Source organism: Kryptolebias marmoratus, linkage group LG19 (assembly GCF_001649575.2).
Source record: "Kryptolebias marmoratus isolate JLee-2015 linkage group LG19, ASM164957v2, whole genome shotgun sequence".
Taxonomy (NCBI): Eukaryota; Metazoa; Chordata; class Actinopteri; order Cyprinodontiformes; family Rivulidae; genus Kryptolebias; species Kryptolebias marmoratus.
This window is the reverse complement of record NC_051448.1, coordinates 11,316,986-11,443,987: the sequence shown is the minus strand read 5'-3', so window position 1 is coordinate 11,443,987 and position 127,002 is coordinate 11,316,986. Positions and strand designations below refer to the sequence as shown.

Sequence of the window (127,002 nt, the reverse complement as noted above, 5' to 3'; positions counted from 1 at the left end):
AAGAAAAATCAACGTTCTGATTGTTATGTCAACCTTATGGTTTATTCCTAAATAAGTGGCTGAATAATTTTATTAAGACATATATTCAGTAGGCGGGTTCTCAGCTAAAGCTACATATTTTTTATTTTTATTAAACCATTTCTCAGTTGCTGGAATTTTTTATTTCATGTTTGTGTGTAAAAACATTGTTGAATCTGTTAAAAAAAGGTTGAAATTACTGAAGTTTTGGGTTTAATTAAAGTGAAGCTATTTGAGCGTAAAAGCATCGCTACTTGCTGGTTGTTCTGGCTTATCATTAAACTCATTTTGTGTGTGTGCTGGCATACTGTGAGGTTGAAACTGCAACATCTTTTCATTGTTGTTAAGGGGCGATGGTGGGTCGTTGAAGCCAGACCAGCTGTTGGTCCACAGCATTTATTGTGAAACAAAACACCAAAGGGGACAACTTAAAAAAACTCATTACTTTTTAAAAAAAATATTACCAATGACACATTAGCTTTACATGTTCAGAAGAGGTAAAAAATGGTTGACAGGGTTCTTTGTAAAATGGCTTATTCATTATAGACGTGGTAAGAAAATCTGAGAAGTTTGGGAACCACTTATTTACATGACAATTCTGAAAGTCACGCCACTAAATCTTATTTACTCTCCTTTTAAAATTCTTATATAAAAGATTCATGTTTTTTTTTTTTTAACAGGATGCTTTGTGAGCTTTTGACCACATGGGGGGAGTGTTGTTGCGTACAACAAGAAGCCTTTTTTCTCCTCACTAACATCTTCACCAGTAAGTCAACTCTGAATGATTCAAAACAGGAGCTTAAAGTAAGAAAAACAAGCTGTTGATCTGATTGATTGTAATGTCATGTCAGTTATTCGTCATGCTGGAAGCAACTTTGAACATTTCAGGGCACAAATCGGATTGAAGGAGCCAGCGGGAGTTTCAAAGTTGACGCCACAGAAGCTGGTTTTAAAAGATAAAATTGCCTCTGAGCAGTTGAGTTATGAGCTCATCCTGACTTAAAGCCAGAGAGAAAAGAGCAGCTCCCATCTGACGGACTCTCTGATGATCTCATTGTTTTGTAGTTAGGCTTTGACTGATCCTTGGCATATGCTGGTTCCTAAATTTTCTGTCATGCCCCCCCCCCGTTTTAACTGGTACTTGAAGATTATCGGTAAAATTCGCTGTACACCACAGCAAAGTTCCATTTCTCTGCATCCTTGCGGTATATGTGAACTGTAAACAGAAAGGTCTACAGAGGACGAGGAGCAGGGTGTGTGATCTCAGGCTCGTTGGGAAAGCTGAATGTCTGCCCAACCACATGTAGAAACGACTGTCTGAATAAGGCCCCATGTATATGTTTGACATTTCAGACCTGCTTGGAAGAATTTACTGTATGGGCAAAGCTGAAGTCATTTGGGTTTTACTCTTTTGTTTTTTTCTTGAATTATTTTGAAAAATTTGAAACACAAGATAGCTAAAGTTTGACTTTTATGAAAGGTTTGGTCATGAACCGTAGTCCAATCGTGGTCTGCCTGGTCTGATAATATGTCACTGCAGGAAAACTTGATCCAAGTTTCACCAAAATGAGGAAAAATGAGAGCTTTGTTGCTGTAGGGATTTGCCAGAATATCTCTTCATCTGATGTGGATAATCCTGATGAAAATGAGTGTAAAAACTCTATTTTTACATAAAAGATTGAATTACACCAGCACGCAGACACCGGGATTGATTTTCAATGTGCCGCAAAACATTTAATTGCCCAAGTCAAGCACTAAAAGTTAGTTGACTGAAGATACTGCAGAACTGAGGCTAGATTACATTTTAACTGGAGGCTAAGCTGTAACAGTGGGTCTGCACCATTAACCATGCAAACACCATTCGTGCCAAGAGCGACTGAGCCACCTGAGCATAAAGTAAACAAGAGTCCAAATACCATGTGTTGGCCCAACCACCAACACACTGGATGTGATGCTCAGATCTACTGTTGAAAGCAGCTTATACACCCACCAAGGCCCCGTCCACATTACTCTGGATGTTTTTTAAAACAGATACTTTTTCTCCAATTTTATTTTTTCCCACCAAATAATAATAAGGCTGCTATACGTCATTGTTTCTGCAACGCCTTGTTTCTCTTGCTCTTGTGAATTTTAAGAGTGCTACAGCTGTGTTTTGACACCTGCCCAGGTGCTGCTCTGGACATTCCTGGAACGTCCAGGTCTAAAACCCATACAGATGGTAAACAATAATTATTAAAAACCTGGTCCAAATCTTCCTCTCAAAAGTGTACTCCAGTAGATTAAATCATAAACATGGGGGCGGCTGCCGAGGTGTGTACGATGCGGGAGGAGGTATAAACAAAATAAGGTGCATGATCTAAAACACAGCTTTGCAAGTCATGCACACAAAAATAGGCCATAATTTTAAAAAAAAAACAACAAACAGTTGCACAAACCGCGGCCGCATGGCTCGCCGGGCACTCAGCGGCAAACTTGGCAGTAGGTAGAATTTTGTGCAAATCTTTTTTCCAGCTCAACCTCTATATTTAACAAAAAAAAATGCTTGCAAGTCTCATCTAAATACCAACAAGGATCCAAAGTGTCCTTTCTAAAGAAGAAAAACCTTTAAAGAATAGCTAAGTCAACATAATTTGCACTTCATGGCATATACAATCATTTGGCCTGTTCCTAGATATTTAAATTTATGGCCTTGTGGAAGTTGTAATGCCACAAATTAACCAGCATGACCTCCACTACTTTGCAGCACGTGATGACAATGTGCATCGTTTCCCAAAGTGTGGCTGATCCCATCTTCTTCTTGGCGCTTCTCAGGTATTATCAGCTGTCCGCATCGTTATCCATCCTGCGCCCACAAACCAAAAATACACAGCTAAAATCATAGACTATATTTAGCATTTCCTGCATTCTGTAATTCACTTGTGTGCTGTTTGTTTCAAACGAGGTTGAAAGGAACCAGACTGGAAGCCTTCTCACAAGCTGAGGCGCTTACAGTAAACCATAAAATTGGCAAATATCGCTGCCACATGACAGAGGAGGATTTTGCCATCAGGAGAAGGAGAAATGTATGTGTGTGTGTGTGTGAGGGGGGGGGGGGGGCAAGGTGAACTCAGCAGGAGACAGCACCTCCTGTTTGTGTTGCCTCTTCAAACAGCCACAAAGATGGACTGAACCGGCCCATGCATGAAGCACAGGGACCTGCGTGCGCCCATATGGGGTAAAAACGACACAAAGACACCCCAAAAAAAAAAGAAAATATTTTTACAGCGATAACAAAACCAGTAAGAAGTATTAAACTGTGAGAGGTTCTTGATGATAATTACGACACGTAGGGCTGAAAGTGACAGACATGTAAGTGTGTTGAAGCGTCACAGATGGTAACTCGGTGTACTGTGCAGAGGCTGCTGATCGAGCACTTCATCCATGCACATTCTGGACAAATCCAACTGGCAGATGGACGGCAGAGAAGGGAGGTGCTGCTGCATAGTTAAACTGAATTCTTGATATTTAACACAGGCGCAGAGCCAGCCGAGCGGTGCTTTGCGCTGGCATTTTCTTCTTACTCTAGCAGAAAGACAAAGTTTAGAAAGAATCTGTCACTCTGGCACTTAGAGTATTTATTATTCTGATCCTTTAAGGCAATATTTCGCAGTTGATTTCTTCGCCTATTTTCTTTGGTCCGGTTGTGCGGGGTAGAGAAACCCAGACATCCCTCTCAGCAGTGACACTCTCCAGCTCCTCCTGGATCCCAAGGTGTTCCCAGGCCAGAGGAGACTGGTACACTCACCAACCACTTTATTAGATACACCTGCTCAGCTGCATGTTAAGTAGCCAATCAGCCAATCACATGGCAGCAACTACATTTATTTAGGCATCTAGACATGCTGAAGCCGACTTGATAAAGTTCATACTGAGCTTCAGAAAGGAGAGTGACTTTGAATGTGGCAAGGTTGTTGGTGGCAGAAGCGCTGGTCTGAGTACTTCAGAATCTGCGGATGTACTGGGATTTCCACACAGAATCATGTCTAGGATTTAATAAATGGTCCAAAACAGGGACAATATCCAGGTGAACGGCAGTGTGCACAAAAATGCCTTGTTGTTATCAGAGATCAGAAAAGTAAAGTACGGGCACGCTGGTTTGAGATGATTGAAAGGCAACAGTAGCTCATATAACCACTTGTTCCAACCAAGGTCTGCATAATACCATCTCTGAACACACAACAAGTCCAACCTTGAAGCAGATGGGCTACAGCAGCAGAAGACCACACCAGCTAAAAACAGGAACTGAGGCCAGTCACACAGACTCACCAACTTTGGACAATAAGAGACTGAAAAACATTGCCTGGTCTGATGAGTCTTGAGTCACTGGACTCCGATGGCCTCCATCGTCTGCAGATCTCAATCCAGTTGAGGACCTTTGGGATGCAGTGGAACAGGAGATTTGCATCATGGATGCTTGGCTGACAAATCTGCAGCAACTGTGTGATGCTATCAAGTCAATATGGATCAAAATCTCTGACTAATGCTTTCAACCCCTTGTTGAAGCTATGTCATGTAGAATTAAGGCAGTTCTAAAGGCAAAAGAGAGCCCGAGGCATTACTAATAAGGTGTACTTAATAAAGTTGCTTGGTAGTGTGTATATACTTGAAACCTCTCCTGAATGATCGAGTGCCTCATACACGCGTCCAAGACAAAGCCTGACCAACCAGTGAAGAAAAACTCATTTCATCTGATCTTATGTCATCGGTCCGTATGTCATAACCATACGTTAGGGTTGGCCCGTCTGTGAATCAGTAAAGAGCTTCACATTTCAGCTCAGCTCCTTCTTTACCACAACAAACCGGAGCTACGTCTTCATTGCTGCGAATGGAGCCCCAATCTATTGGTCCATCTTTAGTCCAGACATCATTTATGTTTCATTAAAGCAACTGTGTATAAAATAACTTCGTTATTTTTGTTTTCCCTTCGTACTTTTCTGTGAGATTTAATTTGACTTACTAAGGATCAAAACTTAATCACAAAAGCAGGGGATCACAGCGAGCGTTGATTCTCCACTGCAGCTAATTTCTTCCAGCGGTACTCGAGGCCTATGTGTTGTTTTTATTTTATTGTTCGTGAGAAAATGTGTTCAATGAGCAAAACGGAAAACAGTGACTTCATTCATTCCTACGCCAACCTGAGCTACTGTTCTGGCTTTTACAACTCACTCCTCCACCTGCACAGTCATTCAGAGTCTGGAATGCCTCACGTTTGCAAACATTTGGAGGTAAAGGTGCTACCAAATCCTGTTAGAGTCTTTAATGACCAAGAGGGGAGCGTTTTCATTTTTTTTTTTTTACTGCACACTTTTATGACAAGGGAGGTATTCATGGAACAGTCTGCAAGGGGGGGAAAAAAGTCTTTGATTTACCTGATTTAAAAAAAAAATTACATCTGGAGGTATGAGAATTCTGGACTGTAGGTTTCAAAAGAGGTATCCCGCGGCCACCTCAGGTTTCAAAGCTGGCAGGCTGATGAGAGTGCACAAGGTTTGTGAGCCTTGGCACTTACACACAGCACCAGGCATTGAGGACCCAGATTAACCTACACAGAAGTTAAATAAACACACATCCACACTTGGCCGCATGAATGGACGTTTCATCACAGCCTGCTACGTTTCCGTGATTGTGCTTGAGTAACACACTGCCGCTCTCCGTGATGCAATTAAAAATAACAGCTGAAACACAAAAACCATATGTGAAACACTAGCAAAGGAGGTTATAGGTAGTGATGCACTAAAAGTGGGCGGAGCTGCTTCTATAACCTTCCACCCTCTAAAAAGTAGATTAGTTTTAAATGGTTATCAGTTGGTAGCCACTTCATTGACTCGCGTATCAATCCCAGCATTGTGTGCTTAAGTCCAAATAAAATTGCTTCAAGGTCAAATTAGCTTGACCCCACAGTCTACATGAGCCTTGGTGGGGGGTGACTTTCAGACAGCTGCAGGACAGGAGCTTAGAGGAGTGTGAGGTAATCCCCCAAGGCAGTCGGTCATGTTAAAACAGCAGACACAAAAGTGTAGGGGGGGGCACGGCTTGTGTTTGTACACAGGGAACCCCAGGCAGCTCAGTAATAAGAGCTTTATTATTTAGACCACTGCCAAGCAGAGATCAGGGTGGAAAATACTCAGGATCCCTGGCGCCAACTCCCTCTCGCTCTCGGAAAATCCGCCCCACAAGCATCCAAGCATATGGCCTGGATTTAATCACCTTCTGTGGCGTTCATCCTCAGCCTGAAGTTTAAAACGCTACAATCAATACGCAACGCTGTGACCCTTGATCCTTCCGTGGGCACTTGTATTTACACAATTGTGTCTTTTAAAAACCTCATTTCGAATCGCGGGTGTAAAGTCTGCGGCTGATAGATTCCTTTTTGGTGACATTATGCACATGTATGAACACTTTAATGAGAAAAACAATATACTTACATGAACAAAAGTACATCAAGTACTACAATGATGTGGCGATGAAAAAGTACATTTCTCTTACGGAGCAGTGGCTTTAAATTCTAAACATGGAAAAAGGTAAGAAATATGTACTATATATGGGTTTTTTTGTTTGTTTTTACATAACCATTTGCAAAATGTCTCTTTAATTTTATTTCTACTTCTATGTTATGTTTATGCAAAATGTGTTTATGTTATTATGTTTAGATTCTCCCAAACCCACCGTGTATCAAACAATGGTGAATTTAAAGAAAAGTTTCAAGTAACTTTTGCAACAAGAGAAAGATGTGAAATGAAATGATGTGTGTGATTGTTACAAAATGACTACTTAGCTTATAAAAAAATAAAATCTGTTCACTGGTTCATGCTAGCAGTACAGACAAACACATGTAAAAGCACAAAATGACACTCGCTCCACCTTCGCATTTGGGGCAAAAAAGCCTATATGTAAACACAGAGACTTACATTTATTATTGTTGTTTCACAGAAGCATTATATTTGAGCAAAGTTGTATGCTTTGTGAATTTAGATTAAATGCAGTGAACTAGTACAGTGCTGCAGTGATGCACCTGAATCCCTGCCGCGCTGTATTTTTATTTCTGCGGATTCATTCATCAGATTGTTGGGAAGCTACGTCGTTATGTCCTGCGATACCAAAAGTGACAGCACAATTCTAGTGTTTGCACAGATATGCTACACAGTTAGCTTATTATAAAATACTGTGTTGTTTAAGCAAACCTTCTCCAAAGTAAGTTGGATGTACATGCATGTTTCTTAGCCACACAGTTCATAAACAGGCATCTTTCAGATTATCTAGATAGTTAAACCGGAATTATATTCTATCTTCAGAAAAAGGCAGCATCTTGGCAACTTTCAGCCTTTTTCATTCATTCATTCATTCAACAGCACCACAACGATTTTATTTCTGTCCACACACAAAAAATAAATAAGGCATTAATACAGTTAAACAGTCAAAATCAACTTTAAATTTATTTTCTGTTTGGAGAAGTCTGTAACTCAAGAAGAACAACAAAAAATATTTATTACAATAAACTTTTTTAGGACACCTGCTCTTCATGTTCCTCCATCATCTGAGACCTTCTCCGGCCCCACTCCGGCTTGGTCCGATCCAGGATCCTCTCTGCTGAATGAAACAAGTGTGTGTATCGCAGCGCAGTTTGCTGCTTCAGCTGCCTGTCTCTTTGCTGGCCCCTCTGGCTGCATATTCCGTGAGCTCGTAATGTTTGGATTCTACTGAAGCAAAAACACACTCGTCATTCCTCTGAAAAAGGCTCCTTGGCAATAAAGGGTCAACTGTAAAACCTGATCACTTAGAGCTGAAAAGGGGAGGTTACATCAGCGCTGCAAAATGGCTGCTTTGTGTATCCTGATCAGCTGTGGTCCAAGACTTCCACAAAGCTCAACAGGAGCTTCCTTCAGCTCGCTTATATCAACTACTGCTGCAGCTGTGGTCTCTAAAACCTCAGATTCATTGTTACAAAAATCGATGCTACTTTGAAATATTGCTTCAAAGTCGCATTCCAGCATGAAATATGTTGATGCTTTTTAATCCCACACAGCTATCAGCCTCCTCTAATCTTCTCAAAACATTGGTCATTACACAAAAATGTGAGGTGATGCAACAAACTTCCTTTTTCGAGAAATCCAGGCTTGTGATGTAGGAAATAATTCCCTCTGTTGGGGGGTTTCCCCCCCTGTTTCACAGAACTAAACAAAAGCCAGACATGAATGAATAAAAAGTTAATAAAAATTTGTCTCCACTTGTGCGGTGGATTTCTCACATGTTGAAGCCTTTAACGGTGGATCTTATTTACCTGCTCAATAATTGCAATGGAGCTGCAATTCTTCTTCTTTATTTTATCTTACCCTTTCCTGTATTGAGCTGCAGTAATGTGCAAATTTCCTCATTGTGAGATCAATAAACTTTACAAGATGCAGTTCTTGTTTAAGAAGACTAATATGGGACCAAGAATGACTGTTTCCTTTTTTTAATTCTTTTTGTGATGGACCCACATGTCGAACACAGAAATTTTGATCACCAGCCAGCTGATATGATGAACAAAATTCAACTGTTTATATTGAAAAAGTACTTTTTTGGGGGACGTTTAGACATTAAAAACGCTTGGAAATTTATCAGCTCAATATTTGTAAAACTGACTCAGTTTTAGCATTTTTTTTGTTTGTTTTCACTCAAGTCACTCAGCTGTGGCAGCCATCTTGAATCACGTTGACTCCAAAAAATGTGCATCCAGTGATTACTTTCTGAGAGTTTCATTACTTTGCCAAACGAAGACACACACAGGCAATTACACGTTCGCCCGCCTTTGAAATGAAGCCTTACCTCTGTACCTGCCCCAGCTTTAGCAGCCTGTCAGTACAAATTTCAGAACAGGTTTTATAGTGCCTAAAACATCTGAGCCGGTTTGAGTTCAGGTCCCAAATCTGAAATCCTTCTGTGACTCTATTTTCTGGACTTCTGGCATACCAAGAGTCTCCTGAGATGACGTAAAATGCTTTGCTAGTCTAAAACCAATATTGGTGTAATGGATTTGCAAGGAAATTAGGGTTTTGCTCGAAGCCTTCAGGCCACTTCGGCAAACTGTTCCCAGTGAAAGGTAATCTGATGGTGACCTTTTTTTTTTTTTTTTGGCCCGCCATAATGAACCGTTTGCTTTAATGAAAGAAATTTCTTGCCTACAGCAGACCCCGTCCTCCAACAGTAAAAGTATTAGAGACTGATTTAGGCTCACACTTCGTATCCAAATATAACAATAACTTAGATCTGCGTAACACTGTGCAGATTGTTGCTGCTTTACATTATTACACTGTGGCTGCATTTAAAGTCACGGGCGGTTATATTTCCCATTTGCTTCCAAAACCGCTCTCTAAAGAGCGGCTGCTGCTTGTCCACAAGTTACGGTGTCTGTTTTCACCGTGGAGAAAAACACATCTCTCACTCTGCTCTCCACATCAATCCCTGGTGTGGACTGCTGGTGTCTTTTTCCTCACCATATGACTCCTATTAGCTCGATATGAAAACCCCAGATTGGTTTTTAATGTCACAGCTGAGAGCTTTTCTCTCTCTTTCTTCGACCAGCACACTACAAAAGACGCTCATTTGCTTTGGGTTTACCGTGCGTAAACTGTGGGGGCAACGTGGTTTGTTTGAACTCTTGATAAAATAGGGGGAGGGGGGGGAGACACCTGGGTTTCATTTTGTCTAATTGCAACTGTGAATGGAGATTTTGGCCCTCATTTAGGCCCTCCACCTCCAGGTCAGAATTACAATCCCATTAGAGAGCACGCTCGGTGATGGAATTACATCATGTGCTTTCAGTGAAACCAGTGGCCTGCAGCTCAACTCCAGTTTTGTTGCACCCGGTGCTGCCCGAGGCGCCGTTGGGAGGGAGGATTCTGGATAAGGTGTCCTTGCTCTGTCAACACTTTGGAGAAATCAAAGCGTCCTCTTCCCTTCCTGTGTGAAAATGCCCTCATGTTTTCAATTTCCTGGTGAGTGGTGGACTTTTGACTCTTTTTCACAATAGTTTTTACACTTTAAGAAAAAAAAAAAATCCCTCTCATGTAGGAGGTCTCAGGCAGTGTGTTGAAACATGTGGGGCTGTTGACATAAATCAACTTTAACTCCCTCAATCGACATCATATTGCCTTAAACTGATGTTTTGTCATTCAGAATAAAACGAAGTGGGGGGCACAAACACTTTTATTCTCACAGATGTTTTGCAGATATTCAGTTTGCGTGAGTGAGCGCTCAGCTGACTGGTGGCCCATTTTCTTTTTTTGGTTTAAATTTAGCATTTATTGCAGTTTCGGTGGGGGGTTTGAAACATTTAGAGTCCAACTTTTTCAAGCAAAGAAGTAGCGGACTAAACCCACACAATAATCTGGCAGTGATGTGGAAAAACAAAGGGAAGGGTGCGAACTGGGAGAGATGATGAGCAGAATGAAACTCAGGTGTGGACAATCAGTCAACTGAGACACAACTAAAACACAACTAATTGAAACATAAATAGGAAAAAAACTTTCCAAAACAATGAAGCAAAGTGACTAAGAATCCAAACAGTGACATGGCAAAATCTAACTGAACACAGAGAAGAGCTTCAAAATAAAATGTAACAATAATAAAACAAAGATTAACCAAACTTAAACATTACAAATTAACAAACCAGAGCTCAAAACCACAACTGATTACTGTCATGGTCACATGTTTTACTAATAAAATGATCTCAGACTGCAAGTTTTCTTTGGGACTTTTAGACTTTTCAGAAGAAGAATAGGAGCCTGATAGACTGGAATGGCTACTGGGGGCGTGAGGCGAGATCTGTGGCCACCATGATGCTAGGTGCTCTGTGTATCGGGCTGTACTGTCTACATGTCCAGACCACGCCAGCAAGCAGGTTCACCTCAGTCTGTTAGTATGCTGATAGATAGGAAAAAAACTGGAGCAGTTCATGCAAACTCTATTATTAAACTCTGTCAGCCTTGGTGGTTCTATGTGGGCATGTTTGTTCAGGGGAATAAATGTGAATATATTTCCTTTACAGTTCTCGTGTTCTATACGTTGTCAATTTTTGATTTAAAAAGGCCATGTGAAAAGTAATCATATTCATGTAGGGCAGGGGTGTCCAACCCTGGTCCTGGAGGGCCACCATTCTGCATGTTTTCCTTGTTTCTCTGCTCCAACACATCTGATTTGAATCAATGGGTGATTAACAGGCTTCTGCAGAACATGAAGAGGTAATTTAACCACTGAATCAGGTGTGTTGGAGCAGGAAAACAAGGAAAACATGCAGAATAGTGACCCTCCAGGACCAGGATTGGACAACCTTATTGTAGGGTGTGCCTCCGGCTGCACTAGAAGTGCTACAGCTAGCCGCCGCTGCTGCTGTTTGCAAATAATCAGAAACTGTCAATCATCCCATAAAGCAGAACTGATGAAGGTGTCCTCAAACAGCATTAATATGAACCTCTATAAAAACCATATTTTAAAACTGAAGTGGCTGCAGTTCACTTTGGTCTTTGGCCTGCTTGGACTTGCCATTATTTTGTCAATCAGGTCAAAATGAAAATAACTAACTACAACACAAAAGATATTTGTTGTTTATACCGTTTCCACGGAGCCCCACTTCATCAGATCAGACCTAATATATTTTTGCATTTGGAGCTCTAAACTGGTCCTCCCCTCCTTGTTTGCAGGTATTGCTCACTTAGTGGTTCTGTGCTTATTTGTAAATGAAAAAATACAAAAATCTGATGACTTGCAAAATAAAAAATGTAACTCTGACTTTAGTAATTTGGAATAAATATGCATTTAACCCCACTGACATTTTTTGAAGTGACGAAGTAAGCTGAATAGTTTTGATGCTGTGTGTCTCTCTGTGACGTTCTGGAACGCTAAAAAAAGCTCACAAGACCTCATCTTCTTGTGGTTTTGCCTCAGTCTGATACTTCAAATTATTAGCAGCAGTTTCTGCCTCCTTTGCAGATTTTATGTGTGTGTGTGTGTGGAACGTTTCTGCTCAAGCTGTGCAGCACATCTGCGGCACACTTTGAGCTTCGCGTCATGTGGCTCCACGGACGAAGCTGACCATTTGAAGTTGCCCTGAACAAGCCGAACCAGATGGAGCGGAGCCAGGCACGGCTGTCGACTTAACTGGCGTACAATTTGCGAGGAAGCCATTTCAGGGTGAAAGTGATGGATGAGTTTTTCCAGCTGATGCTTTGTGTGAGACAGCTCTTCAAAGCCAAAGTGTGTGACAGAATCATAACATTTCTCTAGTGGTTAATTTGGCGTTCAAGAGAACACAGCCCTTCATTTTGTTTGTAGGTGTTTCTTGACTAATGCCAGAGGAAAATGGGCTCTGTTTATGTCAGACAGAGCAGAAAAAGATGTATACAGCATGAATGGGGGGGGGGGAAGTCAGCAGGAGCAGCTCGACGATGCTGAAAGGTGACCCCATGTGTGTGGTCCTCCTGTATCAGATGCCCTAAACAGAGACGTGTAGGCCATGTTGATATTCAGAAGCCTTGAATATTTGTTTAAAGAGAGTAATTGACACCCGCCACCAGAAATATTTCCCCGCAGTTTGGTGCAGAGTGTGAGAACAAGGAGAGTCCAGTTTGCCATGGCTGCTTGCTGCTGGAAACCTGCTGGCCCTGCAACGGCGGCACCGGACCACACATATCTGTCGCTTTTATGACTTTCTGCTGCTGCTAATTATTGACATTTTCAACAAACAAACCCAGAAATGTGATGCCGTTGTTTTGGTTTGAGATGACAGCACACTGGGATCAGGTTTCTGTAAGGTCAAAGGCTGTAGAGGATGAAACGTGACCTGACTGGGCTGCACTGAATTAGAATTTTTTGTTTTGTTTTTTTTCCCTGTCTGTTAGCAAAACATCTCAAAACATGACCACAAGAATAACTAGTCACTTGGTCGCAAAAATTTTGGGTTCAGTGAGACAACAAGGGAAAATTCAGTCCTATTTATTTGTTTATTTTTTCAATTTTCCCACTTTTTTGTGTCAATGAATCTCCCAACAGTGGCAGCCCGGTGAGATGCCACCTTTAGCCAGGGCAGGATTCTTCCACAGATGTTATCTTCGCCAGCCCCTGAAACGGGGAGGATCTCCTCAACTTTGTTTTGATTGCCGGCATTTACACCGCCTGCATCTTCGCTCATGTGAAAAATGGCGCTTGAATATCATTTCATTCTTCATCTTTCATCTGCCCACATTCATGCGTCAGTACAAAGTGTGCGCCGTAATCCTTAAATGAACGTCTTCTTTTTGAGCTTCATGCGGCGTCACATTCCAGCCACGGGACAGAGGATGACATCTGGTTGACTGCAACGCACGTTGTTTTATCTAATCCTGCATTGTTGGATGCTCGTGTTTTGAAAAGCCCAATTTTTTTTTTTCTTCGCAACTATCAGGAAAGAGGTGCTTGAAGTGAACTGAGTGGAAACGCAAACAGAAGCCTCGTCAGGCACAGATGTCAGTCGACTGCTCATCTGTAACAATGAAAACTTCCCCTGTAACGTATTTAAATGCTCCTTTTTTAGTGGTTTTAAACTTACAAGAACAGTTGCAGTTTAATTTTTTCTTCATTGAATTTCTTATTAGAAACAAAAATGGAGAAAAAAGGAACCTAGTTTTCGGTTTATTAACAGCATGTTGTGGTTTTGTCTGTTTTGTTTTCCCGCTCTCGTGTCCCACCTGATCCATGTTTGCAATCAGCACACCTTTTCCTCATCTTTGCTCATTGTAGTCCCAGTTTTCCTCTGTGTGTTTTGTCGGTTCCCCACGCTGTCGTGGTTCCTTCAGTGCTGCGTTCATGTGGGTTTTCCGAGAGCTGTTCGGTCAGTAAAGAGAAGTGAGTCGGATTCCTTGTTTGCATTTAGACCCTCAGGCCTCTGCACGCCTCGTTTCGTGACTCAGTAAGACTAAACATGGGTACCTCCAGCTGAACTAAGTAATTATCCACACTTGTGCTGTGCTTTTAAACCTGTCTTAGGTTCTAGAAACATTTGTATGTTGAGGGCTAACATGATGAATTACGTCACTGGGAAGTCAGGAGTCCATTATTTTGTCTTATTTTATTGTTTCACAGAAACAAGTGTGACAGATTTAATGCCATAACTAAGGAACACAGACAATGTATAGAAGATGACTGCAGTAAACGTGACATTTAGTGGTGTGTGAAATGATCATTTTTGAATCTCTGTCAGTTGTCATTTTGGGTATCTGAACTCAGCACTGACAGCTGGATCTGGCTAAGAACCCATCTTGGCTATAATTAGTCAGTTACACGAGTGGCTCGCCCTTAATTCTGGGTCCTAAGCGGTCTACACTTTGTTATGCCTTTTTAACCTCTCCAGGTTCTGCAAAGCGTTTCACAATGTTTCTCACTCAATTATATTTTACTCTATATGCAGCACTTTTTCACTTTCTTATTCATTCATACACCAAGGAGCATATAGGGTTCAGAGTCTTGCCCAAGTACACTTTGGCACACGGCGGAAACTGGGGATCAAACCCTCAACCCTCCACTTGGAGGGCTTCTTCCCTTCCCACTGAGCCAAGCTTCCCAAAGTATGAAACTGTGCGTGATTTGCTTTTCCAGGTCAGGCAAACTATGGAATAAACATTAGCGTTCGGAAAAAATTGTCTCCAGGCTTTTCTTCTTTTCAGTCTAAAAGATAAAATGAATTTCTAAAACAAGCAAAGTCGCACTGTAGTCACCATGGTGTCGGCCTTTGGCAAATCTTCCACATCAAACTATCAGTTTAACATTTCAGCTGTCAGAATTATGGCTTTTCACTGAAAATCCACAATTGCATGGTTGTCTATTTTCTTTCCCCAAAATTTTTTTCCTGAATTAGTAATTATTTGAAAGAAGTGTTGGTCTGTTTGCCATTTGCTGTGTATTGAGGTTGTGTGTGTGTGTGTGTGTGTGTAGGGGGATGCACTGGACTGAAGATGGAAAAAATTTAAATAATATGTATATTACAAGTAAAGACACAGCATAATGGTTCAGAATTTAGCCACAGAATCTTAATGATAACCAGATAAATAAAGCATTTATTTTACTGTAAAAAGTCAGTTTAAAGCTAAATTGAAAAGGTGAGTTTACTATTGCTGTAATCATTTGCACACTCCCAGCTGTCTTTTAGGTTTTCACGTCCACAGTAAATGTTTCAGTTCACACTTTGAGAATAATTTAAGAACTTTGTTGGTCCCGAGAGTCCCAGTAGAGATTATGTTCTTGGTCATATTTACACAGACACATTGACATTTCATTTGTCTTTCTACAATACTCTCTACAAAAGTGAAATCTTTTTACAGCAAGTTCCACCTGAACGATCAGCGGCACATAAAATTGTAAATACTGGCCATCAGGGTGGTGACTATTCCTTTTATTTTAACCGTTGAGTCTCTGGTGCACAGTGAGTCCTAAGCGAATGGACCTCCAGCTTCTGTAAAAGGCAGGAGTTTGGATGTGTGGCTTCAGACAAACTTACCAGTAAAAATGATAATGGAGAGAACAGAAGCACACGATCCGTCTCACCCATTATCAATCTGTCATCCACCTCTCATTGTCCTCCAGTCTAACCAGTTAGCCATGCAGTCATTTTTTCCCCCCGTGTGAATTATCACTTTTACATTCACTGTGTGGTATCTCGTAGGCTTTAGACGGAGCAAAGCGCTGCGACTTCATGGAAAATGTCTACAGAGGCCAGCTGAGAAAAGAGAGTTAGTGAGAGCAGAAGACGAGCGACAGTTTTATCGCTGATCAGGGAAGGCTGCCTGTTTTGAGACATTTTAAGAACCATGTTTCCTAATCTTATAACCCCACTTTACAATGGTAAGCCATTTCCCAGAGTATAGCATATAAGCTATAAAGTTATAAAGCTTGTGTGTGAAATACAGCAGGATCTGTGAGGCCAAAGGATTACAAATTATCTCTTTGTCTGTTGCTAATCATGCAGCATCAGCAGCGGTGATGCAATGCTCTGAAATCAGAGTTCTTGGAGTTGATATTTACTTAAAAACAGGCGCACGCTGCGCTCACTGATGTAATGTTACTGAAAATATATTTTGCCTGCTCCTTCAGCCAAATCTGAGTCTTCGCCCGGGCCAGTGTTTTCGTTGCTTCTCGGGCTTGCAGCCAATGTAATGCAGTCTGATGCCAGTAGGTTGCTAAGCAGGCTTCTTAATTCCTTCTATAATGGTATTTATATTTGAGAGAAGACGGAGTATCAAAGTCAAAGAAAAAGGTCTTTTTTTTTTTTTTTTTTTTTTTTTTTTTTTTATGTTGATTGATCCTTCTTTCTGTTGCGTTTGTGTTTTTAGCCATAACCCCTCACCTCCTGGAGTAAAAGCCTTTTTCTTTAAGAAATCAAGCCTTAATCCTGGCCTTTCCTGATTAATTTTTTTTTTTTTTTTTTCTGATCTCATTACTCCCAAAGTGATGCCAAAACTTCACAGGAAGCATAACAATAACTAGATCAGATTTCCTTCTAATTCATTTCTGTGGCGTTTTTATGCGACTTTATTTTGGCCCGCTGAGTCACAGTCAGCTAAACTTTAAGGAAAGTGTGAGCGTCTCAGAGGGGTCTTTACTGCAGGGGTAAAAAGTTCAGTATTATCTTTAGACATGAAAACGTATTAGTGTAACAAAAAAAACTGAAGGAATAAAATCAAGACGGCGAAATAAAACGTCAAACCTGCTTTTTACGACAGCTTTTTAGCATTTTAAATTAAATTCTTCATACCAAAGTTAGCTTTGGTATTGTGTTAAAACAATTTAAGGGCCAGGTTTAATACCACAGACTCTAATATGGTTATTTTTTCTCTTGCTAGTGGAAAAGAGGGATAAACGTTTGACTCTTATTTGAGATCTCATGGATGTATGAAGCAAAAGGAGCCTGATGTCTCACTCGTACAGTGAGGGAAGGCTTTGACTTCTGAAAAACGTGGAATATTTTGATGTCATGAGTTTAAAGCGGCTTTTGTTTGCCTTTTTAATATTAAAATTAAACTTTTCTTGTTGACGGATGCTTCAGCATTTGTTATTGTCATCTGATTACAGCAGTTAAACCACTTCTTTATAGAAATAGTGTGCTAGGACTCTTAGTATTTGTAACTTTTAAATTTATTGAGTTATTTAACTTTATTCACAAAATCTTTCCCTGCAGTACTATACTGAGATCTCTTCATTTCCCTCAAAAATGCTGTTCTCAGAAATGCACTTCAGCATTGCTCTATTTTTGTCTTCTCATGCTCCTTTTTAGCTACCAACTTTATCTTTATCTTTTAAAATTTGTTTTTCTAATTTAGCATTTAGCTATGGCTTTTATCCGCCTGCTGTCAACATATCTCATGACCCTCTGGACGAATGAAACTCGGGAAGTAAATATTCTACAACGAAAGGTTTTTCCTCCCAGAACTAATCTGTCTCAAATTTGGCTTGAAGGCAAACTAGAAAGCTGGCTGTCACCATTAGTTGGGAGATTTATTAGAGATCCTGGTTACTTTTTGACTCATTCTTTACAAACACATGGTGGTTTGTAGTAAAATAGTCTGCATTATAAATAAATCATTGCCACTTTTGTTCAGATAGTTTATCATTCATAAAATAACAGAGTTAAGACCACTAATAAGCTCGATTCTAAAATGAGTGTCTTTCACTCCAGAGTAAGCTTGTAATTTTCTTGGCGTTTGATGGTTGACCTGCTGGCTAAATTGTTCATTAAAAAACACTGAGGCATCAGCTCCAAGTCCTCCCGAGCAGGCAAAGTCAGAACCCCACATTACAACATTATGTCATTAAGCGTGAAAAAATGATAACAGATGTTGTTGCAGTGCCCCCACCCTCCTCCACCAACAACCCCAGAAAAAGAAGCACAAATCTTAAATTAATCCAGGCTTGTTAAAGGGTTCGAATACTTAACTTGACCTGCATGTCCTCCTGTGACAAGCTACAGTGGCAAAGCCTTTACACGTTTTATTAAACTTAGTGTAATAAAAACAAAATAAACATCTAATCTTGTACTTTTTTTTTTTTGCCCTCACCTAATGATTCTTCACTGGAAATTCCCTCATACACATTCATATTTTAGTGTCTCTGGACTTTTTATATTCCCTAAAAAGAGAGAACAATTCCTCTCTGGTTCCAACTTTCTTTTTGTTCAGTGGCCCTGAATTCTTATCAGATCGAAATGAATGAAGTGAAATCTTAGCCAGAAGTAGAGATCATGGCTGTCGGGGGACCTAAACCCACCCCGACCCGGAAGTTTCTGTCTCCGTTCACCACAGTGACGAATGAACGGAGCTCCTCCGGCCAGCCTGACGTAACGAGGAGAGACGTGGTGAAATTGCCAAGGCGGAAGAGAGTATCGAATGCTGCTCGAGCAAAAAGCAACAACAAGAAATCTTGTTTGGGAATGATAAAGAGGCGTCTTTAAAAAGAAAAACGTCTCTGTGTGGCGGCCGTGAGAGTTCAAACTGTCTGAAAAACACAAAAAGAGGGAAATTTTTTGGTGAAGTTAATTGCAAGTGTGCGCTGCTGCAAAGTAAATCTACAGGAGAAAAAAAGCCATAGGAAGCGGTGATTGGTAATGGTAGGTTCTATTCTGTGATGGAAATTACAGAGACTAAAGTCCAAAGTATGACAACCTTCTGTCACAGTTCACTAAGTGCACAGTTAGTTGCAGATCTGAAAACACAGACAGATAATAATGTTTGAATTTATGCCATCTCTATTCAAACTGTTTCAGCACATTGTAAAACCAACATGGAAAAAAAGATCTAAAAAGTATAACAAGAATCGTTTTTTTGTTTGTTTTTTATATGTGGCAGACTTGCAACCATTTTGGTCAAACCTTCTAAATTATGTTTTCTAAGACATGTTAGTGCTCAAAGTATGAGTTGAGGTTGACTCTCCGCTACTACCACACAAACATTTAGCTCCGTATCTGTAAAAATCCCTGAACTATACCCGGTTTTGAGTTGGCTAATGTTGATTAGCTGGGGCAACCATGTAAACATTAGACAAACACCAAAGACGCCATTTATTTTAGTGCGTTCTGTGGCGTGGTCCTACAGCAGGTAGGTTTTATACCGCCCTAATGCAGGTGTTTAAAAATTACCGTACAATGATTTAAAAAAAAAAAAAAAAAAAGTAAAAGAAGCCGTTTAGTCATCAAGAGGAGAACCACGGGTCGGACCACAACTCGACTACAAGTTTGTTATTTTTGTCGTGTCAACCAAACAAAACCCAGCTTTGTTTGCTGCTTTGTTTACAGCCATGGTTAAACCGCTACTTCATTTGGAAAGGAAAAGAAATTTAGATTGGGGGTAGACATCGTATTTATGTGTTTGTAGATCATGTTTCGGCCACATACAAATTAAATTGTCCAAGTATAACAAAAAAAAAGGGAAATGTGACCAAAAACTATTCAGAAACATTTAATTTCCAAGCACTGTCACACAACATTCTGTTTAACGTTTTGTGAAGCTAATTTTTTTTATTATTTTTTTCCAATCACTGATATTTTCAAAGAATATTGAGGCTCAAACTTCTGTGTTGGAACTAATTATAATCTGAGAAGGGACTTATTTACAGTGATGGCAGGATGTGGCTCGTAAAAACCATATAGTGTTTGTTTAATGGCTGTCTGACCAATCACAAGCTCTGTGATAAAATAGCATAAATATAGAATTATCTATTTTGACATCTGGAAGCTGCCATGTTCTCCTTTACTTTGACACTTTGCATGTGTCCTACAAGTGAGACAAAATATTGTCCTTTTCACTGTAAAAATATTGCCTCCCATTTTTAACCAATTAGCAATATGCACAAAAAGCTTGAGATTGATGTGACACTTGTGGTCAATTCAGATCATAGAGCAGAAATAAAGAAATACAGCTCTGTAAACCAACTTCTTATCAATTCTTCCCAGGGGTTGAAAGTGCAGTCATGATGTCCCTCTAATTCAGAAGTGCCCAATCCTGGTCCTTTAGGGCCTCTATCCTGCATGTTTTAGTTGTTCCCCTGCTTTACAGCAGGTCTTAAAGTTCTGCAGAAGCTTGTTATTCAATCATTCAGTCAAATCAGGTGTGTCACAGCAGGGAAACAACTAAGACATGCAGGATAGTGGTCCTCCGAGACCAGGGCTGGGTCTTATTAAAGGTGAGAATTTTGATTTTTTCAGTCAAGCACAAATATATCCTCTGTTCAGTAACTACAAATAAGATGAGAAAGTCTGCAAAGAGCACAAAGGGCCCAAAAATCAACATTTTGCTCACATGGGGCCATTGTGTCACCGCTGCACAGTAATGTCAGCTCATCTTTATATATCGGAGTTAAACTTTGTTTACAGGAACATACCAGCCGAGACTCCCAAAACACAGATAGCAGCACAGAAACTGAAATGTATTTTTCTTTGTTACAATACGCTGGTGTAGATTCTCAATCATCCAGGACATGATAAATAAATTTAAAAAAAGGTGTAAAAACAAACAACTGGACTTCTAATTTAGAGCTGAAGATGTTTCGAGGAGCTGCATCAAATGAAGCGAGAAGTCTTCAGCTACAGAACAGAAGTCCAGCTGTTTTTGTTTTTTAACCCATTTTGGATTTGTGACAATAGTCCTATACTTTGTTTCTTCATATATTGCTTTTATGGAGCCAGACTTTCTTGCGGTCTTTGAAAGTATAGTCTTGATTTCTAAACCTATAAACTCAAAGGATGAGTCAGTGTTGTGTGCAAACAAACACACAATTTTTAGTTGAATCTATGAGATGTGCCAAAAATAATGCAGTTTGACAGTTTTAGTATTTTAGCACCAACAAGGACAATCCCAAAGAGCTCTTAGCTGTAAACTTATAAAGCAGCTCTCAGGTCCAGGATCAGGTCTTTGTTGCATTTTTCCCAACATAGCTTTCAGATTCTGTTCATCTGCTGTAGATAGTTGTTGTTTATTTGTTTGAATATTATTTTAGTCCTGAAACTACTTTTGTTTTTCACCTGTCAACTTTCCTTATGTGTTTAAAGCGCACACTACGCAATATTCTGTCCTGGTGAAATCCTAAGAGTGGACAGAGAGTGTAAAAAAGAAAACGGCCAAAGTCCAAAGGAAAACTTTGAAAAAAGCCTTTTGAAAGCCTGGGAAATATTGATCGATACCACTTTAAAAGATTACAAGAAAAGGTGGCTCCTTGGAGCAAAATATAAAGAAACCAGAGAAATTTTGTTGTTGTTTTCTGGTTGTTCGGTTTGTTTGAATGCAGATAGATTTTGCTGAAGAAGCTGAAACTGAGTTGGTGAAATAAATAAAAATAAATAAAAATTGCTAAAACCTGCAAAAGACTAGCTTATAACTAAAAGTAGCAAAAACCTAGCTAGAGGCAGCAAAATGTTAGCAAAAAGTAGCAAAAGCATAGCTAAAACAAAAGACTAACTACAAGCTAAGAGGTAAACAGCTATAAGGTAAACATATCAAAAGTCTAGTTAAAACTAGCAGAACACTAAAAGTAACAAACGCCTGGCTAAAAGCTAAAAGTAACATAAGAAGAAAGAATACAGCCAGTATGCTGAAACAGATTTGTAAAATAAATTTTTTTGAAGGATTTAAAGATATCTCAATATGTTTCTATGGGGAAAATAAAGTTTAAAATTATAGAAAGTCTAAAAGTGATAGCTCCCATCTCATGATTAAGCTGAATGTTTTGATGTATGAATGGCTAAAATAGCACAAAGTTAGATGGCACAGAAATGACAGGAAAAAAGGAAAACAATAGTGTGAATGAAAGAGTGGTTTAATACTTTTATACTATGGCTTATAAACATACATTTATAAATTCACTGTATATATAATGTACTCAGAAGTTCAAATGATGTTGCTGAAATGGTATAAACTCTTTAAATGAAACCAAACCAATATTTCCCATACATGTGAATGCTCTCATGTAAGTGCAACCTCCTGGAGGGATTTGAGGCCTTCTTTACAGTACCTTTACAACACACACTCTCACACACACACTGTGTGAGGCGTACAGCAGCCAGCCACCTTTGGAGACCTGCCAGTTCAAAGAGTCATGAGGTCCCATGCAGATTAATGAGGAGGCACAAACCAAACACGTTTCTCACTGATTTTTGTGAACGAGCAGCAGGGGTTTGCTTCTGCAAGTCACTTGGCAACGCGGGCCGAAAATATCCTGTTACTAATAGAAGAGTAATTACAGCGCTATTAGAGATGTACGATTTCTACTTTCCATCTTTGTTGGATATTTTTGCCATTACGTTGCGTAACCTAACGGCTAAAAGTCTAACTGTGCAGTTTCCTGTGTCCATGAATAATTGATGATACTGTCATATTTTCAACAGCTGAACAGTCAAGTTATCGTTCTGGTAGACTCCTTCTTTTCACTCAGACAACTTCAGTCAGTGTTGTTTAAGCTACTCTCAAAAACATTTCAGTGGAACCTGCAGGTATGCACATTGGGGGGGGGGTGGAAACATGCTTCTTTTTTGTTTTGCATGGTTTCTTTTTTCAGGATAACAAATTATGCTCAAACAATTGTTTGCCTGGAAAGTAAAAATGCTGAAAACAGCAGTCGTTTTTGTTTAAAACATTTGGTGATTATCAGTGGGAATTACTCAGAGCATGAGTACAGCACTTCCCTACTGGGAAACCTCAAAACAGAAGCTGCCACTCTGCATGTATGTGTGGACACAAGATTCTTTTTGTCTCTTATTTCCAGATAAACGATTCCCTCTTGAGCCTGAATGCAAACTGTGTGAGACGATGAAATATGATCCAGGAAGTAGAAACGGAGCAACAAATTAAAGCTTGTCAGGCTCAGAAAGGCTCCCTCCAGGATGCTTTTACCAACAGGGTGTTTTCTTTTTTTATCTCTGTAACGTTATCTCACTGACTTTATCTCCAATCATGATGATCTTGAAGCGTGCCACTGCATGTGGAAAACATTACTGTCATTTTGATTGCAACATCTTTTGAATTTTTGTGTGTTTTACCTCTTTAACATGTGTTTTTATGTTGTCTAAACTAGAAGTAATTCCCTCTTTTGTCATGCAGTAATAAACTTCGCCTATTGTTGTGCTCTGACTTTAGAGGGTGTGCAAAATCTAATCTTACAGCGCCTGCCTCTTTCTCACATAAGCCACTTTTTTCCCTCCTTCCTCTCACACACACACACCATATCTCCATTATAGGGTGACCGTGACAGAAACACACACTCGGCTGTAATATAAGGCTGTAGTTTGATCCAGACCTCCCATTCATTTGTTTAGCTGTGAAGGTCTATGAAGTCGATATGTGTTTACATATTTGTTCACCCTTTCACTCTTTTCCAGTAACTTCGGCTGCTGGTTTAACTTATGTGTGTGTCTGTGTGTGTGTGTGTGTGTGTGTGTTCTCCTCATTGCCGAATTACACAACTCTTTCCACCCTGGGGCCTGAGAACTGGTCTGATGTGACCTGATGATTTTATTGCAGCAACAGTACTTTTGAGAACTTTCTCTCTCTCTCTCTCTCTCTCGTACACACACACACACACACACACACACACACACACACACACACACACACACTCTGACTTCCACCTTTCTTTTTTTTCCCCCCCTCCACATCTGTTAATCTGCTCAGGGAATAGCAGAAGACAGAGTTTTCCAAACCTCTGCGCATTTACGTGTCATGCAATTCATCACCGCCGAGTCTCGGACGAGCAGAAGTTCTGAGGAAGTCAGACTTCGACCCAGAAATGGACCCTGGACCTAAATCAGCTTTGGAGCTGCTCACAGTAGCCCAGAGCCGGAGGTGGCTTTAACTGAAGGCTTAGGGTTAAGATGCAAATAAATATGAGCAGATATTTTGTCTGCTTCCTAAACAGCAACGGTTGTAGAATGTACTTCATTTTACCCCTTGTTTTGTTGTTTTTCGTATATACAATATATCAGGATCAGTTTGGCTCTATTTGTAGGTAAAAGTGTTTAGATTAAAGAAATAGTTTGGATTTTTTGAAGAGGGTTTTTGTGATGAAGTTCTCAGTAGAAAGTATCTTACCTGTAGCAGTCTGCTCTGTTTCAGTTTGAAGAATCAGGCTCAGAGTACATTTCTCCAGATATAAAGTTGATCTCACCTACAGTTGCGCCAATATAGGTGGCAATGGCATCAATATTAACGACACAACAAAATGAAAACATTTTGAGGATTAGGTTTTTTTTTATTTGGCACTGTTTACTACTTCAGTAATTACCCTTTGCAACACACAAACAATGTAAAATAACGACCGAGTTGGGGAAAAAGCAAGTTGGACGTATAAAAACAACCCCGTTGTTTCAATATGTATGTGTATGTGCACAAAATAATGTGCTGACATTTTTTTTTTTTAAAGTCTTTTTATGGTAGCTAAACTGATACATTAAAATTGAGGGTTTTTGAAATCTCCACATTGTAGGGAATTAGTAAAAAAAAATTTCTCACTAAAAATGTTGTCTGTGAGTGAAGAAGGGGCGCAAACATGACAGAAAATGTTTGTTCTGCAAAAATATCCGTCTCAGTGTGTACAGTGCCTTACAGCTTGTCGGACTGGGACCAATTCTGAAGCGGATTTTATTAACCTAAAACAACTTAAACCTCAAAAATGACATGTTGACGTGGACTCTGTCCGCCTAACTGTCTGATGCAAAAAGTAATGTGGAGTAAAAAAAGAAAACAAAATCTCCTAACCTAACGTTTGCTTGAACCATTATAAAGTTTAGAGTTTTGAGTTGTTTTTGATGGTGGAAACCCATCTGTAACTGACTCCATTCTGTCTTGGCCTTTAGCTCGACTCCACTGTGAAAATTTCTTCCTGATTCTCCAAACTGGGATTGTCCCGACTGCTGTCAACTGCAGGTAAGACACTGACTACTGATAATTACTCTGCAGAGATTCACTTAAAAAAAAAACCAAATATATAAAAATACCTTAACACAAAGCATGTCAAATGAGTTAATCGCTTCAGAATAGGTTTCTGTCTTTGTCTCGCTGTGAGCTTTCCTTCACGACTTGGTTAAACAATGTAGCTCACCACTGTGACCCAAAATTACTCCTTGTATGAGCAGAAAGATACAAGCCAAGATGGTTGGAGGAGGCCTCAAAATCACTAACTCCTCAGCTTATTACAACACATAGACATGGCTGAAAAGACTCAGGAGAATTTAATATACTGTTACTTGGAGTGTCCAGGTGGCAACTTCTCTGTTTTGGTAACAGTTTTTCTTCTTCTTCTTCGTTTGGAAGTAAAATGGAAATGACGCTTCAAAGCAATTACTGTATGTGACACCAAACTTCTGAGAGCTCTGATTTTTGTTTTGCACCACTTTGAAATTTCCAAGCAAGAGCAAATGGCAAACTTGACTGAGGGCTTAAAAGTCAATCATGCATGGGGCACAACTCTGTACCAGTAATGTGTGTGTGTGTGTGTGTGTTTGTGAGTGCAGGGCTGTCTGCAAAGCCATTAAAGCCCCGACCCTGTTCCGACCTGATCGTGCCCTCTGGTCTTTGTATTTCCATCATGGTTCATCTCTGATTGATCCTGACAGGAAACCATAATGGGCCCACAGTGAAAGGGAATTCTCTCTGACTACTTGTCAGTCCAGATTAGCTCAACTCACCATTCCTCCAAACCTGTGTGACTGACTGCAATCCATTAGTGAGGACAACAACAAAAAAAAAAGCACAGCGTCTCTGTTGCATTGTTCAAATCGAGGCATTTTAAAGCACAAATGAGGCTGCAGTCCTGCAGTAAGGCGGACGATTTGAAGCCCTGCAAGAGAACGCGATGCTAAAGGAGCATAAATACCTAGGTGGTAACAAATGTGAAGTACAGGTTCCTGTATGATTTATACTCACCATTATGTGAAATACAAGAAAATAATGAAAGGTCTGCGTGTTAATATGCCCTGAAAATAAGAGTAATAACTTTTTTGCCTGGGAAAGTTGTTAAGCATCAATCTCTAAGAAGGAGCACTTGAATTTATTACTCCGGCAAAAGAAAAAAAAAAAAAAAGAAGCAGTCTATGCATGTGCTTGCAGGAAGCAGGTGTGGCTGGTAAGATTCAAGCAAGAAAAAAAAAATCATGTTTTCCTTACTTATGAGAAAATGGCATTTTAAACGGCATTTCAATATGGCAGACAGAGCTGGTGAATAAATTCATCTTTTCCTCATCTGGAATTGAATGTTTTCACAGATCTGTTAGGTTTATTTCATACAGGCCTTACTGAGGGGATTCTTCCAGCTTATAAAAAGGCTCGTACAGGTTTGCGTGTTGTCTTATTTTCTTTTTTATTATTATTATTATTATTATTATTATTATTAACAATCATGATCAAAAAGTCATGTCAAACAACATTACTGCCAAAAACATCATCTAAAGGCTAGATGACTCTGACTGGGCAAACAGTACCGGGATTCAGAGACGTTCGCCTGACTCTGAGAAAATGAGATCTAACTGTGCATCTATAGCAACTGTCATGTTATGACTCCGCCCCCCCCCCTCCCTTTGCCGTTTTTGTTCCATTAGGGCTTCACACTGTAAAAAGAGCACCAAAACAAATAGAGACAGAGCAGAAGGAATGAAAGACTGCAGTGTTTTGGGATCACCAGACCTCACTTGAGTCTCACTTTAAAAGTCAATGGATAGTTCAGATCTCTTCAAATGGAGTTCTGTGTAAAATAAAAATAAAAAATACAAGCAATCAGTACTTTAACTGCGGTAGACAGCTCTTTGAACAACCTCAATTTGGAGAAGTGAAGTTCAATTCTGACTGGATTGACAAGCTAACAGCTAGTTGGAGCCGGACCAAGGCCAAAGTGCGTTACCACCATCTTAAAACAACTCCAACCTCGAAAATGTCATAGAGGTTCTTAAATTTACATTTTAAGGGTCTGGGCAAATTTCGTCCTGTTCATAGCTGTTAAATGAAACGGGTAGACTTTAATCCACAATTCCAGGATGTCTGACCAATAAGAGGTGATAACCATTGAGTTACCAACATAGTTTTAATGACTGCAGGAGATTTAAAAATAAAAAGCATCTCAGTTCACTAGTGAAAACTAATATGCTCTAGTTGTCTCTATTTACAGAAATCAAACAATAACAATAATAAAAAACTAAAAAAAACAACACGAGGGAATAATATAAGGGTTAGACTGTCTACAAGATGCTCTGCATGGACGAACACTGAGATTTTAGATTTGCTCCTGATGGAAAATGCATCAAGGACAGCGAGCATTCTGTCTCTCAGTTTTAGTGTCAGAAAAAGTTGTTTTTGTTTGGTTAATGTCCGAGCCACTCGCAGGGATGCTAGCACAAACTTTGTGAAAAGCTATGAGCAGCTCTGTACTGTATCTCCCTTTTTGTTTTGTTTTTAAAAACCGCACAAAAAGAGGCATCATTTGACATGCGTTGTCTTTTCACGCTGTGTTCTTCAGTCAGAAATGCTTTCATTAAACAATCAATTTGCAATTGACAATTTTCGAAGAATGCTTTCGATTTGGCTTTGAAAAAGACATCTTGACGCTCGTATCGAGCTTAGCTAGAACGGGTTTTGCTGTCGTTTTCTGTCTGCACTGCAGCCTTACTGCCTTTAACACAGGTCAGATGGATTAGGCAGCTGTTTACATGTTTACCCACCGTGCTCCTCTCCATTGTCATGGTTCACTAAAGATTGTCTGTTTGACAGATGCAGACTTCTAGCTTAACGTGATGCTCCAGGTATGGAAGAAGCTCTGATTTGTACTGTGTACTTTTGGTTTTATAGTCAAACAAACAAAGTTTGGGATTCTAACAGCTTTGTGGAGCCAAATAAATTTTACAAAGGGTCATTTCCAGCCTAGAAGCTGGTTCATGATCAGACCTGTTCTAGACATAAAAAATACTACTTTGCATCACTGCACTGCTAGGATTCTAGCTACAACTGCTAGCTGCTGCTGCTATAACCATAAATTCTGTGTAAAGCTGTCGTTCTATGTGTATAACTGTGTAATGTAAAACTGTTTAAATGTTTATAAAATAGTGATTGGAGTTGTTTTTAAGCTGGCAGCAATCCACTTTAGTCTTGGCTCTGCTCGAACTAGCCGTTAGCTCTGTTTCTGCAAACTGAGGTCGTTCAAGGAGCTATCTGAAACAGGTAAGATATTAATTCTTCATAAACCTTCCACAAACCCGCACTTCAAATGATCTGATTGACAGGTAACAGAACAAAACAAAAAGCAAAAATGTCACAATTTTAAATTATTTTACACTGCTTGTTACGTCTAGCAAAGAAGAAGTTGGGATTTTACCTTCTATGGACTGTCACTTTGAAGTCAAACACATCACATACAACATGTTGCAGTTAATTTAAAAATTGCAAGGAAATGTAACAGTACCCATCCATTTAAATCCAAGAGTTCTTTCCATCGAAATAATGGCGATACGCGTCAGTTCTCTTCCCAGTTAGTGAAACAATCACTATATGACAAGTTACATAACAGACAAAATCTGCTATTAGTGTCAAAGAAATCTCATAAAGATTGTTGCATAACACTTGCACTTTTCCAGTAAATTATTTAATGTCCAAAAAGAAAAAAAAAGGTTTGAACCTATTTGGAATAAAAACATCCAGTGAATGGCAGTCCGCTCATGGCTTCAATCCTTCCCTATAATACAGGTCCCCCTCTTCTTCTTCTTCTTCTTCTTCTTCTTCTTCTTCCCATCCATCCATCCATACTAATAGATGCAAAGAAAAAAAAGGCCATTGCTGCTGGCTGGCCAGAAAAAGAAAAGCTTGGCTCAATTTCTTTGTTCATTGGCTTTCCATTGCAAATCCAGCAGGCATTCTGTCTCAGTTCTCCTTTGCCTGACCACAGCTATGGCTTTGGATAGAGCAGCAAGTCTGTCCTTTCTCCTTTTGTGTTTGAAGATAATGCCCACTGTTTGACGAGAAGGGAACTTTGAGCGAGTTTAAAGAAAAAAATCCAGCCCGAAGGAACGCTGACCATTCGTTCAATTACTGTCTGAGATTAAAACGTTAATAAACCCACGGCAGTGTGGCGTCACAGAGCGGCGTGTCGTCTCAGTTTTCCACTGGTTGGCAAACGAACCCAAATGTTGTATTGAGGGTATTGCTTGAAATGTAAGGGGGGAAATCTGACAATTGAGATATTTACAAGCTGTTGGTCAAAAAGGTTAAAGGTTTGTTACAAACTCAGGCCCTGATTTGTGTAGATTTCTAAAAGAAAAAAACAAAACTAAGCTGTTAGAGAGCTGTTTGGCACAGACACATCAGTTATTCACAAAAACTGTGGCAGCCTTCAGATCACTATCTGAAGGCTGCGTGCTACTACAGGAATATTTTCATTTGTTTATTTTCATGATTTCGCTGCCTCTTAGTGTTAACCTGACGAGTAAGCCAGAAACGATACAACCACCCGTGAGTCATTTGACCTCTAAAATAGAACATGACCCGAGAAAAAGTAATTATAACTGTCCAACAACTTGTGTTTTTCAGAGTGTGTATAAAATGATCACGTGATTGTAACTGAGCGAACCCTCCAAGCACTTATTTTGGATTGAGTATGGGCGTATAGTTAATTTATCATTACATCTTTGCAAAAATGATGCTATCTTTATGTGATATAGCTTTTACTTCTGCTCAGAAATTTGTCCGGCTCCAGGTTAAGACTTTCTCTGTTGTCCTGTTTGTTTTTTGCCAACCAGTGTACTGCTCATGCTCGAAACAAAAACATGCAGTTGTGTGTGTATTGGGCTGAAGCAGGAAAGCAGAACTACAATGTAGGGACTGTTTGAAACAGTTCAAATGTGGTTTTGATTTTGTTTTGTCACAGACTGCTGTTCTTTGGGGGCAGGCGTAAATAAAAGTATTTAGACACTTCATCATTTTTGCATTTTATAGCTGGTTTAAGTAAAAAAACAAACAAAAAAAATCAACTACTTTCCATTCAGGCCCGACTTAGGTGGGGGGGGATAAAAAATATGCCCGATTAAAAAGAAGATGATCTAAATTAAGTCTTCACTCTTTAAGATGGTGTTCCTCTCCAGAGTGTGTCGCTCAAAACGAAGCACAGCCCTGAAGCCACAGGGTCGGTTTAAGTCACAGCTCAGAGTCTTAAAAAAAAAAAAAAAAAACAAACAAAAAAAAAAAACTTTACACGTGGGTTGGGTCTGCGAAATCCTGCCATACAACCTGTCCTCCGTGTGTCCTTTCAGCTGCATTTGCAGGACTTGACGATCATGTTGGAGAGCTGCTCCACCTTCGGGGTCCGTCCAGAGTAGTAGAGTATCGTGAGGGGCTCCAGGTCCTCGGGGACGCAGCAGGGGGAGGCCGAGGCGGATGGATTCAGAGTGTTGTACAGGCTCAGCAGCTGCCGAGAAATCAAAGCAGAGACTGTTTTAATCATCGGACGCAAATTTACAAGCGCTGCTACAGCTATATACAGTTAGCAAACAGAAAAATGGCTACAACTTAGTGAAATGTACAAATATTTAGCTAAAATATGGTGTCCTAGTAGTTTAAACACATAATCTGAGCACTAATAGATCACATGAGATCTTTGTTTAAAACTTTGGCATTAGTCAGTGTTTGATTCAACCTTGTTTGTCTGTTAGCAAAATACCTTATAAACCACAGGACGGATTTTAATTAAACGCTCAGAAAGTAATTATTGGATGAACATCTACAACTGGTTGACTTTTGGTGTCAACCTGCTTCAAGATAGCAACCACAGCTAATCAACCTGAGCAAACACAAAAACCGAAAGAAATGTCTGGTTTTTACAGATATTGAGCTAAAATTAGGTGTGGTAGTAGCTGGGGTTGATCCCCATCAGTGACACTGAGGACTAACAGATTGCATGAGATCTTTGCATTGCAGCTATTTTGATCCGTGTTGTCTTTCAAGAAATCTCAAGTCAGAGTATTTCGCTAGCAGATTTCCATAAAAAAATACCCAGTTTCAGAATTTGACATTTGCCAGGGCAATTTATTAATTTTACAGTTCTATGAATATTTTTCCAACTTTTGTTTTCTGGACATGGCTGCTCATGATATTTTACATCTCAGTGAGCATTTCCAGTTGAAAACATGTTTCAATTGCTTATAAATATCTAGGCATCAAATAATTTATACTTTTTATGTGTGGGGTCAAATTAATGCCAACGCTGTAACCTAATCAATCACACTGACACTACTTCAGTATAAAACTATGAACAATGTGTGTGCAGCGGACATGTTGATATTAACCACAACATGAACAATTAAAAAGTGGATACTTTTTGGATGCTCCCTGGCATGATTTACACACCTGGTGTGTGTTTTATAGCTGTTTGTGTGTTTATAAAAGCTAAGTTTTAAAGACTAAAGTGGCTGGACTAAATGCAGGTCTGAATGAGTTTCTGTGACTGGACTTGATGCTGAAACTGCATCTGCAGCTAGTTTACCCGTGCATTTATGTGCCAAGAGAAGCTGAGAGTTAACCTCATCACTGTACAAAGTTTAAGACTGATGTTAACAAGCAGTAATATTTGCATTTTGTCCAGTAGAACTGATTCCAAATCAAACTTTTTAGCATGAATACTGTAGTCTATGCATCTCAAGATGGGAAATGCAGGATCCAGTATAAAGCCTTTCTAAACACAGTAATTACCTTTATTAAATAAAATGGCAACGTTAACTTGGGGAGGACACTGCTTATAAACCTTTCTAGATGTGTTTGGGTCTAGTTTAAGGCCTATTTTCATATTTGCATGGGTCCCTGAGGTGGAAATCTTAAAATCTGGACAAAAAAGCCTTCACCACTGTGTGTAAACCATAAGATATAGTTTTGCCGTCTCAGTTTGTCGCGCTTCTTACCGAGCTGTGTGTTGTATCCGAGCTCCTCAGGTAAGGGCAGGGCCCCGAGCAGTAGTTGGCATCATACCCGCTTGGCTCATGGATCCACTTCCAGTCCAGGTCGCGCCGGAAATCTATGTGGAGCCGGCGAACGCAGCAGCTCTCCTCCGTGTTTCTGTGACGAGGACACGGTGATGTCGTATAAAAGGCATCCAAAAACGTCACTAATAGAAATGAGTGCATCCCTTACGAGAAACAGTAGTTTGTGTCCAGCGCTCTTTTGCGTCGGTGTGTGGACTGAGTTTCCAGGCGATGGGGTGGGATCATCATGATGATGAGGTGAGGAAGATGCTGTTCCTTATTCTTCTTCAGGTTATCCAGATCCAAGCGACTGTACTCCTCCTCTCCATCAACACCTTACCAACATAATGGTGGATAACAGCTCTTTATTTTATAGTGAGAAATAAAGCTGAATAAACATCTTACAGTCTGCACACTGTAATATAGACAACAATTCAATGCAAGACAAGCAAGAATCACAGTGACTCTAAGACTGCGAATCGTTTGCTTTCATTTGCAACAATTATGTCACTTTTTTAATAGTCAATTTGAAGAATAACAACTGAAGAACATCTAGCCAGCTTTAGAAATATAGTAAAATTATAATAAATATTGCAAGAAGGTATTACATATCCAAACTGATCCAAACGGTGCCTGATTTCTGGAATAAATAACTAAAACATTAATAAAACCCACCTTTAAACTTCACCTCGAGCACTTCGTTTTCATTGTCAATGATTTCACCATTTGAGCCGAAGGTGTTGCAGGGACAGTGGACGCTGATTTCCAACCCCAGATTGGATCCTGATGACAACAAATCACAGAAAAGCTGATCATTTCTGTTCAGAGCGATTTGAGTTAAAACACCTATTTATCATTGGGATGAATAATAGCCTAAGGAGGAAAAAATAAAACAAACAACTCCTGATTGTGGTGAAATGAGTTCTCCTCACCTCTGTTTATCAGCCACTCCCGCACCGTTTCCGTCACATCGAAAGAGAGCCACTCTGGAGAACCTCTGGTCAAAACATTTTTAGCTCCGATGTAGCGTTGCTTCCTGATGTGTTCATTTGGCCTCATAATCTGCAAAACAACCACTCACACTCACCATCTAAGGTTTTATCGTGACATAAGTAGAACAGCACCTTTCTAATTTGTTATAAATGTGCATCTTTATTTATTACTGTTTAGAAGAACAACTGTTGAGACTAAGATAACGACTTTATGTTGCATATTTACAACCCAAACAATCTTCTAAAGGTCTCTGTGGCTCAACACTGCTTAGAAAGGTTTATTAATGTCCACGTTATAATGACAACAGAAAAATCGAATTTCTCAGACATGCAATCGCAATTTTATTGTTGAATAGTGCAATGAAGATATGAGTTGTAATAAATCCACATGTTTTATCATCACAATGCTCACATTGTTCTCCATGTGCCGCCTGTGGGCATTCAGGGAAATGAGGCCCAACGGATTGCCACAAATATATTTTTTGCACATTTTGCAACCTGTTTCTGTGGTTTTATCGGACTCCTTGGCGATTTTTTGCATGTTTAAATGTTAAAAGATTAAAAATACTTTTTGATATATTAATCAGCCCTTATATAGAATTACACCAAACAAGCTCTGTTTTTATCGTGGACCGAGGCATTGTTTTACTAACATGACTGAAACAGACGCAGAATTGTTGTGCCTCATTGCTGCTGCGGCATCTTTTGGTCGAGGTGTAGAGTGTTTTCAGAAGAAAATTAATAACGTCAGTATTTACTGAGCCAGTATTCGAAAGATGTTTACAAATTCAATTTAGGTTGGTCAGAAACCTGTTTAATACGGGCCAAAAGCAGTTTAATCTGGACTCAAACTGGACTAATTAGCTGTTCAAAAGTTTTGACCAAACTCCTGTATGACACAAAATAAATTCAGTCTAACGCAGGCCAGCGTGTCCCAAATCTAATTAACCCAACCTTGGCTTCAGTTTTACTTAAAGAACAAAGTAAAACCTAGATTTTCTTTTGTTTGACTCTTTCCCAGTATAGCTACATGCAGTCAATATATCCTAAACTCAACCTGCTGTTGTAGTTAAACGTACCAAAACCAAGACTTAATCAGGAGACTTAATCTGAGACTGAATGTGTTTAAAAAATTTAAAAAAGAATTAACCCAGGCCTGGTTAGAGAAGAAATAGATTTATTGTGTTTCAAATTCACTTTGTGCAGCTCATTATGCCCAAATTGGCTCCTTTAGTAGAGCTGAATCAGAAAGTGTTATTTAAAAGAAGGACTTCAATGATTAACCAGTAGCTTAAGGAGTTTAGAAATCTTCAGACAGACCTAAATTTGTAACATTTAAAAAAAAAAAAAAAGATAAAATGAATTAATAACTAAAATGATTCAGCTTCTTGTTGCTTTAATTAACTGCTCTGTGTTCGATATGGGTAGAAGGACAAGGAAACGGTACCTTTACGCACCTGGTAGAGCTCAATCCGCTGCTCGCTCCTCTTGGCACCCGGGTTTGGGACCCTCAGGGTCCGAAACTCCGCTCTGAAGAGGTTGGTCGAGTTTCTCTCCATGGCAGAGACGTTAAAGCGGAAAATCTTCGAACTGCCTTTGGAGCAGTGGAACAGATCGTCTGCAAAAGACAGAATAAGTTAAAATAAATAATAATAATAAAAACCTACCTTTTAGGCAAACTAAGATCATCTTATGTTGAGAGAAGACAAAGTTCCAGCTGGTTTGATCTCACATAATACTGGGTTAAAGCAATTTTTGTGTTGTGCTGTGGTGGCCATCTTGAATCGGGTAGACTGCAAAGGTTAATGAGCTGTAGATGTTCATCCGTAACAACAAAAGTTATCAATAACAGCTGACAAAAACTCTGCATGGGTCTAGGTTGAAGCGACATTAACGTTCTTGGCAAAGTTAATTTACACTTTTTGGAATGAGGAGGTTAATACAGAAACACACTTTTAGATTTCGGATCAAATGCTGCCTTTTGGATGGGATCTTTTCAACAGGCATGCAGGCGTTTTGAACAAGACAATGCAAAACCACATGGTGCACTCAGCCCAAAAGATGCAGAAGGAAAAGATACAGATATTGGACTGGACCACCTGATGTCCTGAACTGACCTCAATGAAGAATGTTTCAAGAACTTTAAACAAACAAAAAAAAGAAGCAACAATGGCCCTATTATGTTGCACATCTGTATTTGCCAGAGGAACGAGACAAAACAACACCTTAAACCTGTTATTGTTCACTCAATGTCAGGACATCTTTAAGTGTTTTTGACTCGAACTTTCCTTCATATTTGCATGGCAGATCTGAATTGCAAAACTTCTGCTGTACCCGTCACCTTTGTTACCACCTGAAGGCGACGGGCGATCATGTAATTGCTCGTGTCTGTGTTTTTTTTTTTTGTCCATCTCTTAGCAAAATATCTCATCAACCAGTGGATTGATTTTAATGTAACTTACAGAAAGTAATCACTGGACGTGCACCTACAAGCCGTGAACTTTTGGAGTCAACCTGACTCAAGATGGACACCACAGCTAATCAACTTTAGCAAACATAAAACAGACGGTTTTGGAGATATGGAGCTCAAATCTGTTGTGGTAGCAGCTGAGAGTCATCTTCAACACATACTCTGAGCCCCCCTCCCACATCCTGTGATACCTCTGTTTAATACTTTGGCCTCCAAGGTTGCGGGTGATGAGCATTCCTTCAAGGAAATGTTAGTTTTTATTAAACAAAAACAAAAATTTAAGCTAATCGTCAAATGTCCTAGCTTCTTACTGCCTGCAATGAAACAAAAAAGCAATCAAAGTCCGCTTAACAATCATTGTTTTTTTCCACTTTTTACAATTTTGTAGTTGTAAGCACAAGTTCCAATACTGCACTGTAAAAAAAAAAAAGTTTTACATTTAAAATATCACTTTAGTTCAGCTGTATACATGCATGTACAGTACATGAAGTATTAGGTGTAATAAAATATCTCCCTTGCTACATTTCTGTGGATTACTTTTGCTTGATGGCAAATGAAGTGCTTTAGTGCTGAGTTAACTGTTTGCACTTGTACAGCTGGTAAATACATCAAAATATCTAATGATTATACGTTTTATTCAAACTCTATCAAAGCTTGAAATCTTAATTTGTAAAACTGTCAGTCAGTTCTGCTCCTTAAAGCTACACAGATTAGTTCTTGCTGTTCTCTTGCTTTTTTATCGCCTCTTTGCAAACAATAACCATAAAATAAATCATAATCTAAATGTTAAACAAAGAACGTACATATATTTATGTTACAGGCACATCTATAGATCTAAAAGCGGCACCAGCTCAATGATGGTTTGTTTTTTTTTGTTAGAATCATAGTGTGAGATTCAAAGCAGAACATTTCTGAGGGAAAATTCAACTTTTGGGGAACACCTGTTGATTTCAAAGGAACTGCGATGCCTCGGACTTGGCTTGGCTCCGGACACACGCACTGCTTTTATCCCCCTTCTGTGTTCTCAATAAAACCACATGCTGATTAAATCTCTTTTCAAGTAATGACACATGTCCCTCTCAGCACAAGTTTTCCACTTCCAGCTTATGATTTTTAACAAAGGCAAAAAAAAAAAAAAAAAAAAAAGAACAAAACACATATTTGACCCATCTACAAAGAAGTTACTTCTAAACAAAGCAGAGCAATTTAATTTGGAGCTATAAAGTGAGGAAGAAAGCATTCATCCAAGCTTCACTCTGGTTGGTGAAGTTAAACTTTACCAGCACTCATTTTACTGTGTAAATATCAGGCCAAAACACACAGAGTGCATTAAAAGCAATGTGTGTGTTTGTGTGTGTGTGTGTGTGATTGTGGGGGCTTTGCTCCTCCGGTACGGTCTTCAATAGGGGGTAGATCCATCTCTCAAGGTTAATGTGGAGGTCCCTCTATCATCCAACCCTTCCTGTTCAGCTCTGTTAACTTTTCCTACTGCTTTCCCCGAAAGGCATCCCCATCCGCCTGGGCAGATGTCCCTCTCATTTGGGCCTGACTGGAAAGGAAATGGGAACATCTGGGAAGGGGAACATGATCCATAAAGAGGGGGAGAAAAAAAAAAAGAAGAACAGAGTGGAGTTGGGAGTAGAAGGAGGGGACTGACCTTCCTGGAACACAGGTTCAGACTTTAAAACAGGTTGGCACAGCTCACTGCAAAATCACCTGTCAGGGTTTTTTTTTTTTTTTAATACTTCAAATCAGACACAGAAGGTTTTCATCATTTAGAAATGTGTTTTTTCTTAGTTTATTCGTTTTACACATTGAAAGTGGAGAGGAAAACTCAGAACTTGCCAGTGAGGTTTCTCTGTGCTCACCTTAAAGTTTAGTTTGGAGAAACTGACCTCAAGAGCAAACAGTGGAAATGAATCCTGACTGAAGTTGAGGCCAATCTAAGAGCAAATAAAGAGGGTTTCGACTCTAATCTGTCATATTTATGAGCAGAACCAGTGATAGAAGCCAGAAACATCATTTTTTTAGTGACACAAGTTCGTGTTTTTTGAGCCCAATCCATCCGGTTGGCACAAGTTTAGAGGGGTTCGTGCGTAATTACGCACTTTGGAGACGCTAAAATCCACAAAAAAAAAGGTGCTTTAAAAGAGCTTTTCACTTACTGCTTTCAGGCGGTCCGTACAGCATGTTGAATTTGTATATCTCTTTGGCATAGTACTCTGTCTCTGTGTTGTCCTGACCGCAGCTCTGCTTCCGATCCCTCCCCAGCTGCTCCAGTAGCTCCTTCGTGCTGTTGTACAGCGCTTGGATCTGGTACGGGACTTTGCTCGGTCCCAGGGAGTGCGGGGGACTCGTCAGCCGGAGCTTGCTCAGGATCTGACCTCGGATCGCCTCGACCCTCTTCCTCTTCACGTGCTCCAGGTCCACGGTGGCACATGTGGACAGAGGGGAGCTCAGGGTCGCGCAGTTGAGGAGGAGGACGAACAGCAAGGCTTTGCCCAGATGCATCTCTCTGCGCGCATTTGCTTCGCTCTGGAGAGGAAATGTGAAGGTCCGTCTCAAAATTATGTTTTTTTTTCTCCCCCTTGACAATTAAAACAACTCCTGGATTATTTCTTCCTCCTTGTTTTTAATAGAAATCCTTCACTTTCAAATATCCCTCAATTTAAAGTCTCAAACAGGCTTCATCCGATACAAATATCTCTTGCAGGGGGGGGGGGGGAAGGTGACTTTTTTATTGCATTCCTGCGCTCAGTCCAGCAGGTTTAGTCGCCCCACAGCTTGGCATAGTCCCCCTCTTCTCTGTGTTGTTAATGTTCAGAGCCTCTCCGGTGCCTCCGTCGCGCCAACGAGGTAAAAGCGTCTCTGACCCGCCGATATGGCCTCAGATGAGCTTTATAGGTTTGCACTGACGTTTGATGGAGGAGGGACCGCGGCCCCCCCGAAGCGCCCAAATCATTCAGGGGCCCCTCTGAGACGCTAAAGACATCCAGCTGGAAATAATTAACAGCCTACAGACAAATAAAGCAATAAGATTAGATAAATAAGACAACTCATGATGCAAAATATGACGGTTTTTTTCTGGTTTTCCCATAGTTTTTAACTTTATATTTTAGTTTCTTAACAGGGCTTTAGTTTTCCGGGTTGGGCGCCCTCTAGTGATAAAAAGCAGAACTTACAGTTTCTGTAAAAAATATGTGATTCTTTATTAAATTGTTACACAGCCTTTGGAAGTTTTTTATATATATATATATATATATATATATATATATATATATATATATATATATATATATATATATATATATATTTCTGCCTGATATTAAAAAAGGTTTTAGTTTGTGTCTGAGTCCTGTGGTACAAACTAGAAGAAAATCAATAAAAGGGTCAGCAAGTTCATAAGGTCTGAAGTTAAAGAGATTACTTCAAACTTCAAATTCTGACTAAATGGTTTAAAAGAACCAGCTCATCCTCGCTCCCATCACATCCAGCACAGTCTTTTTTTCTGTACTTACAGCTGAATATTTTTATTTTATTTAGTTTTTTTTTTTTTTCTCCAAAAGCCATCATTTCTGTCTTTATTCAAACCGGGTTTTAGTTGGAGTCACTCAGCCTCTGCGGGTCTTGCACCCAAACGTGGGCTCTGACGTGCTGCTGTTTCTTTTGCAAAGCAGGAATTAATGTTATTTCCAAGCTTTAAACAATACATATCTGGCTTTCTTTCATAAATCCTGGTGCACAAACACACAAACCTCGATGTGTTTGTTGCAGTTGGAGACGTGTATTTACCTAATTTGAAAAAGCAAATCCATCTCATCTCACACTTCTGTGTAAAATATTCACGAGTCAGTCTAATGTCCACTTTCGTTTTCTGCAGACTCCTTTGACTCTGTGTGACATTGTTCTTTTAACAGGGACGTGCAGCTTTTCTCCTTCACCACCAGCAGACCGTTCAGCTGCTGTAAATACTGCGGTGCGTAAGCAGGTAAAGGTGGTGGTTTTTCTGTCGGCGTCTGGTTGGAATTTGGTTTCCGTCCCTCTGGCTGAGATGTCTTCATTCAAAACTGAAATTGTTGAGCTGCGAGCGGGCGATCCAAACCCAAAATGGACTCAAATGAGAGTCTGTTTGGTCCAAGAAAGAGCGGGAAATGAGATATCTTCATGGCCATTGTGAGGCTATTTTAAGACCAAGGTTTCTGGTTTTCCTCAGCTCCCTTCCCACAGTTCCTCCTGCAAACGTTGTAGCTCTGGATTATCAGATAATGTCTGAACATTGTTTTAGTGGAGAGTTTAAGATAGTTGTGACACAACATAAAGTCATTTATGGCAGTTTTGTTTCATTACCTTTTATAATGTATTACAATACGTGTCATTTTTCATGTTGTTTTAAATGTTTACTTATTTAAATAGAATCTGTAGCACTATGTTTTAAATTAAACTTTTAGATTTTGTAAATTAAGCCTTTTTTAAAGTGGTTCCTGAATATTCTTTCTGATCTTAATAACTTATTTTTTTGGCAGTTCTCCATTTAGCCAGCAGGTGATGCTACATAACAGATCATTTCTGCTTTCACGCTGTAACAAGGTGAACATCATCAGGAGCACATTTTAATTTAAAATCCACTTCAGTCAATCACAGCTCGCTTTCAGAGCCTTTTTCGTTCAGCTGACAGTACGAAGAACCGAGGGAGGAACAAACAAATCCACAAATACGAAACAAAATTAACCGAAACAAGTACTCAGTAGTGCTTGTAGCTTAAGGGGACTGAGGAACAGAAGAAAAGTAAGCATTCAAATAAGAAATCTCGAAAGATTTAAAACTAAAAACAACAAATTATAAAATCATAAGGGTACAAAAACCAACAGACAAATTAAATAGAAATAAAACAATACAAGATAGATACATTTTACTTGAAATATCAGTAAAATTAAAATCTAGTGTTCCTTAAAGGAATGCATGAGTTGGGGATGATTCTCAGCTACTACCACAGTAGAGTTTTGCTCAATATCTGCATAAATGACAGAGTTAAAGGCATTCTTGTGTTTTGTTAAGGTTGATTAGCTGCAGCGGGAATCTTGAATGGGGTTGACTCCAAAAGCTCATCAGCTGTAGGCGCCCATCCAGCGATTACTTTCTGAGAGTTTTTGATTCAAATCTGTCCAGCCGTTCATGAGAGATTTTGTTTACAGACAGACAAATGCACACACAGGCAGCTACATTTGACAGCAGCGGGGAATCAAATGTAATGGACTCTGAAACAAAATAAATAAATAATTGTAGTAAATGAAGTTCAAACTAGAAGAGCATTAAAGCTAAACAGCAACAACAAACATAAAAATGGCTAAAATCTGTGGTTGAATAGTCATAATAATTGCAATTCATATAAAAACAGACTGAAAATATCAGGTTACTAACTGCTAACTAAAAAATATGAACCTTTTTACAGATAATTATGTACTTTTAGTTGGAATATTTCACCAGCAAAGTTCACTTAATAAGAAAACCTTGAAAAAAAACATACCGTATTCCTCTATGTTTAACACACACACACACGTGGACATTCTAGTATTTGAACCCATTTGGGGATTCCTAGACACGAGGCCTGACATCACCGTCGAAGTTCACGTTTTACTCCAAGCGTCCACCGGCGATGACCTCACCGCTGCTGGGTCAGGTTTTAGTGAGTCACTCTCCGGCAATTTCTCCGTCTGCCACAGCGCACGCCGAAGGAATGCAGCGGCAGCGGAGCAGGCAGGGGATGAAAACAAAAACACATGCTGGTAGAGCGAGAAATGCCAACTTTTCTAGGTGAGTTTCCTGCTGATTGTGTTTGCCAGCGGAGGGACTGCAGCTGCAGAGGGGGAGCCCTGACACGGGAGCTTTCCTGGCCCTTTACGGTAACTCTATCCATCCCAACCCAAACCCCAGCTCTTCCTCCAAATCTAATCAACTAATATTACCTGTAAAACCACGCTTTGACTCCCAAAACTGCAAGACTACCATTTGCGACATACATACGCACACTCAGACGGCTAAATTGTGAACAGACAGTCAGGCGAACCCCAAATGCTAAGCAGCTTCCTGTCAGATTTCCTGACTACAGCACGCTGACAGGAAGTCAGATCTGCCTCATCTGAGGGCTCCAAGTCTGCCCAAGTCACACGGGGCGATGCAGCTGAGTAAGAATGCTAACAGGAGACCCCTAAAAGCCGCGCCAGAGGAGGCAATGATGTGTGTTTTGTCATCGCTGTGAAACGCCAGCGTTCGATCGGTCCACCATCTGTGTTAGTCATCAGTCGTCTCAGCGCGCGAACGCTTGGAAAAGAAAATACCACACCGGCTAGACAATGACTTCAAGTGAGATCATGTGGAGTCGGTGAGCGTTTGTCACTCTGCGTCTTGTTGTGACCGAGCTTTCATTTCTCCGTCCTTATTAAAGGGAACGTATGACAGATATCTGCGGAGCTAAAGGCTCCTTCCTCACTAACCACTTCCAGACTGTAAAGATCCTTATTGTTCATGTAAAGTGAAGCAAATCAGTGGTTGTTTGTTGTTTTGTTTTGTTTTTATTTTGTCTTTCTTGATTTCCGAAGATACAAACTTTCTTGTTTGGTATCTAAGCATTGAATACCAAACATGAATCCTGTTCGACTCAAGTTGAAGTCCATGTTCATAAATTTTACTTGTCTGCAGTTTTTGCGTCGAACATGTTCAGAAATGTTGTTTTTGCTGAAATCAGCTGACAGCTGCTTAGAAAAGAGTGTTTTGTTGACATAAAAAATTAATCAGCGCTGAAAGAAATGAAACTGTGAAATATTGAGGAACAATTAAAAACCTTTACGTTCCTTTCACGCCAGAGTTTTAAACTAAGCTCATCTTCTGATGAGAAATGATGACGTGGTGGCCATTTTGATCAAGAATTAAAAATAACTTTAGGCCCGATCTCATGTGATGCTGCGAGATCAATGATCACTTTTCCCAGCAGTTGAAAGGCAAATGATAAAGTTTTGGCTGTGTCTGTTAGCAAAATATCTCATAGACCACTGGGCCAATTTTAATGAAACTTTCAGGATATAATCATTGGATGTACGTCTACAACTGACTGACTTTTGGAGCCAACCTAATTCAAGATGGCCACTGAAGCCAACTGACCTTAAAAAACACAGAAATCACTATAGTTCAGTCAGTTTTACAGATAATTTGTCACGTTTTGTTGTGGTAGTAGCTGAGAGTCATTCACAACACATACTCAAAGTGCTACTCATTGCATGAGATCTTCATTTAAAACTTCAGCATTACTTGTTGGAGTCCCTGTTTGTCTGTTAGCAAAATATCTCATGGACCACTGAATTAATTTTTATGATCCTTTCAGAAAGTAATAATTGGATGTATTTCTATAACTGATTAACGTTTGGAGTCACCGCACTTAGAATGGCTGCCACAGCGAACCAACATTTACCAACACAGCAATGTCCACAGCTCAGTCAGTTTTACAGATACTGAGCTGAAATTTGGTGTGGTAGTAGCTGAGAGTCGTCCCCAAAGCATGCTCTGAGCGTGGCATCTTGTGATATTGCGCATAAAGTTATTTTCAAGGTTTGATCAAAGCAAAAACTCAATTTCTCAACATAAAACAGTCTTACTTTAAAAGATATCCTTCAATTAATGCTAGGCTTTTAATTTAATAAAATATTTGATAAAAACCCCTTATTAGATCTTTATCAGTGACTTATTACATGAACACAATATTTGCAGTTGTTGTAAACAGTTGTGCAAAAGTTGGAGTTATTAATCAGCATATAAAATCCTGAAAGTTGTTGCTATTTGTTTAAAATCTAACAATAAATGTGGTTAATAACACAAATTTTGTTCAAACATTGAGCATAAATATAGAACTTACTGTTACTCTATTTTCATGTATATTTGAATTTAAATGATTTTCATTGAAATTTGAATCTTTGTACATTTTGTACAGTGTTAAACTTGTTTTTTTTTTTTAAATTTTTTATAGAGTTGCACCATCACTAAGAAAGCCCCCAGCTGTCGGTTGTTACTCCGGTTGTTAATTTGCCGTATTCCAGGGTGGCTTGCTTCCATAAGACGGCATATTGTTTCAGTCTGATGTCACCGAGGTGAAGACTGTTTACTTTACATCCAAGTTTAAAGGGGCTGGCATTGTGCTGACTCAAGGCCTTTTGGAAAACAAAGGACAAGGTGTCATTGGGCCTCGGCATGAATATGAAACAGATTCACGCTCCAGATAAATAAGGCTAAAAACACCTCGCATTTGCAGATGAGCGCTCTGTGTGAGTCAGATCTGCTGCGCTCAGTGGTGTTTGTTGGGGAAACGAACGACAGGCCCCGTGTGGATGATTGATGGCGCGGGCCGTCAGCACTTCCAGGTATGATTCAGCTCAGTTTAATCCTGTTACCGAACCATGTGGGGATTCTTCCTCACTGACTTCACTTTCTTCGGGTTCAGCATTGTTTTATGCTGCTTTGGGCTGAGGTTTACAGCGTTCACGAGCAGAAATGCCTTCAAGCCGATCAGATCGTAGAGTCTGTTTCAGGTGGAAGATGTCCTTTTGGAAATAAACAAATAGTAAAAGCATCAGCCAGGTTTTTCTTCACTTTTTTTTCCAATTTTAAAGCTTTCACATCTAAACTCGAATATTGGGCAAAAAAGCTTTTGGAATCACAGGAAATGTCACAATACACACAGATTAGGAGTCAAATTAACCACAAAAGAAAACAAAAAGACCTTTTCAATAGAAGGTTCAAAAATTAGTTGATTATACTTGAAGTGGGGTTCTGTGGAATGGCTATGAACAATTAATATCTTACCTGTTGTAGATAACTCTTAGAAAACAACCTCCGTTGGAGAAAAGGACAACTCTAGTCTCAAAAATGTCATAATGGTTTAAAAACTATGTTCCAAATAATTTTACATGGAATCATATGTTGTTTTTTGTTTGTTTTTGTTTTGTTTTTAAGCAGCAGCAGCAAGCTGTAGCACTTCTGGTGCAGCTTGGTGCACTTCTCTTTCAAATGGCAGCAATCCTCTTTGACTAGCCATTAGCTCGTCAGCTCAGTCAGTTTTTAGGTTTATTTCTTCAAACTGAGGTAGTTCAAAGAACTATCTACAACAGGTAAGATATTACTTGTTCACATATCTGTTCTATTCAACCCCTCTTCAAACAATCTGAACTTTTGCTTTAATGTTTGTTTTCTTGTTTGGACAGTGACGGCGTGCCAAATCGCTACAGGACACCATATATTTATATTGGCCTTCTGAATGTGTATTTGTTTGTTTCAGCATTGCTCACACACACTCGCAGTATCAACAGGAGTATGGCGGTGTGGCGTTTGTCTGCATTCACAGACACACACACAGTCTCACAGCGCTGGCCTCCTCATGCAGAGTCTAGACAGGAAACTAATCCGTGCCAGATTAGGGATTTTCTCCCGTCCACCATTACACACACACAGATCCACGCACGGTTACAGTCAGCCCCTCTCAGTATGTGTGTGTGTGTGTGGTTTTTTTTTTTTTGTGTGTGTTTCTGAAAGTGTCAGATGGCTTTAAAGACAGAAAAGTAAAGGAAAATAATTTGCAATATGTCCAAGGAGCTTTCTGTTAACAGTTTGGTTTGTTTTTGTTTGAACAGAACATAATTTATCCACCAAGATTTGCAGATTCCATGTAAAAAGCTTCCTTTTGGGTTTATTACTCATATTTTCTTTCCACCGACTGCAATGTTGAGTCTGAGGCGCAGTGTGAAAAGTTCAACTCGTCCTTCCCAGGTACGGGGGGTAGGGGGGGGCTCTGCGTCCTGTAGCGCTTAGCTAAATTAAACCGAGCCCCTACTGTTCTCATCTGCTCACCTGTAGCTCCTGCCAGGCCCGGTCGTGACCTTTGAACCCACACAGATGGGGCTGCATAATAAGACATGGGCACACGCGGCTAAGTGCCATCTAACGGGAATCTATAGTGGACTTTAAAAGTTTAAATGCTGGGTGTTGGAATGCTAATTTTCTGACCTTTGTGAGCAGGTGAAGGCTTGTGCGAATGTGTTTGTTTTCCTGAATCGCAGTGTGAGTTTGACTGAGCTTTTAAGGATAAATACAGATACTAATAGAAGTGTGCTTACTATACATAATCTCTGTCTCTTTGTTCAGAGTTGGCCTGAGTCCAGCCACACTGACCTCTCAGTGTATGGCAGGATGGGCTGAGCTTTTCACTCCAGCTGGATGAATATGCATGACCTCCTGGCTTATTGGACATGACAGCTTAGACGTTATTTACTAAGAGCTTTTATAAAAACTGTTACATACACTATTAATGGAACATTAGTGTGTAAGTACAGAAAATTTAGCTAACCTTCAAATATCACATTGTTTATTACTATATAGTTTGTTTCTTAATAGAATAATTCTATTTAGGTGGAGTTTGGTGTGGTTTCTTCCACGTACTTTGACAGTATGATAAAGACTAATTTAATGGGTTTTTTTAGTTATTTCTAAAACCTGCATCTGAAAACAACAAGGCTTCTTACCCCATAAAATCAGTTTTATTTTTTTCCTTTTTCTCAACAACTATCTACTCTTTTTGAGGAAAAACAACCCAGTTTTGTGATCGTAAAACTATTATTTAAGTTATGATTCGGATCTTTAGAAATAAACGGATAAAGAAGCTGACAGATTCGTTCGTCTTTAAATTTTCTTCTCTATTGAATTTTCTCCCTGGGATAAATAAAGTTCCTATCTGTCTGGTTACCAAACAAATATCCATTTAAAAATAAATTAAAAGCAGACGTTTAAATCAAATACAACAAAGTATTTTTGCTTTTCTTACTTTAAACTTCTTCGAAATATACAAAGAAACAAAATCATTTGTGGTACTCAAACAAAACAGATTTCAGAGACTTTTCTGAAGTGAAATCAACCAAATCGCTGACATGAAAATGGTTACAGTTAAACAATAATCTGGACTCACTCTGTACTTCTGGGTTTGTACGAAATGTTTATCTGATTAAATGCCATCTTGAAGTTTGAATTTCCTTGATGCTTGTTTGGAGGTGGGGATGCTGACCGAGTCTCTGAAGATGACTAATAAAGAGTAATAGTAATAAATAAAATAAAGATGAAAACTTTAAAGAACAAGGCCAAAAAACACAACAGCAGAACAGCAAAAATATCCAACATATATGTTTTTAAAAATAATTTCTCAGTTTCTAAATTTGGCATAATGTCTTTAAACTGACTGTATCATGTCCAGGGTTTAAATGATTAAATTATACATTTTTATTTTTATTTTAGACCAAATGGACTTTTACTCAATTTCAATGTTGAGTCAAACTTTCTAAATACTTGGTTGAATATTTATAGTTTGAGTCTCAGACAGGATTCCTCTCCACCCAGGTTCATCTGATCTCCACTGAATATATGAGCATATTTACACCTTGTCGTGGAGGACATATGACGTATGTGCACTGGCCACTGCATTAACAATATATTTCATCCTGATCCTGGGTCCGTCTGTAAAACGCTGCTCTTCATTTCCCACATGAGTGGTTTTCTTATCATCCAGGTCCCCTCTCACCTGCCCCGGGGGCTGAGTTAAAGCCGATAAAACACCCAAATATTCTGTTAAACAAGGGCGGCCTCTGCCATGTGGCCGCTCCCTGCAATGCCTCCTGGGTAATTATGGTAATAACTCAGCCGTCAGAGGTGAGGCCAGAGGCCCAGGGATGACGAGGTCAGATCAGAGAGCTTGAGGCGAGAAGAGGAGGCATGTTGGCAGGGGGGTCAAGGTGAAGCAGGCACAGCTCGCTGTCACATAAACACTCGCTGTCACGTCAGAGACCGCCGGATGTATGTCGCCACTCCCTCCGATCTGTCCGCCTCGACTACCAAGATGCTGATGAGGGATGATGACAAGCGCGTGAGCAGTTTGGGGATTTGCGCGGCCTTGGCTGGAAGAGTTGGACGGTGGGCGGAAAGGTCAAAAAGCGCCAGAGTTTGTGCAGCTGAAACTAACTGTTGTAAGCCAGCTGATAGAAACTGCACATGCAGGATCTGAAGAACTCACTGGGCCATCCACCATAGGGGTGGGAATCTTTAGGCACCTCACAAGTTGATTCAATTACAGTTCAGAAGGGTGTGATCCAATTAGGAAACAATAATGGATGCATCTCAATGCATTCATAATCACACTTTAAACAAAACCCTGAGAATAGCATCTCTCAGACCTAAAAGAAATATTTTCCTCTGTGCTGCAGGACGAAACAGTTTACATTCCAACAAGATTATTGGAACTAAATGAACAAAAAGAGTCAAAAAGGCTGAGTACAGGGACATACCAGTTTGTTCTTGGTCTCGTTGTAGAGTGTGGGAATGCATGTTTGTATTTTCACCCTAGGATCATGTTCTATTGTGGCTCCAAATGGTGCAACATAAGGTAGAAACTCACCGGAGACAAGTTGGTGGCTCAAAATTGTGAGAAAATAAGCACAATTTCCATTTGACTAAATTCTGAGCGTTTGCAACCGAGTGACCAGTGAGGCATGCTGCACAGCCAGTTTTTTTTTTCTTATTTCAGGCCTTGGAAAAATTTTATTCTGAGCCATACACATTATTTTGTTGCTCCAGTCATGCCATGCTGAAAACGTTTTGATACATTCTGGAGACTCCCTTGTTAATGCAGTTCACCAACAAGTCGCCAACAGGCGCAGCTTAGATGCTGCCTTTAGCAGTGGCAGCATCAAACAGTAGTTTTTCTCCTTCTCAAGGCGGAAACATGCACACAACTTGCATATACTGGGACTCTTGCAAACTTCCGTTTCCACCTTAGCTTCACAGAAGTCTCAGTACTTCCAGACACTGACTTTTGTCTCGTCTGCGTTGTGTGCAGGACCTAAACGATCCGGGCCGCTGCACTTAAGAGGGGGAAAAGGATAAAATGTTCAGGCAAACTTAGACGCAGTCCTGTGCAAGTATGTATACACATTTACTTTCCGAAAGTCTGACCGTGTGCAGCCTCTGACGACAGCACCCTCTATCATGTGACAGGCAGAGCAGCTGCAGGTTTTACACAGGAGGTCCATCTGTAGGTTGGATTTTTACTATATTAAATCTGACTTTCAGAGTCACTTCATTTAGAAAAAAGGGGTTTGTTTTTTAATATAAAACAGTGCATGCTAATCAATAGTGCCGTAAATGATGTTAGTTTCCATTTTTCCTCTCAGTGGAGCAACAGTAGCCGATAATTATTTCATCTTCAAGAAAACAGAATGATGAATCACAGAGGAAAAACATTACCTATGACATTTTGCACAATGTAGAGTACAAATCTGATTAGAAGCAAGTTGAGTTTTGAGTCTTTCTTTATGTCATTTAAGGCGACGTCCTGTCAAAATAAAAGCTCACAATGATCTGCTTGTTTTATTTTGTGAGGCGCCTCAGTGCATGTGATCTGCTCGAACGCTTCTTTCAAACCCTATGTTTTAGACTTTAGGTCGAGTGAAACAAACAATAAAACTTTCCTTATTTTTCTGTCCAAATTCCTGTCAGCAGGAAAGCACCAAAAAAATGAAACCCTTCCACCACCTTTGTTGTCTTCTTAAGTTGTTTTGTTTTGTTTTTTTTAATTTTCCTTCTCCTTTTTTTCTCTTTTATCACCCAAACCAAGCTCATGCAACACTCCATGCTCTGCACTGAAATATAACGACTTCTACTGTTACATTTTCATTCAGACGAGTGTGTTAGCAATCAGACTTTTATTTGGCAACCAGGTATCACAGTAAAGAAGAGAGAAGAGGAAAAGTGTGTGCAAAAATCTAACATTGCAATTTAATAAATGCCATCATAAGGAACCAAGACAGCTTGTAACTTCATTATTTTGAGCAAACCAGTGTTAGTATGGCTACATGTGTCTTCATGTGTTGAATTTAGTCCAAAAAAAAGTTTATTTCTTCTGCTTTCACCCTCAGAAAGGGACTAAGCCTGAAATATCTCAGGTCAGAACCTGATCTGCTTTATCGAACCCATATTCATGCTTACATAGTTGCATACTGTAGTTTATTCACTGCTGTCCACGATGCAGTTCACCGAGACCCCCTGACCTGCAAACAACTATAAATATTTATTTGCGTCAACTTGTCTAAAAATAACCGCGTTACAATGGAGAGTCCTGGAGGAGGTCCAGGAAAGATGTGCAGCCAGCAGCAGTCAGCATTCAGCCAGAGAGGGAGCGAGGTGGTGGGCGAGGAGGGGGGCAGTGTCAGGAGGCAGACATATCGATGGCTTCATGCTCAGCTGGGAGAAAATAAAAGTCAGTTTTGCGAGAGATCCTGTGGGTCTGAGGGTGTATTTATGGAACGTGCAGACTGAGACTTGGAGCAGTTCGGAGTGATGCGAGCAGCTTTCTGCTGATTTTTAGAAACGCTATTTCTGTCTTTTGCAGCATCACGGCACCAGATTTATCACAAAGCAGGAATTCTGGCATAAATAAACCTTTTTTTTTTATTTTAGCAGTTGCTAAAAGAAAAATAAAAGTGTCAGTCTGTGGAGATCTCGTTAGTTTATTTGTAAATGCCAGTAAATTTAAGAGAAATGGAAGCAAAATAATTGGATGCATTGATATGACATTTGTCAGCTTACAGAGCTACTTTCCACACTATTGTTGCTTTATTTAGCAAAAAAAAAGAAAAACATGGGAACAAAATGTACAGAAAAGAAACACTCATTTAGAATTGACTGATCAGATTGGAAACTGAACAGATTTTGAAAACCAAAGATTTAGCACAAAGTACAGATTTATTATTGTGAATTTGCAACAAAATATTAGTTTATTAGAAAAGGAAACAAACTGTAAACCTCTCCATCTGTCCAGTTTCAGCTGATTATTTGAGGTTGTGTCGCCAAAGCAGCAGGTTGGAGAGAGAAACCCAGCTCTTCCTGGATGATTCTGGAGCATTCTCGGGTCAAAGGGAGGAGATCAGGAGCCATCCTCATCAGATGCACAAACCACCTCAGCTGACGTCTTTGATGAGGAGGCTCAGCGGCGGTTCTCTGACGGAGCTCCTCACCTTATATCTGAGGCTGAACTTGTTTTCATGGTTTGTATCCGGAATATCTGTCCAACATGTGAAGACTTTCTCTCCTTTCTATCTATCTATCTATCTATCTATCTATCTATCTATCTATCTATCGGCCTCCACAGCTCTCCTTGTCAGACAGTCTTAAAGGAGCATGCATAATCTGTCTGTTAGCAAAATATCTCAAGAAACATTGAACAAATTTTCATGAATTTTCATAAATTAATTACTGGATGTACCTCTACAGCTGATTAATTTTCGAAGTCAACCCAATTCAAGATGGCTGTCACAGCTAATTGATGTTAGCGATCACAAAAATGAATATAACTCAATCAATTTTACAGATACTGAATGAAAATTTGATGTTCTGGTAGCCAAGAGTCACCGCCGACAGACACTGCCAGTAGGTACCAGAACTCGGGAGATCTTTGTTTGGCATGGAATGCAGCGGGCGATATGCATTCAAAATGCTAGTTTTATTAAAGAATATGAATTTAAGAAAGGTCAGTGGTGATAGTGCTGTTCTCAGGTACTAATATTCACTGTGAAGTGTAAAGAAATAACTAGGTGTGAGAAGGTGATTCCCTAACTCCTACGTTGCAATAATTTCCAAACAGTCCATGTATGACAACAGCATGAAAAAAGCTCCTGAAATTCTTTTGGTTTTTGGTTTCGGTGTGCCACCCCAAGATTATCACTGACCCCCATCTGGTCACCTCACTGAAACCTTTCCGGAGGTGTCCCTTCCCAGGATCTGATCTGAGCAGAAACACGTTCGAACTCAGCTCAGTGGCGAATAATTCCACTTTACTCGTGTCGTCTTTATTCTTTCTGCCATCTAGGCGTGCCACTCGGTATCAAACTTTCTGCCAGTCCGCCTCAGTACGACACACAAGTCTCACTCCCCAACTTGCGCCTCTCCTCCCCAATCCCTCCTTCACCCCTAGAACGCAATAAATGTCCGGCCATCATTTATTTTAATTCACTCCCCTCTTGCACAGATGAAATGGATTCGTAACCTTGTAGGACAAGGACGTGCATGCTGTCTGCCGTCAGTTGCTGAGTTATTCTCCATTCTTGCAGCATAGGGACGGAGCGAGCGGGGGAGACTGAGGGAGCGCGCGAGAAAGAGGCCCAATGATGAAGAGAAATAGTCTGGCATGCAAATTGCCGCCTGCCACGTCCAATGAGGAGGCCTGGCAGAGACTGTCACCGTAGAAACTCTGGACAGGGTTAACGAGGCTGAGGGAGAGACGGACAGAAAGAGTGTGGAAAAAAAATACTGCGAGTGTGATTTATTTGCCGAATCAAGAGACAATGGGTAGATTATGGGTAGTGTGATGAGAAAGAGTGTTTAGGGGGAGCTAATTGAATGTGACGAAGGAGGAGAATGCTGAGAGGAGGCAGAGATGGGGACTGGGTGGTGTAATTCATTCGATTGATGGGAGCAAAGCTGGCAAAGAAGTAACGGTGAACAATGGAGAAAAAGGAAAGTGCAAACTTGGTGTCAGTTGGCGTGATTTAAGCCTAAAGTGATACTTGAGGTGTTTTAAAATGGGGCTCAGTGAAAAGGTTACGAACAGTTAATATCTTACCTGTTGAGGACAGTTATTTGAACTCTGTTTTACTCTATGTTAGCCGTCCATTTAACAAAACGTTCAGCTCACGGGGGCTGTGACTTTTGTTTTTTTGTCACTTTTACGCTTTTCAAAATATTTAACTTTATTGACAAATATTTTCCCCATAAAATACATGGATATCTCTTTAGTAACTTCAAAATCATTGTTTTCTTTAAAACCTGCTTCAGCATTCTTGCACTTTTTTGCCTTCCTATGCTAGTTTTAGCATTTAGCTACCATTTTACTACTTTTAGCATTTAGCCAGGTTTTGATACTTTTGGCTTTTAGTTAAGATTTGCCACTTTTAGCTAACCTTTTGTTAATTTTAGCTTTTAGGCAGCCTTTTGATACCTTCAGCCAGTTTTTAATACTTTTGCTATACTTTTGAATCTTTAGCATTTAGCTAGCCTTTTGCTGCTGTTAGCTAGCATATTGCTATTTGTAGCTTTTAGCTTAAGTTTTCTTATATTTAGCGTTAAGCTAGTGTTCTGCTTCTTTTGGGTTTTAGCTTTTGTTCTGCTTCTTTTTGTTTGAACAGCTCAGTTTCAGCTTCTCCAGCAAATTTCAACCAAGTTGTTTAGTTCTTAACATTCAAACTGCTTTTTTCCCACAAAAAGCAGTTTCTCTAGTTGTTCATAACCTTTTTCCACATAACCACTCGTTAAACTATGAGAATGATGGGCTTTTAGAAATAGCTTTTAAATTGAACTCACGTTAAGTCCACTTTTTTTTTTAGCTTTGTGTAAACAAGTAAAATGTCATGTGGTATCTTTCTAATCAGGACAGAAATGTCAGTGAGGCATCAGCTGCAGGCTTTGTTGTGGAGGATTTGTTGTGGATTTTAAATAAGCTTTATTTTAAACCAGACAAAAGGCAAAACTTAACATGAAATGAATGCTAAACGTTAGAATGACAAGGGGCTCGAAAACAGAAAACCTGAGACTAGACACTCAGAAGGAAGTAAATGAATAAACTCTGGAAGCAAAAACCAGGACAAAACTAAAACTGAAGCAACAAAAACCAAAGGACTTTGACACAGACATCACATACAAAAAAAGGAACTGACAGTTTTCATAAAACATATTGGTACAAGCACCTTTTAGTTTTAAATCTCATTTGATATTAGAATTAAATGCCTGGTGGTCAGACATCAGTATTGTGAAGCCCACTAGAGGGTAGTATTTAACTACACGCATTAATAAATAATAAATCAATGCTTTCTGCAACGCTTGTAGCCTCTATTGCCTAAATGTCTTGACATATTTTTTATTTCTGTCCCCTAGAGTCATTCTAATAATTTTTGCTTTGAATTAAAGGATTGTTTTAGTCTTTATTGTAAATCATTTTAAAGTATTATTTTAATGTTTTCATCAAATCATAATGAGTACTGAATGGACCTGGGCATTTAGAAATGTTGGTGCAAGTTTGGCCTTCCTCGAAGCGAACAGAGAGTCACTAAAGTGATGACATATTCCTCATGCGTCCACCAAAGTCCCTGCAAATGTTTGCGTTGCATCCGTCTGATTGCATGAGCGTCCCTCTCATTTCATGAGTGCAGCGGGACACACGTTTAAAACGGGCCCGGACGCAAATTGGATTAATGTTTGCGAGACATCTCCTGCAGCGTTTCCACCTGTAATGTTGTTTGCAGATGCACTAAATGAGATGTATCGGCGAGAGCAAACGTCTCTGTATGCAAAGGGGACGGAGGGAGGCCCGCAGCCGGCTGCACTGTGACCCCTATCCGTGCAGCGCTTCCTCTTTGAATCCAGTTTCTGCAGAACGTGGCACATAGGGAAAGCAACATGGGAAATGTGATTACATGTTTTCCTAATGTATGTAAATCTCATTTGTTTTGTGGGCCGTTTGATTGGGCCTTTCTGCGCTGGAGTTTTCTTTTTTATTATCAGAAAGCTGATGTGGATCAGAGCGAGCAGTCACTGTTATACCTCCCAAAAGATATGGAGAGGAAAGATTATTTTAGATAAAACTCCAATCATTTATTAATGTAGCAGACAGTCATACGCCCATCTTATTCCAAACAAGTAAGCAACTAGTCTCAGAAATGATTAGTCCGTGGCCACAATTAAAGATTATGTTGTAAGATGTCTGGTAAAGAAAAAGGATTCTGCTAACCAAGATAAATGAGTGGTGTCGAACCGTAGCATGACAAACGAGGGCTGAAGTGTGGCAAGTGCTTTATGACAGCCCCTTAACGTCCTTATCTCCCATAACCCTTGACCCCTGAACCCTTTAAACCACGAGGGTGATTACATGTGGTCGGCCGGTGGACTACTCATCGCTGTTAGACAGCTTCACACAACCTCTCTTAGTGCTACACTCACTTAACTCAAAATGAAAAGAATATTATTGATAAACATGTGCATCATTTTCAACTTCTCACGTTCAACCGCCTCAACATCTTCGACAGAACAATATGTAGTTTATGGATTTAATGGGACCTGAGAACACCAAGAAGAGGAATCATTGCAGACTTTATTGTCTTTTGCCATATTCACTGGTCAGCAGGTATCTCATTGCTGCTCATCTGCCACAAATGTCATCTAACAGACAATATCTGTTCTCCGTCAGAGGCCTAACTGTGACACACAGTTGGGTAGTATTCACTTTTTAATACAGCTAACCCCTCCTGAAATTATACTGTGGTATACAGTATAGATTTGTGACACCATCTCATTTCTGAAACTAATTTTAAAACATTTTAAGGGTGTCTTATAACAGACAAGTATTATTTTGTCCTCGTGATCACAAAACAAAGTTTAAACAACAACAACAAACGGATATTCGCTCTCACAACAGGTTCATAACTTTAGAGATACCTTGCAGAGTCAGTGCAGAGCACACAGATGGAGACAGGTGTTGTTGTACTTCTGCTGTCTTTGTAAATTTCAGGTTCTCTCCAGTCAGCTCTGGTTCTTTTTCCATTGTGTGTCCTCGTCTGCCTCCACTACAACGGTATCAAACTGCTCAAAGTGAACCTTTTTCAGTTCCAGCCTGCACTTTTTTTCAGGCTCTGACGGCTATTATTGGTTGGTTGTGAGAGTAAAACTACCAGTGACGTGTTTTAATTTGGATACTACACTGTATGTAGATAAATGATAGAACCAGCTTGTATTATATGTAATTATACATGGTATTTGCTTTTATTTTTATTCTGCATTCTATGTCAAATATCTCTGCTGTTGTAACACAAGTCCCTGCAAGGGATTAATAAGTATCTACTCTTCTTCTTTTTATAAATCTGACTGATATAATTTTTCCTGGTCCTGGAGGGCCTCTGTCCAGCATGTTTTCATTGTTCCCCTGCTCTTCAGCAGGTTTTCAGGTTCTGGAAAAGCCTGTTAATCACTCAGTCATTCAAATCAGTTGTGTCAAAGCAGAGAAACAACTAAAACATGCAGGATGGTGGCCCTCCAGGACCAGGACTGGACACCCCTGTTATAGGATCTGTGTTGTTAAAGACACTTTTAAGCCATTTTATTAGCCTATAAAATCAATGAGTCGTGCATGCAGGGAGCGAGATGCGAGGTCAACAAAAGTTTGTTGTTGTTACTTTCACTAAAATGCACTATTCTTCCTGCAAAGCCCCTCTGAAACACTGGGCATCACTGCTGAGGTGCTGCAGGAATAGCTACAGAAAAGAAGATAAGATGTGAAGTATTCTCTCCACAGACAAACGTACTAAAGCTTAAACTTATTTGTGCACAGCTGATTTTTTTTTTTTTTTAAGTTTTTAACAACTTTAAACTATATTACCATCCAACCCTTCTGTGATTCTGGTATTAATTCACGGTTTTTGAGGCGTTTTGAATTCAGTAAAGGTAAAGAAGGACTCAAGTAAAGCCGAGTTGAGCCGTATTTGAAGTATTTTAGTTTTATTTTGAAGTAAATGTGTCATTTGTACAGAAGTTGTAGGAGTTGCAACATTCTGTCTGTGGCACAGCAGTACTATGTTTAGCTTGGTGTTTTACTGACAGAACAAATTTCGAGGGAAGCACAGGTAAGTGATGTCTCTTTAGGCCAACATGGATGTGATTGTTACTGGCTGCTGCAGATGTACATCTTTTTTTTTTTTTTTTGTAACACATCAGTTTGAGATTAGTGAGGGGTCCCCGGGGTCTCACTCGTCACTCCATTTTCTAAATTGACAGCTGGAGAAACTCTATTCCACCTGATGTGATAAACGACAAGGGGCGTTGGAGGAGTGCGTTGCAGAAGAGAGAAAGGAGAAGTGATAAATGGGAAAGGTTGGGAGGAATCAGGGCAGATGAAAGTTGTTGGGCAGTGAGAGATGACTGGCAGCTCATTAGGAAAATCCAAGAACTTGGATGTCTCCGTACAACTTGTTCAGGCGTGCCCTTTTCTCTGTGTTTTGTATTGTCTCTTTTTTTCCAGCCTGTTGATTGTACTTGTACATGCAGTTCAATGGCCAACCCAGACTCGATGGTTCCACTTGTTCATGCTTTTTTCAATGTGGGTCTCTGCTGAGACATTTACTTAGCAGTTCATCACTGGGAGGCATTTTCTTGATGTAGTCATTAATCTTCAGGCTCTCTCCTTCTGCTTAGAAAACAAACTCAGGGCACTCTGACGAGCTTTCTTATCCTGATTTTAGTGGCAACAGTATTCAGAAAGCAGGGAATGCATGTTGATGAATTTAACCATTAAGCTGATTCCTTAGGACTTGCCTTATTCCTTGTAGCTACTTGCTTGTGGCTGGCTTTCTTGCGGCCTTTTGCCTGTGGTATTCCAAGTAGCTGTCCTGAATGTCTGCAATGTTGTCTTCTGGTTGTTCAACTCCTCCAGTTGTGATAACCTTCCCTCTCTCGGATGCCATTCAGCCACATTTATCCAGTCTGAATGGCATTCCAGTGTTGTTGCTGGATATCCTGGCGAGGCGGATCAGTGGCTCAGTGCTTCTCTCATTTTAGCTTGACGTTATCGATGCAGGCGAAGTGGCTGATGATTGCTCCACCAGTGACACTGGCCACTGCTCAGAGTTGAGGTCAGTTTCAGGCTTAAGCAGAACATCAGTGGAGACATTTGGCTTTGAAATAAACTAAAGAGTTGCCTCCCACATCTCCATTGGGTTTTTGCAGGCATCTCAGGCAGTGCACAGGTTTGTACGTCTGATCTTACTGTCTAGAGCACTGATTCTCAAAGTTTGTGTCGGGACCCAAATGTGGGTCACCAAACACCAACTAAGGGTCCTTCAATAATCTCCAGATATCAACTTACAATTAAAAACTTAGTTTTTATGATATATTTTTACCATAATTGTTACAAAGAGTTGAAATACGAGTCATAAACTGATTTAAAAAATAGGATAATGAATGTTAAGGCTCTGTGTTGTCAATGTGCCCTTATTTAATTGGTTTATTAGCATTTTAGGATATTTAAACAGTCAACAGATGGGGTCACACACCCTTGTCACTATTCTTTTATGGGTCAGAAGCTGAAATGATTGGAAAGCTGTGGTCTAGAGTAAGCAACTGGTGCTTGGTTGGCTCCATTCTTGAACCTTGACTGTTCTGATGTTTTTATCTAATGTAGAGGCTGGTAGCTAGTTGGAAGTCCCCCTTTCTGAACCACTCTGAGTTAGTACTGTGCTTTATTTGTGCTCATGAAGAGCATTTAGTTTCTTAAGCCAGTGGATCTTGTCAGAGTTGGACAGCCCTGGATGATCACTGGTTATTGTTCTAGGGACTGATTTTGTCAGCTTTCAGTATTCAAGGGGCATCGGTGTGATGCCTTCTCTCCTACTGTGTGGTATTATTTGATCTAACCTACCTACCTTGATGGTTGCTGGAGCTGGAATTCAAATCACTAATATGTTGTAAATCCAGCATTACTGTGCCAAAGTGATATACCAGTTTAGAGCAGCACTTGTTCCTTAAATGAAAGCTATCAAACACATTGGATTGCACTTGTATGCTTCATCAATCACTTTGCATCTAATCATCTGGAACAGTTCTGCTGTATGAATGCTGTCAGTTTCACTCAGAAAACCATTTTACCTGAATAAAATATAAGGTTTTTGTATATATATATATATATATATATATGAACGTTTGGGGTGCCTTTGACCTTATTTCTTTGGATAACTGTAACTGTCTTAATCTTAATTCAAAACTGAAGATTTTGTTATTTCACTTTTAATAGTTTGATACATTTCGGTTAGTTTTTTTCCAGTCCTAGAAACTGCTTCACCTTGTGTCAAGCTTTTTTTGTAGCAGCTTGTTGTACAAAGGTTACCGTGTTGGCATGAACACGACCACTTTTGTTAAAATTTTTCTCTTTATTATTAGCAATGTTACCCCTTTGTCATTTACATTTATAGTACATACAAAGCTATAGGTCACCCATCAGGACATTAGCGAGCTCAAAAAAAACCGCTTGAGATTTCCAGTTGGCAGTGCTTTATTGGGTATGTTCCCTTAGTAGTCTTACTAGCTTCTTGCAACCTCACTCAATTTAGTTGTTTTAGCCCCCTATGGCCATGTTGCTGATTTTGAATAAGTGCTCAGGGCTAGAGGGTCAGCTGCAATTTCAGCCGAAGCTAAACTGGTCTTTTCTAATGTGAGATCTGAGGTGACTTTGACTTTTGATTAATGACAGTTCTCCAAAGGACACATCGCCAGGAAAACTTTTCACAGCATGGAATTCACTTCGAGTAAAAGAAGAAAACATCTATGTCTTTATGCATACGAAATCCGGCACTGACTGACTGCATTCAGGAGGAAATAATACCCTGGTGCTGTCACAGGAGGCAAACACAGAACGTGTTTGTTATTAAAATATTTGTACTTTTTAGGCCCCAAAGGCCCACTATGCCTTTTCTCACTTATGCATATTTCCATTATAGTCACATCAAGCAAACAGAGAAACGCTGCTGCTGCCTTTCTCCTGTTCTCTCTTGAGTGCTCCTCTCACAGGCTGTGAAAACACCAGCCCCAGGGAGTATTCACATCCCAAGAGCCCTGGGGCAGAAGGCCCGAGGACACGCTAGGGGGATGTACTGAGGGATGTATCGAGTGGAAAAGGGAGAGCCACACATCTCAAAATAAATACCATAGATAAATGTAAAGCAGATCATGGTTGAATAGATTGGCCCATTTGGGATTTTAGCAAAAAGATTGTAGAAAGGTGTAGTGCTATGACAAAACAATGAATAAGAGTTAGTGGATTTGAGTTTCTTAATTGGAAATTATTGTTTTCATATCCATGTAACCACTTTAACATATGCCGCATAGACTAAATTTGGTGAATCTTAAAATATTACAAATGGCCGTGTAAAATTATAAAATAGTTGAATAATTATGCTGTAATCAATGCTGTTCAGTTGTACTTTATTGCAGACAGACAAAGGCATGTCTGTTCCATACAGTCTAAAACTTTCATACTGAGGTCATTTTTTCACCTGTGCTAATCAAACAACTGCTTCGAATAAAAGACTTCTGCAATTACAAAAAATAGCATGTTGAATTTTTTAAAGTGGTGTTCTGTGGAAATCGCTCAGAACGTCATCACATTGGAATATCAGGCAGAATTTTTCACAGGAGAGATGAGACCAGATCCCAAATAGAGTTTTTACCATCTGAAGACAAATCCAATCTCCAAAATGTCATAGTGGTTCATGCAATCACTACTGTATAAACCTGTACACTATCATCACTTTTGCAATTAGACAATTATTTACATAGACTTCTTTGAATAATGGCACAGAAGACCAAGTCAGATGTGGAAAAAATGTGTTGCAAAAGCAAGCGTAACCAGGCAAAGTAATTACCTAATGGAAAAGTAATGCTGTGTATTAAAAAAATGGTAGAAATTCTATCAAAATTTGAGGATACAAAATTGTGGAAAGAAAGATTGATCTAATAACTTTTTATTTTAAATTAAACTTTTTGGATGGAAATTTGTTGGAACTAAAGACTTTTAAGAGCCAGTGGCCACATCTAATTTTTTTAACACAGCCAATGGCTCACAAAGGGTAGCTTTGGGGCTTTGTTGTGAGTTTGTGTGAGTATGTGTACAACTCTTGTATTGTGCAGAATTATAGAAATTCATCCAAAGCAGAAGCTGCAGAGACGAGTTTCAAATATAGTCTTTCAAACAGTGTGCCTCTGAAGTTCTGATCCCTTAAGTATGCACAAAGTAAGCTTGTTTACCAGAACAGTGGGGGAAAATATTTGTGACGGCACCATGAGCTATGACTAAACTTCACTGCCGTTACGATGAAGTGAAAGGAAATATAATGTAACTGTTTCAACAAAAAGGTTTTAGCAGAGTGAAATGCCAGGTTGTCATAAAAGCTGCTGTGCAGTGATTTACAATATTTGTTGTGTTTGTGATATGGATCAGGAGCGCTACCAGAAGCAGGTTTTTTTGGACTGCTGGACAAAGGTCTCTGTGTCTGTACTCTCCTGTATGATCTTATTATCTGTCAGCCAATTTAACAGAGAGGCTCCAGGAGTGACAATAAGGATGTTGGGAAGAAGGAGGGGATGCCCTCCGACACACACACACACACACACACACCTCTGCTCTGATTCACGCGGACCTCGATGGCCTCAGCACAAAGCCTCCTTTTGTATTTGATAGAAAAATCGATAGGCTTACAGGAGAGAACAGCCTCCATGAAGAATTAAAACAAGAAGAGTGTTAGACATGGTCAGTCATTTTTCTGTTCATTACACCTAATGATGTAGCATGAAAAAACAGGCGATTCAACGATTCAATCACTATCGAAATTGTGATGTATCGGCAATATTTGGTTATATGTGGTATTTTTTTTAATATTCTAGCTGAAAAATCTAAACATCTTTCCTAATTATTATGTATTTTCTGCATTAGAAAATATCTCACAGTAAAAATGATAAAGTCTGCATAGGATGTGTTGGGGATGGCCCTCAGCTTCTACCACGCCAAATTTTAGCTCACTTCCTCAGCTGTAGATGTTCATCCGGTGTATACTTTCTGAAAGGTTGATTAAAATCCGTCCACCAGTTCATGAAACATTTTGCTAACAGACAAACACAAACAAACAGAAACACAGAAGCATGAAACTATACATGATTGGCGGCAAGCGTTAATTAGGCCAATGTAAGTCGGCATAGCCAATTAAGCCAATTAAACAAATAAATTGGCCTGGCGAAATAGTTGGCCGTGTAGTGGTACTAAAGTCATCAGGTTTTCTCTTTTTGGTTACGAATGCTAAATCTAATAATGATAATAAAACATTTTAAGTTATAGGCATAGTAATAAATTTAAAATAAAAAAGACTTGTAAATTATATAAACTGGCAAAAATAAGAGCCGTACAGACTGCTGACGGTTATATAAATACAGCCGTGATTTTCCCAAATATGGTTGTCAATCCAAGGTCAAGCCACATGGACAGGCCTCTCTCATGCCAGTCTTGAGGCAATTCCGAACAGATGTTGGCACAGCCAGCTGGACACGGCGACCTTGAGTAAATCTCAGAGGGGTCCTCTTTGGCAGCGTGGCACCAACTCCCCCCTCACCCACCCACCCCCTGGCCAAGGTGGCCCAGCGCAGCATCGTATAAGCAAGTGATCTGTGTGTATATGTGTCTACAGAGCCGCATTGTGTGTCATTCAAGCTTCAGTGAAAAGCTACCAGTGAATCAATCACATGCCCTGTGTAACACAGCACTAAATGAAATTCAATGGACTGATTGAGTGAGTGATGGATGATTCACATACATCGAGCCAGAATTAAGTGATGGAGAAACACTCAGAAGGAAAGTGGAGGAGGTGAGGGTTTTTGGACCTCTTGAGGACTACATGATATGTGTGTTTTATAGACTCTAAAGCCTGAGAGCCCGGAGGAGCGGCCGTGTTCGCTACCCCACATCTGCCCTCCCAGGTTGCAGGAGAACATGTGTGTGCGTTCATGAGTGTGTGCGGTTACCATCTGGGCAGGACATCAGGGGTACGCCTGGACTGCACGGTGAGCCGGCCCACTTTTAATCTGCCCAGCGCCCTCTCCCCGCCAAGGAAGGTCACTGCCTCGGCAAGGACAGCACTGTCACCCTGTAACACTAACAGCGGGGGTCGGCGCTGGCTATCCATAATAGATGGCAGCTGGCTTTAGTGTAAGTCTTCACTTTGCCTGGGGCAGCGGTCTAAGCCCATCTTTCATTCCCACAACTCCGCTAAGCTAATGTGCTGTGTTAATGCTTGTGTGAATCAGGAGGAGCGCTCACTCGTGTGTCTCCCCTGTAGCTACCGAGCGCTCGTGTCTTTGCCAAAATAGGGCAGACGGTGCTTCAACAAAGGAAACATTTATCTGAAGGTATCACAGCATGGCAACAACATCGACCTTAAGAGTTCCCAACGACAGCTAGCAGGAGAATAGAGATCTGAGGAGCATTTAGGAGAATGGAAACAGAAGTACATTTAATATCTGGTTAAAAGGGTTTAAATAAGTTTGAGTTATTTTAGTGCACTTGTGCAGTTTTGTTCCTTTATTTTCTTCATGTAGAAAGTTGTTCAAAAAGAATTGTTCTGGATTGAGACATTTCATTTCCCAGCCCTTGATGTAATGTGTCTGCACAGTCAACTTCCTCTATCATTTTTTTTTTCAACTTGCCAGCGAGTCCGAAACCATTTAAAATGCAAATGACCTAAATAAGATTAGCAAGGTAGGCAGGCCGCTCCCTGTTAATTATCCCACGCAGTAGTCAATTAACAGTGCTAACGATGGGACACTTAGTGTGTGTTAACCCAATTTACCATGGCTGAGAGACAGGCGGAAACAGTTGCAATGGGTGCAACATAAGGTGGGGTATGGAAGAAAAGGACGGGGTCACACTGTTAACAAACCTCTGGCGTTAGTGACTTTGACCAGAGCTGAAGAGAAGACTTTGTCTCAAGAAACAGAAATGTTTTTGTGACGATGCGCGGTCTCTTCATTCCAACATGACTGCTTGCTGGACGCCATGTGGGTGAAGGGAGGAGCAGGGGGCTCATCTGGGGGGTAATTAGAGCTGTCCATGATGTGTTAGCCAAGATGCTGCTCTACAGTTAACAGCATTAGTCACGGCAGGGATTAAAGCATGCTCCGATTTAACAGTTGTCACTGTGAGTGGCATGGGTGACTGACAGGTCGAAACAGGGTTCTCATTTCCATTTCTGAGTGTATGGACATGTGCTCACCTGACCATTTGGGTAGTAAAACTGTAAAAAATATTGTAAATTTTGCCCCTTTTTTACACTCCTGCTGGTAACAGACAGTTTGGACTACTAGGAAGAACAGCAATGTAGGAGGCTTATTCTTTGTTAGGTGAAATGTTGTGTCGAGCAAAATAAATCTGGACTTATTTCTTACAGTTGTTACAACACCTTTATCACCCACTGCCAACGGTGATATTGTTTTTGCTCTTGTCTGTCTGTGTGGGTGCTTGTTTGCAGCATTATGTAGCAAAATATCTCATGAACTAGTGTCTACTAGTGTTAAAAGCTGAGAATCATCCCCAACTTTGAGCACTAAATGATTGAACAGGACCTGTTTTTAATCCATTAGGTATTACAGCCAACTCTGCCTGTGTGTTAGCAAAATATTTCACAGACCAAAGGATATATTTTAATACGACTTTCACAAAGAACTCTATGGATATACGTGCTCTCTCAGGTCCACGTAGTGACATTTAGGCAACTTTATTTGCCAGTCATTATTCAAAATCTGCCCTGCTAACATAAATCATCATGAGTCCAGCCCACCCCATTTTCATCTGTGTAACCAGAGCTCTGGGCCTCAGCAGGAAGTGTATTGGTGTGAGTGGTCTCTATTGATCATTGATCCGCCACCATTGATCCAAATGTCTTTCCCTCCCACCCAGGTGCTTTCTCCCACTGGAAACTGTCCAGATTTCTGTGGGCATCTGTTGATTCAAGTATTGTGAAATGTACTCATAAGACTATAATAATAAATAAAATTTACTTTACAGAAATTATGCTACAGTGCAGATGACAGTGTTTTATTAACAGTCAGTCGGACAAACCAACCAAGGAAATCAAAGATGACTAAAAGCAGTAAAAGTGACTTACCTTGTTGAAAATATTGCATCTTGTAAGGTTTTATATAGTGTTTTTATTTAAGTCGTTATGCTTACACTGACATATTTGTTATATAAACTCTTTATTAGTAACCAAACTTGTTTCATTTTGTGCCTCATCCATTATGCCAGCCCTAATAAAATATCTTTCTGAAAATCCTCTATAGTGTTTTTAAACTTAGCACAAAAACAGTTTAGCTGGTGAGCAGGAAGTGTAAAGCTGTGTAAGGTTCTTCCGCTTGCTACTGAGGCTCCTGCTTGTTAAATTATTAATTGTTAAATTGCCTATATGTTTTGTTTATTTAATGTTCAATCATCCAATCCAGCAAACAACACCAAACAAGAGTCAATAGCAGAAGATTTGGTGACTTTTTCATGGTTGCAGCTTACATACTCAACTCTGCTGCTCAACCCACAAATGCATTTTTCTAGCAACTGTGGCTCCATTTATGTAGAAATAAACAGACTTTCCAACAATATAAGATTTTTTTGCCAAGAAGTATTGTTACAACAAAGAAATAATCAACCAAACACATATTTCCTTACGTTTTGCTCTACGTTTACTGTAGTCTTCCTGCAACTTAGAATTGTCCAACTCCCACCAGCTCTGACGAGGCTACTGCTTGTCATTAGACTAACAAATGCACTGGGTCTCCTGATTTAGTGTGGCGCTCTGGCCCCTGATGTATATTAATACCACAACACTAAACCTCTTACCCAGGGTTCATCATTCATCCGGGTAAAAGAGGTGGAATTGAAAAGCAGTGCTTGTTTTTGCTGGAACCTCGATCACAGTCATTTATTGTGTGACGAGACAGGCCGGTCCCTCCACGTGTCCTTCACCTCTATGTGCAATGTCAGCTCCTATCAGGTACTAAATTCTGTTTAGGTGTAATTTTATGAAACATACAAGTGTCCGCATTGGATGACAAACCTGACTTTGAGATTCTCTGTAGTTCTTGGTATCATTTTGTTCATACCACTTTTTGTTTAAATGTGTTTGTGTGTGCGCGTGTCGAAAGCCAACACTGAAGTAAAAGGATTTGCATTTCATTTCATGCATATTTTTAATCATGTCTCTTTGCTGGCTTTGCCCAGCATTCCCATTTAAATCTGGTGAGGCTCTCATTGAGTGAGTGGTGCAGCTCTGGGTTCAGTTAAGTGATGACTGCTGATGACAGATTGTCCTCCACCACATTGCTGTAGCACTTCGCCAAGACAGACTGTTCGTCCCTTGTTCATCTCTTTCTGAGTGGACACGAGGGCTCACCCAGAAATACAAGACAAATAACACTTCTGCCACACCATCACTCTTTCCAGCAACAAGGCAGCTTACCTTTCACATAACTGAGCCCATGCAGCATCAGACTTGGACTATATTTCCTCCTTCTTTTACCAGAAAGCCCTCCAGGACTAGTGTCTACTAGCGTTAGAAGCAAAAAGTGATTCAAAACTCGACATGTGACCATCACTGTAGTAAAATATATTAAGTAGCCTAGTGCGTGATAAATATGTTTTTGTTTTATTTGTTAATTTCTTCAACATGCTGCACAATGTTAAGCAGGTCATCTGAAACAAGGAAGAAAAAGGACAAATGCGCCTTGCTCTACTCCTTGAGTCTACCTCTAAATTATGTGTTCAAGCAGGGGAAGAGGGATGTCCCAAATCTTTATGCAATGCAGGTAGAGGGCAAAGGAGTAAGGCTCTCTGGCCCTTAAAACTGATATTTTTTTAGGGGCATACTTACACTCACTGACAAAACAAAACTAGGCACCCAGAAAATATGAAGTCAAACCAGAGGGCCTAGGCATTGGCATCTCAAGTGAACAAAGGAGTGTTATCAGGCAGTTGCTGGAGTGACTGGTAGTCAAAATAGTGAGTGAAGGTCACAAAGGATGCCTAGTAGACACATTAGACAACACTACCAGCCCTTGATGAAGTTTAATAGGGGTCAGATTGTAGGTTTACATTACATTATTGTGCCGATGCCCAACACGTGGGGCGTCCTGTACATACATATGTCACAGTGGCCCAATATTAAAACCAATGGATGCACAGGGGGCACCCGTGCATGCTGTGAAGGTTTTGGTTGCTAGAGACAGACAAGTAACAATTACCAAAGCAGACAAAGTGCCCCAAATCTTAGCGTGAACAAACAGTCATACACCAGACTCACCTGTTCTCCACTTCACATGTCTTTGTAGTTTTTTTTTTTCAGGAAAAGTGTGTTAGCTAAATGAACATATGGCAGTTTTGGGTAAAGCTTCAATTTTCCTACAGTCCTTTTTGGCTGATGTGAATAAACGGGGCTCAACAGCTTTTTGACCATGTCAGATTAATGCTCAAAATGTTCCGGATTTAACTATTTTTTCCCTGCTAACCCACTCACTAATGAACCTTCACCATAACTGGAACATATGACTTTAGATAAATCTTTAAAAGACTAATGATAAAAACATAATTGTGTCTTTAATTGCAAGATGTTTAAACTTGTACAACTTTTCACATGTGATGATACAAAAACAAAGGTATCAACTGACTTATAAGTGAGATAACATTTTAAACTATTACCACTGTCTTGAATTACAAAGCGCAGTAAATTGGTGTTCTGTGTAACAGTGTGTGACTGCTCTACCTGCCTCATACTCAGGAGGATGCTTTTGTGAATGCGCTTGTATGAAAGAGGGGCTTCGGCTGAGTCTCCACTCATGATTCGTTAACTTCACAGGCACTCTCGGGGAATCCTGAGGCCACACTCCCCCTGCCACTGCCCTGGGCAATTATTCTCTTATGAAATGCAAATGTTGGCATGTACGTGTGTGAGTGTGTGTGTGTGTGTGTGTGTGAATAGGTGAGTTTACATACAGGTTTTAGTATTACTTTATGCACATCTGTGGGTACGAGTGTGTTTTCTCCGCAACTTATCTTGAAAGCGCATAAATCCTCCGGCGCCGCTGTGCAGAAGCAGTCAAATACAATAACATCTAAAAAGCCCCCCGCTACCTTGTGCTCGCGCAGTCCACAGAAAGGACCCTCCAAAACGCCGAGCCGTCAAAGAACATACCTTCAATTAGCCAAACGATTAACATTTTAGAGGAAGTCTGTGTTTGAGTCTCCTGGGCTCGCCCGCGCTCACCGCCAGTCTCCTTTTCATATTCAAATCCACAACATAAAAGTTAGCCATATCTAATCCAAAAAAAAATTGGTCTTTCACGATTTTATAGAGATGATGCGTGAAGTTTTTTGCAGGCAGCATAATTGCCAGGTTATGTGGGAAGGTGTATCAATATGTTTAACAATCGTTGCAGGTCATGAGTGTCCCCATCAGTCAGCACAGACAAAAGCTCTCAGAAGCAGCACAAAGCTGTGTGATATTGTCTTTTCTAATTTAGTAGGTGATTAGTCAATCATACTAAACTACAGTCATTTAAACAAGTGCCTCTTTGGGGTTGCTTCAACGCTTCAATGGGTTCGTGGTCATTATCATGTTGTGCTGTGGTTTGGTCTTCTCCATAAGAGGTGCCACTATTGATTTGCTTCATTTTTTGTGTCTGGCTACTGTCACTTAACCATGGCATCTTGGTGCTGTGTTCGTTGGGGTTGCCCTCCTGCCCACCCCCATAACAGAGTGTGACAGGGCACAAAAAGGTATCGCGCTGAAGCTGTAAACTTTGCGTGAACTTACACCACGCTCTTGTGCCATCAGGACTGGATGAAATTCCTCTCAGCCATTTAACCCCAGGTCTGGTGAAGTGAATTTTTCCCAAATGTGCCGCTCCGAAGACCCACAAAGGTAACCTTTTTTTCTTTTTTTTTGAATGTGTTAATACAGAATGAGCTTTTTCAGGACCCAAAACTCCTTGTAGTGGTGTCAGGTTTTTATTAATGGTAGACCTCACATGTAGTGGATTCAGTTTGAAACAGCATTTGCATGCATCCACTAAATCTGCGTTTTATAACCCTTAACTGGAATCACAGGTAAATCATTATTTATTAGCATTTTCATCACATAATGTGAAATATAAAGAGAGATTAACCTAAAAAAAAAAAAAAAAAGTAAGTCACTCCGGTGAATTGAGACATTGATTCGGTTGAGGGAAACACCCTCTGAAATGCTGAAATTATGTATTGATTTCCCTCCTGTCTTTCGCCCCGATGCCTCCGGGTAATTGCCTCTTTGCTGCTGCTACATCTGAACTGAACCGTCAGGGTATCTCAGTGTCTCTGTCCTGTTACGCAGACTCCCCAAAGACTGTCTTAAACTTCATATTGTCTTTATGCATCTCCACCAAAATCAGCTTGTGCACCACAGACATGTACTGTATTTTAAGTTTTGTAGTAGTTACAAATAATGTACTATGTAAATGGAGTAAAATGCTAATTAGAAATGGTATTTATACTTTATATCTCAATTTTAAACAGATAAAGGTAAAAATTGCCATTGGGCAAAACTTAACTTAAAAACAGTTGTTCTGGGTCCCTCTTATAAGTAAAATAAGTCTTTACTTCTGGGCCATAAATACAGGGATAATGAAAGTAAACTTCCTTGAAGGAATGCATATTGCTGCCTTTTATGGTGGAAGACAATGATAAAATATATATGCCAAATTAGTTTAGTTTAAAACAAAACAAACAAACAAAAACGGCACAGCTAAACAGAAACATTTTAGTGCAGATTTCTTTTTGTTGCATGTTTTGCAACTTGTCAAATGTGTATTTTCAACTCAAAACCTTTAAAAACTCAAAAAAGCCACTCGCAAACATGTACACATTAACTACAGGCTTCAGAAGACAGAGGTTCCCTCAAGGATGAATTAAACTTACTTATCTGTCTTTTAATTTCTCTCCACAGTAACGTTGACCTAAAAGCATTAATTATATTTTCATTATATTTACAGCACAATGATTTACGACACTTACTTCCCTGATTACTTTGTTTCTCTGATTCTAACAAGCACAACCAGACATTTGGAGGTGAAACCTGGTAATAGTGATGTGTCAAAGGCAAACTACCTCCCTGCTTGTGCTTGACAGGTGTCGACTTTTGTGCTTCAGAAGCGTCGAGCAGCCCAGACCTTTCTCTCAAAGTTGACAAGATCAGGTCACAAATATTTCAGCGTTTGTGTCACAGATGTAGTAAATGAAAGCTTCTGACATTTAATTCTGGACTTGGCAGAATAAACTCTTCTTTTTTTTCTTTTCAAAAAGGTCTTGTTTAGCACTGTCCTTTGAGTCTGTGAGGATGATGAAATGCTTTCCAAACATCTTTATGAAATGTGTTTTTAGGGCAATGAGGCTTATAGGCTTTAAATGGATAGTACAGATCTTATAAAGTGAGGTTCTGTGGAATAGTTATGAGCAGTTCATATCTTACCTGTTGTGGATAGCTCTTGAATTCAGAAAATGTGAATTTGGAAACTGAGATTTTATTTTTAACTGGATTGACAAGCTAACGGCTAGTCAGCATGTGGCCAAGACCAAAGTGAAATGCTCTTATCTTAAAGCCTTTTTATTCTCAAAAATGACATATAACAATATTTTTATGAATATTTTTACACCACTGTCAATTTCACATTACATTATCTTACATAGCAGTTCACGGTTATTTACAAGCACAAAAAGAAGCAGCATCAGCTGGCTGTAGCACTTCCGTTGCAGCCTGGGGCACTTCCAGAAGGGATACCATCATATTCAGCTAATTGGGTATCAACTAGTTGACCTTATGAAGCACAGAAATAGCTGTAAGTCAGTCATTTTGAAGAGATTTGGTGCGATAGTAGCATCCCCTTCAAATACTCGAAATACTAAAGGATCGCGTGAGATATTTATTTAAACTTTAGCAAGCAAGGCAGCAATTTCTTCTGTTTTTGGTTGCGAAAGAGCTCCATCTATTTAAAAGATGTGCTTTTAACACTCAGTGTAACCATTTTAATTTGTCATTCGGTTTGCTTTGGTCCTTCTTATTCAAAGTTTCCAACTGTTTTTGCTTCAAGTACAATCACAGAGCATGAAAACACCAAACAGGAGGATGAACACAAACTGATTCACATTCCTTTGATGGTGCATTGTCTCACTCAGAGCTGTGCTAAATTGTTCTGTGGATGTGGCTGCTGAAACCAATACTGATTTCTTTGCTTTGCTAATTATTAATTACCCATCTCCATGCATATGTGTTTATTCCTAATTGTATTTGATGGATGAGTGGCAGCTTTGACACCTCATTAGACCAGATTAATTGAACGACACAATATTTATGTCTCGGCAATGACCAGTTATCCTACCATCTATCATTGAGATGATCTCGCTGATTGAAAACCACTGATCCGTGTAATCCTAATTATTTTGAATTAGAAAAGAATTTATAGCTTCTTGTGGCGTTTTTCTGTGATGATGGCAAATTGGAAACATTAAATGCATAACGAGGGGGAAAATGAGAGGAAGACACAATCATGGAATTAATGTGGGTGAATGTCGGAGAAGGGGGAAGGGTGGATGAAACAAACGAGGTGCACACCTTACGGTCCATAGCTGCACGGCACAACCCGAGACACAGACTGTCGTGATTTTCTCAAGCTTCTGGCATAACATTTGTCTCTTTCTCTTAATTCTGTAAGGTAAAGCCCACAGGATGCTATTTAGAGAAAAGCTTCCTCTTTTTTTTTTCACTTTTACAAAACCTTTATATTATTCAACTCCCCAACCACTCACTTCCGAACATGCTTCTGCGGAACATCTCGATCCATATTCGCGTCTTTTATTAAAAAGTTGACTGAGTGAAAACATTTTGACTGAACTTCATATAACCCTCTTCTAACTTCTGCAAAGCTTTGCCCCTCATGGGAGGAGCACAAACTCAAATCCAGCATTTGAGCTCACAAAGAAGCAACAAGGCCCAGAAGAGTGGAGCTTTTACTATCATACAGTATAGGAAAAGCCTCGAGGAGTCGACTTCTTTCCCAGGTAGTAAGAACTTCTTCAAGCTTATTTTTTCCCCAACTTTTCAAGTTCCAAGCGCCGTTTGCCGGCTCCCTTGTGCTTTTGTAAGTGGTAGCGCTAATTGAATTATGCGTTTTCCTCTCTATGAGACATTTCTGACAAGCTTCCTTCTGTGAAGTCATCAGTCAAAGCAACAACTTAATATGCACACATTGCATTCACCCAAACACAAAAAGCCTCACATAAACTGCACATCAAAAGGCTCATACAAACACAAACTGAATTTGACAAACCATCAGAAAGAGAAATCTGCTGACCTGAATCCTCCAAAGACATTTTCAGAAGCTGCTCCATAATACCATTTACACCACAGTGTTTTAATCAATATAACTTGCCTTTTTGGATCTGCTCTTACTTGTTTTATAAAAATAGACAAATGGTCTTTTGGAATCAGCTGAGGAGACGTTTAATCTCATTGAATGGAGCCAAAGCCAGCCGTTTAGCTCCACACAGTGTAGAATACAAGATTATACCGGCCTGATATAGCCCTTCCAGCACCCGTTTATTTTTATCCTCTATTAAGGCAGCGATATCCTTAAAGGCTGCCAAAATTATCCCGCGAAAATGCTGACGGGGAAATATGAAAGGTTCCAGGCGGGTCCAGTAAGCAATCTGCGCGCATGGTGGAGCAATGTGACTGCTGTGCTTGCTATACCAACAGGGGTGACCCCAGTTGGATGGAGAGGTGAGGCTAAATGAAAGTCATCCCTGGATCTTAGGGGAGCTAAGTGTGGAAGACTGAGGTTCTCCTAAAAATAAGATTCAGTGCAGATTTGCGGTAATGTTTGCTCAGTAATTTCTATTAATCTGATGATGTTTTGAGCAGCTAAATTAATGTTTAAGTGCACGCATTGACACAGTATTTTGATGACTCTCTTGTCCGTGGAGAAATCTTGAACAGAAACAGCCTCTTTTTACGATGTGAAAAAGAGGATTTTCTTATCAAGCATATTAAAAGAGAGTTTTGTTCTTTATTTAACATTACACCAGAGTGAAGCTGAAGATTTTGGAATTTTTTTGTTGGCAACTGTCCCATAAAATAGGTAATCATTCCATATTTCAAACTAAAAAGACATTCCTTATTAAGTTGATTAGGTTTGTTCCTTAGTTTTAAGAGGCAACGAAAATCTGTTTGTAGCTGACAAACAAAACAGGTCAAACAGTGATTTAGTCAAATCAGAGCTGAAACGTGTTTTTATCTGCAGGGAAAGATGCTGAACACAGAACTGTACTTTGGTTATTTGAAACTATAAAGCAGTTTGTTGTTTAAGCTGTATAAATTTTTAATCAAAGCGACTACACATTTCAAACACAAACTATAGAAATTGCTGAAATTTGTTGAAGAAGCCGAAACTTTGCTGCTTAAGTTAAAACGATCAGAACAAAAGCTAAAATCAGCAGAACAGAAGCTTATAGGAGCAAAACCGACACTGAGTTTTGTTATTTTCCTTTTAAACTCTTCAAGCATGAGCGTGTAAATGTTTGTCTGGTAAATGTTCAGTTGCTACAGGAAACAAGTGCACCTCTCCCTCTGCACCACCCTGTCCTGTCAGTGTTCCTCATAGCAGCTTCTGAGAGTTGAGATCAGCCGAATTTCGTGAGAAACCTTTCCGAATGTTTGGCTGAAACTTATCAATAATCAGTTGTCATATTTTAGTTCTCACAGAAATACCGGTATAACTTTTCTGCATGATAAACTGTCATATCAGTGATACAACAACATGATGTATTCATAGTCCCTAATATGTACTGTAACAGGTCGAGAGTGGGTCCGTATCAGTTACACAGTAAAGCATGTAGCTGTTGGAGTGAAAAGCAGAGTTTTATGATACCTGAGTGTCGCCTTGCATTGCCACATCGATAAGACATTAGTCTCCAGATGCTACTTAATTTATATAAAACATGGTTTGAATACAAGAGAACAGACCTCCAGGAAAACACAATATACAGTATTCACCATTTGAAGAAAAAGTACAACAAGGCAATGAAGGAAGTAACTTACTTACCCAAACAATGGTATAAAAATTGCTTATTACTGTTGCTTTTACATATTGTTTGGCTGAGGTTTTGATGCCGATCTATGACGTTAACATTTTGTTTTGCTGCTCTCTGTTTACATTTGTATTTAAAATTTAAGGTTAGGTGTATTAGCTGTCAGCGTATTGTGCAGAATCTTGAAGACTTGAAAGTTTAAATTGCCTCATTAACTTGTGAAGAGTTTTGTTTGCATTCGACTGCTTTTTTTAATCTCAAAAATGTCACTGTTTTACATTTTATTCATTACATTTATAATTTTGAGGCCCATTCCGGACTGATAATCATGTTTGTTGTCATGCAGAACTTATAGGCTTAGTAGATACGGAGCATTTAATCACTTGTTGCTTCCTAATTTTAGTATTTGGAAGAAGAAAACAAACAAAGTTCTTCTTCATATTTTGACTCAACAGTCTGTGAAACACATCCGTGTAAAGTTTCTCACTTTCCTCTGGGTTGGGGGTTTTATTTGCAGCGCTCCCTACGCACGCACAGGCGTCATCAGGCTCTGAAAAGCTGACACAACGAGGGCCCCTTTTTTTTTTTTTTTTTTTTTTTTGCCAGCTGCCATATTGGAATGAACTTGAGATGAATGTATTGATCCTGTTTCTGGACGCCAATGACACAACCTGGCTTTGCTTTAAAGGTGACTCCATCCAGACCCTGCCTGCATAATGGCGGTTAGGCAAGGCACGGAGGATTCGCCTGGTGTCAAGGAGCCATTTAGAGTTAGAGCGCCGGAGGGGGGAGGGGCAGGAGGTACAATTGATTTTGTTTATATTTGATGTGATTAAACACAGCGGACACCGTTTGCTGTTGCTTGAATCACGATTATGGCTCTCAGTGCAGCCAACGTATAACACAGGTTAGAGAAATGTCCTCAAGATAATATATTCCATTTTGTGATTACTTTTAACCATCACTGAAGACATTTTGATAATGAACAAGATAGAAACAGAGATAGTGTTAGTGCACAGGATCTTAGAAAATAACGGAAACTAACATGTTTTACACATGAAGTAAATAAAAAAATCTCCTTGCCGTTTGCTTGCTGTTACTTAATTACAGCCACTGCGTTTAATGAACGATTGGGAAGTGATATTTTGCACCATGTTGCACCAAAAATCGTAACGCTACAGGTCCCGATCTCAAATTCCCTTCCCTCCTCGTGTGATCAGGACTTTGCAGCCCTGCCACGGACTTCTGATTAACACCACTGCTCTTGTAGTTTTGTTTTAACGCTCCCTAGCTGAACGAGAAATTAAGAGGCAAGAGATAGAGGCTAATAGCATTTATTAACCCAGCGTGAGCTTGCAGCGGTCCACCAGCCTGCGTTCTCTAGTCATGGAAGCGCGCAGAGAGAGGGGAGTCAAACCCAACAAAAGCCAACAAATGCACCCAGCTGATTAATGGAGCCCTGTGGCTATAGCAATTATCCCTCTCCACACTCCCCCGGCAGACGAGCCAAACGAGTGTGTGGCAGCGAGAGGAAATTGTGCAAATGATGGATTTGTGGGACTCGGTTTAGTGAGCTTCATGTAAGTAACTGGATAAAGACACATATTTGTAGATTTGATGAACTGTCGTGGTGAAGCTGAGGCGTTTAAAATCCCCTTTTTAAACTTTAATTGCTTCAGGGTTTTGTTTATTTATTTTTGTGGCTCACATTTTGTTTGCTTTTGAAAGAAAGAATATGCATACGGTAAATAAAAACAAACAATTTAGACAACCAACATGCGTTACATGTAATGTTATAATATAAGATGAACTTTATGAAACATAATAGGTGAACTTTAATTCTTCATCTGCCCTTTTTTTTACAAATATTAAAGAGAATTTTATTATTTTTTCTTTTGCAGCTCAATTATTTTCCATTTCATACCTAATTTTTCATTAACTGACTGTTATTTAATTCAATAAAGCATCAGTTAAAGGTCATACAGTGAGTTTATTAAAACTCCAGTTTGACAGAGTCATCAGTTTAATTACAAAGTGAAGTATTAATACTTTTCTGCACTTTTATAGGTTGACTAATTAAATTAGTTTATTACAACCAACATGATTTGGTTTGAATCTTTAGATTTCAAATAAAGCTTAATAGCTTTATTTGAAATCTAAAGTTTTATTAACATTAGGTCAACAAAGTACTTTATTTATGCTGTTATTACTTATTTGTTTTTAGTCTACACATTTAAGTTCTTAAAAGTTTAGATTATAACACCAGAGTGTGTATAATTCTAAGATTTTTTTTATATTTCTTTGCTGTTTGTGCACAAAAAAGACATTTTTTCAACATTGTTCTGGATGGTTTACCTGGAAGTGGGCTCTTTTTTATCTTTAAACATTTTTTGTCATTAAATAAACTAGCACAATTTAATAGTAAAATAATTCAGTTACATCTAAATTAACAGTCAGGAGAAATGATGTAGATCCTGCAGATCCCCACTTTTTAAAGAGGTCAAGAGGTCTGAAATAAATAAAAATCCCATTGATGAAGAATCTAATTGTGTAAAATGTGTAACAGTCAGATCATGACCCTCACCCCAACACAATATATAATTACTATTTATTGACAGATAACAGCTGTGCATTTCCCTAAACTATTAAAGAAGAAGCTGCTGATTATACAGGTTTTTGACCTAGTTTAGATTTCCTGAGATTTCTTTATTTCAAGAAAAGAAAAAAAACTTTTGTTCAGCTGTTTTTGTTGTTGTTGTTTTTGCTAAATTAAGACCTTGTTTCTAGCATTCGGAGACACTGAAGATGGGGAATACTTTGCTGACGATGTAAAACGGGAAATAAAAGCGAACATATCATAAAAGCTCAAACCTCTACCTCCACACGCACACCAGGCGGCTTAAAAACTCTGACAATCTCTTTCTGCCTGAATATAGATTAAGTGATTGGATTACAGCTTCTTGGTTTGGAGAGAAGCATCATGCTGGGATTTTAGGCTCGATAGATTTATTGTCAAATGCTGAGAAGTTCCAAAAAAAAGAACTGTTCAACCAAACAATTCAATCCAGTATTCATTTTTTTTTTATTGCTTCAGTCAAAATCCAGTTCAAAATGTGTTTGAAGAACAACTCTAGCCGCTCAGTCTTCAACTGCTCAGACTTTTGAATACAGGAAAAGAAGGGGAGGATCAGATATATTTATTTATTTAAAATTCACTCCATTGTCCAACCCTAATGTGAAACCAAACATGTCATCCAAACATTAGTTCTCCCCCCCCCCCTTCTGCCTCATTAAAAACATAAACACATCTCCTTTATTGATTATGTCTGGATGTCTTAATCAGATCAGCAGGAATATTCTGCTTTTCCGCTGCAGGAAAGTACATTAAATGCCAAAATATTGATCAGATTCTTAATTCAGAAAGCACGACTCCGTCATTAAACCGGTCACCCTTTGGTCCCATGACTCTGATGCGGATTGACATGAAAAGAAAATGTTCAGATTTATAATTTTCTCTTTTTTTGTTGTTGTTGTTTGTTTAAAAGACTGTAGGGGGAAACGGAGTCTGTCCCGAGGCTTCTGGTGACACGGCCACGCTGTAATCAATAAGAGCGTGTGATGGGTTTTGCATCGATCAGGAAAATGTGGGTTGATGAAGTCGAGAGTGTGTGTGTGTGTGTGTGTCGGGGGAGGTGGGGGCAGTTAAGCTTTGGGTTTACTTTCGACAGACATGGGCAAAATCCTCCCAAAAACTTCTCTGTCATCTTTAACAGTCGAGGTCATCTTCACTCTCGGTTCTCTTTCCAGAATGGTAGATCCACACACACACACACACACACATTTCACAAGCTGGTGAAGTGCTGTGGGAAGCAGCTGTTCTGTTACTGCTTTGAACGAAGGCAGGCTATGGAGATCCAGCTCCACGGTGGAGAGGATAAAGGACTAAAGGGAACAGTTTAACTCTGTAAGCTGGCACTGAGCCCCCAAAAGCCCCGTAAACAAACCAGTAAATCACCCTCACTGGAAGTATTTCTGTTTCCTGTCAGTCACTGCTGCTAACACATTCAAGACTCCTATCTATCTATCTATCTATCTATCTATCTATCTATCTATCTATCTATCTATCTATCTATCTATCTATCTATCTATCTATCTATCTATCTATCTATCTATCTGTCTGTCTGTCTGTCTGTCTGTCTGTCTGTCTGTCTGTCTGTCTGTCTGTCTGTCTGTCTGTCTGTAAGGGGGTTTGCCTGTGTCCCTTGTGAATGGACACAGACTCCTGGTCCATCTCATCTCAGTAATCTGTCCTTCCCATTGGCTGCTGCCAGGACAGCCTCTCTTTAACGGACCAATCCCATCGGCCCCATCTGCACCAGCCGCTCCTTCCTCCTCTTAAAGAGCCTCCTTGTTTTCAATGGAGCCTCAGTCTCCACACTGACTTCCTCAGGCAGAGTGTGCTCTCACCGCTGCTGCTCCTCTCCATCCGTCCGCCTCTCATCGCTCTGCTCTCGCTGTCTGTCCACTGTCTCCTTCACTCTTCCCCTTCCTCTGTCTTCACTGCTGATCTCTCTGCCTTCCTTTGCCCTCCACTCTCTGTCCCCTCTCTCTCTCTGTCTGTGTGAAACTCCTCTGGTCCTAAGCACTCCTGAGCCCGAGCATCTGTGCCGACTGGAGTTTGTTGGTCCGGGGAAGAAGGTCCTTGTTGTTGTTCTGTGTGTGTTGATCAGAGGAGGGAGGAAAGGAGACGCCACACAGGAAGTGCCGAACATCATCTTTGTGAAGAAATGTGGAGACTTAAGAACTGATCTCCTCCTCCAGCTTTTTGTTTGTCTTTCTTCTTTTTTCTTCTTTTTTTTTAATTGCAACACCTGGAATGCTTAACTTGGACTGATGGATGTTTCTGAACTGTGCATCCCAGAGCCTCTCTGCTACCACAACCAGTGAGTGCTTCCCTTCACTCATTTTTATGTTCTTCTGTCAGTTTTGTATCAGTTGTTCTTTTATTGTTCAGGGTGGCAAAATGGCCAAATTTGAATTTCTCTTTGATTATATTTTTACTTCATAACTCACCTTTAAATGCAAGAAGAAAAAAAAATATGCATGAAGTAAACATTTCAAAAGATGAGGAGTTCCTCCTGTGCAGCGCTCTGTTTGGGACAGCTGATCTCAGAAGCTGCAGCAGAGAAGCCTGCAGGGAGTCCGGTGTGGACAGTCGTCCCAAAGCTGTCCCGCTCCGCATCGGGATCCAGAGTTTAACCTAAATCTATTTCTAAGAATACTAACTAGAAGCAGCTCATTGAAGTGAAATCAGAGTTTGCAGCTGAGCAGTTTTGGTGATAATACTTATTTCTAAATTAAATTTGCATATATTTGAAGCATCTTTTCTTTTTAATAAACCGTAACACAAAGGCTCGCACAGTGCAGAACTCCAGTTCTTTGTAGCACCAATAAAGGAGCAACAAATTAAACTTTTCTCTTCATTTCAGCTTGTGTTTTGTAAAAAAACAACAAAAAAAACAGTTTGGAGTTATGATCAAACTGTCATTATTAAAAATACTGAAGAATTGGTGATCTTTACAGTAATAAAAGTGCCACTCTTTGCGCACGCAGGCCTTTTGGATTTGTTTCCACAGAGAATCGATCTGGCAGCTTGTTTTGCACTGGTTAAAGCAGAAGTGCAACAATCTCTCAGATCTGCCTGGGAGCATCATTCTCAACTGTTTATAACGTCTTTGTATGTCTGTCTCAGCACCTGCTCCGACTGGACAGGGACGCCGTTCAGTGGCGTTAACTTTGTTTTAAAACATAGATGGGACGAGATAGATTTGACCTGCTTAGCAATTTTTACAGCAACGAGATTAATGAGAATCCTAAAAACAGGTATGTTTAATGTAATTTTAAACAGGTGTGATCGGTTCATTCTGTGAACTTACAAAAACTGGAAACATATCAGACAAAGCTTTGTTTTATTCAACAGCAATGGTTTATATCAGTTTCTATTTTAGATTTTAAAAAATGGGTGCATATTTTGTGCCAATTGCACTGATTTCTTTCACGTGAAACAAGTCATTTTTACACTTTTTATTATGCCTTTTTCCCTAAAGCATGAAAACAAGTTGCTGTAAATATTGAAAGGACTACAAAAAAACTAAGAGTTTCAGCCGTGTTGTTAAATGTGTGCGACATAAGGGTAAAAGCCGTACATAAATTTAATTTTATCACCCCAGTCATATCAGTTACAGTAAAGGGAAAAGAAATGCTTTACATGAATAATGTTCCACCAGAACTGCTCAGTTTTAATCTTACATAGTAACTAATAAATCTGTGTTTAATGCTTCAAGACCACCGTTTTTAAGGACTGCAGTGCAGATAAAAAAAACCATTCTTAACCCGAAGCTCTTTTTTTGTACCATATCTTATTTTTGTGTAATTTGTTTAAGACGTTTCAGTCAAAATTGACAGCATCTTGACGTTAACCTCTCTGACCCGGGGTCAATGTGTGTGTGTGTGGGACTGAGTCCACTTATATCAGTGCATCTGATAAAGAGGCAATTTTATTTATTTATTTATTTTAATGGCACACCTACCCTGACATTACTGCAGAAGCCCTCATCTCCACATATTTGCTGCATTTCCTAAAGGAGTAAATTAAACTTGCCCGTTCTGCCTTGACATTTATGTTGTTAATCCGAGCCTCCTTCCCTTCACCACCTGGAAGTAAACGTGTGTTTGCCAACAGAAAATCTGTTCCATTAAAGACACGTATTGTCGTGTTCGGAGAGGATCTCTCACCTCAGCCAAGCAAGCAGGTCGTCTCACCAAAAAAAAAAAACTTCTCCGGGGATTACCAGCCCTCCCCGAAGACGTTTTTTTTTTTTTGGTGAGACGACCTGCTTGCTTGGCTGAGGTGAGAGATCTGATGACGGTCGCACCTAAAGAAACAAACGCCACCGATGGACAAATCTCAAATGGATCACCTGATGAAAACTTCATCAGATGTGCAGATTAGGACTATTTCTGCTGCTTTTATTAGCTAATTGTGTTAAATTGAATTTTGTGTGCAACTAAAGATAAAATACTAATAAAAACAGAGCCTGAGGTCATCAAACTACATATATTATTCTTAAAAGTGACCCCTCTCTGGTTTAAATTAGTTCAAACTCTGAGTGGCATTTCTTTTTTCTGCTTTAAAATGTTTCCTGAAGTCTTATTTTAGACTTAGAATTCTCTTTTGTAAAAACACAAACAGGATATTTTACCCTATTCCTTTCCGAAAATAGACACTGTGTATTTTAATTTAAATATCTACCAACTAATTGTTAATTTTATGTTAATCTAATTAATAATTAGTCTGGATTTTTTTAATAAACCTGTCACCTCACCCCACTTTGCTCAGATAAATCATCCTAAGTATTTGTTCTTGTTCCTTTGCTCTTCCATTGTGCAAGCTGTCCAGTGTTTGCACACAGTCAGAGTTAGGAGCACACATATGTGCATGAATATTAAAATTAGAGCAAATAATCTCACACTGACCTGACGTCTAATTTTAACTGCACCAACACCTGCCTCCGTCTGTGACGAGAACCACAAAAAGATCTGCTCCTTGTCTGGACTTTGGAAACATTTTAATTATATTTATAAAAAAGAAAACCTTTAAACACAGCCTGGTTCACCGATTTACTTCATTATTTTTGACCTATTAGCACCACACATGCATTTAAACAAGTAATTTAGGAAAAACAGAATAATTACAATTACAACAATTGCTGATATCGCTTGTTGCTGAGAGGCAGTGAACGGCGAATTCATGAATTTCAGTTACAAAAATGTAAAGAAATTCAACACCTGATATAGATTTTTTTGACACTGGTCCGAGTTTTAATGTTTTTTATTAATTATACCAATATGTACAGGAGGAAAATATGTTGTCATGGTCGGTGTACTCTCAAAATTTATTTAGCAAAAATGAAAAACAGATTATTTCCACTGAACATAAAAAAGCCAGTAATTTGGAATATCATTCATTTCCTTAGAGAAGGATTAAAGTTTCCATTCATGGGTTTGCACAAAATGTAAAATTGCCCGTCTTTGATTTAATACCAAAATATGATTAAAAAAAAAAACTATCCAGAAGTTGCCCCAGGTGATGTGATCCATCCCAGTTTTGTTTATTTTGGTGATTTGACCGGTAAAAATTAACCTAAAAAAACTCAAAGGTTTAATTAAAGGATGAAGTACAAAAACTACTGTGTGTGTTCACATTTGGGGGGCAATAAAAGTAACTGCTGCTACTCCCGCTCACGGTTAGTTTCTATATTTTATGAAATTAGGAAGAAAAAAAAAATCAAAGATCAAAACATTTCTAAACTTTGAAATTTCCCGCTTCATTTTCCCACGGCTGTCCTGTTTATTAATAGCTGCTCCATATGAAGAAGCGGCCAGGCTCTGTTGGTTGAGTGTGAAAAGATGAGATGTGAAATAACTTCATTACATGTCACGACCCCCCCTTGATACAGATATATCCTTTAGGCAGCCTGTCAAGGACTCTGAATTCATGAAGATGCAGATGAACACCTTCTTTTTGCTGCGGCTGCTCGGGAAAGGAAACACAGATACGCCTTTCATGAGCACAGCGCTGAGCAGCAAACTTCTCATGAGTTTGTTTTATTGATCAGATTAAATTAACACACACACACAGAGGGGTAGAGGCGGTAATCATGGAGTGCGGGTCAGGCCACATGTTTAATTTAATGGGCCTCGTCGTAGTGTCACGAGGTCTCACATTGTGAACTTAATTCCTCTTCACCGCGTTCATTTGCATTGTGTCAATTGACCGGAGCGCTTACTGTATCAGCTTGAGTCTCACTTGAAATTCAGCCCATCCACTAATACCATTAGGCAAATGCAAAGTTGTGTCATTTACACATTTGAGGAGGGGAAAAAAAAAAAGAAAAAAGGTGGACGGGAAGGCGGGGTGGGAGAAAAAGCCAATTTGTGCCGAACAAGCGACGGTTGTGATTATCAGTGGATGTTATTACTGTGGAGGAGCAGACGTTTGAAGGTTATGTTTCTGGGCAGTAATTGAAATGCAAAATAACATTAGGATCGATGGCCATCTCTGTTTATTTATGAAATCAATATCGCGACTGTCCCTCATGAGTCCCCCTCTGATTCCCAATGACGGCTTAAGTCTTTGCTCGTTTATTCTTTTCTCCCCTGTAACCTCCTTCTTCTGTCTCTTTTTAAAAGGCAGTTAGGGGTGTGTTTGACTTTGCAGAGAGAGCAATTTCCTGGAGGTGGTGGATGTGTATGTAGATGGGGGTTGATACTCCAGGTAAGGAGACATCATCCATGTGGGAAATCTGTGCAATCTCTCCTCGTGGCTGTGACATTGAAGAGGCCATATGCTGGTAGTTTTGTGTGCTATCTGTGTGTGTGTGTGTGAGAGAGAGTTTCAGGGAGACAGAAAATTAAACAAAGTATATTTATGCAGTATAACCCTACCGCTGGGACTAAGTAACTATAAATATTGAGTGTAAAAGTGAAAGTTCTCACAACTTAAACTACTTCTGGAGCTCTCAGCTAAGTTCCTCAACCTTCCTTAGAAATCAGACTCTTAGTGAGCGGACCGTGCAATTAAACTAAAGTGTGTAGATCAGATTTAATATGTTTCAATTTGACCAAATTTACGAATCAATCTGGGCACAAATAGAAGTTCAGTTGGGTCCAGATCCGAACCACGGTCTGCTATATGAGGACTCTTACCATAAAGGCTAACTAATTACCATAAATGTGGGAAAACATGTGCAAGTAAAAAATAAATAAATTAAAAAAAAAACACAAACAAAAATAAAACATTCTGTTGAAATGTAACAACCCATCTGAGTCCAAATCAAATTTCATTTGGCTTGGGATCTGGACCCCAGTCCACCATTTGAGGGCCCCTATATAAAGATCTGATATATATATATATATATATATATATATATATATATATATATATATATATATATATATATATATATATATATATATGAATCTGTTTCTATATTTGCTAAATTTAATGACCAATTAACTACCACATTGACTGAAAGGAACAAACACAAGATGAAAAAATATTTTTATTTTCCCCAAAATGAAAATCTTGTCTTAGTGGCAGGTTAAAGAAAAACAAGAAAAACGCACAAAAAATAGTTTTTTGTAGCACAATTTAAAGGCAACACGAATAAATTATTTCTGTCTTAGATCACATTCAACTCAGGAGCAGAACTCGATTAACTTAAGATTCTGTACGAACTCCTGCAATTAATGCAATTTTTTGTGCAATGTTTAAGTTTTAAAGCAGCTTATTGAAGCGTTCAGATTTTAAATCTGATTGTTTGCTTTGAAATGAACATTTCAGTAGCTTGTATCTCAGTGTTGGACTCTTCTTAGTAAAGAAAATAGGTAGGTTTGGTGCAACTTGTGGCTTGCTTGCGTGTGAGTTTGCGCACAGACGCGTTGCTTCTGACGACCTTCATTTGCACCAAACGTGGCGTGTCGCCACATGCGTCGTTGTTGTTCCTACTTAACTCCTGGGCGACGCACGCCACCCCATTTTCGCTCCTGCGTGACCATTCATTTTCCTGACACGGCGGCCGCGGACTAACAGCGTAATCTATGTGTCAGGCAGTAAGGGCCACTCAGTTTAGAGCTGATAGAGTTTGCCCCAAACAAGGACAGCCTATCATAGAAAGATTAATGAACTAATTTCATGCATGGCTCCTTTGCCTCTGTCCTTCTGTGCTTCCATGTTTGACTGTGTGTTCAGCACAGTGATTTACGCTGCGCTGCTTGCTACAAACTGAACCCCCAAGCTGAAAAAAAAAATGTTTGTCTTTGTTGGGAAAATACACTGTAAACAATAAATCTTTATGTAGACAGCTTCCGATTGTTTCGACCATGCAGTTTGTTTCATTTTTATGATTGGGAGTCTAATTGTACTGTGTTGAAACTTGGAGGCCTGAGGTGAAGTGGATCCTTGAGGAGTAGGGGCAAAAAAAAAAAAAACACTGAAAGATTTGAGTTTTAAGTCGCTCTGTTGAAGCATTTTCAAACTCCTGCTCCAAAGATTAAAAAAAAAAAAAAAACACTGATTTGAGCATGTGTTCATGTCATGTGAAACACCGCGGACAGCTCTGTGGCTTCCACACAGAGTGATGTCTCATTCTTACAGCGTGATGGACAGACGGAAGCCCGTGTCTGCCGCGTCCACAGTGGGACCGCCTCACAGCAGCAGAACAGAGAAGGCAGGTGACCTTCACGTCTGTCTGACGAGTCCTGCTTGTCTGCTCTGTTTGTACCATTTTTCTGCGCAGCGGAGAAAACACGAGCCCATTAGATATTTGGTGCGCTGCGTTTGAGCGTGTGTGGGTTCTGCCGGTGCAGTGAGACTTTTTGAGAAGGTTCTGTCTCTTTATAATCTTAAGAAGAATGCTAAATTATCAAACTACGCAGCTATTTCTGTCTGTACAAATTGGCGGCTCGTGCCATTATTTCATTTGGACAGATTTGAAAGGACCCATTAGAAATTTTCATTAAAACCTAACAAAAAACATCTCCCCAGCGTTGCTGTGTGCTAAGTGTGGAATGAACTACTTTTTACATATGCCACGATGTACTATTCCACAGGGATTCCCCCTATCTGGCTGCGATGATGTATTAACTGTTACCACGCTGCTTTCTGCACCTCCCTCAGACGGGAGAAATTATGCCTCTCAGCTCACTCTGGGCGCATGCTGATTTCCAGCAAGATTTAACAAGAGTCCTGTGAATTTTTCATAAACCACAACGGCCCCCACAATGAAGACTAACATAATGTTGTATCGCTCCATCTTGCACTGTGTTAACAGTCTTGACTGATTAAAAATGCATAAGGAATGTCTGGGACCCGTAAGAGGAGGGTTTATTTTTTCATGCCTCATCCTAAACAGGAAGGAAGCAGGGGATCAATAGATCCGATCTGAGCTCAGGGGGTAGAGGCTATCTACTCCCCGCTCTTTCCATCCTCTTTCCGTTAGCACTTAAAAGTTTTCTGCTGTTAGGGCCTGATGAGTTACTGGCTTTACATAAATGCAAAAAGGGAGTACATATTCTTAACTACAATACCAACTCTAATAATGGACATCCACTAGAAGAAGAAAAAACCCTTAATTATTAGACATTTTTATCGTTTTCTCCACCATTCTCAACAAGTATGTTCAACCTTTAAGGGCTGAAGTTGTATAGGATCAACACCAGTGCCTTGTTTAAGGCCTCAGTTCATTCTTTAAGACATAAACATGTATTTAATAGCAAATCAAATGTTCCCACCTTCTCTCATTGTTGGGAATTGAAGCCAGCAGGACCAAGAACGTAAGGAGTGGAACCCAGAAGTTGAAGCCAGAATGGGACCACCTTCCCTGTCAGGACAAGTTTTAAGACTCTCCTTTCATGTAAACAAACGAGACATTGCTCTTGTTGCAAAGTAAAAACACACATCAGATATTTTGTTTCAGGTGTTTAATACGTTTAGTTGTTATTAGTTATTTCAAGCTTTAAATAAAGCTCATTCAACACCATGATTGTGCTCGGGGGAGTAGGCAGGGCTTAAAGCCCTATATTGCTTGTGTGCAGATGCTGGTTCCAAAAATACAAGATGGCAGCTTCTGTAAAACAGTTCCTGCTGGTTTCAGTTCCCAACAAAGGCAGGCACACTTGGTCTGTTAGCATAATATGTCTAAGAGAAGGACTCGGGTACTAACATGTTGCGTTGTTGGGACCTGAGCCCACTAACGATCTGGGACTTTAGGCCCCACCTTCTCCTCTGCACAAAATTACAACGTTACATGAGCTTTCTGTTAGGCCTGAAATAACTAATTACAAGTAATTTGGCATAATTTGATTTTTTTAATACGATCAAAGCCCTAATTGTTTACATGGAGGTTTGGGACTTAAAACTATGGGGACGATGCCCCCTTTCCAGGGTCCATTTTTGAGTCCAGTGTTATAATATAGTCTTTTCTCTAAGATAATAATATTAAATACTCTGCAAGTACACCAACATAAACGGGTCTTGATCCCTTACTGAAATACAAAACACAAGACTACACTAAAAAATAACAAGCATTCCCTTAAATAGAAATGTTTGCATGACAAATATATGGCCTGTACAGGTATGTTATATAATTTATTATTGGTTACATGTATGGAAATCTGAAAATAAAATACTACTTTTCACTGAATTATATTTCTTTCTTTTAAAATGGAGCTTCTGTTGTTTCAAATTAACATATGATTAGTGCTCACATAGTTTTTTTTTAGACTGACTCAACTTTTGAACTGCTGTTTGTTGTAACTGCGTTTGTTGAACTGATTTAAATGACGTGCTGAATGAATCGATATCTTTTTTGCCAAGTTTTATTTGCGTCGGTCTCTTTGTCTCAGTTTGGTCTGTTTTCCCTCACTCACCAAGGTTCATTTTTGTCGTGCTGAAATGTCAAGCACATACAGGGAGAAATCCAAACAAATCTGACAGCGCTGCTTAAAAGAATAACATTTATGAAGGAAAATGAATTTGGCCAACTTCATTTAATTGAATCAGACAAAGTCCTGGCCAGAAAATGAAAGTAATCAGCCTTACAGTATGACTTCTTCATCATGAACGAAAGCCTCATAACTTTGTGTTTTTTGTGTTAATTTAACATGTCTTTTTAGTGCAACTAAACAGAAAGCCATTCAGTTATCTTCCTGTGAGTGTGTGTGGCTATAAGTGCAACATTTGCCTTAAACTCTGCTACCTCAGATTACTGCAACCTGGCGCTGACAAAATAACCGAGACTATTGATTAGGTTATAATATTTTTAATCCTCCATATGCTGAGTGTAAAACCTCTCTCCGTCCATTAACAGCCTTCCGAAGTTTCATTCATTCATTCATTTACTTCTGGCAGCCGACCAATTGTTGGCATTGTTTGCAAGATGTATGGAGCATCTGTTGACATGGTCGTTAGTTGCCATTTTGCCTGAGAGGAATAAGCCGCGGCAGTATATCACTTGGCATTCCAACACTTTAATGGTTGTGTCTGTAGCATAATCTATCAAACTCATACCAGCCAGCTGATGAATTTCTCAGAATGATGGGGCGATGATGGCTGAGAGCAGCACGCGGCGAGCGCATTGTTGGAGGATGATTTAATTGCTGTTTACTGATGCACATTTACTTCCATGTAGGGCTCTTTAGAAAGCATGTTCCTTTTAGCAAGTATGTGAACTAATTATTATTGCCAAACAAATCCAGCTCTGAACTGAACGCAGCTCTCCTCCTCTGTATGTTTCAGGCTGCTAAGCAGAATGCCCTCTGATGACCGGCACCTGTCCTCGAGCTGTGGTTCTTACGTTAAAACCGAGCCCTCCAGTCCTTCCTCCTCACTCGTAGACACCGGCAGCCACCACAGTCCCAGCGGCAACTCGGACGCCAGCGGCGGCTACGTGAACGGCACCAGCGGGCGCTCGCACGCCCTGGACTCACCTCCAATGTTCAACCCGGGCATGCTCGGGGGCGGAAGTGCCTGCTTACGTCGCTACGAGGAGTGCGCCGGCAGCATGGTGGATGACTCGCCAATCAAGTGCGAGTACATGCTCAACGCCATTCCCAAGAGGCTTTGCCTGGTGTGTGGGGACATAGCCTCGGGCTACCACTACGGGGTGGCTTCTTGTGAGGCCTGCAAAGCCTTTTTCAAAAGAACGATACAAGGTATTTCTCACGTTCTCTCCTCGGTTGATGTCTAAAGCCCGTGAAACCTTCCAGGTGGTAGAATATTTGATGTAAAAGCACCAACACAACAAAAACTACGTCCACCAAAAGTGTTCTCAAGAGTATAAAAAGTACAAGAATGTTCTTCCTTAGTTTCATATAAATTTGAACAGTAAGAAAGCAACATTTCACTGGTGTACATGACGAAAGTGGAGTTAATTTTCACTTCTTCACATGACTACACAATAAAGAGGTTTCCAACCCACAAAATGTGTAGTTTAGGTGTTCAATCTGAAGGTTTGCGATTGGTTTTTATGCAGTCCAATCAAACAAACGTGTTTAAATTTAGAGGTCAGACAGATTTTTTTTTTTATTTTTATATTATTATGGCCGATGTCAGTCTTTAGAAACCAGTGAAGCTGATGGTTCATGTTTTTTTTGTTTTGTTGCTTGTTTTGTTTTTTTGGTCAGTATGTATTTTCATCAAACAAGATTCTTTAGCAACCCTTAGAAAAACCTGCACACTTAAAAAATAATATACAGAAGAACTTTCTGGCTTAAAAAATAGAAACTAAATTGTGCCCTGCAGTAAGTATTTTGTAGCAGCTGCTGCTTCTTCTTCATTTGCCTCCTTAGTAACTGGTTAAGTATGTTCAGACACAGCTGATTGGGGATTTATTTTTTTAAGAAGTGGCCAATATCAGCTATATAAAATTGGTCAGTCGATTTATCAGCCCATCACTGCTTGCCATAAACCTCCACTGTTTCTGTGAAATGCTGGATGATGTGGGCTGTTCAAAATTTTAATGCCTTAGTCTTCTAAAATATAACTGAAACAACAATAAATAAATAAGAGGTCTTTTAGTAGCCTCTAACAACTATATGCTTACAAATATAATTACTGTAATGTGAGGTAAGTAAAACAGAATAAAACTGGATTTGAAACAGTATGTTCTCTGTTTCACCAGTGCTACTTCTCTCCTTTATGTTAGGGGAAATAATTGCTCATAAATGTTTATCTCAAATGTTGAGGAACTTTTAATTAAATGGAACTTTGTTGAACATTTTTTATTATTGCCACAATGCTTTAAAAAGGGATGCCAAGGAGTCCTGACCAAATATTCAGAGTGACCATATTTTAGTTTATCTGCAATTTCTTTAGCACAAAGTTCTTTATTTTTCACGCTGCTGGTGTGTTTATGACCAACCCAGACACAGACATTATCTGCAACTTTTCCTAAATGACCGAGAAGAGTTTTCATATTAAACTTTACTTGGAAATGTGAAAGAGATTAACAAAAACAAAAATTAGGCCAGATTAGATGCATTTTTTACAATGTTTCATCAGCGGGTGTCATTCATTAGGCTTATTTTATCTACATAATTATGGGCCCGCAATCAGGTGTTTTATAAATGTATTTCTTTGGACTGATAAAAATGAAATTGCGGCAATAACCTGTGAAACTCAGGAAGTTCCACATCTTAACTCTCTCCGGTGTTAAAAACAGATGTCCCATTTAAACCATTTGAAGACATAAATAAAAACCGTTTCAGAGTAATTATTCTATCCATGTATTGCAATAATATAAAAATATTAATTTAGTTAAAAGTGGGCCAGGTCTCAGCCTAAACCATCCACGCAGTGAGGACTGTAAATAAAAGTAATTTGTGACTTTGTGCTGTATTGCCCACGGACCCTTCCTCTTCCTTGTGCTCTTCTTTGAGGAGGACAGGCTTGTAATGAGCTTAATCTGTCCGTCATTCGTCCTGAGCCACGGGAGTTTCAGTCAATAACAATCAGTGTTGGGTGACTGTAATTAAGAGCCAGGCATTTCATTGGAAGAAAAGTCAAGAGAAGAGAAGAGAGGCGTGGATCTGTTCTTTGTCTCTGGGCCCTCCGTAGCCCCAAAAGCAAAGGCTGGGAGATCGGGGGGCCAATTAGAAGCTCGATCACGTGCCGGCGGGGCAATAACAGACGAAGGGGACAGAGAAGGAAGAAAAGGACAGTTTCAAAGAGTCCTCTAAATAAATGCAGGGGGACAAGGGACAGGGGGGACATGGTCATCCGCGGAAAGGAGAAGCCACTTTAATGGAATGGTAATCAGAAAGGGAGGGTGGAGGTGTGTGGGGGGGGTGTCCCGGCCTCGGTAAAGGAGAAGAACAAGGAGAGGGCCGAGATGAGCGTGAGGATAATAGCATGGCATAATAATATATCAAAATTTAGAGGGAAAATAAGAGAGGTTAAGGAAGGATATTAGAGTGGCTGAAATGTCCTTTGAGGAATAAAGGTGGACACGAGACCTGATTAACTAAGAGGGTACGCCGACAGTGGGCTTTTAGAGGGAAGCAATTTAAGTCTGCAGAAGGATCGCAGTCCCACAGCCAACCCAGCAGCACGCACACTGGACTCTCAGACACACACAGGGTATTTTCATCAAGGTAAACAAAGTAGATCCTACAATCAATTTTATTTACATCATTTTCTAAACAATCAGCAAAATATGTAAGAAAAATTATGCTCCGGGGCGGGGCGGGGGGTCATATTAACTTTGTTTCCTCTGTGTCATCGCTTCCTAATCTTAAAAAAAATACATATATATGTTGTTTGAAGTCATATTTGCAGAGTATTACTTCAAAAAGCACGGTCTGTGTTTACAACATTCTAGCTTAAATGAATCTAGTATAAATTGTGACGGAGGTAAAGTTTTGTTTTCTGAAATAACAAGCAGAATGTAGCTCATGCAGATTTAGTTTTCAGGATAAAGCTGGCGCACGTCGCGCACCTTCACACACGAGTTCTGCGGTGAACTTGAATCTCTCCGCCGCTGAAGCCTCTCAGTTTAGCAGAACTCACCTACACTAAATCCTGCGGCAGTCTCTGCCAACATCCTGGCGTGGTTCCCCGGACCCCTGACTGTGCCTGTGACCCTGCTGGCACCATCGATGCCAACGATCCTGACAAATGTTGGCACCTTCTCCTTGACCATCGGGGGGGGGATGTATGTGTTTGGGGGAGGGGGGTGGAGGTTGAATGCAGCTCTGGCAGATCTACAACAGACAACACCTGGTTTGCTGTTTTTAGATCACATTAATGCATCTCCGGGCTCACAGGACTTTGTTTAAACAATCATGGGATATGGAGGCTTTGGACGTAGAATTGGTCCTAAGATTTATGGGGTCGTGTCAGCTTTTGAGTGCAAAATGATTCAAAATATTCAAAAAAAAAAAATAAAGAAATTAAAAAAATAAAAGAAAAAGAAGAAGCTGACCGGAATCTGGTGAGAACGAGTAGCAGCGGTTAAATGGCAGCGGATTCAATATGTCTGCATTTCTGGCTGTTTTTGGATCCGAGTGATTAAATTGCATAGGAAATATTTCCATTCTGAGCCAAGAACCGTCAAGACAGACTTGAATAATACATCGAGCTTTGCTACATGATACGGCAGCCTTAGATTGTCCAGTCTAGCAGCAGCTCCTGGTCTGTACTGGAGAGCACGGCGCAGACTTCTCAGCTGTGTTTGAGCAGAAAGCTCGCTCCGCAGAGCTGAAGCTAATTTATCTGTGAATCTGGGACTCTGTGGTGGAGGAGGACGTTTAACATCAAAACACCACTAAACCGTCCTCTCCTTTAGGGGGACCACACTGGGTCACCTTGGGACAGGTGTGTGTTCACTTGTAATCCCTCAAATGTGTTCCTGTCCTTGTTGTTCTTTACATGTGATCTGCTTTTTTTAATTCTAATTTCTGATGCGTATCTCCCAGGGAGACAGAGGAGTAAATTAGTGTTTTTAATCCTCCACAGGGAACATAGAGTACAGCTGTCCGGCCACCAACGAATGTGAGATCACCAAGAGGAGACGGAAGTCCTGCCAGGCGTGCCGCTTTATGAAATGTCTTAAAGTCGGCATGTTGAAGGAAGGTGAGCACGAATATTCCCCTTTAAATATAATTATTTTCTCACGTTTTTTTTTTTTTTCACTTGTTTTAATTGTGTGAGTGAAAACCTAAACAGCCAGTTTATCTGTTTAGTCATCAGAACACTGATATTTGTCTTAAAACATCAAATATTAAGAGAAAGTATAAAAGAAATTATGACGTTTTTGCCTTTGAAATGCAAAAACTTGTATTCCTTTTTTGCTTTAAACATTTTACTTTGGCACTATGATATGATACTATGATATTCTGACGGTATGATAACCTTGAGGGAAAATACGTTGCTTTCAATGTATTAAAACAAAACCTTTAAAATGCGTCATTTGCTTTTATTTAAAAACAAAAATGCAAATACTATTCCTTGTTCTGCCTAAATAATATCACATACTGCTTAGTAATGATTATTTTTACAAGTGTCACCATATATAATCCTAAATAAAAATATTTATATTTACTTTATTTTTAATGCACAGATATATTTAAGTTGACTGAGAGAAAACAAGTGAACATGTTGACCGACACTTTGATTACTGTCAGCTTTTTTCTAGACTCAGGACACATTTTAATGAAATTTATGATGTTTAAGGTCAAGGCTGAAGTTTATTTCAATCACAAGTATTGAGAATAAATATAAAATTTAAATTTGATTTGATATAGTGTCAGGTAAAACAACAGAGTCAACAGCCTTGATTATTCGCCTCCTTAGCGAGCCTGAAGCAGCTGTCTGTATATTTTATCTAAGATGCTAACTCTTGCAGCATGTATTTCATATAGATACTTTAAACTGCACGTTATCAAGACAACAAGAAGTTGCAATTTTTTTTTTCTTGTGAAATCTTAATTTTCTTCATAGTGTCAGTCATTTAAGTCAATATTAATCAAAAAAAGAGAAATCTAGAAACTGTGAAGCTCTAAATTTATTGTTTATTAATTTGTTTCTTAGGATGTGATTCGTAATGCTGAGGTTGATACCCCACTGTGAGTCAGGAAACAATTTAAAATGATTAGAAAAAAGTTCTTTTTGCCATAAATGTTAAAAGAGATAAAAAGTGACGCTTAAATGGATAAAAATGGTTGTTGAGGCGATCAGTGTGGTTAATATGACCTTATTTAATTGGCTTTTAAGCAAAGTTGGCTTCAACAAAAGATGTTGGGTTTGTTGTTTTGTAGAAGTTTGTTTCCTGGAACCAGATGGTAATAATAATCAGATTTAATATCAGATTTCTCTGAAAATAAAAATCGAAAGAGCTAGCAATTTGAACAACTTTTTTATATGTCGGTTTAAGATTGATCGCTGTGCAGCTTGAGCTTCGAAGCCATCCGTAACATTTTGAGTGGAGGAGGATGTTTCTTTTACGATCCGACATTAAAGCTGGCCTTAGCCTCGGGGAGCCAGCGGTGACATGACCCGCTCATTCCTTACTTACCTCTCCTCACACCGCCGAGCCTCTGGGCGCTTAACTCCGACGGGTTGGGAAAGCTGCTGAGTTGGATGTTCTTACGGAGACTGAGTGAAATGTGTAACAGTACTCTTGAAAAGCACACAGGCCGTTCCCCGGAGACTTTCCCTCTCCCCTGGGCTCTGGGTGTCTTTCTTCCTCTCCCGCTCTGTCTGAGTCTGCCATCCTTCCCCTCTCCTGCCTGTCGTATTGATCCTCTAAATGCTTTCCGAACATGCCGCCTCACTTCCTGCACGTGTTGTTTTTCCTCCGGTGTGGGACCTCTGGGAGTACAGAGGGAAAATCTAGCTGATAGATTTTTTTTTTCTTTCTTCTTCTTTTCATAGAAAGAGTTTTAAGTTAGCTTTTTTTTGTTTGTTTAGCTACAAGAGCTATGCTACACATGGATTTATACATGACATTTAAATTTTAATTATAGAGTTTTACTTCCCATTAAATTAGCAAAGTGTTGAATTTGAACTTTGTTAAGGCTGTCTAAAAATAATTATTCTAATACTCTTACGTTTAACAGCTGAAGATAATTTTGCATTTGAGACATAATTGAAAAATGTTGTTTGCACCCTTTTTTTAATATAGTTGATCATTTTAAATTTACATAAATGAACACATAAATACTGTCATTTTATTGAATTAAACCAATTCTGTAAAGTTTCCATAGGTACTGACTGTATTCCAGAAATAGTAATTATAACTAGCCAGCTTTTATATCAATACTGGTTAAATAATTTGCCGTATTTCCTAAAATTAAACATTGCATCTCAAACATTTATTTATAGGCTTCACTGACAGCTAGACACTTCCTAAAATAAAACTGTGGTCTCACAGCTTTGTTATGCTCCGGCCACACCAAATGTGTCTCATGTCTGAGATGCTCCGAGCTGCGCTGGTAACATAGGATGCGTGTCAGGCTCTTGGTTCGTTTCCATGGATTTCGCTTTGCAGCCATGTTTGTTCATCTCAGTCACGGGTCGTTTTAATTGTGCTTCAGCAGTATTTTTTACATTCACTCCCATCTCCATGTTTTCATCCTGATCCGAACATTTAAAAAAACTGTACCTATTAGAGCAAAAATGTTGTCACACCGCTGACAGCTGTGGAAAGTTGGCGTTTGTGTAAGACACAAAGTAGGCCGCAGGTCAGTTCGTACCTCGGCCAAATTGTGCCTTTGTGGTTTTGATCAATTCGTATCTGTATTTTTATTAGGGATAAAAAGGAGCCGTCTGCCACGGGTCTCTTCATACCCACCTTGGCATCTGCCAAAACTTTGATGGTTTAAGCTCTTATAAGAATAATTTATTAGTTGCCTAAAAACACAAGCAGACTACGTTGTGCTTTGCTTGTTTTTCAAACAAGCAGCGACAGCTTCAGTACACCTACACTGTGGAGAGTCGGTGCCGTGCTTGTGCATATTTTATCCTCCATAACTGAGCCATTACGCAAACCACAGTATTTAATGTACCGGAGTACACTTTAGAAAATATCTGGCTTATTATTGTGTCATGAAAATCATTAATTATTTATGTATTTATTTATTTTTTTGGTACAATGTGTTTAAGGTTGACAATGAAATAAAGCACAGCTTTGTGCAGAGAAGCATGGAGCCGGTGCCTATAATGGTGCATGCATGGTTGCATGCATGCAGGGAAGTGTGCATATAGTGAGTGCATGAGTGCAAACTTGTAATAATTTAGGTGCATGGGTGAGAAATGGTGACCATTTCTTACTCAACCGGAGTGACAAACAGATGAGTATCACAGGCACCATGATTCATAGCACTGAAGGTGAATCCCTAAAAGCGATGGCATTCAATTAAAGGAATAAAGTAGATTTAATCTTAGCATCATGTCATGGTGTGGCCTCTCTTAGGCTTAGGAAGCTCTCAGATCTTTGATTCAGTGGGAGGCGGGGGAAGGGAGAGCGTGCACTCACTCTCCCTGCTTCTTCAGTGAGATTATCATAAAACAAGTGGCCAAGAGCTGCTTGGAATATGAAAGCGGAATATGAAAGTGGGTGTATAAAACGGTGTAGAGCAGCAGCAGAAAGTCTTCAAGACAAGCAGGTTATTTTCCTTTAGAAGAAGTATTTACATAGAAAAAGACTGAGTTCAACAAAAACTAGAAATCTCAGTTGCAAGATTGGAATTGGTTAGACAAAAACAACCACAAAGACGGCAGAAAAGATTTCTGTGAGCTCAAAGGAAAAAGTCAAGAAGTCCACTTTGAATAAAGATCAGGTCTGAACACTTCAGGTCTCCACAATTGGCTGTATGGTCAACAAGTTTTTCAAAAATGGTGGACTTCATGTGACACAGACAGGCCCAGAAAAAAACAGCAACAAACTGGAAAAACCTTTAATTTTAGTTAGAAAAATCAGAAGGAAAAAAAGCGTCCAACAGTGTAAGAATCAACAGAAATTAGTAAAATTGTAGTTCGTGAGCCAGTGAAAATGAGACAAAAGACAGATGAAGTTTAAACACAAATGTGTCAATTAGCAGTTTTTATTATTATTATTAATCTATTAAACTGGCCTTATCTTTGTTAACTTAACAAAGCACCAAAAGAATGTCGTGGAGACACATTATTTTGTAATCCTTTTATTTTCTAAGATAAATCACTTAAAAAATATTGAATCTAATGCTAAACTTCATTCTTCACAAACCAACTGAATCTCGGCTTCTCCTGCAGTTTATATTTTAAGTCCTGGCTGTGAAAATGGAGTTACAAATCTCAAAATAACAGATCTGCAAATACAAAGTTTGAAACACAAATCTTTATGGCATAAAAAGCAAAATAAAAATGATGAACTCATGGTCAAGCCTGGTGGAGATATTAAGAACGTGGAGTGAGGTTAAGGGAATTCAAAAACCCTAACTTCTCCATTGTACAAGTAGATTTAAATAACTTATGTAACATTTTTAACGCCGCAATAAAATTTTAACTTCACGTTTTAGCAAAATCTACATTTATTACCACATGTTACACCATGAACCTCATTTTTGAATCCTAAAATATTCTGTTTTTTCCATATATCTCCACGTAATTCTCAATTAATTTATAATATTGTTTAACTTTGCAAACTTTACTAACATGCCATCTTCTAAATCTGCCCGCATGACAGTGGTTACAGTGCAGCAGTAACCGAACCTAAAGATGCAGTCGGGGCTCGATGTGATCAGTTGTTCTAAAAGTATCAAATATTTCTGCGCCTCATGCCAAGCCTGCCATCCTGAATCATAAAGCGCCAGCTGCCCCAGCTTTTCAGCACTATTAGCGGCCTGGAAAAAACTCCTCTTCATTTTAGCACCTGCCACAAACCAGATGACTTTAATTCTTTAGCGCTGTTTGCTGGCTTCAGGTGCGTTTAGTGTCCAGCGTTGGTCAATCCTGAGCACGGTGGATGAGCTCGTCAGCAGAATTTAGCATGAGTCGTTGTTCTGATTCGTGTCCAGCACATCCATATTCAACACGCTGCAAGGAGAGTTGGACTTTATCTCTTAAAGACACTTGTAAAAAAATATTATAGATGGTTTGAGATCCTTCCTGAACTGGCCTTTGCTTCTGTGTCACCCACAGCAGAGCATCTGGATCTGGTAAATGTTAGTGGCAGGCGGCTCTTTAAGTAAACCAAACACTGACCCCTTAAATGTCCAGCTGAGGCAGATAAAAGGTCACAGGTCCAATGGAAAAACTCTACCGTAATTACAACTCGTGGAAGGTATGGTGTCAGTAACCACTGCCAGGACCCGATGTCTGCGACTAACACTCCTTAGCAGTGCTATATGGTGCTAAGTGATGCAATAATTTACTGCACTGAATTCATGTTTTTATTTGTTCTTTTCGTGTGCTAAAGATGGAACATATATTGTCGGTACGTTGTTTCGAAAATGCAGCAAAATCTGTACGATTATGCTAATGCAATAGCGTGTCGAGGCTAAAGAAAATAACCCCTTTGTGTTATCGAATCTTCGCTGTGAACGGAAATCTTTAACAGTTTTAATAAAAGACACTTAAGCCCCTGCTCTTTGGTAATTAGAGCCGGATGTTTTAGTGATAGTTGGGTGTTTTCGTAGAGATTTTCTGACACTGCTCTAATGCGGTGGATGAATACAAGCTGCCAGACTATTTTGGCAACCTGCACCGCTGTCTCGCCCTCGCCCGACCACAGATAAGGATCAGCAGTCTTTCCTGAGCGAACGTGGCTACCAGGATAAAGTTACTGCCTTATTTTTCTCCAGCCACATACACAAAAGATTAGCGAAGCCGTATCCAATATCACGGACTGTCAGGTCCCTTCCCAATCAATGCGCTTAGATCAGAAAGCAATCTATGCACTTAGATTACATCATCAAAATATACATATACCCAAAATCTATAGGATATGGGTGTCTTTGTATTGCTCTGCAGCACTCGAGGTGTAAAGACTGAGTGACCTCTGACCCCTTGCCGCTCGTTTTCTGTGGTTTTTACACGCTGGTCTTTGTAACAGAGCACATTTGGGGCCTTGTTTGCGTTTAAGGGTGTCCGGCTGCAGCTGAGAGTCAGCGCCCACCCAGAGTCTCTCCGCTGGCCTGTCCTCACTGTCTGGCAGGTGATAGATCAGACACGGAGGGCTAACACGTGTTCCTCTGAACAGGGAGAGGGGGATTTAGCGAAGCGCTGACCTCTTTACAACCCTCTCCCACAACCACAGCACGCATTCATTCACACACATGTCGAATGTGTTTCACCCCTCTGACAGGCGACGTGGAACCGGACCTCGAGGTACACGTTTCCCACTGTCACCCTTCTTCCCTTTCTTCTTTTATTTTTTTTCCTCTTTTGCCCGTAACTTTTTTTTTTTTTACACTCAACGAAATGAGCGGCCGCCCGGCAAACACACCAGGGATCCAGAATCGACCCGGCCGACTACTGCCTCGCACATGTTTTCGATTGCAAGCACATTTGTGGTCTGTACCGCACAGTAATACCCTTTGCGGACACGCCGGCTCAGATTCATGATAAGTGTAAAACATGATAAAGGGAACGATGCCAGTGCTCACAGTTGTGGGGGGAAACAACTCCCTGTTTTGTCTTGTCAGCCCAGTGGGGATTGAAGCAGGTGGGATGCCTCCCTTTTCCCTTCCCTTCCCTTTCCGCAGCCCACCCAGCAATCAAACGAGAGCTGCTGGCTGGCGGGCTCGGCCTTTCGGCGGCAGTACTTGAAGCGCAAGATTTGTGTGTGTGGCCAAAGGGTGAGTTTAGGTGGGGGTGGGAAAGGTGCCCCTCTGATTTTTCCCAGCTAAAATAGGGAGCTCCTAATCTCCCTTTGGCAGTGTTAACCAGTCAGCCAGTTCTGACACATTCTCTAGAAAGAAGCGCTTCTGACAGGTGAGGAGCTGAAAATAGTTGTGTGAGATGCACACACTCATTTACACACGTGCGCACGTCCTTATAACAATCTGGATACACACATTGATAAATGGGCCACATGCACAACTGTGTGATCTGCTCTCTGCAGAGTTTGTTTTTGCATCAAATAAATGTGACTACAAAACCTTTTTTGTCGTGACTTTTTCTGGCACTGCCCTCCTTACATTTATTAAACTTTCTTTATGTTTGATTTCAGAGTCCTCAGTTCACATCTCAACCTTACCTATATTTGTTTTCACTGGGTGCTCCAGCTTGTCTAAAAACACACATTTTAGGTCATATATTGTTTCCAGTTAGTCAGTGTGAGCTTGCCTGGCAGGAGTTGAAGGACCCAAATTTGCCTCCTTTCATCAGTTTTCTTTTGAAGCGTTTTTGTTTATGTCTGTTCTGGTCACACAGAGCAACAAGGCCTCTGGTTCATATTTTGGCTGTATATGCAAAGGGCAAAGTTTACTTGAGTTTTTACAGGATACTAGTGTTTGTTTCCCCTTCAAATTTCAGAAACAAGCATGTTAGATTATAAGGTGCAGTGGTTCAAAAACTCTTCAGCACAAAATGATGTTGACAAAGGCTTTTGACTCCATCTAATGCTGGTTTAAATATACAAAAACTGCTAATAACCCAATTAACCACGAGCATAACAGCAACATAAACACTCTTATATTTTATGACTACTGTATTTATTTTTTGTAACAGTTATAGTGAAAATATGCTGTAAACAAGCATTTTAAATGTAAGCTGATATCTGGATCTGTACCTGGTGTTTTGTGGCCCACATTGAGGTCCCCACCCCAACTTTGGGAAACGCTGATGTAGTGAATCTAACTTGTCGGTGTGATTGTGCTTGTTGAGTTTTGTGGTTTGAGTTTGATTATTTTCAGCTTATTTTCAGATCAAAGACACTGAAATCGTGTTTTTACTTGATTTGTTTGGTTTATTTAACTGTTGTCATGAAAGTAAAACACTGAGTCCATTTAAAAGTGTGTACTTTTATTCTTAGAAATAAAACTGAAACATCCTAAACTAAAAATTCTACAGGATTAGCTCTTTTGTTCCTGAATATGAAAACGCTGGGCATTTAGATTATACATATATGTAGTCAAAATTTGAAAGATTATCTTAAAAATGATGATCTTCAGAGAACGTAACAACAAATAAGTAAGTAGTGAATGCAATAAAAAAAGGAAATTGATTTGTTGAAAACCTACAGTAGCTGCACAAATGCTTCAATCAGGAATTTTCTTTGAGGTTCTGCGAGTCAATAAAGATAGTGAACGTGAAATGGAAGCCGGGGTCAGGTGGCTGTAAAGATCGCCTGGATGTAAATACGCCTCATCATCTTTCAACAAACACATAAAAACACTCATTACAGGGATATACTGTCAGATAGGTTACACTAAAGTCTATGATCTACGTGAATGTTTTCACACCCAGCACACACACTTCTTTTACCTCCTCTCTTCACTGAATGCATTCATAGTTTGGCTTTTAGACTTCATTAAATAGCAGCAACAACCAAAAAAACTGGAACTAAATGCTTTTAAAATGTGTCCCTCATGGCAAAAGCCTTCCTCTGCTCCTGCATTGTACTGAAGCATGCCAGTAGGTTATGAAGTGTGGAATGTTGCGCTGATGATAATCCCCCCTCCCATCCCACTCCCCAGCTTTCTACAAGGGGCCTCATCCAGCTGTCTTGTTGTGGTCAGATTCTCAGAACATCCCCGGGAAGGATAATCCAGCACCGGTCAGATCAGGCGCTGACTGGGGCAGGCAGAGCTGTCAGGGTAACGATGTACACCTGACGCTGAGGGGAAGAGCATAAGAGCCAGGCAGACAAGAAGAAAAGAAAAACAACAACTATCTTGCAGGAAAACTGATACATTCGGCCAAAAACGGCAACTTGCTCTGCCTCGCCTCCTGACCGACCCCTTTTTTTTCTTCCCTCTCTCGTTCTCTCAGCCGTCCAGCTTTGGGTCTTTGCTGTTTTCAGCGCTGCTAAGCTGTAAACTGAAACTGGTTAGCGCTAAGCTCTTAATTCTTGTCAGCGTCTATTAATTATGAGCCAGATGGATGTTCCAGTTCAAACAGCCCCCGTGGATCTTGGAATTCGAACTCCGGCTGTTTGGTCACTTGTCGTTTGTCGCAGGCAGCCACATGACCCAGCAGCCCACAGCAGGAAAACCAGTGTGTGTGAGTGTGTGTGAGTGTGTGTGAGTGTGTGTGGGTGTGTGTGGGTGTGCGTGGGGGCTGTGGGCCGTGGGTGACATCAGAAACAAACGCAGATTCTCTGTCAGTCTCATTAGTCTGTTGTGCCCACATGTATGTTTAACTTTGACATCACATGCTTACTGTTATGAAAGCTTTCCACGGTGTTATTAGGCCGACTTTTGTCATCAACAAGCTTTGCAAATCCTTGACAATGTCTCAGATTTCTACTGGTGCATTCAGGGTATGAAAAGTGCTTAAAGGGATAGTTCAAACCTTTTTGGATTGGGGTCCTGTGGAAAAGTTGTTAACGGTTAATATCTTACCTTTTCAGACAGCTTGTTGAAGCTCAGTCTGGAGAAAAAGGAGTTTATTTTCTGTCCGGATTGACAAGCTAAGTGGCTAAAACCAAAGATTTCTGTTGTCTGTGAAATGCTAGCAGTTCAAGCAAAACTAGTTTATAACCCTTTACTACACTGTCAGTTTTGAGTTGTTGCATTATTGTTGCTTTATTTATCATTTATTTATGAACATTAGGTAAATGTGAATGTACCAGAGTTAGCCAGAAGGCTAATATATAATCTGTGGATGAAATTTGCAGTGGAAGTGCTACAGCTAGCTGTTGCTGCTGCTGTTTGTGGTAGAAAAATACAGAATTTTATGTAAATAATTGCATAGTGTGACATTAAGGGCAATGTAAATGTTTGCATGAATGGCTTTAGTCTTGGCCCCACTCTAACGAGCTGTTAGTTCATTAATCCCCAAACTGAGGTTCTGCAAACATCTGTCTACAAACAGGTAAGATATTTGTTGTTTATAACCATTCAAAGAACCCCATCTCAAAAGATCTGAACTACTATTATGTATTTTGGATGAAGCACCTAAAGCTGCTTGAAACTCTAATGGCATCACTTTCAAAATATTTTGTTAGATTTAAGCACAATTTAATAAAATGGGCCAGTTAACCCATGGGCTTTTTTCTTTAAAGTCTAGTGCGCTCATTATTCTCACAATTTTAACAAAGAATTTATTGATATTGGAGTCATGATTCTGGTTGAAAAGTTTGGTTAAATATGGAAAAAAAACATCAGATTTTATGTAAGAAAATGGCTAAATTCTCATCATTATGCACTGTTTGTCAGCGGGTTTAAAACACTTTAAAAATAGCTCAAATATGACTTTGGCAGGAGGTATGAGAACCCTGCGATAACCAGAGCTTTTGGATCGATCTAAAACTTGTAGTCCGTGCACATTCCTGGAGTATCATTTATAATTTTTAACTTAACTTAAGCAAGAGTGATGGTAAAAACAACAGCCAAAGCTCCATCTACTACAAACCCAGCTCCTAGCTGCCTAACTGACTAATTAAAACCACATCCACATGTGTTCAAAGAACAAGAAGTCTATTTGCAAGCCTTATTGATTACTTTAAGGCGTACAAATGGAAAGCTGTGTTAGAAGAGGGGCTCTCGATTTAGCTTCAATCTGCCAGGCATAAAATGATCTCACTGTGTTTGCTGGGAAGAATGAGCTCCCTCTGGGCACGCTGGGTAATTAGGTTAGTGGATAGTCGGTGTCAGGAAATTGAAAGACCATCCTAATCGGATTCTTTTGTTTCCAGGGGAATCAAAGGAATTTATGCGAGTCACTGGGAAATCTCGCACGACTCAATTCCACTTGACCATGTAAAATCTGTTTGCTCCCACCCCCCTCGGTGCTCAAACAACTTTTAATACCAGTTTGTAAATTCAGCTCATAAATTGTGTGGCGCCTTTGTCCTCTGCGATGGCCTTGGAGATAATCCCAGATGTGTCACAATTATGTGCCGAGACCTCCGCTGAAAAGCCCTGATAACAAGTCAAATGGTTAAAAAAAAGAGAACGTTTTGTTATCACTGCATTAACATTTGGTAATAAATGACCAACTGTAAAACCTTAAGTTATATACACATTAAAAATTGAATTATTTTGTCAGTTTTATGCCTTAAGGGTAAAACTCTGCAAATGTTGTAACTTGGGCAAAAAAAAAAAAAAAAAGCCCACGTTTCCCGTTTATAACCTATAGAGAGGCTACGGTACGATCATCAACAATGATTATAGTAGCAAATGTGCCTCCATAAAATTGTCCGTTGTGTTTAAATGTAATTATGAAGATTTAGCTGGTTGAGACTCATCGGGTACTCAAGCAGTAAACAAAATGAGATATACTTAAAATTCACGTCAAGTCAAGTAGAGCGTTGTTTTCATCTCAGTCATAAAAAGCACAAAGTGGAAAGAAAAGCGTCCTCCTGGAGCAACGTACCGATCAATGGCTTAAAGGACAGTTCAGATCTTTTCATGTGGGGTTCTGAGGAACGGGTATGAGCAGTTAACATCTTACCTGTTGTAGATATCGCTTTGAACAACCTCAGTTTGAAGAGACAGAGTTTAACTCGGACCTGACTGATGAGCTAACTGCTAGTCTGAGTGGGACCCAGACCAAATGTATTTGATGCCACCTTAAAACTTCCATTTTATTTTATTCATCTGAACACCGTGTTATTAACCTTTACTCCATCATTGCATAACCACATAATTCTGTGTAAATAACTATTTAAGGCTGATATGATACAGGTAGAAAGGTTTATAAATTGTCTTTAAGATGACAAAATCCTGCTTTTGTCTTGGCTCGTCAGTTCAGTCAGAGTGAAACTTTTTTTTTTTCCCAAACTGAGATCATTCAACAAATAAGATAATGAACATTCATAACATTTCCACAGAGTTTTATTTCAAACAATCTGACCCATTGTTTTAAAAATAAACATCGAGGAACGCGATCGGCTTTATTTCTTTAGGTTTTATTATGACTGAATATGTCTGAATGGATGGATGGATAAAAACATTATCTTCACCTAAAAAAGTAAATATACCATAAAAGCATATATGATGCTTTTATTAAAAATGTGTTGAGGATTGGAGACACACAAGGGAGACTTAAAAAATCAAGAATCTGTCTTTTACATATTACAACAAATCTTTTTTATGAGAGTAAAATAACCATTTGTTGTTATATCTTAAAGAGTTTAATTTATTCTTATTTTGTTCTTCCAAACAATCAAAGTCTCCGTCCTCTTTTTGTTCTGCAGGTGTGCGTCTGGACCGGGTGAGAGGTGGACGACAGAAGTATAAGCGGAGGTTGGATGCAGAGAACGGCTCCTACCTTGGCCTCACCATCCCCCCTCCAGCCAAAAAGCCCTGTAAGTATTCAAATGATATCTTTGGTTTATTATCTTCTGCCCTTCATGGTCATGGGCAACAATGTAATTACCTGTGTCTGTTCGGTCATGTCAGCAAAATATCTTATAAGCTTGTGCAAACACAAAAAAATGGTTGTAACTTCAACTATAGTCACTTTTACAGCTATTGAGTTAAATTTTGGTGTGGTTGTAGATGAGAGTCGCCTCCAGCTCACACTTTTTTAAACTCTGTCTGTCTGTTAGCAAAATATCTCCTGAACCACAGGACAGATTGAAATGAAAGTCTCCAAACGTCATCACTGGATGAACATCTACAGCTGAATAACTTTTCGAGTCAGTTGAGTTCAAGATGGCCGCCACAGACAATGAACCTTAGAAAACAAAGTAATGGTTGTCAGTCAGTTTCACAGATGTTGAGCAAAAATTTGTTGTTAGTAGCTGAGAGTGACTCTTAACACATCCTCTGATGCAAAATATTGTGATAACACAAGTCTTAATTTTCTTGATTTGAGTAAATGGCTATAACTGTCATTTTTCTACACACAAATTGGATTTTTTAATATAAAACTCTGCATTTTGTAGTAACTGACGTTGGAAGCAAAATCTTGAATCTGCAACACCTCAAACACACATCCTGCTGGAATTTATGGCGTACCAAGACTAATAAGATTCATAATGCAGGCAGCTTGCTGGCTGACTCCGTCCTAACGCTGTCCTTCCCGTTTCCCTCTCAGTGTCGAAGATCGTTTCCCATCTGCTGGTGGTGGAACCAGAGAAGATCTACGCCATGCCTGACCCGACCATGCCTGACGGAGATATCAAGGCCTTGACCACGCTGTGCGACCTGGCTGACCGCGAGCTGGTGGTCATCATCGGCTGGGCCAAGCATATCCCAGGTGACGAATGGCGCTCCTTTCTGTCTCACTTCTCTTTGCTTTTTAAAAGTAGACTTACTGTAAGGAAAAAAATAATAATAAATCTATATGTGATGCAAATGAGCTCAGGCTGCAGTGCAAAAGAACTGAAAAAATATGGATTTTTGCAGTTTTGCTTGAAACAATCTACTAATCAATCAAACTAATCTGTAGCACTACTCTACTGTAACGCTGGGAAATCCCTTGGTATAATGTTTGGTGTCATTGTGAAACTTGGGGATTCCCCCTTTTTAAACATATGGCTGGAATTCCTGTTGACATCACTCCAAACCAGTAAAAATCAAGTTTTAAAACCAGCACTCACAAGCAAAACTAGCTTGTTGCCAGGTGATAAGTCTATAAACAAACTACGTATCATTTTGAAGCTTTTCAGATGGAGAATTTAAAAAATAATAACACCTCAATATTGAAAAGTTTCCTCACTGTGACTTGTTTTGCCGGCACGGGTCACATCTAATGTTTAAGTAAAATATATATACGTTTCTGTCCTGATAAGGAAAAAAAGCTATGCTGCTTGGGTAGTTCGGTGTGGGGTTACTGAAGTAGTTTACCGACTGTCGTACAGAACCTTCACACACACACACACACACACACACAGGATAATTAACATCTGCTACTCATCTGCACCTAAGGGAGAAGCCAGCCCCATATTCTAAAATCTAATCAATAAAGAGCAGCTGAAACCTTTGATTTGACTGGGTAGGGTGGGAGAGTCTTGNTTTATCCCATTTCAATTCCAGACTTAAAGAAAGAGATCCTCTTACTTACTTAAGGAGACTACACAGGACCGGTGGTGGAATTGATTTATTTAGGGAAACACTGACGGATTTCCCTTCCCTGTTATGCAAATATTTGAGCTTTTTTTTTCTTTATCAAGTAAAACAGACACCTCAGATCTTCAGTGTGTTTAAAGAGAGTGGAGGTTAAACTTGAAGCCACTGGTCCAATCTGGTGAAGCATGTAAAAAATTTGGCATTTTTTGCCAATTTAATTATCATCCATTTACACCATTTTTTTGTAAATTTCTCAGTTTATTAAATAAACGTATTATGGAATATTTAAAAGCCAGCCCTAAATGAATAAATTAAATAATAAATAAAAAGCAACAATTTCAACTTGGCAAACAAGACCAAAATCTATTAGAACAGCATAACAACCATAACACATTCATACATGCTGAATTGATTTTGCAGACAAAAGTAGACACCTCAACATCTTTTTCTTTCTTTTCTTTTCTTTCTTCTGTCCAGCTGCTCTGTCTGTTTCGGGTTCCCCCCTAATCACCGTTTCAGCATCAGATTTATGTTCGACACTTGAGGCAACACCATGAATCTTCTGCTCAGCAGCTGCATCAGCATTCGCCGCTGTCACAAGTAATTATGCGATGGCGGCGCCCATGCAACAAGCACAAAATCATCGTTTTAATTCGGCCAACCAATCATATCGCCCCACCTGACTTATCTGGAGTTAAAATGTAGCTGGCAGGAGCGAGTTTTAGTCTGACAAGAACAATCCAGAGCCCTTCTTCTTGCAGGGATTATTGCATATAATTGAAGTAAATAGTCCTTTATTGTTACAACTTGTGTTTTCTGCACATACAAAGGATGTGGCTTAGTTTTTTATAATCAATTACAAATATTTTTTCATGGCTAAATGACACAGATGCTGCACAGAAACAGTTATTTTATAGTTGGATTCTATAAACACAATATCTTCATTTTAGCCATCAAGAATATTTGATGTAATAGTCAATACATCCAAGGTAAACGATCAATACATCAAAACTCATTTGTGTTTTCATCTTCAGATAGTTTGATCGTGTGCAGTATTTTGCAAAACAGGTTAAAAATCCTCTTCAGCAGATTTAATTCGGTAAACTCTTCTAATCTGATGCTACAAAATGCACAAAAAAAAATGATTCTGTGATTAGAAAGATTTTGTCTGAGCAGCAGGTGAAGTAGTTTGTGTATTTAAAGGTTTTTCTGTGACAGAAAGAATTATTTGTGTACATTACGTACATTTGGACGCTCTGCTGACCCTGTCGCTGGGTTTGATGTGAGCAGTGGTCGGAGCGTTTGAATGAAAAAGAAGCCGGATCGTCTCTGTTTTAGGGTTTAAACGTGTTTCTGTGCTGGATCTGTGGCGGTGATTCACAATCTTTACCATAACGTGTGTCTGCCACCTGGGGAAATATATGAAACAATCTGAGGTGTGAGTTTTTTATTTGTTTGGTCTTTTAGCTTTTTGGTTTGTTGTGGAAAAAAAAAAAAAAATCATTTTGAATTAAAAAAAAAATCCTGCTTTGTGGTGCAATGAAGCTACATGTTAAAATAATAATTGTTTTTGGGAAGAAAACGAATGAGACAGGGAAAACTCAAATGATTTTGAGATGTTTGTTGTAAGAAAAACATCACAAGGTGATGCATTCCCAGCGTGATGGAGAGAAGACATCCAGAAGCAATGAGAGAGGAATATTTATGCACTTTAGGAAACCAGTTACAGTTTATCAACACAATTTGTGATAACAAAAAGGTACCAGGTGCCTGAGAACGTGAAAACATGCAGGGAGTGAAAGTACGGTTCAGTCTGGGCTTCGCTGTAATACAGACAGGTTATTAGAGCTTTAAGCCCTTACATGTCAGCGTTGAAAATGAAGCTCTTGTGTGGTCTTTTAGTGCTCAGAGTATGTGTTGGGGATGACTCTCAGCTACTACCACAACAAACTTTAACTCAATATCCGTAAAACTGACTATGTTACAGCAATATTTGTAATTTTGGGGGTTAATTAGCTGCAGAGGCTGTCTTTAATCGGGTTGATTCGAAAAGTTAATCAGTTGTAGAAGTTCATCCAGTGATTTCTCCCGGAGAGTTTCATTTAAATCTATCCACTGATTCTTGAGATATTTTGCTAACAGACTGGGTTGACTCCAACAGTGAAAAAACAAAGTTTTAAACTAAGATCTCACAAATGAGTTTCAGCTACTATAAGGAAACGAGCAAAAAAAAGGAAGCAATCCCGACCAGAATGCAGTTTTTTTTTTTACTTCTTATACAGTCAACATTTTAAAAGAAAAGTCTTTTTTGAGATTTAGGGAAAAAAAACACAATTTTAGGGGGGATTTCTTGTGCTCAATCAGAACAACAATAACGTTGCGTTTCTGCGCTTCACTTTGTGTTGCATTTCCTATAGGATCCTGCGTTCTTTGCCGATGTGGATTCAGACCTGCCGTAGATAATAAAAGAGCCACGTGGACCTCTGGGGACACTTTACCCAAGGCCACCAGGTCAGAGTGTCGCCAAGTAATAATTAAGACAAAAGGGGTCCCTCCAGTTTAACAGTCCACGCCCGCCATTACACTCACAGCCCGCCGCGCAAATGGCCTTAATGATGAGGTAATAAGAGTCATTAGTGCCGATTGCTCCATTAATGTAGACGTCCTTCAACATCCAGATGTGGAAACTGGGGAGAAACGCCGTGCCGCATGACGTCTGTTTTGAGGAACAAATAAATCTTCTAGGATGAATGGATTCAAAACGTTGGCCACCTACACACCAATATGAGGATTAAATGACTCGTCCGTATCCGATAAAGATGGCGGCTAACTCGTGCCCCTCGACATGTTTAAATTTAAGTCGGTGGCCTTCAGGGCTTCCCAGTGTCTAATGCTCGCTCAGTTCAAAGCATCGTGGTCTCACTCTTTGATTCCTTTCTCTGTCTCTTCACCCCTCTGCACACACTCTCCACTATCATGTCTTCCACTCTCTCAGGCTTTCTTGTTCTGCAGCTCCCCTGACTCCCCCTCCCTCCCCCCTCCCCTCCCGCTCTTCCCGCTCATATAGGCTCCTCAAGTCTCATTATTACCTCTGTCTTTTTATTAGGCCCATTAGGGCTCTTAGGAGGCTTGTAATGATACTAAATGAATAGAGAGTGAACTGCTGTCTGTTTTCGACCCAGCTCTCAGTGACAGCTTCAGGCTTCCCCGCCAACCACTCAGTCTCCTCGCCGTGCCGAGCAGGGACTCGTTTTCTTATCTGATCTGTACTTCTACTGTACGGCTGCCTTGTCGGAGCCCCTTTCTTTTCTACAAGCAGTTGCTTCTGGTGTCTTGTTTTTCTTTTTCTTTTTTTTTCTCTATTGTAGTTTATAGAAATAGACAGCGGTGGCATGCTTGGAGCCATACTTTGCCGTTAGTAGATTTATCCAGAAAGATGATGGGGCTTTTCATGTAGATTTAAAGTCTAAACATGTTCATTTAACTTGCCGTACTATCCTAAACAAATGTATTATCACTGATGTTGCTGTCCTGTTCAAAGCCTATGATTTGGCCACAAACCCACTTTTGATTTGGTTAGAAAAAGATTATCCTCTGATTTTCTTATCATTTCCTATATTTAGCCACTTTCTCTGTTTGGAGGAACAGAGTTTGATTCTGACCAGATTGATGAGCCAACGGCTAGTCAGAAAGAGGGTAACACCAAAGTGGATCACGGCCATCTTGAAACAAGTCTAAAATCAAAGTCTTTCTAGTAATTTAGGTGAAATCTGTTCTTTAAACCTTTACACCAGCGTGACTTTAACATCACAGTTATTCAAGCAGAAGCATGATGTCACTGTCTGAAGTGCCTGAGGCGGCACCAGAAGTGCTACAGCTAGCTGCAGCTACGACTATTTGTGCTTCCAAATGAATATGAAAAAAAATATTAAATACAAATACTCATGTAATAAAAACTGATGAAAATCTGAAGAAAATCATAAATTAGCATGTGAGTAAATGGTTTTAAGATGGTGGCAATTTGCTTTGGTTCTGGTCCAGCTTGGAGCAGCTGTTAGCTTGTCAGTCCGGCCAGAAATAAACTCTCTTTCTACAAATCATGGTTGTTCAAAGAGCTATCTACAACAGGTAAGATATTATCTGTTTATAACATATCCAGAAAACCCCACTTCAAAAGATCTGAACTATTGCTTTAGGATAACATGAAGCATAGGCATTATTTGTTAATATTGTATTACTGTATAAAAAAAAATATTTTTAGATGAATAGTCTAAAAATTTTAATAATGTATCTGAGTACCACCAACTTCGACTGCTGGAGCGCCTTTATTCATTTATTTATTTATTTATTTACATTTTTGATGATATGATTCCTGATGTATTTGTTATTAATTATTTATGCTCACTTTATACTCTTGTCAACCATGTAAAAAAAGAACTAGCCTGAACAATAGTTTGTTAAAATAAAAGGTGTTTTTAATGCTTTTAATTGAGTCCAAAAACAACCTAAGAACACAGAGAAATCAGCAGAACAAAGTGACGACAATACAATCTTAGCCTTCTTATCCCATCATGTAATAACATAACGTTTGTGTTTTATACCAGCCTTTTTCTTATGCAGGGTAAAATTGGTGGACAGGTTGAATGTTTTAGTCCTGAGCAGTGGTAGAGTCTCATGTAGATCAGGCCGGATGCCAACGCGTCCGTTGAATATCAGCTGGTCTGCGTCGGTATAGTCAGGTGTTTCTGCTGCCAGTCCTTAAAGGATGAAAGAAACATTAAAATTTATGATCTCAGAATTTTCCCTTAGTCTGCTGATATCAAAATGTAACCCAGAGTTAAATAAATGTAATTTGAGTGTGCATAAGACAGTGTTCTATCGATGTGGTTGAGCGTTAAAATGTTTGAAACCAATCCTTTACAGTAACTCTGTTCCATTGTCACCCAGTGAAAACATCTGCTGTCCCGTGTTTTATGCTTTTTGTCATCACACACAGAGACTGCGAACACAAAGACATTGGCATTTCCCCGTTTCCTCAATATTGTGTCATGTTTAGTCAAACGGCAGTAAATCAGTAGGGTGAAATATTGATGTTTCATCGGGGGGTTCACCCTCCACAACGACACTTAACTCAGCCGCAACAAGGCAGAGCACCTGAAGCTCCGGGGTGACCTCCGGGGGAGTCAGGAAGTCGCCCGGTTGCTTTGCTAAATTGAGTTTACAGGTTAGGGAGAGGGGAAACTATGGAGAAAGAGTAAACTGTGCACAGTTCAAACATATTAGAGCTGTTTTTGTTCATGAATACTTTACCCCTTAGTATTAACCAATTATAGTGATCATCTGTAAGCAACTTTGAGCGAATATGTTGTAAAAATGCAGCCTCTTTAGAAGTTCATCGTCCCCGTTTCTTAAAAAACACTGTATACAGTGGAATCTAAGTCCATGCTTTGCTGATGCAGTCTAAATATCTACATTCAGTGATCTTTTAGTCCTCCCTCCCCCCCCAGCTAAACATGTACCGGATGTCCTCCATCAGCTGTCTGTTTGTCAGATCTGAGGCTTAAATCGATCCCTCTTTCGCATTTGGTGGACTGATTACAATCTACTAATCAATGACACCCCCAGCACTCTTTTCTTTCTGCCTCATTCTCCCTCTCTTTCCATCGCTCCTCTATTTGCTTGATAAGAACTATTGGGAGGGGGGGCTCTTTTTTAGTCCACCTGACCCCTCCTGATCTATATGAGTTCAGATTTAAGCAAGCCGCACGGTGGCTTCGAGGCCCTGCTCAATACACAATCACCTTCCTCTTGGCCACAGAGTGAGGTGAAAGGTATTGTGGCGGAGCGAGTCCTTTCAGGTGTCCGTCTGTTTGATGCGGGGACACGAGAGGACTGAAGGCTCGACCTCCAGGTCGGGAATAATTGTCGCTCTCGAGTCCAGGACACCCAAGAAGAGAACGTTCTTTTGTTTCCTCACGGACTTTACCCTTTTAAGACCTAAAGTTTTTAACACATGGAGAAATCAAATTAAAGATTATTATTGTATTTATGGCTGACTTAACTTCACGATTTGGGCAGTTTTAAGATGCAAAACAAACTTCCTCTCTTGAAGTGCGTTATTTTTTTCTGCAATGAGTTTAAGATGTTTTACCATATTTTATTTTGGGTTTTTTTCTTTGTTGCATTTAAAAAAGAAAAGATTAAATTTAAATCAAATACAGTAGATTAAATAAGTCTGCTGATGCAACTCTTTTACTGGTACAGTCTTGTGAAAAGCCTTTTATTTTATTTTATTAGTATTATTTTAATTTTCATCTGTCACCAGCATGCTGTCATCATTAAATACATTTGAATCTACTTAGATCATTTTCTTGATAATCAGACATAAACTTCAAATTATAACGCATTTAAATAAAATGTTTTTTTTAATGTTTCTGTACTTTTAGGATTAAAAAATGCCCTCTTCTGAACTTGTTTTTAAACATTTTCACACATGCACCACAGCTTTAAAATCTATTGACTTTACTTGGAGGACCAATGTGTGAGAATCTAAGTGTTAGACTAAATATTGTGCCTAATATAAAGAGCAAAAAACTAAACGCTGGGATTGTTTTAGTTTTTTTATTTTGTTGCTTGTTTTTCATTATAACTTGCTTTCTGTCCACTTTCTTCGACACCACTAAAACTTATTTCCAGTTATATGTCTACATATTTTACAGCTCGTTTGATGAACAACAAACAAACTATAGCTCTAAATGTACATCTTAAAACCTGCTTATTTGTAATTACCAGCTTTATTTTGTGTAACGACAAACCACAAAACCTGCCTTGATTTCAAACCAATAATTAAAAGAAAAATGATTCAAATTAATTCTTTAAGAAGCAGCAGGCGGTAAGTTAGCCCTGACTGAACGGCGTCTCGTGTGCGCAGAGTTGGACTGGTTGTGGATAGTTGGTGCAGCCCTGGCTCATGTTTCAAAGGCCTCTCCATTTGACAGATTTATATTCTCCCCTTAAGCCACCACATACAGCCGTCGGTCTCTGTTTCAAGTCAGGGATTGTGCAGCGATTGTGCATAGCTTGTAAAACATATGGGGGACTGAAGTTAGCCACTTACTGAGCCACGAGGTTAATGAGCTGATCTCTTTCAGTGTCACATGGTCGGACTGTGTGAGTGTAAAACGGCCCCCCAAGAAAGTAAAATCTCAAAACGTAACACCTTCTCTTTCAACAGGTTTTTCCACGCTCTCACTGGCCGACCAGATGAGCCTGCTGCAGAGCGCCTGGATGGAGATCCTGGTGCTGAGCATCGTGTTTCGCTCGCTGCCCTGTGAGGACGAGCTGGTGTACGCAGAGGACTACGTGGTGGATGAGGAGCAGGCGCGGATCTCGGGCCTGCTGGACCTCCACGTCGCCATCCTGCCGCTGGTGCGGCGCTACAAGAAGCTGCGCATGGAGAAGGAGGAGTTTGTCACGCTCAAAGCCATCGCGCTCGCCAACTCTGGTAAAGTGAACCCCTTGAGTTCCAGAGTCGAAGTTTTAAAAACTAAAGCCGTGTAGCGGGCTCACAACATTTAATATACACAAAATCGTAAAGGTTCTCATTGCAAAGCATGAAATCAAACACAAAAAGGTTATACTGAAATATTTCAAATGGTACAGAATGTAAGAGTTTACTCAAGTAATTTTCCAGATATATTGGATGCAATTCCAAAATGCGGATCCACACGCAATGTAAACAAAACACTTGGCCTAATCTGCTGAAACCCACGTGGAAGCTTGAGCCACATGATTGACCTACATTAGGCTGATAGTAGTCTATGTAGGTAAACAAATGTGGTCATTAAGTTTAAAATTTGACCTATTCTCTGTTGTTTTTGTAAGTAAACAAACCGACATTGGAAAACGGGCACAAACTTTGATTACAAGTGTTTAATTTAAGGACACGTTAACCATGAATATGAGAAAACTATTGCACAGATTTCTTTTATTACTTTATGGTTTTTATTGTTTTTGATCCAGTCTTCCTGACTTCGAAGTGAATACCTTTAAAAGATAAATTACAGAGACACGTGGAAGAATCCTTGAATTTTGCGTAAACACGAAAGCATTGTGGTGGACTTAAACTGTTAGCTTAAAAAAAAAAAATACTTCTTTACTTCTTTGTTCACATGGGACAGTGTTGAACAGTGTTTTATGAATATGCAAAACAAAAGAACAGAAATGACCATTTCATCCATACGAAAACAGTGTTTTAGGAGCTCTGAAAGATTTTGGCTGTTTGTGTAAACAGTAAAAACACCACATTTTGAAAACAGTGCTGCCATAGCTCCACCTCTAACCAAACCTACGCCTCAGATGCAGCAACAACAACCACACCTCAGATTACATGTAGTTATTTGTACTACAGGAACTAGTTGTTCAACTACACCAAAACCTTTGTATTCAGTGTTACTTCAGTTAGCAGACGAGGCTGATGAACAGTAACAGCGTGCAAGCTTTATGCTCATGCTCCACGCCTTGTTTCCTATTTCGGTCTCTTTTTGAGGGCAGTATTTCAGCACCACCTACAGGCCTAGTTGCATAGTTACTCCAGAGTTTGATTTATAAATCTGTTCGGTTGGGCACCTCAAAGACCGCCTGTAACCAGAGAGTGGGTCGGCAAATGTAGCGGTGCATTGAGTCAGCGGATTTTTGCAGCATTTCAAGAGGCGTATCACACCAGATGCCCATTAAATATTTCAGCTGATAGATAAACATAATTCTTTTGATGCCGAATTGACAGTTTGTCAGTCTGGTCATAATTAAATGGAGTGCCAATAGAGTCTAAAAATAATTTTTTTTAAAAGTCAATGTATCTGCCTAATACACGGTAATTAATTCCAGGCTGCATTAGGTGATGTTCAATGTTTATTTTCTGTAGTTCATATTTAAGTGAACTGTTTATAGGAGAATAAACTCAGATCATAACAGGTCATCCCTGGTTTAGGGTGACATCTCCTCCTACTTTTCCCTCCATATAAAAGACAAACTCCTCTCAACTTGTCATCTAGGTGCACCAGCAAGAAGTGAACCCAGTGATCAGCATAAAATAACGTCTGAGCGGAGTCAACGTTTAACGTCACACGAGCTGATTTATTCAGAGGCATTGCCAAGAACTTTGTTTCTCAGTGCACCTCCGTTATAAACATAAAAAATGACATTTTTACACAGTAACAAAATAATGTAAGATTTATAGAGAACAACAGGCAGAACTTTTGCTCGAATAAGTTGAAAATCTCGTGTTTTTCTTTACAGTAGCTTACCCTGGAAGGTACATCTCCATATCAAATCTCAAATAAATCAAGATAGTTGATGTTTAATTAAACAAACAAAGAAATTAGACAAAAAAATGCTGTCAAGTGGTGATCTGTATCTTCTCTGAACCTTCACTTTCGCAGTAATGGTTTCCTGATAAGAGTGGACGTAAAGGTCAGGAGAATGGTTGCTTTCATTCAACACAAGTGCAGATGTGTGTGTGTGTGCGTGCAGCTATGTTTTAATTTGTGAGCAGATACGTGTGTGACACATCGCGCTCTCATTCCCTCCATCTCCATAACAGTAGCTGCCAGTGCGCCTCAGCCGAGGGAGATATATTTAGCATTTCATTAGAAAAACAGGGGCTGTCAATAAAATGTGTTAAGTGGAGTGGAATGAGCGTCGGGGAGCGACGGGCCTCGTTTGTTCCAATGTGAAGATGCTGCGCCCGTATCGACAGTTTGCTTTTCATGCGGCTGGGCCTGTCCCTCACTAATCAATGACTGTTAGGAGTCTTTTCTCCTGCCTGACTGGAAAAAAAGAAAAAAGAAAAATGCTGAGCCCACAGCTTTAGTCTTCTGATGGCAAACACTGCATAGGAGTGTGTGTGTGTGTGGGGGGGGTAAACGGCAGGGGAGGTGATGGAAAAGGCACGGATCTAAACGTAAGGGAAGATTGTGGGAGAGGAAGGGTCGAGAGGGAAGCTCAGGGAGGGTGAGAGGGCAACTTTGACTCGTTTGAACAGAGTCTCGCCGAGCTTCGGCTCCCCCGGTCCTGTGGGTGTGACAGCTGTGGAAATTCATGGCCATTGATTTTGTAATTAGCAGAGTATCGACGGGATCGACGCCGGGCCGGCTGACGGATTACACGGAAATTGTTTCTTCAAAGTTAGTTTTGCATTCCTCCCCTAAACACGTTTAAACATTCAGGAAAAACGCACACACTGACACGTTTATGAAAACACCTCCCTGCCCAGCTTACACCCCTGTCTGTTGCACACACACACATGATCACGCAGGATCAGATCCGTATTAACATGAAGGTTTCAGACGAGGAGTGCTGGAACACATGTGCGGTCCACGTAGCCTAGTTAATTTCCCAAGATAGAAATGCAATTTACACGGAAAGGCGACTGGTAAAAGAGACTTAATCAGTCAGTTAGGAACATAATTAGCCTTGTACTTTCCGTTTTTTCTGCCTCGTTTACATGTGCATACATGGTCTTAGCTTTACTGGGTAATTTTGAGACACATAGCTGGTCTCTTCAGTCAGCGGCCATGTTTGCTTCTTTTGATACTGTACATTTAGGATGAGATGAGTCGGACTCTGTTCGGTCGTAAAACTGCAGAAAAAGGGACATTTTGTTGCGCCTTGTTTTAATCTGAGTTGATAAGTCTGCACAGCGAGGCAGTCTGAGCCACCGTTAGCTTAATAAAACTCTGCATCGGCTCATCCTTTGGAGAACAAGTGCCTTTTTTTTCTCTCTCTCTCTCTAACATGTGGAGTTATACGTAGAGAGCAGTTTTAAATAAGTCTCAACTGGTTTTATTTTAGAGCCTATACATAAGGGGGCCAACTGCTCTTTCTTATGGAAATGAAGGCCATCTGCCACCATCATTCAGATGAACGATATCCTAGTAATGCAGCCATCTGAATTCATTAGCAAAGTGGGGGGATGAACGCGGTCCACGATGCTAAAAAGAAATGAATCTTTTTCCTGTTCCAATGTATATTTATTCAGACCTGCAGTACCCATCTCTCTCCCTAGAGTCTCAGCCACGCACGGGCATTTATTTAAGGAACATCATTAACTACTAACAAGAGAAAAGCTCTCTCCAAAATTGCATGTTTGCACATACAAGCTGTGGAATGTAAAACGTTCAACAAAAACCCAGCATGCAGCTGCAGAACAGGTAGCTGCAGCTGCGTATGTTTGGGTTGTACTGAAGATTATGAAAATGTTTCATTGTTATTGTGAAATAGATCTCCGTTTGTGTATTTAAAAAAAAACATCCTAGAGTCTGAAATCAAATGATGTAATGAAGCTTAGCCCGTTCACCTGCGAGGTAACAGTTTATCTTTTTTGTCCTCCTCCTGCTCCAGATTCCATGCATATAGAGAACATCGAGGCCGTCCAAAGGCTCCAGGACTCCCTACACGAGGCCCTGCAGGACTACGAGGCCTCCCAGCACCCGGAGGACCCCCGACGGGCGGGCAAGCTGCTAATGACCCTGCCTCTGCTCCGTCAGACCGCCACGAAGGCCGTCCAGCACTTCTACAGCATCAAAATGCAGGGCAAAGTCCCCATGCACAAACTGTTCCTGGAGATGTTGGAGGCCAAGGCTTGACGTCTAAGCCGCATGCTTGACGGACAGCTGCATCATCCAATCAGAGACGAGGGACAGCCGCTGAGGAAGAAAGACGGAGTGCCAACTGACAGTCAGAGGATAATGCTTGGGTTTGGAGTCGTTTTAACACGTTTAAAAACCAATTTAAACTGAAGAAGAGGGACCTTGGGATAGTTTTAAAAAGGGGGACTGTCAACTTGATTGACGCTGGATGATGATTGTGTAAATAGAGAAGTCGTGTACAGAAATCAGCCACTGAGGTCTTGTTATATTCATAGACCCTTTGCTCTATATCACCTGAAGCTTCTGTGAATTTGTTTCTTATTTTGATTTATTTTCAAATATGGAAAAAAATTTAAAAAGTTAATATAAATGTCCAAAAATAACTGTACAGCTATGTAGCCACAGTTTGTGTACCTGTTTCTATAGCTCATGTTTTGTCATCTCAGTTGTTAAAGCAATAGTCTCTAACTGGTCTCCATAAGATGTACTGTATATTAGGAGAAATTACACTGGGCACAGGAAAGAAAATTACACAAACATATTCCTAAATTTGTCATCAAGGAAAGTGGGATCTGATTTCAGTTTTTTTTTCATAACACGTTTACCCCGTAATAGCCTCATTGACTCAGTGATTTAGTTATCCTGACAGAGGCTAAAGATTATTACTCATAAAATGTTTGCACTAAGCATCTTTGACATGTGGAAAATGACTAATATACAATCTAGCTCTGTCTGAGTCTCAGGTTTTGTTTTTTTGTTTTTTTATCTGATTGAGACTGACCAGCTTTAAACTCAAACGGAGAAATGATGTCTTGTGCTGAGGTGAAAGGAACGGTTCGGACACTTTGACGTGCGGTTCTGTGGAAAGGGTGTGAACAGCTAAAATACCGTGTCCCTCTGTGGTAGGTAGCTCTTTAAATGGCTTCAGTTTGATGAAAGTGTTGAATTCTGGCCAGGTTTGACGAGCTAATGGCTAGTCCAAGCAAGGCCAGGACCGATTTGTGCCATCTTACAACTTTATTTAAAACAATATTGCAAATACTTTTATATCAACCTTTCCTTTGCTGTCAGTTTTGTGTCACGTGTTTTAATTTGGCAGAAATATTACAACATTTCTGCTGGAAGTGCTGCAGCTATCTAAGCCTATCACTGTTTGCGATGCAAATAATCTTCAAACTTTCCGTAAATATCTGTGTAATGTGAATCTGGTGGCACAGAGAAGGCTTATAAAACTGTGTTTTAGGACAGAAGCGATCTAATGTGGTCATGGTGTAACTCAGACTAGCTGTTAGCTCATCAATCCGGTCAGAATTAAATTTTGTTTCTACAAACTGACGTCCTGCAACAAGTAAGATATTAATTGCTAACAACCTTTTCAGAAGACCCCACTTCAGAAGATTTCTGCTACTGCTTTAAAAGACCCGACACCATCAAGAACTAATAATAAAACACAACTTGATACTTTAAGTTCAACCTGGTAGCCATGCAATAAACGCCACCTTTGTGATGATTTGTTATAAATGATCTTTGTCACATTGGTGCTCATTTGATTCTTTCTTCATTTAGGATTTGGAATTAAACAAGACAGTGTAAGATTATATTTTATTACATTTGTTTAAATGTAGTGTCACTAGATATGTTTAACATAAGTGACGGTCTTGAATCCAATCGTTCGTTCTCTGCTGACTTCTGAGGCTAATTTTCCGAAGCTCTCTGTGAAACCAGCTGATGCCAGGATGGCAAAGGTGCTTTTACATGGTGGCAAAAGCATAACCTGAGCTAGTCTGCTTCTGAACAGCTTACTTTGATATTTTATTAAGTCAGTCTCTGTACTCTTACCACAGTTACAGCCAATTTCACTCCCCTTAGATAACTTTTTTGGGGGCTTGACAGAACATTTCTTGCAAAAAAAAAAAACCTGCTTTTAACATCTATGTAACGGGCATTCAGGTTTAGATTTTCTGGTTTGTTTGATTTTTATTTTTTTTAATTTGAACCTAGTTAAATGTATTTTAAATCATTGTCAGATTGCCGGTGATTCTAAAATCGTGTTTCAAGTCACATGAAACCAAAAACCTGCTCAGACCTGGTAACAGAGTCTTCCTTGTCTACGAAAAGGAAACCCAAAAAGTTGTCGCTTGCTTACAGATTTTGCATAGTGCTAGGCAAATATGTGTTTTTACTTTCTCAATAACATTAATTCTAAACAGCTAGCTGTTAGTCAAAGTAGCGTTTGTGATACCAAAGTCTGTATGTCAGCCTCACGCACGTAAACTGTTTTTATCAACCTGGATTTATTCATTAGTTTGTTTTTACTTTTCTAAAATATGGACTACAGGGTAAATTATCGAGTCTCAGCCAGAAAACACCAGAACTGTGCAAGTTTAAATAGTGTTTTATCATAACATTTTGATTTATTTACAGTCATTTCACTGTTTCTATGTTTTAAAAATCTTGTTTTTTTTAACTAACCAATGAACGTATTTTTACAGTTGATTCTCTGAGAATTAAACTCTAAATGGAAACATTGATGGCAATACACTCCATTACAGCTCAGTGAAACTGGTTTTTTTTAAATGAAGGTGCTAATTGTTCAGAAAGCCACTATGTACAAACAAAAAAAACAAATTATATTATCCAGAAGTGATAGTAGATTTTTAGAGCATAATATCTATCAATTATAAACCAGTTGCCAAATTATTCAAAGAAAGCTGACAGCACATTGTGATAGTAAACAACGTGCAGTATTTCTTAGAGTTCTGATAACCTCCGCAGGTTAGAGCAGAATAATATAACCACAGATTAATCTGCTGCTTTTAGGGTTTTATTGAGACGGAAACTGTCTCCAGGTTAACACTTAAAAAGCAGTTGGTGTCTTTAAAGAGTCAAATGCCATTAGCTTCTGCTCAAACAAGAAGAAAGCGTCGCCGACTAGTTACTATGACGATCCCCAAAGGGATGCTATTGATTCACTTTAATGTAATGCATAGATAATTATAACCCAATGCCACAGAGAATACAATTCCCTCGATGTGTCTCTTCAGTTGTAAACAAGCTAATCCATCCACAGCTGAAATGAAGGATGCGTTGCTTCTGTTTAGGAGCAAACCAAAAGCAGAAACACTGATGTTATGTTTTAAAGTAGTCTTTTGTTTCCTCAGGAATATGGACATTACAGCATAATAACTTCATTCACTTGTCTTGATTCATTCAAAGTCTGTGCTGGTGATTACACCTCAACAAGATGAACTTTTTTTGTTTTTGTTTTCCAGCTCAGTTGATATACATACTGACTGAACATTGTTCTTTTATAATATAAGTAGCTGAATAAGGTAAAACCAAGATGTAAAACTTAAAATGTTTTTTTTTTTTTTAATTCTAGTAGGGGGTCATAAAAGACACCCCCCCCNGCTTCCCCCTTTCCCAAATTTGCTTAAAAAAATAAATAAATAATCCTAATCTACTACACCCAATTAATTCTAATTGTCTCCTAAACTGAAAATCTCCCAAGAAATGGAGCAATTAAATTTCAGCTTTGGCTCTACCTTTGGGAGCGGAAGGCGTTTCATTTCGGTTGGGGAGGGTTTTTTTGTCTGAACCTTTGCGAAGGCGATTTGAGGGGTGTCTGTAATAAAGCAGCGATCACTGGGCTATGCAAGGCGAATACGGCCACTCGTGTTCCTTTTTTTTGTCCTGGAGCATCAGAGCAACATTGAGTTGTGTTTCGTTTCACAACGTGGGCATACTGTACTAATGCATTGTGCAAATTTCGCTGTACTACACTGTAACTGCTGTGCATTGATGGGACTAAGACCACTTGTTTCGGTTTGCCACTTTAATGTGTTCTCGTGTGGGGTTCGCACCTTCAACACACATTTACAGCCCACTTGTATTATTCAAGCCTCTGAAAAGGAGTATGAGTACATTGTATGTATGTATTTGGTTCAGGATTATTATTTTTTTCCCTCTTTATGTCTCTGAGTGTCGAAACGCACGCCGTCTCTGTGTTTTTTGGTTATCAGCAAAGCAGAACATATAGCGACTAAAGTCGTCTAGACCTTATACCTCAATTCATATTTTGAAAATTACACCGGGTTTGGAAGCGGGCCATGGGATCCTCCGGGGAACCAGTGGCACAGAAATAAAGTGACATCACTGGTTGGGTATTAAAAAAAATGTAGATGAACTTACTGCAATTGGGGGAACACATTCCTCGGAGGAGAAAGCTACTTATTCGCTGCTCCATTTGTGGACTTACCTCATCTCCATGCTCTCCGAGATGACGAGATTTACATAAAACATGGAGGAACCTCCTCGGCCGTTCTGGTCCGCGGTGTATAAAAGGACCCTGCTAGGTGTGCGCACCACAGACATATGATTACCCAAGAGGTTTCCCTCCTTCAAAAGCAATATTTGTGATATATGAATCAACTTCAAATGCAGCTTTGGTGCGTTTTAATTATAAACTTGCCCCTGTGCTCGGTGAGAGGACGGGCTAATTATTCGCACTGTTCTGGAAAGGAAATGATGTGAAAAATAAAAAAAAAAATTAAAAAAGTTGAGCCAACCACAGCTGGGATTCACTGGACAGTACTGTGTGGCATTTTCTTGTGTTTTTTTGTTTGTTGTATTTATGCCTACTGTAATCATGTGTAAATAAATGCTTTTTTGTGTGTGTGTGGGAGAGGGTGTCAAATCTAAAAAAAAAAAAAATGCACTGAATGTACAGTGACAATAAAACCACATGATTTATGAACTCACTGCAATTTTTTTTTTTTTTTTTTTTTTTTCTGAAAATTACATTCGGGTCCATTAAGATGGAAGACATGAGAGCAGTTATTCAACCACAAGTACTTTTACTTCCAGAGAAAATATGCTAATGTTGTCAAAATGTGAAGATTCTGCCTCTGCTTTATATTAACATCCATAATAACAACATAACAAAATAAAGAAAAAGTATGCTCTTAATTTAAGGGAAAATTTCCCCCCCCAAAGCAATTATTGTTCTTTTTTTTTCCTTTAATAGCATTTAGAACTTAGAGGTAGTATTTTGCAAGTATTTTTAGCTGCAAATTGTCAGTGCTCACATGCAGAAGTTTTTAGATCGTTTTTATGATTGTCTCGCTTAATGCAAGGATTTATCTAAGCCCCAATTGGAGTAAAGCCACAGAAGACGCACAAACAATAGACAATATCATCAAGCTCCATTTTTTTTTGTTTGTTTTATTTGCATGCTCTGCTAATTTGATCAACTTTAAACCCCTCAGTATTTGAGACGCATTCAGACAACCTTCAAAACAATCCTTTTCAGGTTAGAAATATAACCTTATTTTACTTTCTGATGATTTCTTTTTAACATAAAGGCAAATATTTGAGGTTATTTTTTTCTCTCTTTTTGTTATGTGCTTTTGATTTCTGTGATCTTGTATGACTGGACCAATATCAGAGGGTGCTGGTAAAACCACTGACACATCTCTGGGGCTTTGTCTCAAATGAAAGGTGACCAGTCGTGTGCACACACACACGTGCGAACATGTGTGTGTGTGTGTGCACTTGCATGGTTAGCAAGACGGTGCCTCGGGGTGTAACGGCATCCTCCTGCCCCAGACCGTCAGTTTGGTGACTGTCTACTCAATGTCCCGTTTGACCTTGCGTTGGCTACGACACTGGCTGAATGCACATCTGACACACTCCCTTCCTTTGTGGTGCAATCCTGTGGAAGTCATTTCATTTACTGGGCTTTCAACTTCAGCCAGTGTGGGGGTTGGGGGAGTAAGTCTGTGTTTAATCAGCCTGCCACAAAGCATTCCCCTAAACAAAATCAACCATGATGACCAGCGGGGGAAAAAAAGGCTTCTGAGCAGAAGATTGAATTGAACAAATAAATGGGCTTGTCAATTTTTTCATTTTTTATTTGTCATCCTGACACATCCGCACTCCAAATTATTGCAGCAAATAACAAATGTGTATTAACTTGTAGCTTGTTCTGCGCCGTGAAACAGTGTAATTTGGAAGAGTGACATTCAAAACAGGAGTTTACATCCTTTCAAGTGGGGTTCTGTGGAAAGGTTGTGAACAATTAACATCTTACCTGTTCTTTGAACAACCTCAGTTTGGAGAAACAGAGTTTAATTCTGACAAACTAATGGCTTCTCTGCCACAGTGGTTTCTGCTGTTTTAAAACGGCTCAAATCTAAATAAAAATCTCATAGTGGTCAATGCAAATGCTGTTTTAGAAGCATTTACACCGCCATCAATTTTGCAATATCCAGTTCTTAACACAGAAGTCTATGGTAATTTTCTAAGTGCAAACAGCAGCAGCTAGCTGTGGTACTTCTGCAGCAACCTGCAGCATTTCCACCAGGAGTAATCATGTAATGTGAAACTGATACAGGAGCACGGGTTTTAATGTCACAATTTCTCCTGAACGGTTATTAAAAGTTCAAAATTGGGTTGTTTTAAGAGAGATGAAAGCCCTTTTTGGGGAAAAAAAAGCCCCGTTTGGGCTAATTGTTAGCGTGTCAATCCAATCACAATGAAACTATTTTAACAAAAACTGTTCAAAAAGCCATCTCTAACAAGCAAGGTATGAATTGTTTATAACATTTTGACTGAAACTCACTTCAAAAGAGCAGAAGTATCACTTTAAAGATTGCTGCATTGAAAGTAAAACACACAAAAAAAAAAAAACTTTTGTAAAAATCTGTGAACCTGTAGCTTCCCTTTTATTCTTTTGTGTCAGTCGTGTAGAAGAGAATTGGGGCACGACCCACTGTCCTCAGAGTGACTTCCCTTCTTATAAACCTGTTTTTAGTCCCCTTGAAATCTAAGTGGTTGTCAGGCATGTCGGAGAGCTCATGCCCACTTAACTTACAGTAAATCTATGATCACGCTCCGGGAGCAACCTTGTAACGTGCCGTAGCATCTCCTCTGTATTTACATTTTGTTCTTTGCCTCATATGAAGTTTATTCATCGGCTGAGGTGAAAGTCCACTGAGAACGGGCTGTAAAGTGTCACTCATGGTTACCCGGAGTGGTGTTGTCTTAGACAATGTAACCTGGTGAAAGTGACTGAAGAAGATAGGAAACCATCAATATGCTCCCTGTGTAAATTGAAGAAGGTCATGATTTATGGCTGCCGGCTGCAGGGTACATACATGCTGAATCTACTCTTTTTTTTTTTTTTTTTTTTACCCTGCTCTCGTCTGGCTCAAGGACAGGCTCTTTCCTCCACAGCTCATCCCCACCGCCGTGCAGCAGCCGGTGGCACTCAGTGATGGACAGCCCCGAGACAGGGTGGTGCTTTTTTTTTTCAAAATGAGCTGAGCGCCATCTATGGGCTGCAACGGTGACTGAGGGCAGACGTTCATACAGCAGCGTTTTCTACCTGTGATTCTCCACCAGAGATTCTTGGATTTTTTTTCTTTTTCCTCACATCATCAGTCACGTTTGTCTCTCTGTTGCCTTTTTTTCTGGAGTCTCAGACATAGATGGGACAGCTGTGGGTATCCGAGGCCCCACAACAGCTGCAACCCCCCCATGGCACTGCATCTGTTCAAATCTCACAGCCTGTAATCTCAGCCAAAGCAAGTTACAGTACATAATGTTGTTTCGAAATGGTTTTAACTAGCAGATGGAAATCATTTGGTAGCATGTTAGGCCTGGACTTGCAAGTATCTTGTTGGCTTAAACATGAGGCTTAAAAGTGGGCCACATGAGAAAAATCAGGACCCAGCCGTGAATTCATTCCAGCAGGCTGATAAACACCACAAACTCTTCTCCGAGCCCGAAAATTTATTATTTATTTGTATGATTTATTGCATCTTGGTGCCTCTGACGTTGTTGCTCTGCCTTTGGAGGGAGCCAGACGTGGCAAATGGAGCGCTCATTAGCATTTGACCTCCACATTATGCGTTGTTTACCTGCCTCTCCTCACCCCTACATCTTCCCAGACAAAATAAGGGCTTTCACAGAAGCCTCTGACTGCGACACAGTTTTGTTCCAGGGCGGTGCGCATTTGCATTGCGAGATTTCTTAAACAACTTGAGTTGTTTAAGCGTGGCGTTGCTCTTCCTCCTCGGGGATCCGGCCACTCCTGGATGCTGTCGTCTCGGCTCTGGAGTCCTGTCAGCACCTGAAATCCCCTGAGATAATAGAAATATGTGCAAAAGTTAGCTCTCTTTGTGGGAAGGAAAGGAAGTGTTGCGTCTGGATAATAGATTGTTTGCTAATTGCTCGTGTGCAAATTGTAACGAAGGCCTCTCCAGGTTTTTGTACTCAATGCACATAAAGTAATTCATTAAACAAATTGTGGTGCTTTTTTGTGCTATGCCACCAGAGCAGAGAACATATTCTGATATATTAAAGACACACATCAATGGAAAAAAAGAATTTAAAGTTAGCAGGAAAAAAATCATTACAATTGCACTCACATGCTTTATGAAATATTACCATTTCCACGTTTTATGGGCAAGCAGGTCATGCGTACAGTTTGTGAAGAGAAAGCTCAACAAGTAACGGCAGACTGGCAGATGTCTACTAAAAATATACCAACAAACAATCCCCACAAACACAGACTTTGTATTAGCAGATCGGCAGGCGTGGCAGGTAGCTGTATCCGCTGCGGTTAATTGCAGAACAAGAAACTGTTCTCTAATTTATTTCTCGCCTGTCCATACAAGAGTGATCATGAAGCCCCATTCATTTCACAGAACACAATTTTCATATTTAATGAGCATGACTCCAATACAATTAGAGTAATTAGTCAAATCTCACTCACGGCCAATGGAGCTCGCCGCCATTATTAGTGGATCTTATTAATGATGTTGCACATGTGGCGCTCGCAGGGTAATTGAGGGCATGTGTGAGTATGAGAGCTGGGATACTGGGGAGATTGGGAGGCAGCGCTGGCGCCTGTTTTCTGTCTGTGTGGGACTTGTGTGTTAAATGAATGTCGGGTGGAGTAAATGCTGCTAAATGTCGTAGCAAAATTCACTAAGTATAAGGTCCTGTCTACAGTACGCTGCATATTTTTTAAAACTGAGTTGCATATGCACTTACACAAACAGAGGTTTTGATGAGAAAAACAACTTTCTTTCTTCTCTGGTGGATCCCTGTACACAGAAAGGATGACCTGGCAGCTTATTTCTTGCGTGCCAACTGTCCCTTTGTTCCCAAAGAAACCTAAACAAATATGGAGCTGTTCTCACCAGGTTTTTTTTTATTCTGTCGCCATTAAACTTTGATCTTGTACTGAAAGGGTTAATAACCATAGATCGTTATTAAGATCTGGACATCGGATGGGAACCCAGAAGTTGAAGCCAGAACGGCTC

At 39.7% G+C, this 127,002-nt stretch overlaps 2 protein-coding genes across 7 annotated transcripts; one reads left to right on the top strand and one right to left on the bottom strand.

The window, feature by feature from the left end:
• The first annotated feature begins 9,707 nt into the window (after positions 1 to 9,707).
• On the top strand, positions 9,708 to 118,401 carry esrrgb (estrogen-related receptor gamma b). 6 transcript variants are annotated; one of them, XM_025008361.2, is made up of 8 exons: positions 9,708 to 10,031; positions 24,896 to 24,965; positions 87,658 to 88,073; positions 91,876 to 91,992; positions 104,204 to 104,314; positions 105,049 to 105,210; positions 113,257 to 113,526; positions 117,423 to 118,401. In XM_025008361.2, exons 1-8 carry the CDS (start codon positions 10,007 to 10,009, stop codon positions 117,665 to 117,667), a joined length of 1,416 nt encoding a protein of 471 aa, XP_024864129.1. In that variant the 5' UTR covers positions 9,708 to 10,006; the 3' UTR covers positions 117,668 to 118,401. The 6 variants fall into 6 exon arrangements, with proteins under 6 accessions (XP_024864129.1, XP_024864132.1, XP_024864133.1 ...); XM_025008364.2 differs by lacking the exon at positions 24,896 to 24,965; XM_025008365.1 differs by lacking the exons at positions 9,708 to 10,031; positions 24,896 to 24,965 and adding an exon at positions 37,958 to 38,042.
• Positions 26,407 to 38,335, bottom strand: LOC108242427 (transforming growth factor beta-3 proprotein). Its single transcript, XM_017427241.3, has 7 exons — positions 37,654 to 38,335; positions 34,476 to 34,636; positions 32,959 to 33,088; positions 32,702 to 32,809; positions 32,196 to 32,361; positions 31,967 to 32,120; positions 26,407 to 30,480 (listed from the first exon to the last, which is right to left on the bottom strand). Exons 1-7 carry the CDS (start codon positions 37,997 to 37,999, stop codon positions 30,322 to 30,324), a joined length of 1,224 nt encoding a protein of 407 aa, XP_017282730.1. The 5' UTR covers positions 38,000 to 38,335; the 3' UTR covers positions 26,407 to 30,321.
• Positions 118,402 to 127,002: the final 8,601 nt, after the last annotated feature.

Excerpts from the sequence above, each read along its gene's own strand:
- esrrgb (XM_037981611.1), top strand. The coding sequence starts at position 50,510 with ATGCACAAACCACCTCAGCTGACGTCTTTGATGAGGAGGCTCAGCGGC. Across the intron at positions 91,993-104,203 it reads AGTCGGCATGTTGAAGGAAG|GTGTGCGTCTGGACCGGGTG; the intron begins GTGAGCACGAAT and ends TTTGTTCTGCAG. Across the intron at positions 104,315-105,048 it reads CCCTCCAGCCAAAAAGCCCT|TGTCGAAGATCGTTTCCCAT; the intron begins GTAAGTATTCAA and ends TTTCCCTCTCAG.
- LOC108242427 (XM_017427241.3), bottom strand. The coding sequence starts at position 37,999 with ATGCATCTGGGCAAAGCCTTGCTGTTCGTCCTCCTCCTCAACTGCGCG. Across the intron at positions 34,637-37,653 it reads GTACGGACCGCCTGAAAGCA|ACGATCTGTTCCACTGCTCC; the intron begins GTAAGTGAAAAG and ends TGTCTTTTGCAG. Across the intron at positions 32,810-32,958 it reads GGAGTGGCTGATAAACAGAG|GATCCAATCTGGGGTTGGAA; the intron begins GTGAGGAGAACT and ends TGTTGTCATCAG.